This window comes from Pinus tabuliformis, chromosome 7 (genome assembly GCF_031772625.1).
Source record: "Pinus tabuliformis cultivar Carrire ecotype Pingquan chromosome 7, CPIR1, whole genome shotgun sequence".
Classification (NCBI taxonomy): domain Eukaryota; kingdom Viridiplantae; phylum Streptophyta; class Pinopsida; order Pinales; family Pinaceae; genus Pinus; species Pinus tabuliformis.
Window position 1 is genome coordinate 1746879513 of NC_142293.1, and position 144179 is coordinate 1747023691.

General features: G+C 40.0%; 1 pseudogene; it reads right to left on the minus strand.

Annotated features, from left to right (window-relative positions):
• Positions 1–41945: 41945 nt before the first annotated feature.
• Positions 41946–104757, minus strand: LOC149255317 (uncharacterized; annotated as a pseudogene).
• Positions 104758–144179: the final 39422 nt, after the last annotated feature.

The window sequence follows — 144179 nt, forward strand, 5'->3', positions numbered from 1 at the left end:
AACATTCTTATGGCTTCAAGTCTAGCAACAGGTGCAAAAGTTTCTTCAAAATCTATGCCTTCTTGTTGAGCATACCCTTTACAAACAAGTCCGGCCTTGTTTCTAATAACTTCTCCATTTTCATTTAGCTTGTTTTTGAATATCCATTTGGTTCCTATGATATTTTTATCATGTGGTCGAGGAACTAATTCCCAAGTATTATTATTTTCAATTTGCTCAAGTTCTTCATTCATGGCCTTGACCCAACATTCATCTTTGCATGCTTCATTTACATTTTGAGGTTCGATGGAGGAAAGCAATGCTAGATAGCTTGAAGCTTCTGTAATAGTTCTTCTTGTCTGCACCCCTGCCTCTTTTTGTCCCAAAATTTGAGTCTTTGGATGGTTTTTCTGAACATACCTGGATGGAGTCTTTTCTTATGCTGTTATCTGTTCTTCTGGTGCTTCATTGGTTTCTTCTTCTTCAAAGTTAGTCTGATTTGATGTGGAAGGATAATCCTCATCTTCTCCACAATCTTCGGTTTTTACCTGCTTTGGATTTTTTTCCTGGTTCATTAACCACAACATCAATACTTTCAATAATTTTCCCAAGTCTTTTATTATAACACTCATATCCTTTACTTTGGGAAGAGTAACCAAGGAGAATTCCTTCATTTGCTTTGGGTTCAAACTTGCCAAGTTTTTCATCAGTGCTTTTGATGTAACATTTGCTTCCAAAAACTTTGAAGTATTTTACAGTAGGAGTCTTACCATACCAAAGTTCATGTGGAGTTTGAGTGTTGTTTACCCAAACGTTTTCTTTGTTGAGAATAATGATGGCAGCAAATGCAGCTTCACCCCAGAAGGTTGCAGGAGTTCTAGACTCATCTAGCATGGCACAAGCCATTTTTTGAACAGTTCTGTTCATCCTTTCTATTTTGCTAAGGAGTCCTTACGGTGGAGAATTCTCTTTTTATTCCATGTTCTTCACAAAAGTCGAAGAATTCATTCGAGGTAAATTCCCCTCCTCGATCAGATCTAAGGCATTTGATTTTGCGATCTGATTCATTTTCAACCAAAGCTTTGAAGGCTTTGAACTTTTCAAATGCTTCATATTTATGCTTTAGAAGTCCTATCCAACACATTCTGGAAAAATCGTCAATGAAAAATACAAAGTATTCTTCTCCACGCGGTGACTTTTTCCTTGATGTACCACATAAATCAGTATGAACAAGTTCAAGAGGCTTACTAGCTAATTCTTCCTTCTTAGGGAAATGTGCTCTGGTTTGCTTACCAAATTGACATGATTTGCATATTGTATTTTCTGGAATGCTGATATCAGGAAGATCACGAACAGCCTGGAATTTGCATGCTTTCCTTATTTGAGGGAAGCGTAGATTCCCCAATCTTCTGTGCCATAGCCAATGCTCATCATTTTTTCTTATATAGCACTGTTGTTGTCCTCCCTTGAGTATGTATAAGTTGTTTGGAGTTCTTATGCCTTTGATCATGGTTTCTCCTGTATCAAGCTCACGAACAACACATCCATTTGATCGAAATACTACTTCATTTCCTTGATCACACATTTGACTAACACTCAATAGGTTATGCTTTAGACCATCAACATACATAACATTCCCAGATTTAACCTTTTCTTTTAAGAGAACAGACCCTTTACCTTTTATGACAACAAGAGTGTCATTTCCAAATGAGACCTTCTTTTCCTTTTCTAAGGCATTATATGACTGAAGTTTTTCTTTATCACCTGTCATGTGTTTCGAGCATCCACTGTCGATGTACCACTGATTTTCTTGTCCTTCTACATACAAGGCTATACCACATATTTCTATTTGCGGTTCTTCTTTCTCCATATTTTGGGACTCAATGAAGTTTGCTCCTTCTGAGATGTTTTCCGAAATTTAATCCTGCATTCAGAATATTCATGACCGAAGTTGTTACATATAGAGCATTCTATTTCATTTTCAAGAAGCGAAAAGTTATTGTAGGTCCTTTTCATGATCCCTGTCACATTCCTTTGATTTTGTGCTTCTCTAGTCATGATGGTCTTGTAAGCAACACATTGAGCAGCTTTGTGTCCAAAGTTATGACATGAAAAGTATTGGCCATTAAATAAGTTCCTGCGATTATCGAATCTACTGACCTAGTGATTGTAGTTTCCATTGACATTCATTTTTGAAGTAGATTGAGTATGATTTACCTGAGGTTGGTTGTAGCTTCTGTTCATCCTTGAAGTAGATTGAACCCGATTTACTTGGTGATCTGCTTTATGCCTTTGCTGACGATTGTCAAACTGTTCACTGCTCTTTGCTGCATCAAGATAGCTTTTAGTGGAGGTTGACGGCTTCTGTGCTTGAGATGCTTCTTCAATATATCCAAGACCTGTCTTTATCAGAGGAGAACACTACACTTTGATAATTTCATCTAAAGTTTCTAATCCTTTAGCAAATATGAGATTGAGATATTTTGTTTTCTCAATATCTTTCCTTAGACCCACAATTTCACATTCTAGTTTTTCATTGTGTTTTTCTCTTTCAGCAAGTTGGAATATCAAAGTATCTATAATCATATTCTTTTCTTCTAAACAGATTTTGAGTTTAGAGATTTCTTCATAAAGATCATCTTCATCTAAAGCATCCAAGAAATCATCATCTTCAAAAGCCTTCAGAAGTCTATAGTCATTATTATCTTCACCACTATTTGACAAACCATCACTATCTTCATGTGTATAGTAGCTCTTCTTACTTACACTTTGTTTTATATTCCATTTTGTTGATTCCTTACCTTTATCCAGCTTATCTTTATGAGGACATTTGGTAGCATAATGATCGACTCTTCCACAAGCAAAATATTTGAAAGGTAGTTTACCTATGAATCTTCCAAAACCCCGTTGAAGGTTGACAAAGTTTTATTCTTCCTCTTCTCCTGAAATATGTCCTGACTCATTGAGTTCTTCTCTTCCTGAAGCTTTGAATGCGGCTTCTCTCATATCTGATGGACCTACTTTTCTCATTTCGAAATCAGTTAAGATTCGGTGTAGCTGTGTCATAGTAATATTCTGAAGATCCTGCTTCTCTTCTATGGCAGAAACTTTTGATTCAAACTTAGTAGACAAGGATCTTAAAACCTTTTCAACTAAAGTAACTTCTTTTATCTCTTCACCCAAGTTCTTCATGCAGTTAACAATATCATCTATACGTAAGAAGTAACGAGCTATACTTTCATCATTATGCATTTTGAGAGTTTCATATTAAATTCTGAGAGATTGCAGTTTTGCACATTTTACCTAATTGTCTCCTTCATAGCTTAGAACGATCTTGTCCCATATTTCTTTGGAAGTCTTGAGTTGCATAACTTTGACAAATTCTGATTGTGACATACTCCCCAATAATGTATTGACAGCCTTGGCATTGGTTTCATATTGTTTTTTACCTGCCGTATCTGTAGGAATTGCTGATCAAAATGTATATCCTCCTTCCACGATTTCCTAGACATTTGTTCCAAGAGATTGAAGATAGGCTGTGGTTCTTACCTTCCAATAAACGAAGTTGCTTCCATCAAAGATTGGTGGTCTAATGGATCCCTCTCTTTCGTAGTTACTCATGATGATAGATCTTCCTTCAAGCGATCAAGCTTCTTCTGAAGGACCTGCTTTGATACTAATTGTTGGAAATAACACTGAGAGGGTGGGGGTGAATCAATATTATCAAGTCAATAATATTTCATTTCCATAATCAGATTCATATATTCTACTTCAGTTAATGAAACTTGCGTGTATACGCGATAGTACTTAAGGCAACTAGCGTATACCCTACAAACTTATAATTTAGTTAATTCATCGTATGTTGATCTCTAATCTGTACATCAGAACCATATAAATAGTAAACAGGTGCAGTAAAAACAGAACAGGCAATCACACACATGAACACAAGATATAAGGTGGAAACCCAATGTGGGTGAAAACCACCTGTTGCAATCATCTCTATCTTCCTTTTAATAAGAAACTTCTTTTACAATTTTTGTACTAGTGCAGTCTTATACCAGTACCCAGGCTTCTACCTGCAGAAGGCTACAACCTTCTCTCGTTCTCCAGCTTCTCCTGGAAGGGAGCTACAACCCCCTAGCTCTCGTACTAGCTGATGTGTTTACTAGTATGTAGGTGCTGACCTATAGAAGGCTATAACCTTCTCTTTTCTTCCAGGGACCACGTTTCATAAATTTTCAGACCGGATCCATCAATAACATCAATCAAAGGACAAATATATCTGCATCAATCAATCTCCGTTGCACCAACCAAAATTGAATCAATCAATCACTCCTCAGAATACTATAACCAGAATACAGTAATAGTAACTAGAACCCAAGCCAAAACCCAGAACACTGCAACAACAAATAGAAGTAGCTAAAGCATATTTTACGAGGTATATGTTACGTCAATGTGTCAAACCTGTGTACATACATTGTTTTCTCATCTGCAAATCAAATTTAATATGTATACGCTGTTTTGATATGCAGAGACCGCGTCTATACACGCCTTTACTAAAGTGAACCTACGTACAGAATTGTAAATGATGATTTAAACTTTACAACAATTCCAGACATCAGTTATACCCAGATCATCATATTTACAGATTACAACATGCGCCAGTTATTCAGATAAAAGATCAAAACCACACAAAGATACTTCTCTTCAAGCTTTAATATCTTGACCCATCAATAGAACTTATCCTTCATCAAGCGCTCAGGTTCATCCTTGATTCAGATCCAGCTGTGCACCATAACCCAATAGCCTATATTCTAGATCTTGCTCTTCATTAGATATTCAATCCTTGAGTATTCTTGCCTAATGATATTCTCCTCCTTTTATAGTCTTAGGCCTTACTCAATACCATGGACCAAAACCACTTAGAACCAATACCTTGGACCAAATACCTAGGGTCAACACTTCGGACAAGATACCTTCAACCAATACCATGGACCAAAACTAAGTTTTCCAACATGTACATGCCTTTCCTTCTGTGAAAGTGCGTGTGTATGCTATACGCGCCTTTTGGTCTGTGAACCCGCGTGTACATGTGACTTGGTCAATGGGGAACCTGCGTATACTTCTCTTTCTCCATTTTGTGAGTCTGAACAGTGATCTGTCATCTGAGTGAGTTGCCATCAAGGACAACACCTATGTCATAGTTCCAAATCTATGTCATAATGCCAACCTAATCACCATCATGGCCATCAACTAAATTTCAAATGCATGTGTTATCAAAGTGTTAATACTATGTTAATGTAAAAATTTATAGGGTGATATAAAATTAATAGTTTATATATCACCCATGAGGCACAATAATATAATGGTTTATGTACTATTCCAATTTGGAATAATTGGAAATTTGATGATGGTTATTTGTCATATCACTCTTTATTTATATATAGTGGTGGTGTTGGAATATTAGTTTTTCCATACCAAAAGAATCAGGATTTTTTTTTTTTTTTTTTAAATGTTGAATATTAATTTTAGAAAGTTCATATACCAGAGTTACATATCCCGAGGCAATAGTCAGCGAATTAAAGTGGATTTTTGACGGAATTTGGAAAGTCGTATCAAGATGTAGAGAAGATGTAAAGATGATGAAGGAATTCATGTTCGTGCTATATTTTTAGATCGTATGTGATAGGAATTTTGCCTCATTTTTGTTGTCACTACAATCCTTGTGATGGAATTTAATGCAACAACAACCAGTTGTATATTAGGGCCCTATTGATTCATAATACAAGCTACACCTAATGGAAACTAATTATATAAATAGGTGAAAGAACAATATTGATCTCTTTCATTCATTTACTAAAAATGTCAATTTCAACATCCTTGTATAATTACACCTAGTTCTCCCACTAACCTTCATCAAGGATGGCACGTATGGTCAAATTCTATTGGCTTACGCTTGGGTTGGTAATGCATGTTTCGATGGTCGTTTCATCAGTCTGTGCCTCACACGAATACGAATTGAGGGGCAGTTTGTGCGGAAGAAAAATTGAGTCGTTAATATGAATTGAGGCAGCATTTAAAACATCGTGACTCTAAACAACGTAGTCTAAATAGCCCACAAATTATTCATGAAAATAATGGAAATTCTGGCAAGATTGGGTTATAGTTGTCAAATGGATTTTGGGTGCCCCGGGGGTTCTTGATAGTGTTGAATCCATTTCCACCATCAAAAAACAATTCAACACTCCAGCATTATGATTTTTTGAAAAAAAAATTACCAGGTTCTAGTAAGAAATTTACCATTCGGGTGAATTTGTTGCGTTGGTAGACAACGCCATTGTGAACAGTTTGTGGATAAGAGAAACTATGCAAGAATACATAGAGCTCAGTGTGCTAATGCCAGTCAACCATTTCACTCCTCTTGCACAAGTGTTTTTTACCATTGCTCGCAGCAAGCCATTTCATTCATAGGTGGCCCATACTGAAAAGTTGTAACGTCTCATTACTAAATTATTTATAAATTTGCTCATACCTACAAAAACGATTGTACCACAATGAAATCTGCCATAAAGCCAACACAGAAGCACCATAATGACAAAGGGAGTGTGCTCTTGGTGCCATAATAGCAAACAAAGCGTGCTCTTGATATGCATGTGGGCGAGGCATGAGGTCAGATTCTCTACTCTGATACTGAAAAATGGATATGCATCACAATAGTGAAAAATTTATAAATGTGTGTAGCAAAACAAAGCTAAAAAATGAAGCACGCATCAACTAGAAAATCGAACAAGAGTGCCTCAGATAAACTAGAGAACAAAAAGAAATATGTATATACACCACCTCGACAGAATTAATAAGTGGATAATATTCATCATAAAGTTGTTTTAATGCCAATAATATAATACATCAATCTAACAATGTAATCTAAAAGGCCCTAATTTATCAACCATCTCTATAAAAACAGGAAAAGAAAACAAATATGTAAATACCATGACTAGATTTAGTGTATGGGTGGAATAACTCTGCGGATAGAATGTAGTTCACCATTTTTAACATGTTCCTACATTATATCATGCGCCCAAAATAGAGGATATGTTTTCCACCACGTGGTGGCCTATACTAACAAAGAGTGAGAAGAGGCTAAAGTTACCTATCACATAAATTATCTGCATGGTATCTTGGCATCCATAACATGGTATCTTGGCATTAATTTATAGAGGAAGCTTTGCATGGAAACCATATGTGCAATGTACTTTCCAAAGAGCATTGTCATAATTGTGAATGTAATTTATATTTTAAATGTGTGAAAAAAACAGTTGTCATTATGGCTAATGTGTTGTCCTAGATGGAAACCTAATTGATAAAGATGTACTTGATGTCAACATTATTATTATGAACTCATGTAGATTGGTACAAATACTACAAAGGACATGGAAAAAGGAATGAATATTCAGTGATAGTTGGATTACAAAAGTAAAAGTTCAAGAAAGTGTATGCGGTTCCTAAGAAGAAGGGTCCCATACATACACAGATCCTGTGAGTAAATTCATGTATAGAATTTGATCTTAAACAGGTATGCACCAGAGAGAAAAGAGATGGCTTAGATCCAATAGATATGAAAGTGTAGAGAAGACTAATGAATATACTTGTTTGATCTGTTAATGATTGTAGCTAAAAGTAGTTCTCTAAATTATTTCCTAAGATAAAAGTCAGTTTTATGTGTAAAACTCATACTACATGGTGCATTTTGATCATTCTAGTGGAAAATGGCTAGGTGATCACTTTTTAGGTGATAACAAATTTCCCCCCAATGTATAAGTGTCAAGAGCACATCATATGACAAAAATACATGGTAGGTTCACTTTCACGAGACACTGAAGGGGGGAGAGAGAGAGAGAGAGAGAGAGAGTTGTAGTAGTGAAGGGAAAAAACACAAAACCAGAGGAGACGAGACACCTACTTTTCGAGTAGAAGCCTCCTTTATGGTGTATATGATCACAATGAGGTGGGGGAGGCATTCCCATACCCACTGAGATAGCTTTATATAGAGAATAATGGTGTGCCTAGGAATGTGGTTTTGAGCAACATAATACATGATACATGATGTGTTGGCATCAATGGGCCTGAAAATTATATAATGATACAAATAGTCCCATATACATATGTTCCTGGAAGACAAAGGTCATGACTGAAACAATGAATTGTGAACTGAGTATGTTAGGTCCCTATACTACTAGTGTAACCCCTTATTGTTATTAGTACAACCCCATTATTATATTGTTGTGCCCATGTAGTCCCCATATTGTTATTATTGTGACCCATCGAAGCCCACTATTGTTATTATTGTGCCCTTACATTATTATTGTTATGTCGGCTCTGATTATATTATGACCCCTTAGAATCCTATATATAGAAAGGAAGTCTTTTCATTTGTATCATCCAAGAATTGTTCATTTTGTGTTGGGTTGTGTTATATTCTTTCCACGACTAACCCACGTAGTGAACCGGGGGGTTAGAGGGGGGGCGGCAGCCCCCCCTGTTCGGGGGATTTGAGGGGGGCAGGTAGCCCCCCTCTACGGGGTCTGGGGCAGCGCCCCGAGAAATTTTTTTTTGGACCCTATATTAGGTTGGGTGAACCTACCTATGTTTTTCTGTCCATGGTTTTTGACGCGATGGTTTTCGGTCCGTGGTATTAGATGCTTCGGCATGTATAAATATGTATTGTAACATTGAAAGGAATATAATGAAAAATCAAGCTGGTAGTCCCGGTTTTGGGATCCAGGGGAAAATCTCTGTGTATATGTGTTTTATGTGTTATGCTCTCACATTGTTTATTTTTCTGTGATTTAGAATTCGTATGCAGGTAATTTCTGTACGGGGTTAAAACCTACATTTGGAATCAGAGTTGTTTTGGCTTCAAGGGGACGCCTTTGTTGCTGAGGGGTTTCGCTCGGGCCTGTGGTAGACCCTGTTCAGTGGGAGATCTGCGGGATCGATTCTGGTGGTGAAACAAGATGGCAAGCAGTGGAAAAATAAAGATCGAGAAGTTCAATGGTCAGAGTTTTGAGTTGTGGAAACTCAAGATGGAGGATCTGTTGGTGGATAAAGATCAGTGGATCGCGGTACATCCAGGTACTAAACCAACGGGAGTGACCGATGAAGAATGGAAGAAGTTGGATTGGAAGGCAAAGAGCACAATACGATTGTGTGTCTCAGATTCAATATTGCTGAATGTATCAGGGGAAGCTATGGCGAAGGCTTTGTGGGACAAGTTAGGGACTTTGTACCAATCTAAGTCTCTGGTGAATAAACTGTTCTTGCGGAAAAAGCTGTATAACCTGAGGATGAAAGATGGAGACTCAGTGACAGAGCATCTGAATGCATTTAATACTGTGGTAAGTCAGTTAGCGTCTGTTGATATTAAAATTTTAGATGAAGATAAGTGCATCAGTTTGTTGTGTTCTCTACCAGATTCGTGGGATATTCTGGTTATTGCAATAGGTAGCAATGCAACTGCTTTGCAGTTTGATGAAATAGTCTCAGCCTTGCTGACGGAGGAGATGAGACGGAAAAATATGGAGAGCCAGAATGGTGATGCCTTGTCTGTACGAGGATGGTCCCAGAATAGAAACAAAAATAAGTCATCGAGTGGGAGATCTAAATCTAGAGGGAGATCTAAATCTCCAGGAAAACCTGTAAAGGTGGTGTGCTGGAAATGCGGAAAGGAAGGGCACTTCAAAAGGGACTGTAAATCTAAAGCTCCTGATAAAGGAAAGGGATCTGATGATGCTCCTTCTGCAGAGGCAAAAACCACCTCAGATGAAGGTGGGGATGTGTACTTGGCTTCTTCAAGTACACATGTAGATCATGAGTCATGGTTGATTAAATCAGGTGCATCCTTTCACTTCACTCCCCATAGAGAGTGGTTCTGCGAGTATGAGAAATACGATGGTGGTGATGTCTTCTTAGGAGATGATAGGAAGGCTAGAATCATTGGTCGTGGAAAAGTAAAGTTGAAGTTGCAAGGTGGAAGGGTTAGAACACTTTCGGGTGTTTTGCATATTCCTGCATTGGCCAGAAATCTAATTTCTGTAAGCAAGTTGGATGATGCAGGTGTAAAAACAGTGTTCGAGAAGGATACCCGAAAGATGGTTCAGGGAGAACTGGTATTGATGTGGGGAGTTCAGTCTAGAACTCTGTACAAGCTGCAAGGTAGCACTGTTGTTGATGGGTGCAACAGTTCTGTGGTTCCTGAAAGTGGAGCTGAAAATTTAGTGGTCTCTGGAGAGAAGACCATGCTGTGGCATCAAAGGCTTGGACATATTGGAGAGAAGGGCCTTCGAATACTTCATGGTAAAGGTATGGTAGAAGGTATGAGTAATAGCTCTCTGGATTTTGATTTCTGTGAAAATTGTGTATATGGGAAGCAGAATCGGGTGAGTTTCCCCTCTGGTGCTAAGAGGGCGAAACAGATATTAGAGCTTGTGCACAGTGATGTGTTTGGACCTGTGAAGGTTCCATAACTGGGTAAGTCTATGTACTATGTATCATTTATAGATGACTTCTCAAGGAATACATGGATATATTTCCTTAAGAAGAAATCTGAAGTCTTTGACAGGTTTAAAGAATTTAAGGCTCTGGTGGAAAATCAGACAGAGAAGAAGATAAAGGTGCTTAGAACAGATAATGGTGGAGAGTTTTGCAGCAAGGAATTTGAAGAATTCTGTAAGAAGTGTGGTATAGCACGGCAGAAGACTACTCCATATACACCTCAGCAAAATGGAGTTGCAGAAAGAATGAACAAGACGTTGATGGAAAGGGCAAGAAGCATGCTCAGTGGTGCCGGGTTAGGACAGGAATTCTGGGTAGAGGCGGTGGATACTGCATGTTACTTGGTCAAAAGGTCACCTTCATCAGCGTTGGAGGATAAGACTCCACAAGAAGTATGGACTGGTAAGAAACCCTCTCTTTCACATCTGAGGGTATTTGGGTGTGACGCATATGTACATGTTCCAAAGGAGAAACGAACCAAGTTGGATAGTAAATCTGAAAAGTGCATATTTATTGGGTATAAGGATGGTTTAAAGGGTTATAAACTTTGGAACCCAGTGACAAGGAAGGTTGTGTACAGCTGAGATGTGGTGTTCAGAGAGGTGAAAGATGTTATTAAACATGAATTCCAACCAAAGGAACCTGAGAAGATAGAGTTTGAGCTAAAGGAGGAAGAATTAGACTCTACAACAGAGGAGGAATCAGAAGATGAAGAGCCACAAACTCCGGCTATGAGAAGATCAATTCGAGAAAGAAGGTAGCCAGAAAGGTATAATCCATCTGCTTTCTGTTCAAAATTTTCTTTGTCTATTACTGATGATGATCCCAAAACTGTGAAGGAAGCAGTGGATTCAGAGGATGGAAAACTCTGGAAAGAGGCCATGGTTGATGAAATGGCATCTTTGCACAAAAATGAGGCTTGGGATCTGGTGGAGTTGCCGGCTGGAAGGAAACCCATTGGCAGCAAATGGGTGTTCAAAAAGAAGACAAATGCAGAAGGGAAGGTGGAGAAATACAAAGCTCCGTTGGTAGCAAAAAGTTATTCCCAGGTGCTGGGAATTGATTTTGGTGATATTTTTTCTCCTATTGCCAAGGTAACTTCTATTAGGTTACTTTTATCTGTTGTTGCTGCTTTTGATTTTGAGGTAGAACAGATGGATGTGAAGACAACATTTCTTCACGGGGATTTGGAAGAGGAAATCTACATGAAGCAACCTGAAGGCTTTGCGGTGAAGGGTAAGAAACAACTGGTATGCAAGTTAAAGAAATCTCTATATGGGTTAAAAAAGTCACCAAGGATGTGGTATCAGAAATTTGATACATTTATACGGGGACTTGGCTTCACCAGAAGCAAAGAAGATCACTGTGTGTATTTCAAATTAATTGGTGACCGTGTTATTTATCTGGTCTTGTATGTGGATGATATGTTGCTGGTTGGAAATGACAAAGAAATTATCCAGGATTTGAAGACCCAATTGTCCTCCAAATTCGACATGAAAGATCTTGGTGCTGCAAACTATACTTTGGGCATGGAAATTAAAAGAGATCGGGCAAAGAGGAAGCTCTGGTTAAACTAGAGGAAGTATGTCAAGACAATACTGCAGAGGTTTAATATGTAGGATAGTAAACCGGTGAAGGTTCTTTTTCCTATAGGTGTGAGGTTATCTGCTGAACAGTGTCCCAAGACACAAGAAGAGGAAGAGGACATGTCCCGTGTTCCATATGCGAGTGCAGTCGGTAGCCTGATGTATGCAATGGTCTGTACTAGACCAGACATTGCACATGTAGTGGGAGTATTGAGCAGGTTTATGTCAAAACCAGGGAAGGAGCACTGGACAACAGTGAAGCGGGTTTTCAGGTATTTGCGTGGCACTAGTGATTATGGTTTGTGCTACCAAGGAAGACCAGGATTGGACAAAGTGTTGGATATTCGTGACTTTGTTGATGCAGACTGGGCTGGAGATCTGGATCAGAGAAGATCTACAAGTGGGTATGTGTTTAACCTATTTGGAGGTGCAGTCAGTTGGATGAGTAAGAAACAATCTGTAGTGGCACTATCAACTACAGAGGCAGAATACATGGCAGACACTCATGCAAGCAAGGAAACCGTTTGGTTGCAGAGATTTTGTTCAAGTATGGGGTTAGTATAGGGAGCTATAAGAATAGACTGTGACAGACAAAGTGCAATTTTCTTGGCAAAGAACCCTGCTTATCATTCAAAAACAAAGCACATTGATGTTCAGTATCACTTTGTGAGGGATATGATAGAAGACAAAAAAGTGTTGCTGGTAAAGGTGGACACTTTGAAGAATACTGCAAATGCATTGAAAAAATCTGTGAGCTCTGAGAAGTTCTCTTGGTGTAGAGAAACAATGGGCATTTCAGGGCTGGAAAAATGACTAAGCTCTCCTGTGGCCCCCTGTGGAAAGAAAACAACAAGTGGGAGATTTTTGGGTTGTGTTATAGAGGGGGGGCGGAGCCCCCCCTTCGTTGCGCCGATTGCGCAGCGGGGGGGTCACAGGGGGGGCAGCAGCCCCCCTTGCCTGGGGGGTTTGAGGGGGGGCGGGTAGCCCCCCCTCTACGGGGTCCGGGGCAGCACCCCGGGAAATTTTTTTTTGGACCCTATATTAGGTTGGGCGAACCTACCTATGTTTTTCGGTCCATGGTTTTGGACGTGATGGTTTTCGGTCCATGGTATTGGATGCTTTGGCATGTATAAATATGTATTGTAACATTGAAAGGAATATAATGAAAAATCAAGCTGGTACTTCCGGTTTTGGGATCCAGGGGAAAATCTCTGTGTATATGTGTTTTATGTGTTATGCTCTTGCATTGTTTATTTTTCTGTGATTTAGAATTCGTATGCAGGTAATTTCTGTACGGGGTTAAAACCTACAATTTGTGTAATGTAAAGGATGTTTCCCCCTTGAAGAGACTTATTTCTAAGGCGTTGATCTATATTTTCTATCTTTTTGTGAGCTGATTTCATAACATTTGGTATAAGAGCTTTGGATTCTAGGGTTTTGCTACTCCAAACAGGTCATCGTGGCATTTTCGCTATAACTTATTTTCTGCGACGTTTCAGAATCTACAAAAAAAACATTTGAGAAGAAATCACACTGAATCTCGTGTCCAAATTTCAGATCTTGTCTCGCTATATTTTCAGATATATGATCTATGGAAGTTAGGGTTTTTTCAAGCTCCAAAATTTCACCTAAAACAGGTCATTGTGGAAGTTTCACTATAACTTGTTCTCTATGAAGTTTCAAAAGCTAAACAAAAAACCCATTTGAGAAGAAATTGGTCTAAACCTCAGGTACAAATTTCAGATCTTGGCTCGCTATATTTTCGGATATATGATCTGAGGAATTTAGGGTTTTTGCAGACTCCCGAATTACATCTTAAACATGTGACCTTGGGAAAATCATCATAACTTTCTCTCTAAGCATTGGATTGAAATTTCATAAGAAGTCGCAGAAAGAGGACGAACTGTAGTTTCCTCTTTATCAGTTTCAGGTCCTAAGGTTGAAAGTGTGACACGTGGCACTTCGTACAATTTCGCTCTACTGAACTAGTCTATAATCAGGTCATCGTGGGAGATTTGACATAACTCTTCCTTGTAGAATCCAATATTGACAAGACTTGCGGGGTTAGAAAGGTCACTCAAAGGGCTAATGCAGCATGCAATTCTAGAGCTTGGAGATCTGAAATTACAGATTTACAGTTGTTTCAAGATCGAGCTCCAAAAATCAAGAAAAAGCAAGATGAGGAAGTTTGATGGCAAGGATCCGATAAATTGGATACGACATATGGAGAAATATTTTGATCTACATGGTGTACCACTATTACAAAAGGTATATATTGCATCTTCATATTTAGAGCCGGATAAATTTTTATGGTATAAAGGGTTTCTTTCTCGTAAACAACTTGTTACGTGGTCAATTTTCACGGAGGAAATGATAGCACATTATGAGGATACAAAGAGCAGCACCTTATTTAGAGAAACACCACAACAATTGGAAGAAAAAAGAGAAAAAGGGCTTTGTTACAAAGTGGAAAGAAAAACTATGGCAACAAGGAAGTCTACCCCTCACAACTATAAAGATGGAAGTGTTGTTTCTCCTAGCCTTCCACAACCTACAAGGGTTACACCACAACAATTAGAAGAAAAAAGAGAAAAAGGGATTTGTTACAATTGTGATAACAAATACATTAAAAGTCATAAGTGTGCTGAGAAGAAATTATTTTACATTGATTGTGGAGAGGAGGAAGAAAAGGATCAAGAAACGTCAAAATAAGAGTATATACATTAGGAACCAACCTCGGAGAAAGAAGAAATGAAGCTGACCATATCTTGTAAAGCATTGGAAATAATTACTACTCCTCAAACTCTTAAGATAGAAGGACATATTAAGAAGAAAAAGGCTTAGGAAGTGAAAGACCACATCAAGAAAGAAGAAATGAATCCAACCATATCTTGTAATGCAATGGCCGGAATTACCACTCCTCAAACTATCAATATAGAAGGACATATCAAGAAGAAAAATGTTCAAGAAGTGAAAGATCACATAGAGCATCAAGAAATGAATCCGACCATATCTTGTAATGCATTGGAAGAAATTACCACTCCTCAAACTCTCAATATAGAAGGACATCTCAAGAAGAAAAAGATTCAAGCAGTGAAATATCACATCGAGCATCAACAACAAGTTCTCCAACTTTTAAAGGATAATGCCACTTTGGTGCAGAATCGAATGAAACAACAGGCATATCAACATCGCAATGAAATAAGTTTTGATGTAGGCGATTGGGTATTTTTATGGTTACATACATACAAACAAATGTCCCTCAAGAAAGCTATTTATGAGAAGGAAATGTTGGCAATACTACATGCACTTAAGAAATGGTGACCTTACCTAATGGGAAGACACTTCAAGGTAAAAATGGATCATGATAGTATTAAATACTTTTTAGAACAAAGATTATCCTTTGAAGAGAAAAAAAAATGGGTCACAAATATGTTGGGTTATGACTTTGAAATCATCTACAAAAAAGGGAAGCAAAATGTTGTGGTAGATGCACTCTCAAGAAAGGATGAGGATGTGGAAGCATTGTTGTGTGCCATTTCTATTATCCAACCAGATTGGATAAACGAAACAAGGTATGAATGGAAGAAGGATGAAGAAGTGTGGCCACTCATTCAAAAGTTGCAGAAGATCCTAGTTCAACCAATATTTCCAGAAATTGACGAGGAAGGAAAAATCATATTAGAGCCTAGAGCAATCACAAAAACAAGAACCTGACAGCTACGAAATCGATCAATTTCAGAGTATCTCATCAAGTGGAAGAACTTACCAGCTAAAGATTCCACATCAGAGGACAAGAATTTTATACAGGAGCATCAAGAACTACTCAAGCGTTGAGGACAACACTTTTTGAAGGAGAGGTGCATGTTAGGTCCCTATACTACTAGTGTAACGCCTTATTTTTATTAGTACAACCCCCTTATTATATTGTTGTGCCCATGTAGTCCCCATATTGTTATTATTGTGCGCCATCGAAGTCCACTATTGTTAATATTATGCCCTTACATTATTATTGTTATGTCAGCTTTGATTGCATTATGACCCCTTAGAATCCTATATATAGAAAGGAAGTCTTTTCATTTGTATCATCCAAGAATTGTTCATTTGTGTAATGTAAAGGAGGTTGCCCCCTCGAAGAGGCTTATTTCTAAGGCGTTGATCTATCTTTTCTATCTTTTTGTGAGCTGGTTTCATAATAGAGTACATAGGATGGAATTCCCCCAAGATAATGTGAGGAGGCTATCACAACCAAAGAAGCCCTATTGAACAGGAAAGGGCTCTGAATATCAAAATGAACCATCTATAGGAGGGGTTCATGTTGTGGGCTCTATGATCGGTTGCAACTAAGCAAATCAAATCTACAGAATTTTATATGAAGCTGGATTATGATCAGTTGACTATTGAGAATGTGGGGGGCTACTTGAAGATCCATGCCTTCATGAGGTTTGGAACATCTCACACAAACCTGGTGAATGTTAGGACTATCTGCTTAACCACTGGACCATCAAGTGTACGATTCTCGATCGTGCGATAATGAGTTGGAGAATGCGAGAAATGAAAAAGTAAAAGGGCAATGATGGTTCCCTTTTCTTGATCTGAGGCACCCAAGGATGAAGAATTTGGATCTAAGGTACACAACCCTCTAAACTTCTCTACTGGAATAAATGTGTTGAAGTTGACAGAAGAGGGCCCACTAGAGTTGAGGTAATAAGGACTTCTTAACAAAGGCATGAGGAGCATAGCAATGAGACTAACACCAAGGAGGATCATGGGGAATTAGGGGTAGAATTATGACTTCACTTGTCAGAGCATAATATGAAAGGTTAACTTGGCAATGAATGACTGGAATGATTCCAAAGGGGATGGTCAATTACTCATACATGGGCTTTCAACTATAGATCAAGATAGCTAGAGGTGAAATTGGGACAAACAAGATGAATGTGACACACATAGAGAATAATGTATTATAACAGAGCAGAATGAAATGTTGAACATACTCCATTGGTGTAAGGATGACTCATCTTTGATGCTCTGAACAAGGGTCACTAGATAATGTTTCCACAAGGTAGAGGCCTAATGGAGACCATGAAAACATCAGTAAGAAATTGTCACTCATGAAAAAACTCAATAGAAAAGTTGACATGTGCAAAGACAAAGTGGTGTTAGAGTACAAGCGGCTCATATGAAGAGATTCGATTTTAATAGACAGAAAAAATGAGACCTCCTGGAAAAAATGGCTTCCCGACAAAGTTTCAAATTACCAAAAATAGAGCTTAATGAGAGATTTCCAAGGGTGCAAATGGTTCATCAAATAGGGGCATGAGATCGAGATCAGTAACTAGGACATTTAATTTTTGATAGATTTTCCACCCTTGGGGGTGGTAGGGGAGATATGATATGCCTAGTGTTTCCAAGTGGGAGGCATCTAGATGAGTTTGTGGAATGCCATTGCATTCCAGGTGCTCGAATAATGGATTCAATCATCCAAATTTAGGGTTTGGAGCAACTAGAGACATGGGCTACAACTGCAATGATGGTACACATATTGGGTAGCCATGTTTTCCACAGGGTCACTGGAGGGTAGATGATTTTAGTGTAGAATGTTCTCATAGGGACCTACTATGGGTGGGCCCAGATGACATTGACGGTGTTGAAGCACCAATTGAGTTCATGCAGGAGAGATATGATAGGGAACTATATTTTGGGGTAGTATTGTGCTCATTCTTCTTTGAGAAGATCCCAACCCTTCAACCGCATGTCCATATTTGTGATGGGGGCCCATAGGAGCCTAAGATGCACCACTTGGGGCAGCTACTAAGATGAGCAGGAGGAGGGGGAGTTGGGAGAGTGTTTTGACCCGAGTTTTTCACCCATTGGGATTAGCTTCCTTTGTACTATATGACTATCCATGCTCTGGAATGAAATTCCAGTGTGATCCTGAGCTACCACTGCCACTAGTATGAGCATGGGGACCTGAAGATATGTGATAGATATTATATTCCTATGGATGTGATCAGGTTCTAGAATTGTGCTCAAAAATCAAAGTGTCAGAATCTTATCAAAATCAAATTCATATTGAAGAGCTCATCATTATGAATTCAACGATGTGAACGACACTTAAATCTGAGTTTGTATGAAGAAGTTAGAGCAAATCAAAGTTCAAATTTGACTTGCCTACATGGCAGGATTGGGATGATGTGGCAAGGTCTTCAGCCAATAAGGAGGCACCAAGTGGCAACCCACCATTGGCCATCGCAAATCACATATCATAGTGATAGGTGGAAAAGGTGTCTCAAATCGGCCCTCAGTAGGTTGGGTTGCGATGCGATCAAATCGCAATCGCAATCGGTGGAAGGGATCAACGAACAGGTATCGGCCCCAACATCGGCGCAGTTTGAGTTTTGGACGTGATACATTATTGTGTTGCAATTTTATGTTTTGGCGGGTCCGTGACATCACATAAAAAATGTTTCGATGTGTTAAAGAGCCCATATCCAATTACTGAATGTGACGAGCGATAAGACCCCTGACGCAATGGTTCTTTATCCCACAATTTAATATTCCGTCGGGTCCGCCTATATTGCATCGCAGTGTTCCACCACTAAAACAAGACCTTCTACCCAACTGAACTCACCGATTTCGATTTGTGATACGATTGACAGGATATGGCCCGTTGTGTGGAGAAATTCTTTCCCGGTTAGCAGATTTTGGGGCTAATTTGTAGTTTTCTGCTGGATTTTGAGCGTTTTGTGGAAAGAATAGTAGGAGAACTGGGAGAAGTCATAACTCCTTCAGTTATTATCCAAATTTGATGCAAAAATAGACAATCCTATATGTCTTGAGTATTCTAATCTCATTGAGACAGGTTTTGAGAGGCATCTGAGCATTGTAAACACACTTTGATGTAATTTGAGCATAATAGAGAGGCCCAAGCCATTGGAATCTAGACCAAGGAGACGTAGCCCAGGAGGGGTGAACTCCTTTATCATGTGCTTGTTGTGTGTTATATTTGATATTCTTTGCTTTTATATTATTTTTGTTCAGCATATGTTTTTATGTTTAATTGTTTAATAACATTTACATAAGAAACGCACATGGGAATCTATTAATTATGCAAAAGTTTTGAATCCTTAAGAACTTGAAAAAGAAAATGATAAGCATCTTGGGTTTATTTCTGAATGGGGAATTAGCACAACATTACTAATCTGCTCCAATTCAGATCAAGTTGGTATCAGAGCTCTAGTTTTTCTTACTAGATTTTCTTTGTGAAAGAAGGGTTTAATTGTTTGCAAGTTTATGCCATGTTTGCAAGGTTAAAGCTCAAAAAAGGTGAAGGAATGTTGGTTGAAAGCCCTGAAGTTGGGTCAATTGGAAGAAGAACAAGGTTGCCAAAGTCTTCTACACCAGTTCATCCTTAAGTTGCAGAAGTTGTAGCTGAGATTCCAACACCAGTACAAACTAAAGTTGTAGTTGAGTCTTAAGAGACTATGTCTCATGAAGGAGAATCCATCATGACAAAAGATGAAAAGACCTTCATAAAGGCTTTCTTTGATATGACATAGATGGTTAAGGTCCTCTATGAAGAGAGGAATAATAGATTGCAAGGAGAAAGCTCCAAGCCTCCCAATGGAGAAGGTTCTTCAGGAGGAGGTAATGGAAAAGGAGGTAATGGGAATGGAGGAAAACCTCCACCATCTCCACCATCTTCTTCATCTTCTTCTTCAAAATCATCTTCACACTCTTCCACAAATACCACCATTACTCATACTCATCATCATTCTTTGAAAGGAATTGGTAAATCACCTTTTCTGAAGCTTGATGTTAAATTCAAGTTACCTATGTACAATGGTGAAGTTAATGCAGAGAAGCTGGATAATTGGATTCGTCAGTTGGAGGTGTATTGTAGAATTCAGAACCTTCAAGAGGATGATATCAAAATTCAGTTGGCTTCATTAAGAATGGAGGGTGCAACACTTGTATGGTGGGAAGCAAGGACTCAATACGAGATCAAAAAACATGGTAAGATCTCTATTTATTGGTATGATTTAATTTCCATTATAAAAATAAATTTCTACCCTTTAGCTCATATGCAGAAAGCCATTATGAATTGGAAAAATTCCAGGCAGTTGAAACGTCAAAATGTGCAAGAGTATACTTAAGAGTTTAGGAAAAGAGCTCTGATGCTAGGAGTAGACTTATAGCCACAAGATACCTTGCTGAAATTCATAGGAGGGTTGCATAGCTATCTTCGACATACCATTCTTATGTTCAGTCCCACGAATCTTGATGAGGACTATGTTCAAGCTACACACCTCAAAGAAAGAGGGAACAATATACAAGAAGAAGGTAACAAGAAGCCATTTCAGAGTGGTGAAAAGGGGAAGAAGTTTAAAGGAAAGCATTAGAAAATTGCTTCTGTTAAGAAAGAAGGGGAGAAACCTATGTGCAAGAATTGTTCCAAGGAGGGACATGATGAAGCTCATTGCTGGAAGCTTCATCCAAAATTACGATCGAATAAATTTAACAATAAACGGAAGTAGAAGACCAATGTTGTTACACAACGAGACTTGGGTTCTGACTCACGAGATGAAACCAAGATCGCAACCATAGTCACCAAAGGGAAATTCATGGCAAAAGCAAGCAAAGAGACAATCGTGACAAGCACTGGGGCAACAAATAATTCCCATAGCGTTTCAAATGAGGAAAACCAAATCAAGTTGTTCCATATCCGAGTTATTTTTAAACATACGAAGATCAATACGTTGTTTGACAGTCGATCTCAGGCCAATTTAATTTATGCAGATTTGGTTAAGAAAATGAATCTGGAAATCGTGCCTCATCATAAACCGTATCCATTGGGTTGGATAACCAAGGATGCTAATTTGTAGGTCACACAAAAATGTGTTTTCAAGTTTGTAATCCCCACTAATTTCATTGATGAAGCTGAATTAGATGTTGTACCATTGGATATCTCAGGGATTGTATTGGGAAACCCATATCTGTATTATAGGAGAGCTATTTTCCATAGATTTGAGAACAAATACCATTTGTTCAAAGACGAAGTGGAGTACATTGTGAGAGACTATCGCAGAAAGCTTAGTCTTCCTTTGGGAAGTGCAGGGGAAATGAAGTGACTAGTCAATTCCAGCAAGAGTCTCGTGTTGCTTATGATTAAGCAGAAGAATGACACTGAGAAGGAATCCTTTGCAGGTTGTGATGTGAAGTTAAAAGCTGAATTGGTTGATGTGGTCAATGAATATGGAGACATGTTTCAAGAACCAAAGTGATTGCCACCAAAAAGAGGAATTCAGCACGAAATTCAACTACAGCAGGACTATCCACTCCCAAACATCGGTATGTATTGAATGTCAATTATGGAAAGCTTAGAAATTAAGAAACAAGTCTGGGAATTGTTAGATAAAGGAGTAATTTGTCCTTCTACTTCGCCATGTGGTTCACCAATTGTGTTGGTACCTAAGAAAGATGGAACCTGGTGCATTTGTGTAGATTATCGAGCATTGTATGAGATTAAAATAAAGAATCGATAACCAGGGCCCAGAATAGATGATTTTCTAGATCAGTTGAAAAGTGTGAAGTATTTCACTAAATTAGACTTGAGAAGTGGATATCATAAAGTTAGAATAGTTGAGGAGGACATATGGAAGACTTCTTTTAAAACCAAACAGGGATTGTTTGAGTGGTTGGTTATGCCTTTTGGTCTTTGTAATGCTCCAGCTACATTCATGAGAGTTATGAATGATATTTTAAGATCATTTCTTGATGAGTTTGTAATTGTCTATTTAGATGATATTTTGATATTCAACAAATCACGAGAAGAGTGTGTCAAACATGTTAGGAAAGTGTTGGATGTCTTGAGGAAATAACAGTTATTTATGAATATGTCTAAATGTGAATTCGGGAAAACTTCCTTATTGTATTTGGGCCACATAGTTGGATGAGGTCAGCTGACGATTGACCCCTCTAAAGTTTAGGTCATTATGAATTGGCCAATACCCAAATTAGTTACAGTGGTAAGGATTTTTTTAGGAGCAGCGTAGTACTAGAGGAAGTTCATTTCCAATTTATCCTCCATAGAAGCTCCACTACATGCATTGACCAGCGTGAAGTTTGTCTTCCAGTGGGGAGGCAAACAAAAAAAATCATTTGATGCTTTGAAACAAAATCGCAGTTCAGCCCCAGTTTTAGCATTGTCGGATTTGAAACAACCATTTGAAATACAAACAGATGCAATTGACTACGCCATGGGTGCAGTTCTTTTACAATATGGTAAGCCCATTTCATTTCATTTTGAAATTTTTAATGGTGTTGCTATTAATTATCCTAGGTATGATAAATATCTTTATGCATTGGTACAAAGTGTGAAGAAATGGAAGCATTATTTGATGGGAAAATAAACCATTATTCACACCGGTCATCAACCTTTGCAACATGTGCAATCTCAAACCAAATTTCATTAGTCAAGGCATTTCGTTGGATGGGATTTTTACAGCAATTCCACTTGGTAATCAGGTACAATAAAGGAATTTATAACAGATTTGTTGATATGCTTTCTAGACCGGTTGTAAATGTAGCCATTTTACTTGAGAATAATTTTGTGTTACCTGAAAGTTATGTTGAACAATACACACAGGATGATGACTTTCAAGAGGTGTATTTAAACTTGAGTCAAGGCCACCAAGTTGAGGAATTAGACTACCATGTACATGATAATCTATTATATCATTTGTGAAAACTTTTTGTTCCATAGGGAGAAAGAGTAAATGTCACAAGGGAAGCACACACTTCTCTTATTGTTGGACATTTCGGTGTAAGTAAAATGGTGGAAAATATTCAAAGATATTTTTACTAGACTTGTATGTTTGAAAGTGTGTCACGATTTATCAGATGTTGCTCATTGTGTGTAGTCAGTAAGCCTAGTAATAGGAAACTAGGGTTGTACACACCACTTCCAGTGACTTCACGACCATCGGAAAGTGTTTCTATGGATTTTGTAGGAGGTCTTCCTTTATCAGGAAAGGTCATGATTATTTGTATGTATTTGTGGACACGTTCAACAAGATGTGCATGTTAATGCCTTGTTACAATAAAAATACAACCAAACAAACAACTCAACTTTTCTTTCAAAATGTATGGGTTCATTTTGGATTTCCTACTTCTATTGTAAGTGATCGTGATTCTCGATTTGTTGGGAATTTTTGGTCAAGTTTATGGAACTTGATGGAAACCAAGTTGAAGAAAAGTACAACCTTTCATCCTCAAATAGATGGTCAAAATGAAGTGGTTAACAGGATATTCATTCATTTTCTAAGAGGATATTGCAACAAACATCCTAAGTTGTGGGATGAACAGTTGCATTATATTCATCATGCTTACAATTGAGCAAAACACTCTTCTACTCTAACTTCACCTTGTGAGGCATGTGTTGGCTATTTTCCTAAATTGCCTTTGGATTTCATCTTTGAGAAAGATGTAGTTGTAGATGGACATAGTGACATAGACAGAGAAAAGAAATTCATTGAGAAAATTCAGTTGATTCATCAAATAGTTCAAGAATAACTAGAAAAGAGTCAAGGCAAGTATAAGGCAAGGCATGATAAGTAAGGTGTGGATCATCAGTTTCAAGTAGGTGATGAATTTTGGCTTTACATTAGAAAGGAAAGGCTTCAAGGTGAAGGTAAGAAGTTGAAACTAATTTGTTATGGTCCATTTAAAATTTTGGAAAATATTGGTAATAATGCTTTCAAGCTTGATTTGCCTTGATATATGAAAATATATTCCGTTGTTAATGTTGAAAATTTGAGATTATATGAAGCTCCTTTGATTGAAGATCAAGGAGAGAATGTTAAAATTCCATCTATTGAAGACTTTTCTCCAGAATTACTTGATGTGCTTCAGCAAGACATTATACTTGACAGAAGGACAAGGACAAAAAAAAAGGGGAAGTATTGATTATCTTTGGGTAGGTCTCAAAGATACACATCCATCAAAGGCCAAATGGATTGAAGTGGGGAAGGTGAGGGAACAATACCCTCATTTGTTCAATAATTGAAGGTGATCCTTTTGGGGTCCAAAAAGCTTCCAGTGGGGAGGAGTGATCAGGTGCTCAGAATTATGCTAAAAAATAAAGTGTTAGAATCTTATCAAACTTAGTATCATATTAAAGACCTCGTCATTCTGAATCCAACGGTGTGAACAGTGCTCAAATCTGAGTTTGTATGAAGAAGTTAGAGTAAGTCAAAGTTAAAATTTGACTTGCCTACATGGCAGGATTGGGATGATTTGGAAAGGTCTTCAGCCAATAAGGAGGCACCAAGTGGAATCCCACTATTGGCCGTCGAAAATTGCATATCGTAGCGGTAGGTGGAAAAGGTGTCTCAAATAGGCCCCTGGTAGGTTGGGTTGCGATGCGATCAAATCGCAATCGCAATCGGTGAAAAGGGATCATCAAACAAGTATCTTCCCCGGCACCGACACGGTTTGAGTTCGAGATGTGATACATTATTGTGTTGCAGTTTTATGTTCTGACAGGACCGTGATATCGCATTGCAAATGTTTTGTTGTGTTAAAGATCCCATAGCCAATTACCGAATGCGACGAATGATAAGACCCTAGACGCGATGGTTCTTTATGCCACAGTTTAATATTCTGTTGGGTCTGCCTATATCACATCACAGTGTTCCACCATTAAAAAAAGACCTTCCACTTGCTTGAACTCACCGATTGCAATTTGCGATACGGATGATAGGATATGGCCTATGGTGCGGAGAAATTCTTGCCCGGTTAGCGGATTTTGAGCATTTTGTGGAAAGAATAGTGGGAGAACTAGGAGAAGTCATAACTCCTTTAGTTCTTATCCAAAATTGATGCAAAAATAGTCAATCCTAGTAGTTTTGAGTATTCTAAACTCATTGGGACAGGTTTCAAAGGCATATGAGCATTGTAAACACACTTTTGATGTAATTTGAGCATAATAGAGAGGCTTAAGCCATTGGAAGTTAGACCAAGGAGATGTAGCCCAGGAGGAGTGAACTCATTTATCATGTGCTTGTTGTGTGTTATATTTTGATGTTCTTTGTTGCTATATTTTTGTTGTTCAGCGTATATTTTTATGTTAAATTGTTTATAACATTTACATAAGAAACTTTCATGGGAATATGTTAATTATGCAAAAGTTTTTAATCCTTAAGCGCTCAAAAAAGAAAATGATAAGCATCTTCAGTTTATTTCTGAATGGGGAATTAGCACAAAATTACTAATCTTCTCCAATTCAGATCAGGCAGTAATAAGTTAGAAAATATATGTATATGGTACTGAATTCTGAACGTATGACATCTAGATATAGCACAAGTGAGGTCAGCTAGATATATGAGACGACCTACAACACCTCAGACCGCAGATCAGGGTATGCCTTCATCTCGGAGGAGACAAGAGACAAATGAGTTCATGGAGTGTATCAAGTGGAGGCTTGACATAGTACTTAGCAACGTGATAGTGTGGATGGAACGAGTTGGAATATCAGTACACGGATGAGTGTGCAAATATTCCCTCTAATTGGTGATCTATACTAAGGCGCACAACTATGGCAGGTCTGGATGTCATAAACCTACAGGCTGGAAGAATGGTCCCATTGGCATGAGGTCATCCATAGGATGTTGATTAGATGTAGGGGCATGGGTGCCCCCCATTTTTGTATGGTTATAACATATTATGGACATGTCAAATATATTTAGAATAATGTACTCTTGAACACTGTGTATGGGTATTTTGATACATAATATGATTATGCATGCTATTTTGTGTTGTCGTTATTTGTGATTATGATTGCCTTCTTATGGATGCATGTGATAAATGCCAATATAGAATCTTATTTGCAATGGTATCTACATAGCTATTTTGATCTCTAGGAACATGATTGACTGAAATGGATTCAAATTCACATGCCAAAATCTTAACTCGTAGATATTTTCTAAATAGGACAAGGTTACATGAAGGTGAAGGATGTTATGATAAAGAGAATCAGCTAAAAAACCTATCATTGAATCATATTTGTCGTAGTTATTGGTGGTAGATCCAATGCATATGCCGTTGGAGTGGACTAACAAATGCAAAGGGGTAAAAATGGCCCAAGCTAGCGAGGTTAAATTCCTGGAGAGGCGACTTGCACTGTCGGCATAGTTGATATACAGTGTGGATGATGGCTCCATATGAAGGGCACAAGAAGAAAACCAATGAGATGATGAAGGATGCAACCTACGTAACAAATATAAAAATAAAAATAAAAAAATTAAAATATGCATTATCGCTAAAGAGATAAGGTCAAAAATAACCAATGCGCATGATTTTCTGAATAGTAGCCATGTGTCGATATAGTTTTCAACAATGACAGGATCAAATTTTAGCATCTCAGAGTAAGATCAAGTGAAAATATCACAAAATTCTTTAAATAGCTTGGTGTAAGCATCGATTTATTCCAAGATGCATTGTGCCCCCAACATGATGTTCTCTTCAACTCCTAGTTTGTTTGAGAGGTTGATCTTGATGGTAGGTGAAATGTTGGCCATATTACCCTCTTCAAAGGCATCTAGTGTAGCAATGGGATTTTTGAACCAGTCTACTTGACCATGGATAAAGTCTTTCGACTACACAACATATTAGTCATGGGATTTTTGTGGGAGGAAATATGAACGATGATGCATATCATCCCATGGGTAATCTAGTGTGGTCATGACTTCCATGATGTCTTCATCAGAATGAAATATGGGAGGACAAGAGGAAGATGGACGACTTAATGATGACAATGGTGAAGCACCTAAAGCATCACCATGGGAGACAAGGATCACATATGCATCATCAAGAAAATGAGAAATATGACAAGTGGATGAAAAATCCACCAATGTGTTGGGAACCAAATCTGCTTACCTTTTCCCTACACTTCCACTCATCTCTTCATCCTTTTATCACTCGATAACATGTATTTACTATGCTAAACCTATGAGGTAACCCTCCTTTCTCTGTCTCTTGGAATATTTAATTAATGAAGTAAAGTCATGAGGGTTTTGCCTATGTGAACCACTAAAACTTGTTATGTCAGCAAATTCCGAAGAACAAGTGTTGCTCTCACAGCATATAGCAGCAGTTCCGCGATTCATAGCATTTGCTCAGCAATGCTGAAACAACATAACCAACTTGAAGTTATTCCCAATCCGTTTTGGATCATTTCTGTTCTCGCTCTCTTGGCACTAGTGCTGTTTTGAATTGATGTATATTTTTGGGCATGTAGTTGCCAGGTTTTGGGGGAAGATGTTATCACCCTTGTATTGTATAAAAGATGGATCGTTCTTGTGCAAAGGGTTAGCTGTACTAGGATATGCATTGTAACAATTTTTCTTCATATTAATAAAATATAAACGCTTTGTTGTTCTATCTTTGGTTGTGAGTGAACGCAACCCTGATTAGAGAGCTGGGCCTGCTCTTCTGATCAGGTGCTACGTGTTTCCTTTTATGTGTGTTGTTTTACTTGCTGTATTTATTTCCTTATTGCTGTTACAGATTTCCATAGATTGTTGTGAATGCCTTTTTAAGTTCTACAGTTTAATTTCCATTACTGTTACAATGATGCTTTGATTTCTTAATCACGAACCCTTGGTTGATGTAAGATTGTAACTTTGCTCCTGCATATACCTTGCGCGTTACCTTGAAAAGTGAATGCACCCAGATTGATGAATTAATGTAGGAAAAGGATTTGACTAATTTCTTCATACCTGGACACCAACATTTTTGCATTGTTGCCAGGGAAGGCTAACAAGGTGTAAGACACAATCTGTATTGACCAGAGGATCAATCTCTCGTCCTGGGGAGAGAAGGAGTTTTCTCACTCTGCTCCAGGTCCTGAGCGTAGTCATTTCTTTGTTTTGTTGTTTTTCTTTTGTTTTTTTTTTCATTTTTATCTTTAGGGCCACTCTCTCGTCCTGGGGAGGGAAAGAGTTTTCTCACCCTGCTCCAGGTCCCGAGCTTAAATTTTTCCTGCATTTTTGTTTTTTTATTTTTATTTTGAAAAACCCAATCTCTTGTCCTGGGGAGGGAATGGTCCTTTGACGCCCTGCTCCAGGTCCCGAGCTTTAGATTTCCTTGTGTGCATTCTTTTCTTGTTTGGTTTCTTTTCCTGGGGAGGGAAGGGTCCTTTGACACCTTGCTCCAAGTCCTGAACCCTAGGTTCCTTTTTCTTTAGTTGTTTTCCTTTCCGCTTGATCTCTCGTCCTAGGGAGGGAATGGTCTTTTGACACCCTGCTCTAGGTCCTGAGCATTGTGATCTGGTATCAACATTTTCATCACATCAACTTGCATGAACAAAGATTCGAATAAAAGGGGCAGAGGAAGAGCCCCAAAGAAGGGAGGACAAGATTTGGGAAGGAATACTTATATCCAGCAAATCATCGCAAGAGCTGAATTAGAGGCATCCTCTCGTGCTGCTGTAAGGCCAGGTGTTCAAATAAGATATGGGGGACAATCTGTAGATCAGCCAGTGTTATCCACAACACCCCTTATTGATTCGACACAACAGACACTTCCAGCAGCTGAAGGAGCATGCAGTAGCATACCTGATGAAGGGGCACTGTTGCTGGTAGCAGAGGGAGAAGAAGTTTCAAGCAGAACATCAGAGGGACCAACCCATTCCAGTAGGGAAGAAGAAGTTGCAGAGAAGAGGTCTGAAGGATCAAGCCATTGTGACAGAGAGGAAGAAGTTGTAGGGGTACCTATATCACCAAGGGATAGAGGGAGTGTTGTTAAAGCAACTCAAACCCCTGTGATAAGAGCCCTTCCATCATTTCCTGCAGAACCCGCTGAAATCCCCAGTGATTATTGGAGGATATTCATGGCACCGACAACCTCTACTATTGACTTCCCAATTGGAGATCTGGAGGCTGGCGCACCCACAAAGCCCATTCCTTTAGCAGCCTTACCTAGCTTTCATGGGCTTACTTCGAAAGATCCTGACACGTTCTTGTTTGAATTTGACATTGTATGTCGGGGGTATGACTATATAACGGATGCTTAGAAACTGAAAATATTCCCTACCACACTAAAGGGGACAACCCTGCGATGGTTTATGACTCTTGGAGGAAAGACTATTTCCACATGGGATTACATGAAAACCTCCTTCCTGGAGAAGTATTAGGAGTACTACAAATCTCAGGATATCAAGGAATAACTTTTCAAGTTTATACAGAAAGAAGATGAGAACATGGAAGACTATGTGGAATGTTTTAAATACACGCTGCAGAGATCAGGTCACTCCGACTTGGATAAGGATATTCTTAAAATTATCCTTCTCCGGGCCTTTCGTGAGGACTCTTTGGAGTTGTTAAACATAGTAGGAAAAGGAGATATATCAAAAGAGGACTTTGATACCATCTGCGAGTTGTGCATTCAGTGCTCAAGGGGAGTTGCAAGGAATAGACAAGGGATTCGGTCAACAAAAGTATCTGGCGGAGGTGTCACAAAGGCAGAAATTGGAAACCTGCTGGATAATTTGAGAACTGATATCCTGAGTACCCTGTCTGCACAGATGGACACACTACAAGTAAAACAGAAACAACTGGAACTGGAAAGAACTATGGCTATATTTTGCCCAAAGTGCAGAAAGAAGCATCCACAGAGGGAATGCCCATTGAACTCTGTAGAGGAATGTGCAATCTATGAGCTGAATCATGCAACAAGTTCATGCCCCTCCTTGCCAGGATTGAAAGCGGTTTTTCAAGGGACAAGCGAAGAGATGGAGCAGTTGTACTTTATGGGACCTAAAAAGCCATGGCAACCTCGACCATCAATGGGAAATCAAGGTATGTTCCCAAATCCATCTCAATATTTTAGTAATTTTAATATGGGTCCCCAGTCCATGCCTTATCCGCCTATGTGGCCCCAATACCAGCTTCCACCCTGGCAGCAGTGGGCTCCTCAAGCTAGTTCGAGTTCCTCATGGGCCTTGAACTGGTGTGGACCTTCTCCTCCTGGGCAGTTTCCCCAGTCAATGCCACAACAACAACTCCAGTTGCCCTCTAATATGCCTCCTAGTAATCAGCATGTTCGTCCTCAACTTCCCATCCAACCCAATCCAAATCCTAACAATAAAGGGGCTCAGCAAGCTGACACCCTCAACCTACCTTCATACAACATCTCCACTGCAGAATTTTATGAGATGAATTTAAGATCTGGGTGGGTAGTAGATGCTAAACCCTCACCTGTTATCATTGAACAAGTTGGTAGTGAGGTAAAGGAACCAGAAATGGTTGAAGAGGAATCGAACCAAGTCAGTAAAAATCAGACACCTCCTCAGCTGCTAATTACTCAAAAACACCAAGCTGAACTGCCCTATCCAGAAAGATTGGCTTTGAGTAAATAGATCCCTCAAGCTAAGTTTGATTTGTTAGAGGAGTTACAAAATTTGTTTGTTAAGATCCCCCTACTGCAAGCTATGAGGGACGTACCTGTATATGCAAAACTCTCAGGGAATATTGTGCTAAAAAGTCTAAAAAGAAATCAAGGGACCCACTCACCATTCATGTGATGGGAAAGCTATTAGATTTTATGATGGTGAAGGTCATTCCTGTGAAATATGGGGATCCAGGGAACCCAATTTTAACTGTGCAAATTAATGGAGTAGAAATTCCAAACATGCTGGTAGATTTGGGCGCTGCCATAAATGTCATTACTGCTGAAACTATGCATGCATTGGGTCTTAGAAACCTGAAACATACACCTACTGTGTTAGAGCTGGCAGACTAATCTATAGTTAAACCGGTAGGAAAGTTAGACGATATCACAATCTCAGTTGTTTCATGGCACTACCCTATGGATTTCCTAGTACTTCAAACGCAATCCCCAGCTGGTGGCCATCCCCTGATTCTGGGAAGACCATGGTTGGCAACTGTAGACGCTTATATTGGGTGTCGTTCTGGACATATGGTTATCTCGAATGGACAGATTACTAAAAATTTAGTGTTATATCCTCCTGCAGAACCTAGTCCATCAGCGAAACCAGCGGGCCGCAAGAAACCTTTACCAAAGGAAGAATCTGAATCTGAAAATGAGGAATTAAGACCAGTCCTTACTATTGGACAGGCCCTTCAGTTGAAAACAGAAACAGAAGATGATATAATTACTACTTTTATTAGTGATCCTTGTTCTATTTCAGATTCAGCTCAGTGAATCCTAGAGTCCGTCTTGAGCTGTGAAACACGGGAAGATATTGGAACAGCCGATGGATTTGATGAGCTACCTACAACTGTGTGTCCCATGATAGTATTTCGGTGGAAATAGAGCCAGGGAAGACCTTGAATATTAATCCAGATCTGTCAGAATCCCAGATGAAACAACTCTTGGATGTTCTTCGAAAACACAAAGAAGCGTTCGCCTAGGACTACACATAAGGTATTCCTGCCAATTTATGTACCCATCATATATACATCAAAGAGGACTGTCGTCCTATGAGACAGCCCCAGAGAAGGATGAACCGTGCTCTGAAAAACATTGTCAAGGAATAACTTCAAAAGCTTCTGGATGTGGAATTTTTCTACCCCATTTCGGACAGCCAATGGGTTCCCCACTTGTCGTGGCGGAAAAAGTCGTTTGTGCGGACACAACTGACCTCCCTAGGAGTCTAAACTCTCTAGCGACAAACAAGACAAAATGGAGCGATCTTTCTCTAAATACACCTTTTAAAACATGAAAACTACAAATGTTTAGGCTTACCTTATTCCAAAACGCTGTTGTTGTAGTCTGTCCTTACCGATCCGGATGAGCTCCTCCTTCACATCAATTCCTGCAACCACAAACAATCAAACAATTACCAAGCACTTGCATCTCATATAATAAAACATATATTCAACATGCAGACCAAGGAACACATGAAATAACTCATTAACACAAGCTATTGAGAAAAATGAACCAGTTTGTATTAATAACGAAACAAAGAAACTCTTACAACCTGGCCTTGGTGTTGTGCAAGTTCCTCCCAGGGTCCATCAAGGGTTTTCCTCTACTTTGACAAAGCTCACCCACTTCCAAGTAGAATCAAGCAAAGACAATCTCTCCTCACAAGGTTCTAAATGGGAGTCCTAATTCCTGCAGCATTTACCCAAAGAAAATGTATAGCTTCAACCTCTCCTCCCTCTGGCTCAATGTCTTTATTTATAGTGCTGTAAAGAGGTTATTCAGGTCCACCATCAATGGGATAATCCCCCTCTTTGGGTGGGATAGCTCCCTTATTGATGGGATAAGTTCCTCCTTAATAGGGATACATGAACCAACTGGAGGCGCATCCATTTCATCAAACCGACCTCTAGAAAGTTCTAGAAGTAACCACAAGTAACTTTTTTAAGATGAAACTCGCGCATTTTGCCTTTTACAGAAGGACGCACCTGTCCCTTAACATACAGAGCGTCCATGGACGCAACTTTTGTGAACATTGTGAGCGTCCCCGCAGGTAAGGCTAGAGAGAACCTGCGACCCCAGAGATAAACACATTTTTTACAAGACTTTCTCTCTTCTTTGAGTTTGAGATGGATAGCAGAGGCATAAGACTTGCCTAAGAGGGTAGCATGACTGTTGATTTGAGCCATACTAACTGTAAGTAGTCATGGTGACATTTTTTAGTGTAACAGATTGCCCCCTAAAGTGCGAAGCCTAGAATAGATTAGGGTTTTGTAATTCTAGGAAGGGTGAAGCGCTTTATCATTTCAAGGATTGTCTTGTGGATGACCTGGTTGGAACTTGCAATTTTCAACACAAAATACATGTATAAGATTATATCATCACTGAGGTAGGCATTCCCATACTCAGATTCAAAACTTTAACTAATGGACTAACTATTCTGATACAGGAATGATCTTGCAGTACATCATTTTTATAGACTTTTGTAGACACAGTATGGACGCAGCCATCTGTTTATGATTAGTCTACATAGATAATGAATACAAAACTCCTCGCAGCCTGGATGGTAGAAACTAGATCCAGGGTCTTCACTTCTACTTCCCGAATTGGTACGATTCTAGCCATGTGATTAAATGATTTGATGTCGAACATGTTAGAAACCACTTGATTACCAGTCGATGATGTAAATTGTTAACAAGCGTGAGAGAGACCACCAGTAATGTCAATGGTTCTCAAAGTACCAAGCACAACCCGTGAAATGTGAATAGATGTTTTTGATGTCGAACACTTCACGGAATCCTTTGATCGAAAGTCAATGATGTAAACTGACGTCAAAGGCGAGAAACCTGCCATTGATGCATGCAGACTTCAAGGTACTGTCGATTCCTAAGTCATCTTTCTAGATAATGTGCTGATGTCGATAGAAAGTGACCCGTTGCAGGCAAGCCCGCAACACGAAATCATTGTTCAAGTTGAAGAAATGTTGCTGTAAGGACTGACTCAGGGATGGTCAAATGGATGACAAGTATTTTGCAGACGAAAGTTTTGCTTGCAGACCTCTTGAACACATAACGACACGACAGATGGCTTGGTGACGAATAACTCAAAGTTAATCCCCGGAACCCGGTTAAAGACTTTCAAAGTGGTTTGATCAACTGTGAGGTAAAAGATTTCCCAACCCAGGTGAATGAAAAGTGTCGTGTTCAAGAGTGGTAATAAAGTTTCTTTTGAGACAAAAGGTAACAAACAGGTTCATTCTTCTCTCTTTTCCCCCACCATTTCTGGCAAGTACCTCTTTATTTTTAACAAGCTTGAGGAGGATAACATATGCTTGATTATAAGCTCATCCTTCGGACGAGTCCAACCTAGTTTAAATTCGAACCCTAGGAAGGAGTGGTTCGTTCCTGTTTGTAATTGAACAGGTCCTCTACTGTAAAAGTTTAACGAGCCCAGTATAGGAGAAACTCGGTGTTTTTCAATTTTAGAGAGTCTGAAAAACTTAAGAAGACTCCAAGTTGAACTTTTTCGTAGATTTGTGTCCCTCAAGCCCGAAAAAGTATAAAATAATACCTGGGGGAACCGCTTGATCTTGCGACCAAGGAGTACTTTCATAATTAGTGCCACTGACCTGAAAAGTAAAAAGCGATCAAGGACACGTCGTTTTATTTCCATATCGAGTTTGAAACGACAAAAACCCGACAATCTTTTCCTGTTTTTTACGGTCAGAAAAGGGCTATAAGGGGACCGTCTTTTAATTCCGTTTTAACGAGTTTAAAAGAAAAACTCGGCGATCTTTTCGTGTTTTAGGAGTCTGAAAAGGGCTTAAAAGAGAACTCCAAGGTTTCACTTTTTCGTAAGTTTTAACGAGTTCGAAAAAGGGATAAAAATGTACTCATGGTTTTCACTTTTTCGTAAGTTTTAATGAGTTCGAAAAAGGGATAAAAATGTACTCATATGACCGACTTTCAATTTAATTTGCGAGCAGGAAAAGACGGAAAGAACTCGGCATTTTCATTTGTTTTACGAGAATGAAAAATAGCAAAATAATCTCGGGATTTTCATGAGTTTAACGAGTCTTGAAAATAACTGAAATTGACTCGAGATAGGTTTCATTTTTACAAAAGCTTGAAACAGATAAAAACTATGCTTCAAATTAGTTTCATTTTTACACAAGCTTGAAACAGAGATAAAACTGTGCTTGATGCCCCCTAAGCATAACTGTTAGAGCGCATGCCCCCCAGCTTCATTTCATTCAACTAAGGTGGATGAAATGAAGGTTCAAGAACGAGATCATTTGAAAGACTCGACCTAAAACTGTAAGAAAATTATGCAAAAACTGAAATAACTAACCTAAACGTACAACTTAACATTTACGAGATCTAGTCAATCTCTCGACTCAAGTAGAGGAGGATTTGTTTCATTTTTTAACGAGCTTGACACAGGAAAAGAACTATGCTCGAATTCGGTTTCATGTTTACACAAGCTTGAAATGAAAAACTATGCTTGTTACAAGTTCACATGCCCCCGGCATAATGATGCAAATCAAGGTACATGCCCCCCAAGCTTCATTACATTCAATGAGGTGGATGGAATGAAGCTTTACTTTCAAAATCTTGGAAAGACTCGTGGGAGTTGTTTCATTTTTTAGTGAGATTGACACAAGACGAGTAACTATGCTCATAACTACTTTCTACAATCTACCTAATAAAAAACTATACTCTAAAAAACCTTGATTCATTTTTTTAACGAGCTTGACACAAGACAAGGAACTGTGCTCTAAAAACCTTGATTCATTTTTTAATGAGCTTGACACAAGACAAGGAACTATGCTCTAAAATCCTTGTTTCATTTTTTAACGAGCTTGACACAAGACAAAGAACTATGCTCATGACTACTCTCTACAATCTACCTACTTAACCTACCCTTGTTTCATTTTTTAACGAGCTTGACACAAGACAAGGAACTATGCTCAAGACTCCTTGTTTCATTTTTTAACGAGCTTGACACAAGACAAAGAACTATGCTCAAAAAGTTCGCATGCCCCCAGCATAACGATGCAAAGCAAGGTACATGCCCCCCAAGCTTCATTGCATTCAACCGGCTGGATGAAATGAAGGTTTACTTTCAATATGTAACTTGAAAAGGGAGTTGTTTCATTTTTAAGGAGGTTGACACAAGAAAAGAACTATCCTCATACCTGATTCATTTTTTAACGAGGTTGACTCAGTAACAGGAACTATCCTCAAACCTGATTCATTTTTTAATGAGGTTGACTCAGTAACAGGAACTGTCCTCAAAACCCTACTTTCTACAATCTACCTACATATCCTAAAATCTAGCTGATTCATTTTTTAATGAGGTTGACTCAGTAAAAGAACTGTCCTCATGCTAGCCTATTTCATTTTTTAACGAGGTTGATACAGGAAAAAACTATCCTCGTACACACTGATTCATTGTTTAACGAGGTTGACACAGTAAAAGGAACTTTCCTCGACCTCACTGATTCATTTTTTAACGAGGTTGACACAGTAAAAGGAACTTTCCTCGATTCACTGATTCATTTTTTAACGAGGTTGACACAGTAAAAGGAACTTTCCTCTCCCATCCAGTTTCATTTTTTAACAAGGTTGAGAGAGGAACAAACTATCCTCGTACTCACTGATTCATTTTTTAACGAGGTCGACACAGTAAAAGGAACTTTCCTCGTCAACTGATTCATTTTTTAACGAGGTTGACACAGTAAAAGGAACTTTCCTCGGACCATCCAATTTCATTTTTTAACGAGGTTGAGAGAGGAACAAACTATCCTCGTACCCACTGATCATGGCTTCCAACTGGAAGAAAGACATGTCAATGGACACACCTTGATCATGGCTTCCAAGAGGTCTTCATCAAAAGGAAGAATAGTTCTCTGGAAGGAACACATGTCAAGGGACTCAAAAGGGATAAGAACATCGTGTTCAAGTAATCCCATAGAGTTTTCCATGTCAATTACCGGATCTAAATCAAAGGAAGATGAGCAAACAGTGAGAGGCTCACTTACTTCGGTAACTGAAAACATGGGACCAGTTGCCACATAATTAACCCGTGGCAGGGTAGATACCACTTTAGAATCAAGAACAGTTAGGGGTGTCATATTATTGGTAGTTGAAACAAGACTAGGGAATGAAAGCTGGTCTACAGTCACAATACTGCCATTGTGAGGGAAAGACATCACGCGAAAGAGTGTCGATACGACAGCTTTCATTGCATAAACATAGTCTCGCCCAAGGAGTAAATTGAAATCCAAGGGACCTCGAACTACCATAAGATCTATAAAGACAGTTTTACCTTCCAAGGTAATAGAAAACTTAGGAAGGATCCCTAAAGGTTCACTAATGGTTCTATTAAAGGCTTTCAGATTCTGCGTAATAGGCGCCAGCTGAGGGGAACCCAAAGCTTTCCAAACAGTTGAGGATAAAATACTAACAGAAGCACCTTCATCTACCTGAGTACGATGTATGTCCCTACCACCATCCTTGACAATGATTTGGAAAGGGATGGAGGAAGGAAGACGAGGTTCTGTCAGTCTATTCCAATCAAAGGAAAAGACCTCAGTGCTTGGAGGGGGTTCTGTAGAAACAGGTGAAATGCCCCCCGGCATAGAAGAATCTAATGTAACAAGAAGAACATCAGCGGTATGAAATTTACTCTCGAAAGGGAGAGTGTGATCGACCGAATGTGAAATTGAATCGACCACTTGATCAACTAATTGATCATCAACCTGAGTGACATGAGTTTCACTCTCCAATGGAAGAGTGTGATTGACTGTACTTGAATTTAGATCAATCACTCCGTCAGTTGACGGTAGGTTGGGAGAAAGTTTACGGTAACCAGTTGGAAATTCTTGCTGTGGAACAGTAAGTTTTTCCAACAATGTTGAGGCTTCATCCATGTGAGGGCAAATGTGAGTTTGATGACTCCCTTTGCATAACTTACAAGGAAACCTAACTTTACCTTTTTTCCCAGGAACCTGACTATCACTGGTTGATGGATCAATGGAAAGTTGATGAGATTTTTCTGACCATACTTCCAAGACCTTTGGAATTCCAGGACAATTGACAAGGAAGTGGTCACCCTTACAAAGCCTGCAAGGATATTTGGGTTTACGATGCATGTCGGAATTTTCCTCAACACAACTAACACTTACAACCATGGTTGGTTGGTTGACTTCTTTCTTATCTTGCTTCTTCTTCTTCTTCTTCTTCTTCCCTTTCTTATTCTTCTTAGCCTCCTGGTTACTAACATCAAGGCTTTTACCAGTCGAAGAGGAAGAAATGGAGGAAGAAAGATTAGGCGAAGAAGGTAAAGGGTCAACAGAAGGTTGGTGATGTTGAGATGGTGAACTCTGTTGAGGTGAAGCATCCGGTTGAGATGGAACAATTGGAGTATTTTGGGCCAACGAAGTTGAAAATAACCATATCGGTAAACCTATTGTAAATCCAGGTAATGACAAAGTAGCCATGTAAGGAGGACCAACATTTCCAAAGTAAGGAAAAGTACTAGGATTCTCATTAGGAGGGGTCCTAGGTTGATAAATTTTGGAACATTTGCCATTATATTCAACTTCAGTGAATTTTATTAACAATTTATAACTAAAATTAACAATTCACAATTCACACTTAACAACTAAAATTCACAATTCACACCTATGGTCTCTAAAAGTAAAAACAAACAAATTAACACGCGCTATCAAATCTAGGAGTCAAACCACACACAAACAGTAAGCTCTCCGGACCGAAAACACTAGTTGGTGATGAAGCCCAACCTCGCAGAATTCAGTACAGAAATGGCGGGTGGAACAGTTACCCCGGCAACCTGCTTAATGAATAGACCGGCACAAGTTCATCCACTTTAACCGTCTCGAAGTGAAGTGAACCCCCCGGAAAATCCAAGTGAGTATAACCGACGTCTGCTCCAGGTACAGTGGGACCTTCCCTCCACCGTCACCTCGGTAGAACCCTAAAGATTATGGTCACTAAAGTTACCAATCACAACAATTACACCTGGGGGAACAGTCTAAACTCCGACAGCACGCAAGGGCAGAGTAACAAGCTCAATCCCCTTACCGGCTCCTTGACAGTAATCCAAGGTTTACCGATAAGTGACCCCCGGCTCCTCGACAATGGTTAATCCGAGGTTTACCGTTTGTAATACGTACTGTCTGGCGTCGTTCCCAACGAGGGGGGAATGATCCCCTCACTGGTTCGGACACGAGCTCGTGCTTCTCCTTTAAGAGGAGCTTTCCCAGAGTGCAATTGAAACAATTGGATTTATTCTACTCAAGATAAACTATCTGTTTGGTTTTGTAGTCTTGGAGAGTTAAGTACTCACCTACTCCAAGACCCTAGCCTAAGCTATGTTGGTGTTTCAGAGCCCTAGAAATGTAAAAATTACTAGATGAATTTTAATTAAGCGTTGTGTTATTAAGGCTGTTATTACTCAAATGGGTAAATGGAGATGAAACCAATGGTGTTATGACCCGACTCAACTGAATGCAATCGAATATGATAATGCAATCCTTTCAATTCGATGAATCCTAACTAGAGTAAGGAGAGAGTTTCCATTCACTTCCAACAATGCAAAAAATTGATCATTAAGAGAAAATTTAACAAATTCTCTAATGCACTAATTTCATCAAGAAAAACTAATGCAAATCAATTCCAAACCAATTTTTATTTTTATTTTTGTGTAAATTCAAATCAAAGAAAGCTGATCTAAATCTACGATTGATTTTTCAGAATGTAAACTATGCAATTGTAATCTATGCACAATTCACATGAAAAGTATGCAAATGTAATCTATGCACATTTTTCATTCATATTCTGAAACTGAGAACTCTAATTATGCAAATGTGATCTATGTAAGAGAATTCTCAAACACAAGATGATTCTAATGTAATCTAAGAACCAATCAAGTGCAAGTCGAGAAAATTGGGTGAGAGTTCCAAAGATCAAAACATAAAAACACTCAAAGGCGATTAACAATCATACACAATTTAAGACTGAGAGAAACCTCCAAGTAATGACCAAAGGAAATCAAATTAATAATTTCTCAAAAAAGAGACTCAAAACACCCAATTGATGAAAGCTAAAAGCAGGAATGCTAATGAAACAAGTTCAGGTGAAAATTTTTTGACAGGGTACTAAAGGATCTGGGCAGAAAACACTAAGAAAAACCAAAATCTAAAAGCAATTAAAGCAAAAATGGAGTTTTCCTAAATTTTTACAGGAAGACGCAGGCAACCCGTTAGAACAGGCGCGGGCCCGCTCTGTGCAAACGGCAACAGCGCGTCCACAGACGCACTGTGCAGTACTCAGAGGGTGCGTCCTTCTGGAAAAGTTAAGAAAAACCAAATCTAACTAAATATAAAGCTAAGCCACCCAAATACTAATTCTCACAGTCAAAAACCAGAAAATAAAAATGATTTTCTCAGAGCAAAGTTCACACAAAGGAAAAGACTTTCACATTAATGGATTTCCCAGCGGAGTCGCCAATTTGTCGTGGCGGAAAAAGTCGTTTGTGCGGACACAACTGACCTCCCTAGGAGTCTAAACTCTCTAGCGACAAACAAGACAAAATGGAGCGATCTTTCTCTAAATACACCTTTTAAAACATGAAAACTACAAATGTTTAGGCTTACCTTATTCCAAAACGCTGTTGTTGTAGTCCGTCCTTACTGATCCGGATGAGCTCCTCCTTCACATCAATTCCTGCAACCACAAACAATCAAACAATTACCAAGCACTTGCATCTCATATAATAAAACATATATTCAACATGCAGACCAAGGAACACATGAAATAACTCATTAACACAAGCTATTGAGAAAAATGAACCAGTTTGTATTAATAACGAAACAAAGAAACTCTTACAACCTGGCCTTGGTGTTGTGCAAGTTCCTCCCAGGGTCCATCAAGGGTTTTCCTCTACTTTGACAAAGCTCACCCACTTCCAAGTAGAATCAAGCAAAGACAATCTCTCCTCACAAGGTTCTAAATGGGAGTCCTAATTCCTGCAGCATTTACCCAAAGAAAATGTATAGCTTCAACCTCTCCTCCCTCTGGCTCAATGTCTTTATTTATAGTGCTGTAAAGAGGTTATTCAGGTCCACCATCAATGGGATAATCCCCCTCTTTGGGTGGGATAGCTCCCTTATTGATGGGATAAGTTCCTCCTTAATAGGGATACATGAACCAACTGGAGGCGCATCCATTTCATCAAACCGACCTCTAGAAAGTTCTAGAAGTAACCACAAGTAACTTTTTTAAGATGAAACTCGCGCATTTTGCCTTTTACAGAAGGACGCACCTGTCCCTTAACATACAGAGCGTCCATGGACGCAACTTTTGTGAACATTGTGAGCGTCCTCGCAGGTAAGGCTAGAGAGAACCTGCGACCCCAGAGATAAACACATTTTTTACAAGACTTTCTCTCTTCTTTGAGTTTGAGATGGATAGCAGAGGCATAAGACTTGCCTAAGAGGGTAGCATGACTGTTGATTTGAGCCATACTAACTGTAAGTAGTCATGGTGACATTTTTTAGTGTAACACCACTGGTGATGGTTCCTAAGAAAAATGGTAAATGGCGGATATGTGTTGATTACAGAGAATTAAATTAGGAAATGCAGAAAAACCATTTTCTGTTACCATTCATTGACCAAGTCTTGGATACTTTGGCTGGGAATAAGTTCTTGTTAGCCCTGCTATGCAGCGCTAACTTTCTAATGTCAGAGAAACGCTCGGCCTGATTGGTGGTGTCTTCAAAGGGGCCCCTCATGGGTCATTTTACCTTTTCCTTCTACCCCACTTACTCTCAACCACCTCCGTTTCCCTATTTGCCTCCTAAACCCGACAAAGTAACCCCCTTCTTAACCTTAGCCCCAAGTGTAAAACCCCAAATAAACCATAAAACCATACCCATATGCCCTCGTGCGCTCATAAAACCCTCATTGCATCCCCGCCGTTGATCTTCCCTGCCGATCCAATGGCTCCCGTTGCACCCGATAAAGGCGACCCGCTCTACCACTCTCCACCGTCAGATCATCTCCACTGAGATCTGACGGTCTTTGCTCTCATCGCGCTGGCAATTTGATCGAGCGATAGCGCGCGATGAGAGCGGTTTTTCTCTCTCATCTGCTGCTACGTGTCGATCACTGAGTGGAATCGCTCGACCCTGGGCATTTACCACTTAGCGCCCGAAAGCGGTGCGATGAAAACCTTTACCGCCCGACCAAACCGCCCCGCCCGTTAAACATCCGTGCAGTTTCGTCACCCGATGACCGTCCGATCCGTTCGCTGAAGATCCAACGGCTCCAATTCACCCCACTCTCACCTCGACTAAAAGCCTCCGTCGAAGCCATCTATGCTGTTTATTTCCCCAATCCGACAGTCATTCTTCTCGCTCACCCAAATCGTCCACCTACCCATGCATTCCACGTCCTCCGACCATTCTATTGCCCGAAGAAGGAGATGACCAGCTCTGCCATCATTAGTCACAATCAGACCCCCAACAACCATATTTAACAGTAAGCATGGCCGAAAGGAGAGAAGGACAAGCACAACCCTGTAATTGAATTTATCAGTCATGGACTCCACTGGTACGAGCACTCCAACAACCTAAAAGGATGGCACAACACCTGAACAGATCGGATTCACCCACTGAAGCAAGAAAAAACGTTCAGAGACTCCATTAGGTGGTTAAATGCAGTGGGCGGTCAATTATGACCCCTCCATACTTGAATGGCCAAGTGCCCTAGTATTGTAAATTTATAAATATCCAGAAGTAAGAGGTAATGGGGGTTGGCATTTGATGTAAGTTTGAACTTATGGAGGCTGTAGACATTTTGTCACTTGCAGCGTCTCATCTTCATTTTCAGCTAATACAAGCTTCTTTTGCAGTTAACTGCTCATTGTCCACTTTCTTCTTGTTCTAAGCTTGTGCCTGATATGCTGTGTTTTTGAGCTCTTGGCATTTAACACTAGACAACTGTCATCTTATCTCTGTGTTAAAATATTGATTGCATCAATGATTAGGTTAATAAGGTTTCTTTCTATCTAATGCAGGAGAGATGTCATCCTTTCTTTGCATTAATAGATTAGATTTATAGGTTTCTTTACTAGTTGCAACCGGCCATCACATGGTCTTGTGCATCTGCTAGTGTGGTTAGTATTCCTCATATTCACCTTATATCTAAACTGTGAGCAATGGCAATCTAAAGCCTTGTACTTTGAGGGTGTTCATGCATGTCTGGAGTGAAACAGAGTGAAAGTGGTTATCTAACTTGAACCAAACCATCATTCCTTCCATTAAACCTGTAACAATAGTTGAATTGATATGTTACCAGGCATCTCCGAGCTACAACCTAGGAGAGTTTCTTGGAATCCTAACATAATTGGCACTGTTGTCGGGGAGAGGAGATTGAAGCTTAGCTTCCCTTGAAGAACGACACAGATCTAGCTTTGATGATAGACAAAGTCTGGACACATTTTTGGTTGTAATCATCTATCTGGTGACTCTATTAGAGGCCAAACCTCTTGGTGACTCCACATTACAGTTTTGGCATAGTTTGTGAGACATACTCGGAGAAATCCTCTGAAATCACCAATTGACCTAGTGCCTGACCTTGAGAAGATTGTCAAGCAAAGCAAGATATCATGAAAAGGAGCATCAGGATCAGGTAATCCTAAACAATCTTATGTATCTCTGCAAGAAAGGCTTGTAACTGAGCATGCACAGGTTGAAAATATAGAGCCTAGCACTATCAGTAAAGAAATACTCCCAGAGATTCATAAAGCTCCTTGTTCAATAAGTTCCCCTTTGGATCTCAGTCCAAAGAAAGCCTCCCTTCCAGTCCATCATTTTCCTTTAGCCCTGTCAGTCATTTCTCAACTCCCTACCTTTCAAACTGCTAGTATCCTTCCCTCTACCCTAGTCATGGCAGGCCCACAAGCACCTACCAAAATGGAAAGAATCATAGCTGCTAGGTATGGACCCCTGGTCCTGCTTATTCCTTTGAATGCCATGCCTGCAGGAGAATATTAGAAATACATGCCTAAGTTCACTAGTACAGAGGGAGTAACAACTGAAGAACACCTTGAGTCTTTTTATAGCTATGCTGATAACCTAGATATCAGTGAAGATGATGTGTGGATGAGAGTATTTGTTCAAAGCCTTGATGGAGAGGCTAGAAAGTGGTTCAGAGAACTGATCCCTAGGTCTATGGCAGTCATTGAGGCATTAGACGATGTGTTTTTAAAGCACTGGGGAGATAAGAAATATCTAATATACTACCATACTGAGTTTGGCAACCTGAAAAGAGAAAATGGGGAGTCATTGTCTGATTTTAATAAAAGATTCAATTGTATTGTAGGTTTTAACCCCGTACAAAAATTACCTGCATACAAATTCTAAAACACAGAAAATAAACAATGCGAGAGCATAACACATAAAACACATATACACAGAGATTTCCCCTGGATCCCAAAACCGGGACTACCAGCTTGATTTTTCATTATATTCCTTTCAAATTTATAATACATATTTATACATGCCGAAGCATCCAATACCATGGACCGAAAACCATTGCGTCCAAAAAACATGTGCGAAAATCATGCACAAAACCATAGGTAGGTCTGCCTAACCTAACATAGGGTCCAAAACCAAAATTTTCCGAGGCACTGCCCCGGACCCCATAAAGTGGGGTTACGGGTACACCTCAAACCCCCTATGACCCCCCCTTGCTACACAATCGGCGCAACGAAGGGGGTGCTCTACCCCCCCTCTAACCCCTCGGTTAACTACATGGGCTAGTCATGGAAAGAATATAACACAACCCAACATTCTCCCACTTGTTGTTTTCTTTCCACAGGGGGCCACAAGAGAGCTTAGTCATTTTTCCAGCCCTGAAATGCCCATTGTTTCTCTACACCAAGAGAACTTCTTAGAGCTCACAGATTTTGTCAATGCATCTGCAGTATTCTTCAAAGTGTCCACCTTTACCAGCAACACCTTTTTGTCTTCTATCATATCCCTCACAAAGTGATACTGAACATCAATGTGCTTTGTCTTTGAATGATATGCGGGGTTCTTTGCCAAGAAAATTGCACTTTGGCTGTCACAGTCTACCCTTATAGTTTCCTGTACTAACCCCATACTTGAACACAATCTCTGCAACCAAACTGCTTCCTTGCATGCATGAGTCGCTGCCATGTATTCTGCCTCTGTAGTTGATAGTGCCACTACAGATTGTTTCTTACTCATCCAACTGACTGCACCTCCAAATAGGTTAAACACATACCCACTTGTAGATCTTCTCTAATCCAGATCTCTAGCCCAGTCTGCATCAACAAAGACATGAATATCCAAAATTCTGTCCAATCCTGGTCTTCCATGGTAGCACAAACCATAATCACTAGTGCCACGCAAATACCTGGAAACCCGCTTCACTGTTGTCCAGTGCTCCTTCCCTGGTTTTGACCTAAACCTGCTTAATACTCCCACTGCATGTGCAATGTCTGGTCTAGTACAGACCATTGCATACATCGGGCTACCGAATTCACTTGCATATGGAACACAAGACATGTCCTCTTCCTCTTCTTGTGTCTTGGGACACTGTTCAACAGATAACCTCACACCTAGAGGAATAGGAACCTTCACCGGTTTACTATCCTACATATTAAACCTCTGCAGTATTATCTCGACAAACTTCCTCTGGTTTAACCAGAGCTTCCTCTTTGTACGATCGCTTTTAATTTCCATGCCCAAAATATAGTTTGCAGCACCAAAATATTTCATGTCGAATTTCGAGGACAATTGGGTCTTCAAATCCTAGATAATTTTTTTGTCATTTCCAACCAACAACATATCATCCACATACAAGACCAGATAAATAACACGGTCACCAATTAATATAAAATACACACAATGATCTGCTTTGCTTCTGGTGAAGCCAAGTCCCCGTATAAATGTATCAAATTTCTGATACCACATCTTTGGTGATTGTTTTAACGCATACAGAGACTTCTTTAACTTGCATACCAGTTCTTTCTTACCCTTCACCGCAAAGCCTTCAGGTTGCTTCATGTAGATCTCCTCTTCCAGATCCCCGTGAAGAAATGTTGTCTTCACATCCATCTGTTCTACCTCATAATCAAAAGCAACAACAACAGATAAAAGTAATCTAATAGAAGTTACCTTGGCAACAGGAGAAAAAATATCACCAAAATCAATTCCCGGCACCTGGGAATAACCTTTTGCTACCAACCGAGCTTTGTATTTCTCCACTTTTCCTTCTGCATTTGTCTTCTTTTTGAACACCCATTTGTTTCCAATGGGTTTCCTTCCAACCGACAACTCCACCAAATCCCAAGCCTCATTTTTGTGCAAAGATGCCATTTCATTAACCATGGCCTCTTTCCAGAGTTTTCCATCCTCTGAATCCACTGCTTCCTTCATAGTTCTGGCATCATCATCAGTAACAGACAAAGCAAAATTTGAATAGAAAGTAGATGGACTATACCTTTCTGGCTGCCTTCTTTCTCAAACTGATCTTCTCACAGCCGGAGTTTGTGGCTCATCTTCTGATTCCTCCTCTGCTGTAGAGTTTGATTCTTCCTCCTTTAGCTCAAACTCTATCTTCTCAACTTCCTTTGGTTGGAATTCATGTTTAATAACATCTTTCGCCTCTCTGAACACCACATATCGGCTGTACATAACCTTCCTTGTTACTGGGTTCCAAAGCTTATAACCCTGTAAACCATCTTTATACCAAATAAAGATGCACTTTTCAGATTTACTATCCAACTTGGTTCTTTTTTCCTTTGGAACATGTACATATGCATCACATCCAAATACCCTTAGATGTGAAAGAGAGGGTTTCTTACCAGTCCATACCTCTTGTGGAGTCTTATCCTCCAACATTGATGAAGGTGACCTGTTGACCAGGTAACATGCAGTATCCACTGCCTCTACCCAAAATTCCTGTCCTAACACGGCACCACTGAGCATGCTTCTTGCCCTTTCCATCAACGTCTTGTTCATTCTGTTGGGTCCCTATAATACTATTGATTACCCCATTCTATTGTAGTTGTACCCCTTATTAATATTTTTGTGCCCCTATTATCCCCATATTGTTATTACTGTGCCCCATAGAATCCCTCTATTGTTATTTTTGTGGCTTTATATTATTATTGTTAGGTCGGATAGGTTATATTGTGACTCCTTACACTCCTATATATAGAAAGGAGGTTTTGTCATTTTAATCATCCAAGAATTGTTCATTTATGTAATGTAAAGGAGGTTTCCCCCTCGAAGAGGTTGAATTCTAAGGCGTTGATCTATCTTTCTATCTTTTTCTTGAGCTGGTTTCATAACATTTGGTATCAGAGCTTTGGATTCTAAGGTTTCGCTACTCCAAACAGGTCATCGTGGCATTTTCACTATAAATTTTTTTGGCGATGTTTCAGAAGTTGCAAAAAAAACCCATTTGAGAAGAAATCATGCTGAACCTCAGATCCGAATTTCATAGCTGTTCGCGCTATATTTGAGGAGATACGATCTGAGGAAGTTGGTCTTTTTGGAGACTCCTGAATTAAATTCCAAACCGGTGACCTGGGGAAAAGCGTCATAACTTAACCTCTGGGGATCAGATTGAAATTTCGTAAGAAGGTACAGAAATAGGACGGATTGTAGTTTCTTGTATGCATTTTTCAGATCGAAAGGTCGAAACAGTGACTCGTGGCACGTCGTACAAGTTTGCTCTACTGAACTAGTCTATAATCAAGTCACTGTGGGAGATTTCACATAACTCTTACTTGGAGAATCCAATTTGGGTCAGACTTGTGGCATTGGAAAGAGGACATAGATGGCTACTGCAGGTCACAAATTCAGATCTAGATGATTAGAAAGTACAAAGATACATCAGAGGCAATATCGAGCTCCTACAAAGTGAAAAAAGGTAAAAGGTGTGTAGATTTTCTTAAATTTTTGCTTAAGCTTGGTTTGAAAATTTATTTTGAAGGAATTCAAAGGGCATAGTAGAGCATTATTATCGGTAACTGATGCCCCGAGGAAAGAAAATGAAAACACCTAGTAAGGAACCTGAAGGCTCTAGCATGACTCATGAAGAAGAGGAAGAAATACAACATGATATATAAAAATTACAAGACCAAGTGCAACAACTGTCCCTTGCACAAAAAGGAACAGAATCTAAGATGGATGGTTTAAAGAAAGGCGTAGAAGCTAAGATGGATTGTTTAAAGAAAGGTGTAGAAGCTAAGATGAATGACGTGGAAGCTAAGATGGATGATTTGAGGATAGATTTGAAGACAGACATGGAAGAATTGAAGATAAATATGAATAAGCTGCTACAAGAAAGGGTCACTAATGGTGAAATGGTAGTAAAGGAAACTCATGATGAGAACAAAAGAAATGTTAATCATGATTCCATAGACTCTAATGTTGAATCAAAGACCCACCATATTCCAAAAATCGATATGAGGAAGTTTGATGGCAAGGATCCCGCAACATGGATATTACAGATGGAGCAATTTTTCGATCTCAATAATGTGAAAAACACACAAAAGGCACGTATTGCAACTTTATATTTGGAACCAAATCAGTTTGTATGGTATCAATGGCTTTGATCTCGTAAACAATTTATCACTTGGGCAATTTTTATGGAAGAATTGATAGCACATTATGAGGATACAAAAAGAAACACTTTTTTTAGCCAATTGATAAGTCTCAAACAAAAGGGTTCAATAATGGAGCACATTGAGGAGTTCCAAAAATTGAACATAAAGGTAAAAGATATTCCAGAGGAGCATAGGATTGATGTGTTCATAGGGTCTTTAAAGGATAATATCCAACATGATGTTCGCCTTTGGGAACCTGATTCATTAGAGAAGGCATTCAGGTTAGCAAGAAAAATGGAAAGCAAAATTATGGCAACCAGGAAGCATACCACTCACAACTATAAAGACAGAAGTGTTGTTGCCGCTAGTCTTCCACAACCTATAAGGTTGACACCACAAAAATTGGAAGAAAAAAGAGCAAAAGGGCTTTGTTACAATTGTGATAGCAAATACACTAAAGGTCATAAGTGTGCTGAGAAGAAATTATTCTACATAGATTGTGAAGAGGAAGAAGAAAAGGAGCAAGAAAGGTCAAAAGAAGAGGATATACCCCAGGAACAAAGCCTAGATAAAGAAGAAATGAATCTGACCATATCTTGTAATGCATTGGCGGGAATTACCACTCCTCAAACCATCAAGATAGAAGGACAAATCAAGAAGAAAAAGGTAATAGTGTTGATTGATTCAGGAAGTACCCACAATTTTATTCATTGTAAGGTAGCAAGAGAATTGAATTGATTCTTATATCCAGCACCAGAGTGTCAAGTGATGGTTGCAAATGGAGGAACAATAAATTGCTCGAGAAAGTGCCATAATATCAAGCTATCCATGGGAGAATATGTATTGACTAGCATAATGCTTTCCATTCCAATGGGAGGTGCTGATGTTGTACTAGGAGTCCAATGACTACAATCCTTAGGTACAATAGCTTTTAATTTTCAAGAACTTTTCATGAAATTTTTTGTGTAAGGAAAGGAAGTTGAATTAAGGGGTATTGCAGGGAAACCAGGAAAGATAATCAGCTCTAACGGTATGACAAAGATTCTAAAAAAGGAACAAAGAGGTGTAATTGCACATTTATGTTCGCTAGATGTGTCCACAGTGGAATCATCTATTTCTCCAGATCTCCAAAAAGTCTTGGACAATCATTCAAAGGTATTTGAGACTCCCAAAGGTCTCCCATCTATTCGTGATCATGATCATGCTATTCATTTGATTCCAGGAAGTATTCCTCCAAACATCAGGCCGTACAAATATCCCTATTCCCAAAAGAGTGAAATTCAACGTATGGTTGCAGAAATGCTAGAGGCTGGTATAATTCAACCAAGTCAAAGTTCTTTCTCTGCTCCAGTCGTATTGGTGCACAAGAAGGATGGATCATGGCGCATGTGTCTGGATTATAGGGAGCTCAACAAGCTCACTATTAAAGATAAGTTTCCCATTCCTGTCATTGATGAATTACTGGATGAATTGCATGGATCAATTTACTTCACCAAGTTGGATCTTCGTTCAGGATATCATCAAATCATAATGAAGATTGAAGATATTCTGAAAACAACATTTAGAACTCATGAGAGTCATTATGAATTTTTGGTCATGCCTTTTGGCCTTACCAATGCACCTTCAACATTTCAAGGTTTGATGAATTCAATTTTTAAACCATTCCTTAGAAAATTTGTGTTAGTATTTTTTGATGATATACTAATCTACAGCAAGTCTTGGAAGGATCATGTTGAACATGTTGAAAATGTGCTACAACTATTGGAGGAGAAACAATTATATGCAAAAAGATCCAAATGTTTCTTTGGAGTACAAGAGGTGGAATATCTGGGTCATATTGTATCTCATGAAGGAGTTAAGGTAGACCCTAGCAAAATTAAAGCCATTAAGGAATGGAAAATTCCCACATCCATAAAGCATCTGCGAGGATTTCTCGGGTTGACAGGGTATTATCGCAAGTTTGTTAAGAATTATGGGAGAATAGCGGCACCTCTAACAACATTATTGAAGAAAGATGCATTTTCATGGACTCCAGAAGCAACAAAGGCATTCGAACATCTTAAAGAGGCAATGTGCCAAGCACTGGTCTTAGCTACACCGGACTTCAAAAAAACCTTTATTGTGGAATGTGATGCTTTAGGAAATGGAATTGGTGCTGTTTTAATGCAATATGAAAGACCCATTGCTTTTGAAAGTCGTCCAATCAAGGGAGAATTTTTACACAAAGCTATTTATGAGAAGGAAATGTTGGCAATACTCCATGCACTTAAGAAATGGCGACCCTACCTAATGGGAAGACACTTCAAGGTAAAAACGGATCATGATAGCCTTAAATACTTTTTAGAACAAAGATTATCCTCTGAAGAGCAACAAAAGTGGGTCACAAAGATGTTGGGTTATGACTTTGAAATCATCTACAAAAAAGGGAAGCAAAATGTGGTGGTAGATGCACTCTCAAGAAAGGATGAGGATGTGGAAGCATTGTTGTGTGCCATTTCTATTATCCAACCAAATTGGATAAACGAAGCAAGGGAGGAATGGAAGAATGAAGAAGAAGTGTAGGCACTTATTCGAAAGTTACAACAAGATTCCAGTATGTCTGATACATTTAGCTGGAAAAACGATTCGTTATGGTACAAAGATCGCTTATACCTCTGTAAGAATTCCCAGCTAAAACAAAAGATCCTTATGGAATTGCACACTTCTCCCTTAGGAGGGCACTCAGGATTTTTAAAAACTTACCACAGGGTTAAGAAGGAATTTTTTTGGGATGGTCTTAAATCAGATATTCAAAAGTTTGTGGCGGAATGTTTGGTTTTCCAACAAAATAAAGTTGAAACAATTAAGACACCGGGTCTATTACAACCTTTATCCATTCCAAGCCAACGTTGGGAGAAGGTTTCAATGGATTTTATCACAGGTGTTACACAGTAATTTGTCACTGTCTTCATCTCAGTCTTCCTATTGTGTCATGAGTCCAAAGTCATTCATGCTCATGCTCTCTAATGTTGCCAAATGACCCACTTTCCTAAAGTTTCTACATCATCGCGACTGTTTTACAAATAAACACGCTGATAAGCGCTCCAAAACAGACCATACGCGCTGCCATCGCGGAAGTACACGTGATTCCCGCGATGGTTGAATTTCATGAGACAACACGACTGTTGCTTTTATTTTATCGCGATGACATGACCTTCTCCATTATGTAGTAGCGATGTCAGCGCTCCAGAGCAGTTATGTACTCGCGATGATCCAGTTTGGGCGAGTTTGTTCTAACAGTCGGGCTTCCAAATGACTCCAGACCTGGTTGTTGGCCTTGTTTATGTCGCCCTCCCTTCTCTGGCATGGCTGTTCCATTATTTGTGCTACCTTCCTTGGAGATAAGCTCATCTTCCCACCATTCATGGAGACTCCTTCTCCTATTTAAGCTCTCACCATTGCTATGTGCTGCTAGTTTTTTGGTAGTTTTTGCTAGTTTGGAATTCTTAGTATTTGGAGTGTTGCTGATAGTGTTGTGAGCTTGATAGGTAGATGGTGTGACAAGTGTGGGATTGTTTGAGAGCTTGAGGAAGGTTGTGAAGTGCTTTTGATCTTGTGTGAAACTTGTGAGTGAGAGAGACTTGTATTGGGAGACCCATCTTCAAGGGTGAATGCTTGAGGAACATGTTGGTTGGACCCTCCTGAGAAGGCTTGTGATGTCAAGACCTGGGTTGTAAGCTTACTCTATTTTCATATTTAATACAATCAATGATGTTTTCCTATGTCTCGTATGCAATGTACTAGATAGCTCATGATTTCTTGACTTTATGGGTAAATAGTTCTTTGTTGTATCCAGTTATGTGCCTTGTTGTATTTCCTTGCTTTGTTTCAGGTTGATTACTCATTAGGAGAAGGAAATGGAAGCTGGAGCAGCGCAACGGAACTTCATCGACCACTGGTTGAGGTAGGCCTCTAACTTGAACTATTTAAGGAGAATTGTTGTTGATTTGTCCTTGTTTGTGACTAGACCCACTCTAGGGCTAGAGGGGTTGCCTTTGTCCGTAGAGGGAACACTTTCCTGCCTCACAAATTGGCGACTCCGCTGGGGAGTTGGCCTTTGTCCCTTTTTTTTCACTCTTGCCTTGATTTTTTGTTTTGGTCTTTTTTCAAAACTTTGGTGATTAGTTGTTTGTTTCTGGGTTTCCTGGCTCGGTCTGGGAGATGCTTTATTTGTTTAAAGATTGACTGTTTTGGTTTGGGAGTTTTTGGCTCGAATGTGGCTGTTTTTGAACATCATCGCGTTTTTTAATTAAACAGTCGTGCTGTCATTGTGCCACCCTTTTTGTAATGTCTTGTTCATCGCGTTATTACACCTAACAGTCGCGACGGTTCTATTTATCAGACCATCGCGGAAGGGGCGTGTACTTCCACGCTGACATCGCATTGTTGCTATGCGTTGTTCTTTATCAGCGCCTTGTTGCTATGTATTACCCGCGTTGATTCCTATAGAATTGAATTTCTTCAATTCTACCTCCTGAATCTGTTAGTCTTGCTATCCCCTTGCTGTTCTCACTTGGTTTATGACTTGTTTCTCACTGTCTAGAGGTTGAAGCACTCTCTTGTGAGTCTTGTCGAGCGAATCTTGCTTTTCTGCTTTGTGACCTAGTTTTATTATTCCAAGTTTGTTGGATCAGCTTTGCTTGGTTGCTTGTTTGCAAAGATTCGTTTGTTGCTTGCTGTTGGTGTGATTGAGCCTTCCCCTTTGCTTACTTTTGGTTGATTATCTAGTGATCGTTGTTGAATCAATCTTGGCATTGTTTCGATTTCTCTTCACTACCCGGGCATAGATTACAATTGTTTGGGGGCAACCGGTTTTCCACATTTGTTTGTTGCTTACTGATTTATTTAGATTAAAAGCATCAAAATCAAAAATTGCATCTCATTTAGCATACGAAAGTGAAAGAAAATTTGCATTTCAAAGTTGCATATTGAAAAGCGAATGTTTTGATCTCTCATTAGTAGTATCCATGCATTCTAGGGATTGATTCCTGCTTGCATTGAGTGATTGTGTGTTTCCTTGGTTTTCTTGGTTTGGAAATGATCTCTCTACCCTCCCGTAGGTAGGTGTTCATCGAAGAAAAAGGATACTTCATTCATTCTAGCTGCATCCTAAGATTTGAATATACATACGGTAAGGCCCGAAAACTGAAACGTAATCCAAGATCAACTTTAAAATGAATTGAATAAATCTAACAACGCATTGGAACATAACGCACACATTTAGAGGTCTAGGCTAGAGACGTGCTTCGGCGTCGTTAAACCTAGTCACTTTTGTTTCACTCAAGGTTGGGTGATTCCTCCTTTCGTGACGCAATAGTGGTCTAGTACGGATTTGAGCTCCCACGTACCATCGAGTATATGGGGAGACCCCACTAGGTTATCATCCTTTATCCATAGGAAGCCGTGTTTTCCGCCTTACAAGCCGTAACGCACCGAACACAACATTCGGGAAGATTGACTGCTGTACGAAAAGTCCTTGGTTTTCATATGACTGCCAAGGTGTATATGCAGTTTTACAGATTTGTTTGGTAAACCCTTTTGCCTAGCTCTCCAGAGTAGTCACTTTCGTTCCTTTTTGGACTCCCTAAAAGAAAAGGTCCATCTGAGCACTTGTCACTTCAGGCTCATTAAACATTCGAAGGCGACTAGAGTCATCTTTTTGTCCTTTTCTCGACTCTTTAAAGATGAAAAGGTCAAGTTATGTCCTTGTGTCTTAAAATTTATTCGGCCACGATTCACATTTACCCGGTTAGATCTTGTTTGCGTTAGTTTGAGTAGGGTTCTTTCTCGTTTGTGATGGCAACTTTTCCAGAGTTTACCAACCCAGGCATCCCCTCTGATGGGAATCCTGGTCATTTCCCTCCTTTTGGAAATGTTGGTGCTCCTTACATGGCAACGTTGTCCCTTCCTGGGTTAACTGTTTGGTTGTTTTCAACCTCTCTGGTCCCTACCGTCTCAACTACTTGTCAATCAGTTCCTCCACCCGAAAAACATCATGTTGATTCTAAGGTGGACCTCTCCCCTTCTTCGCCTATTTCTGCATCCTCATCTTCTACTTCACCTGGTGAAAGTCTGGATTCAAGTAACCAGGTGGCTAAGAAGAAGAAGAAGAAGACGAAGAAGAAGAAGTCTCCTAAGCGAGAGGTTAAAAGTACAACTCAAGTCGGGCCAACTTCTGCTCCTCCACGGAAGGTCAAGTTTCCTTGTAGGTTATGCAAGGGTGACCATCTTCTTCGTGATTGTCCTAGCATTCCCAGGATCTTAGAAGTATGGTCTCGCGATCCGGCCCGCCCCTCATCGTCCTCTGAAGCTCATGGCGATGCTACCTTATCGACTCACAATGGTAAGGAGAAAGGGAAGATTCGAATCCCCTGTAGGCTATGTGAAGGTAACCATCCCCTTCACCTTTGTCCGCTCATGGATAAAGCTTCCGCTGTCTTGGAAAGTCTTACAGCTTCTTCACCCCAACTTCCTGTTGGTTAACAGAGGCTCTCTTCTGACCCCCTCCTTGTTGACAAAGAGATTGACTTAGATTCTTCTCTTGTCCAGGCTCCTCTTCCTGAACCAGGCTGTGCCAAGCCTGTTCCAGACCAACCATTGGTTGAAAAGAGTGTCGACTCGAGCTCACCACCCATCGATCACTCTGTTTCGGAAGAGCATCATGCCCATGTTCTTCTCGTCTCCTCAGATTCTCCTGAGTCCAGAAATGACTCTCCTATCCCAGCTGCTCCCGAAAGTCCTCCTTCGGTTCCTTTAGAGCATGGGGGCAATCATACGATTCCCCCACCAAGTAGTCTGGTCACTTCCTTCGATTGGAATTACCTGACCGCCTTCCATCCAATGTGCCTTTCTAGATTACAGTACATGCCTGTGCTAAGGCAGTACCTGGCACTGTTCTGGATGAAGGTGCGTCTGTCAGTCTTATGCCGTACACTACTTGGCAAGCTTTAGGTTCCCCGCAGCTTGGGCCGTCACGCAGAATCTGTTGGCCTTCAATGGAGGAGCCTGTCCATCTCTAGGAGTCCTCCCAAAATTTCCCATTACTTTGGGAGGCAAAACCGTCTATATAGACGTGCTGGTTACCCAAGGTGTTTTGGATTTCAGTCTTCTCCTTGGTCGTGACTATGTTTATGCCATGGGGGCCCTTGTTTCTTCACTTTTCCGTGTGGTTTGTTTTCCACACGATGGAAGGATCGTGACTATAGATCAATTATCGTTCTTTAGTCCCCTGGTGCCTCCTGTGCAGCTGCCACCCGCTCCTGGTTTTTATCCACCAGTTGCGTCTGCCCCACCGCAGGTAAACTACGTGGCTACTTACCCCGTGCCTGTATCCCATGATGATGCTGTCGTGCATAATGTCCTGGGGGCATTGGGTCCTGACTTCCAAGATGTTGTCCTTCCACCGGGAGTGCCATTCTTGGAAGTGACGACTTCCTGTTCATTATGATGAAGTTAGTTCGGAACATAGTTCCTTTCCTATGTCAAGCTCCTTAAAAAATGAAACTAGGTTTGGTCTGGTCGGAGCATAGTTCACTTTCCTATGTCAAGCTCCTTAAAAAATGAAACTGGGTCTGGTCGAGCATAGTTCCTGATCTTGTATCACGCTCGTTAAAAAATGAAACAAGGGTTACGAGGATAGTTTTTATCTTGTGTCAACCTCGTTAAAAAATGAAACAAGGAGTCCCGAGGACAATTTGTTCTTGTCTCAACCTCGTTAAAAAATGAAACAAGGAATACGAGGATAGTTTGTTCCTGTTTCAACCTCGTTAAAAACTGAAACAAGGATCATGGAGCACAGTTCCTTGTCTTGTGTCAAGCTCGTTAAAAAATGAAACAAGGAGTACCGAGGATAGTTTTGATCTTGTGCCAACCTCGTTAAAAAATGAAACATGGAGTCCCGAGGACATTTCTTATCTTGTGTCGACCTCGTTAAAAAATGAAACAAGGTGTCCAAGGACAGTTCTCATCTTGTGTCAACCTCGTTAAAAAATGAAACAAGGTGTCCGAGGATGGTTTTGTTCCTATCTTAACCTCGTTAAAAAATGAAACTAGGAGTCTCGAGCATAGTTCCTGATCTTGTGTCAAGCTCATTTAAAAAATGAAACAAGGGTTATGAGGATAGTTCTTTCACTGTGTCAACCTCATTAAAAAATGAAACAACTCCCTTTCCAAATCGAGTATTTGATTAAGATCTCGTAAAATCCAAGTCGAGTCTTTCCAAGATCTCGAAAGTGAACCTTCATTCCATCCACCTCGTTGAATGCAATGAAACTTGGGGGGCATGTACCTTGATTTGCGTCATTATGCTGGGGGCATGCAAACTTATAACAAGCATAGTTCTTTGTTTCAAGCTTGTGTAAACATGAAACCAAATCCAAGCAGAGTTCTCTATGGTTCAAGCTTGTGTAAAAATGAACCCATAGCCAATTTACATCTTGTGATTGCCGTTTTTATAAGCTAAATTCTGCTAGATGAGCCTTGGTTGTTTCATTCCATTGCCACCATCTCTTTGGCCGATCATATGCTTTCACTTGGTTGTTTTTCCTTTCCTGAGGAACTGCAAAGATGAGTGGTTTTATTAGCCAGCCTCTTAACCATTACATGTTTTGAGCAGTTCCACCATTGCCGGAACCAGTTGCTACCCTTTATACCACTCGTTCCTCTAGGATGAGTCTCCTTTAAGCTCTTTTCTGACTTGTAAAAACGAAATGATTGCCTAGTATTTTTCCCTTTTTGACTCGTTAAAGAAAATAAAAATGGAGGTCTACTTTTAGCTCTTTTCCGACCATTTAAAGATGAAAAGATGGCCGAGTTTTCCTCTTGACTCATTAAAAGAAACAAGAGGCGGTTGCCTTTAAGCTCTTTTTTCGACCATTTAAAACATAAAAAGATCGCCGGGTTTCTGTCGTTTTAGACTCGTTATTGGTTACAAAACGACGTGCTTTTGACCGTTTTTTTACTTTTTCGAGTCGAAGTTACTACTTACGAAAAGTACTCCTCGATCATAATGGTCGAGCGGTTATTTCGAGTATTGTTTTATACTTTTTCGGGCTCGAGAGACACAACTTTACGAAAAAGGACCCCCCTGGAGTTTTCTTTTTCGTGTCTTTTTCAAACTCTCTAAACATGAAAAAGACTTCGAGTTTCACCTATGTCGGAATCGTTAAACCCTGACGAAATTGGACTCGTCACCATGACGAGGCTCGAGCTTCTCCTTCCTAGGGCTCGTTAAACTATTACTAGGTTGGATTTAACAACAGGTTTATCATTGATTGTCTATGGCAGCTAGTCACTCTTGAACATCGACACTTTTGCTTTTTGTCGGGTTGGGACATCCATACATCGTCATTTGGCCTTCCGCGGGTTTGGGTTATCATTCTAGCCTCATTCATGCCGTCTCCTTCATGCCTCTGATCCATTGATGCCTGAATGCTGCCACATCCCCTTTCGGAGTCGTGTCGCCGATATGTTCAAGAGTATAATCCTTCTGCAGTTTACACCCTCGCCTTCTCCTCTGGTACTCTGCTTCGCCATCTACCACTTGTTCCTTATCTCGTGTCGTTGATGGGGGAAACATTATGGCCCTCCTGCGACGGGTTGTCTCCTATCGACATCAGCTCATTATCCAGGAGATTGACCTAGAGATCCCCTTTGGTACCTTAGAGCTTGCATGCCTCAATGGCAAGTTCTTCGCACCTGACGGTTGAATTTCATCATTGGTCGTCGATTGGGTGATTCCACGAGTGTTCGACTTCAACTCCTTTTTCACACTTCGTGGATTGTGCTAGACAGTACCTTGAGAGCCATTAGCATTATTGGTGGTTTCTCTCGTGCTTGTTAACGGTTTTCATCATTGACCGGTAATCAAGCGATATTCTATCATGCTCGACCTCAGCATCTCTATTCGCATGTTAGGATTTGTACTATGATCGGATGGGTTCAAGACCCCGAACTTAGCTTACACATGTTCGGGCTGCGTGGATTGGATTTATGATTACATGACTCATTGATGGATGGCTGCGACCATACCTGAATCTTCATGGATGGCTGCGACCATACTTTTATTATCATCATGGTCTCATTAGCTGGGTGGTTGCGTCCATACCACAGACCTATTTCGTATGTCTTTTGGATGGCTACGCCCATACCTAGACTACATGTAATTCATTATCAGAGATATCAGTTGTACTTGCGTGCAGGTTCTTCCAGATGGTGTTCCAGTTCAGTCAGTTTCATAAAGCATTTCACCCCTCCCACTCTCTCGGGCTTCATACTTTAGGGGGCATCTGTTACACAGTAATTTGTCACTGTCTTCATCTCAGTCTTCCTACTGTGTCATGAGTCCAAAGTCATTCATGCTCATGCTCTCTGATGTTGCCAAATGACCCACTTTGCCGAAGTTGCTACATCATCGCGGCTGTTTTACAAATAAACGCGCTGATAAGCACTCCAAAACAGACCATACGCGCTGCCATCGCGGAAGTACACGTGATTCCCGCGATGGTCGAATTTCATGAGACAGCGCGACTGTTGCTTTTATTTTATCGTGATGACATGACCTTCTCCGTTATGTAGTAGCGATGTCAGCGCTCCAGAACAGTTATGTACTCGCGATGATCCAATTTGGGCGAGTTTGTTCTAACAGTCGGGCTTCCAGATGACTCCAGACCTGGTTGTTGGCCTTGTTTATGTCGCCCTCCCTTCTCTGGCATGGCTGTTCCGTCATTTGTGCTACCTTCCTTGGAGATAAGCTCATCTTCCCACCATTCATGGAGACTCCTTCTCCTATTTAAGCTCTCACCATTGCTATGTGCTGCTAGTTTTTTGGTAGTTTTTGCTAGTTTGGAATTCTTAGTCTTTGGAGTGTTGCTGATAGTGTTGTGAGCTTGATAGGTAGATGGTGTGACAAGTGTGGGATTGTTTGAGAGCTTGAGGAAGGTTGTGAAGTGCTTTTGATCTTGTGTGAAACTTGTGAGTGAGAGAGACTTGTATTGGGAGACCCATCTTCAAGGGTGAATGCTTGAGGAACATGCTGGTTGGACCCTCCTGAGAAGGCTTGTGATGTCAAGACCTGGGTTGTAAGCTTACTATATTTTCATATTTAATACAATCAATGATGTTTTCCTATGTCTCGTATGCAATGTACTAGATAGCTCATGATTTCTTGACTTTATGGGTAAATAGTTCTTTATTGTATCCGGTTATGTGCCTTGTTGTATTTCCTTGCTTTGTTTCAGGTTGATTACTCATTAGGAGAAGGAAACGGAAGCTGGAGCAGCGCAACGGAACTTCATCGACCACCGGTTTGTTGGCATTATGATTCTGGTATGGCTCTATGTTACATATGTTGTACTTGATGGCGACACTCTCAAGTGGCAATGCTCTGATCAGGCTCTCAAAATGTTGGAAATTAAGAGGTACGCAGGTGAATGGTTCAAAAGGTGCGTACCCGCAGGTATGCCGGCCAGGAAGTGCGTTCATACCCGCAGGTTACCCGTTCATGAGGTGCATACCCCCAGTTCACTCACTTCAAGGCAGAGAAGCGTGCTCACGTGGGGTTTCTTATGTTTGGCATGTGGTATTTAGCCTGCCGTTCTTGATTCTATGGTTTTGGCCCATGGTATAGGATCTAATTTAGCCCCGGTTTGGATCCCTTGTATTGGTTATTGATGGTTTTGCCCCATGGTGTGAATAAGGGCTTGACTATAAATAGGGAAGGAGATCACTTGGCTAATGCATCTTTTGAAAATTGAATATCTTAAGATCTGAAATATTGGGTTATCGGTTTAAAAGCTTGATCTATATAAAAGTGAAGTTGAAAGTGAATCTATGAAGTGTGATCTCTCGGGCGCATGATCAGATCTGGGCATCTGACTATCTGTGGCACACTGGTGGACTGCCAATTTGGCCCTAATCAGAGGTACGCAGGTAATTAACTGTGCAAGTGCGTGGGTACGCAGAGAAGAGGAAGGCGCAGTGCGTGGGTACGCACAGCAGAGGAAGGCGTAGTGCGTGGGTACGCACAGCAGAAGAAGGCGCAGTGTGTGGGTACGCAGCGCGATAGAAGGTCCAGGTGCGAAGGCACAGTAAAGATACGCGGCGCGACAGAAGCCGCAGGTGCATAGCTACAGTAGAGGTACGCGGCGCGATAGAAGCCGCAGGTGTGTAGCTACAGTATATGTACATCGCGTGACAGAAGGTGCAGGTGCGTAGATACGCAGTGCAGCAGAAGGCCCTCTGTGGGTATACGCAGGGGAGCAGAAGGTGAAGTGCAGAGCCACGCAGGCCAGATAAAGAAAAACTGCGGACCTGTCTTAAAAACATTTGTTGACTATCTTTTATCTATTGCTGTAGAGTTCTGGGTTTATATTTCTGGTACTGCCTTTCTGTTTACAACATTCTGAGAAGTTGTGTGACTCTTGGTTGATTGTATAAGGATTTTGGGTAAATTGCATGTACTTGATGATTATTTGATATTCTTGGATCCAGTTTGAAAATTTATGAAAACTGGTCCTTGAAAGAAAAGAAGTAGGGGGTTGTAGCTCCCTTCCAGGAGAGACTGGAAAACGAGAGAGAGTTGTAGCTCTCTGCAGGTTGCAGCCTGCGTACTGGTAAAGGACTGCACCAGTACAAAACCATTGTAAAAGGAGTTTCTAATTTGAAAGAAGATAGAGACATATTGCAGCAGGTGGTTTTCACCCACATTGGGTTTCCACCTTATATCGGGTGTTCTTTGGTGCGACTATCTGTTTTTCTTGTTCATGCTCATTATTTTATGGTACTGACATGCAAAAATAATTCAAAGTATAAATAAGGAGGATTTATTAAAAGAACTTAATAATACTGATTCACCCCCCCTCTCAATATTATTTCCAAAAATTGGTATCAGAGCCGGTCCTTCAGAGAAGCTTGATCGCTTGAAGGAAGATCGTTCATCATGAGCAACTACAAGAGGGAAGCATCAATCAGACCACCAATCTTTGATGGGACAAACTTCAATTATTGGAAGGTAAGAGTTACTGCCTATCTTCAATCTCTTGGTACAGAAGTTTGGGATATCATAGATACAGGCTACACGTTTCCTTCAGCTACTCCTACAGATTCAGGCGAGAAGAAGAAATATGAAACAAATGCTAAAGCAGTCAATACTCTGCTAGGATGCTTATCTCAAACAGAATTCGTAAAGGTTATGCAATATATATCCACAAAGGAAAGATGGAACAAGAAACAGAATCCAAATAAGAAAAACTACTACACTCATGAAGATAGTGATGGTCTATCAAATAGTGATGAAGATGAACGAGGTAATGACTATAAACTTTTAATGGCATTTGAAGATGATGATTACATGGATGCTATAGATGTGGATAGCTTTTATGAAGAAATTTCTAGACTCAAGACATGTATAGAAGAAAAGAATATGATCATTGATACCCTATAATCTCAAATTGATGAAAAAGAAAAATATCTTGAAATGTTAGAAGGTGAAATTGTTGGTCTTAGAAAAGAGATTGAGAAAAAAAAGGCTATTAATATTAAGTTTGTCAAAGGATCTGAAACTCTGGATGAGATCATCAATGTACAGCGTTCTCCTCTAAACAAGACAGGTCTGGGCTATAATGGAGAAACTTCTCAACCATCCACCTCAAAGAGTTATCTTGATGCAGCAAGAAGGAATGAGCAAAAGCACAATGAAGATCACCAGGTAAAGCAGGGACGAATTACATCAATCAAAGACTATCAGGTAAACCAGGGGCAATCCGTCCTAAGGATGAACAAAAGCTACAACCAACCACAGGTAAAATCCTCTCAATTTGCTTCAAGAATGGATGACAATAGAAATTACAATCATTTGGCCGGAAGATTTAATAACCGCAGAAGTTTCTTCAATGGACAATGCTTCTCTTGCCATAACTTTGGTCACAAAGTAGCTCAATGTGTTGCATATAAAACAATCATGACTAGAGAAGCTCAAAAACAAAGAAGTATGACCGGGATTACAAAAAGGACCTATAACAACTTTTCGGCTCTTGAAAATGAAGTTGAATGTTCTATTTGCAATAACTTTGGTCATAAAGATTCTGAATGCAGGAGCAGGTTTCAGCAGACAAAGGAACAAGCCTCAAGCACCAAAACATGGAGAATAAAGGAACCACAACCAGAAAGATGTGGGATAGCATTTTATGCAGAGGGACAGGAAAATCTATGGTACATTGACAGTGGATGTTTGAAGCATATGACAGGTGATAAAGAAAAACTTGAATCATATTCTGCTTTAGAAAAGGGAAAGAAAGTTTCTTTTGGAAATGATACTCCTGCAGCTATAAAAGGAAAAGGCACTGCTCAGTTAAAAGAAAAGGTCAAAGCTAGAAATGTTTTGTATGTTGATGGATTGAAGCATGATCTTCTGAGTGTCAGCCAGATGTGTGATCAAGGAACTGAGGTGATATTTAGATCAAATGGATGTCTTGTTCGTGATCTTGATACAGGTAAAACGGTGATCAAAGGTAAAAGAACTCCAAATAATCTATACATATTTGAAGAAGGACAACAACAATGCTATCTAAGCAAGGATGATGAACACTGGTTATGGCACCGGAGGTTGGGGCATCTAAGATTTTCACAAATAAGGAAAGCATGTAAATATCAGGCAGTTCGCGGTCTTCCAGATATCAAAATTCCAGACAACACCATATGCAAATCATGTCAGTTTGGAAAGCAAACCAGAACTAACTTTCCAGAGAAGGAAGGATCAGATAGCATGCCTCTTGAGCTTGTACATACATATGTATGTGGACCATTCAGGAAAAGGACACCTCGAGGAGAAGAATACTTGATATTATTCATTGACGATTTCTCCAGGTTTGTCTAGTTAGGACTTATGAAGCACAAAGATGAAGCATTCGAAAAATTCAAATCCTTTAAAGTCTTGGTTGAAAATGAATCAGGATACAAAATTAAGTGCCTCAGATCCGACAGAGGTGGGGAGTTTACCTCAAATGAATTTTTCGATTTCTGTGAAGAACATGGGATAAGAAGAGAATTCTCTACAGCTAGAACTCCTTAGCAAAATGGAGTAGTGGAAAGAATGAACAGAACAGTCCAACAAATGGCTCGTGCTATGCTTGATGAGTCTGGAACTCCCACAACTTTCTGGGGTGAAGCTGCATATGCTGCGGTTGTTATTCTCAACAAAACAAATGTCCGGGTGAACAACACTCAAACTCCTTATGAGCTCTGGTATGGTGAGACTCCTTCGGTAAAGCACTTCAAAATCTTTGGGAGCAAATGCTATATTAAGAATACTGATGAGCAACTTGGAAAACTTGAACCTAGAGCAGATGAAGGCATTCTTCTTGGTTATTCTCCACACAGCAAAGCATACAAGTGCTACAATAAAAGACTTGGAAGAATTGTTGACAGCATTGATGTAGTGGTTGATGAGAAGGGATACATTCCTAGGCAAGTGAATCATGAAGATATCGAAGAAGATGAAGACTACCCTTAAGGACAGAATGATGAAGAAGAAGAACCTCAAGAAGAACCAGAGGAGCAGATAAGGATAGAAGAAAAGACTCCATCCAGATATGTTCAGAAGAATCATCCAGAATCTCAGATTTTGGGGCAGAAAGAAGCAGGTGTACAAACAAGAAGAACAATTGCAGAAGCTTCAAGCTATTTGGCATTACTCTCTTCCACTGAACCACAAAATGTGAAAGAGGCATGCAAAGATGAATGTTGGGTCAAAGCAATGGATGAAGAACTTGAGCAGATCGAAAAGAACAACACTTGGGAGTTGGTTTCTAGACCAAAGGATAAGAATGTTATAGGGACAAAATGGGTCTTCAAAAATAAATTGAATGAAAATGGAAAAGTAATTAGAAACAAGGCCAAACTTGTTTGTAAAGGCTATGCGTAGCAAGAAGGAATAGATTTTGAAGAAACTTTTGCTCCTGTTGCAAGACTTGAGGCCATCCGAATGTTCCTTGCTCTCTCAAGCTCTCAAAACTTCAAAGTATTTCAAATGGACGTGAAATCAACGTTTCTGAATGGAGACTTGGAAGAAGAAGTATACATTGAGCAGCCAGATGGTTTCATTCTTGGAAATGATCCAAATCTTGTATGCAGATTGAAAAAGGCTCTCTATGGTCTCAAACAAGCTCCAAGGGCTTGGTACTATCGTTTGGACAAATATCTTCATCAACAAGGTTTTTCAAAATGATCAGCAGATAGCAATCTTTATATAAAAGTTGAAAACTACAAATTGCTAATACTTGTTGTGTATGTAGATGACATTATCTTTGGCAGCAATGAAGAAGCTATGAGTCAAAGCTTTGCCTTGGTAATGCAGAAAGAATTCGAAATGTCCTTGCTGGGAGAACTGACATATTTTCTTGGTTTGCAAATCCAACAAAAAGAAGGAGGGATCTTTTTGTCTCAAACCAAGTATCTCAAGCAGATTTTGAAGAAATATGGCATGGAAGATGCAAAACCAGTATGTACACCCATGGTCACAGGATGTAGCCTCAGTGCAAATGATGAATCAGCAGCAGTGCATCAACCAACCTACAGATCTATGATTGGAAGTCTACTTTATTTGACAGGTACCCGACCAGACATAATGCATGCAGTAGGAATAGTTGGAAGATTTCAGGCAAATCCAAAGGAAACTCATCTTCAGGCAGTAAAGAGAATTTTCAAATATCTTCAAGGAACTCAAAACTATGGCCTATGGTATCCTAGAAATACAGATCTCACACTTCATGCTTATATAGATGCAGATTGGGCCGGAAGCGTGGATGACAGGAAGAGCACAAGTGGTGGTGCATTCTTTATGGGTTCCAGATTAGTATCTTGGTTCAGCAAGAAACAGAGTTCGATTGCCTTGTCTACAGCTGAAGCGGAATATGTTGCTGCTGCATCTTGCTGCACTCAACTCCTTTGGATGATGCAGACCTTGCAAGATTTTCAAATCACTTGTATACCACCCATCTCCATCTTATGTGATAATACAAGTGCAATCAGCATTTCAAAGAACCCAGTCATGCATTCAAAAACCAAGCACATACCGATCAAGTATCATTTTCTCCGGGAACAAGTACTTGAACAAAAGGTCAAGTTGGAGTATGTTCCTTCTAAGGAACAAGTTGCTGATATACTTACCAAACCATTGCCCAGGGAGACTTTTGAATACCTCAGGCAAAAGCTGGGGGTTGTTGATGCATCATCATGTTGTTGAATCTCTTCTGATTGTTGGTTGTATATGCGTACATGTGCTGGGTTGCGGATTGATCGAAGATCGAATGGCACAGGTTCAGGGGGAGCATATAATGCATTGTTGGCATTATGGAGGACGTACAGAAGGAGATCATGGATGCTGGTCTGAATAATGCTGTAATATGTCTCTATCTCTTTCATGGTCATTTATGGTGTTTGGTGGATTATGGTTCTTCTTTGCAGATCTGGTTTATAGTCAGGGGGAGCATGTTCTTAGGGGGAGCATAACCCTTTGCCCTTGATGTCAAAGGGGGAGAATGACGTTGAGGATTTTGAGGTTGCCATCATGTCCAAAGGGGGAGATTATTGGCATTATGATTCTGGTATGGCTCTATGTTACAGATGTTGTACTTGATGGCAACACCCTCAAGTGGCAATGCTCTGATCAGGCTCTCAAAATGTTGGAAATTAAGAGGTACGCAGGTGAATGGTTCAAAAGGTGCGTACCCGCAGGTACGTCGGCCAGGAAGTGCGTTCATACCCGCAGGTTACCCGTTCATGAGGTGCGTACCCCCAGTTCACTCACTTCAAGGCAGAGAAGCGCGCTCACGTGGGGTTTCTTATGTTTGGCACGTGGTATTTAGCCCGCCGTTCTTGATTCTATGGTTTTGGCCCATGGTATAGGATCTAATTTAGCCCCAGTTTGGATCCCTTGTATTGGTTATTGATGGTTTTGCCCCATGGTGTGAATAAGGGTTTGACTATAAATAGGGAAGGAGATCACTTGGCTAATGCATCTTTTGAAAATTGAATATCTTAAGATCTGAAATATTGGGTTATCGGTTTAAAAGCTTGATCTATATAAAAGTGAAGTTGAAAGTGAATCTATGAAGTGTGATCTCTTGGGCGCATGATAAGATCTGGGTATCTGACTATCTGTGGCACACTGGTGGACTGCCAATTTGGCCCTAATCAGAGGTACGCAGGTAATTAACTGTGCAAGTGCGTGGGTACGCAGAGAAGAGGAAGGCGCAGTGCGTGGGTACGCATAGCAGAGGAAGGCGTAGTGCGTGGGTACGCACAGCAGAAGAAGGCGCAGTGCATGGGTACGCAGTGTGATAGAAGGTCCAGGTGCAGAGGCACAGTAAAGATACGTGGCGCGACAGAAGCCGCAGGTGCGTAGCTACAGTAGAGGTACGCAGCGCGATAGAAGCCGCAGGTGCGTAGCTACAGTATATGTATGCGGCGCGACAGAAGGTGCAGGTGCGTAGATACGCAGTGCAGCAGAAGGCCCTCTGCGGGTATACGCAGGGGAGCAGAAGGTGAAGTGCGGAGCCACGAAGGCCAAATAAAGAAAAACCGCGGACCTGTCTTAAAAACATTTGTTGATTATCTTTTATCTATTGCTGCAGAGTTCTGGGTTTATATTTCTGGTACTGCCTTTCTGTTTACAGCGTTCTGAGAAGTTGTGTGACTCTTGGTTGATTGTATAAGGAGTTTGGGTAAATTGCATGTACTTGATGATTATTTGATATTCTTGGATCCAGTTTGAAAATTTATGAAAACTGGTCCTTGAAAGAAAAGAAGTAGGGGGTTGTAGCTCCCTTCCAGGAGAGACTGGAAAACGAGAGAGAGTTGTAGCTCTCTACAGGTTGCAGCCTGCGTACTGGTAAAGGACTGCACCAGTACAAAACCATTGTAAAAGTAGTTTCTAATTTGAAAGAAGATAGAGACATATTGCAGCAGGTGGTTTTCACCCACATTGGGTTTCCACCTTATATCTGGTGTTCTTTGGTGTGACTATCTGTTTTTCTTGTTCATGCTCATTATTTTATGGTACTGACATGCAAAAATAATTCAAAGTATAAATAAGGAGGATTTATTAAAAGAACTTAATAATACTGATTCACCCCCCCTCTCAGTATTATTTCCAACACGGTTGAGGTAGGCCTCTAACTTGAACTATTTAAGGAGAATTGTTGTTGATTTGTCCTTGTTTGTGACTAGACCCACTCTAGGGCTAGAGGGGTTGCCTCTGTCCGCAGAGGGAACACTTTCCTGCCTCACAACAGGTTTACCCAAGTCTGAGGGAAAGAGTGTCATCATGGTGGTAGTTGACAGACTTACCAAGTATGCACACTTTTGTGCATTATCACATCCATTTAAAGCCAGTACAGTTTCTACTGCATTTATGGAAACAATTCAAAAGCTACATGGAAACCCAAAGATTATTGTAAGTGACAGAGATCCCATTTTCACTGGAAATTTTTGGACAGAATTATTTTCTTGTCTTGGTACTCAGTTAGCTCATAGCTCATCTTATCATCCTCAATCTGATGGGCAAACTGAGATAGTAAACAAATGTTTGCAAGGATATCTTCGTTGCTTTGTATCTTATAAACAGACACAATGGGTCAAATGGTTACCTCTGGCTGAATGGTGGTATAACACTTCCTTCCATACAGCAACAAAAATGACCCCATTTATGGCACTTTATGGGCATCAACCACCATCCATCACATCATATTTAAGAGAAAATTCTAAGGTTCAAGCAGTGGAACATCACATTGGACATCAACAACAAGTCCTCCAACTCTTAAAGGATAACCTCTTGTTGGCACAGAATAGAATGAAACAACAGGCAGATCAACATCGTAGTGAAAGAAGTTTTGATGTAGGTGATTGGGTATTCCTACGGCTACAACCATATAAGCAAATGTCCCTCAAGCAAGCTAAGAAGGATAATAAATTATCACCAAAGTATTATGGTCCATACAAGGTGTTGCAAAAGATTGGTACTATGGCATACAAATTGGAGCTTCCTGCAGCTTCTCGATTGCACCCAGTTTTCCATGTTTCATGTTTAAAGAAGGTTATAGGCGAAAAGCTCCTAGTTCAAACAATATTGCCAGAACTTGATGAGGAAGGAAAAATTATATTGGAACCAGAAGCAGTCACAGAAACAAGAACTCGACAGCTACGAAATTGATCAATTTTGGAGTATCTTATCAAGTGGAAGAACTTATCCGCTGAAGATTCCACATGGGAGGATGAGAATTTTATACAAAAGCATCCAGAACTTCTCAAGCGTTGAGGACAACACTTTTTTGAAGGAGAGGGGCATGTTGGGTCCCTATAATACTAGTGATTACCCCATTACTATTGTAGTTGTACCCCTTATTAATATTGTTGTGCCCCTATTATCCCCATATTGTTATTACTGTGCCCCATAGAATCCCTCTATTGTTATTTTTGTGGCTTTATATTATTATTGTTAGGTCAGCTGGGTTATATTGTGACTCCTTACAATCCTATATATAGAAAGGAGGTTTTGTCATTTGAATCATCCAAGAATTGTTCATTTATGTAATGTAAAGGAGGTTGCCCCCTCGAAGAGGCTGAATTCTAAGGCATTGATCTATCTTTCTATCTTTTTCTTGAGTTGGTTTCATAACACATTCTTTTTGCAACTCCATTTTGCTGAGGTGTATATGGAGTAGTCTTCTACTGTGATATACCACACTTCTTATAGAATTCTTCAAATTCCTTGCTGCAAAACTCTCCACCATTATCTGTCCTTAGCACCTTTATCTTCTTCTCTGTGTAGTTTTCCACCAGTGCCTTAAATTCTTTAAACCTGTCAAAGACTTCAGATTTCTTCTTAAGGAAATATATCCATGTATTCCTTGAGAATTTATCTATAAATTATACATAGTACACAAACTTACCTAGTGATGGAACCTTCACAGGTCCAAACACATCACTGTGCACAAGCTCTAATATCTGTTTTGCCCTCTTACCACCAGAGGGGAAACTCACCCGATTTTGTTTCCCATATACACAATTTTCACAGAAATAAAAATCCAGAGAGCTATTACTCATGCCTTCTACCATACCTTTACCATGAAGTATTTGAAGGCCCTTCTCTCCAATATGTCGAAGCCTTTGATGCCACAACATGGTCTTCTCTCCAGAGACCACTAGATTTTTTGCTCCACTTTCAGGAACCACAGAACTATTGCACCCATCAATAACAGTGCTACCTTGCAGCTTGTACAGAGTTCCAATCTGAACTCCACGCCTCAATACCAGTGCTCCCCGAACCATTTTCCAGGTATCCTTATTGAACACTATTTTTACACCTGCGTCATCCAGCTTGCTTACAGAAATTAGATTTCTGGCTAATACAAGAATATGTAGAACACCTGGAAGCGTTCTAACCCGTCCACCTTGCAAATTCAACTTTACTTTTCCGAGACCAATGATTCTAGCCTTCCTGTCATCCCCCAAGAAGACATCACCACCATCATATTTCTCATACTCACAGAACCACTCTCTATGGGGAGTGAAGTAAAAGGATGCACCTGAGTCAATCAACCATGCCTCATGATCTACATGTGTACTTGAAGAAGCCAAGTACACATCCCCACCTTCCTCTAAGGTGGTTTTCGCCTCTGCAGAAGAAGCTTCATCAAATCCCTTGCCTTTGTCAGGAGCTTTAGATTTACAGTCCCTTTTAAAGTGGCATTCCTTTCCGCATTTCCAGCACACCACCTTTACAAGTTTTCCTGGAGATTTAGATCTCCCTCTAGATTTAGAACTCCCACTCGATGAATTATTTTTGTTTCTGTTCTGGGACCGTCCTCGTACAGACAAGGCATCAGCGTTTTGGCTCTCCATATTTTTCTGTCTCATCTCCTCCGTCAGCAAGGCTGAGACTATTTCATCAAACTGCAAGGTAGTTGCATTGCTACCTATTGCAATAACCAGACTATCCCACGAATCTGGTAGAGAACATAACAAACTGATGCACTTATCTTCATCTGAAATTTTAATATCAACAGATGCTAACGACTTACCACAGTATTAAATGCGTTCAGATGCTTTGTCACTGAGTCTCCATCTTTCATCCTCAGGTTATACAGCTTTTTTCGTAGGAACAGTTTATTCACCAGAGAATTAGATTGGTACAAAGTCTCTAACTTGTCCCACAAAGCCTTCACTGTAGCTTCCCCTGATACATTCAGCAATACTGAATTTGAGACACACAATCGTATTGTGCTCTTTTCCTTATGATCCAACTTCTTCCATTCTTCATCGGACACTCCCGTTGGTTTAGTACCTGGATCTACCATGATCCACTGATCTTTATCGACCAATAGATCCTCCATCTTGAGTTTCCACAACTCAAAACTATGACCATTAAATTTATCAATCTCTATCTTTCCACTGCTCGCCATCTTCTTTCACCACCAGAATCGATCTCACAGATCTCCCACTGAACAGGGTCTACCACAGGCCCGAGCGAAACCCCTCAGCAACAAAGGCGTCCCCTTGAAGCCAAATCTACTCTGATACCAAATGTAGGTTTTAACCCCATACAGAAATAACCTACATACGATTCTAAAACATAGAAAATAAACAATGCGAGAGCATAACACATAAAACACATATACACAGAGATTTTCCACTGGATCCCTAAACCGGGACTACCAGCTTGATTTTTCATTATGTTCCTTTCAACGTTATAATACATATTTATACATGCCGAAGCATCCAATACCATGGACCGAAAACCATCGCGTCCAAAAAACATGTGTGAAAATCATGCACAAAACCATAGGTGGGTCCGCCTAACCTAACATAGGGTCCAAAACCAAAATTTTCCGGGGCGGGGCCCATAAAGTGGGGTTACAGGTACACCTCAAACCCCCTGTGACCCCCCCTCGCTACGCAATCGGCGCAATGAAGGGGGTGCTCCACCCCCCCTCTAACCCCCCGGTTAACTACATGGGCTAGTCATGGAAAGAATATAACACAACCCAACATGTATGTATAACAAGATACCAGTTGAAGTGAAGCCTACCCCCACCTCTGCTAAACTCACCTATGCCAATGCCTTTGATTCTAATTTTTGCCTGCTATTAAGAGAAAGAATATGTGCTACTCTAGCTGAAATGCAAGATGCAGCCTTGGAGGTGGAATCCAATATCATGGCTACAGAAAAACTCAAAGGACATGTTGATAGAAGGAGGCAGAGAGGTGAGTCCTCTTCTTCTTCTTCTTCATCTTTAGAACCTAAAATAGACAAAATGACTAAGATGATAGAGTCATTGGCTGCCGAGATATCCAAACTGAAGGTTGAACAGAGTTCTAGGAAAGCAAGGCTTCCTAATACATTTGCTCCTAGGAATCCAAATCCATTCAAAAGAGAAAATGAACAATTGCAGATCATTCAGAGGGGCAAAGAGGCTAGTGAAGAACAAAGGGTTAAGGCTCCTTTCCAGAACGTAGTCATGGAGGAGGAACAATTTGATGAAGAGGATGAGATTCACTGTATGGAAGACAAGGGCAGTGTTACCTTTTTGACACTAGCTGCCTACGAAGAATCATTACTCAGAGACCAGACCAGTCAAGAGTGGGACAGAGAAGCTGTTCTATAGACTGAAGACTAGCAAAGATATAACTTGAGGTCAAGAACGAGTAATGTCAAGGAGAATCCTGCCCAAAGAGCTGTTGTCCCCACAGAGCAGCAGATCAGCAAGCAGAAGCGACCAACAGCTGATCCCATCATCCTCAAAGCACCAACTCCAGAGGTAAGAGGCCCTGACAAGTCTCCTTTCCCTTTCAGTTTTGAATCAGAGGTCCAGAAGCTAAAAATATTTGTGCCTCTGATAGAACTTATAAAGAGTGAGGTCTTTAGAAAGCCTATCCTTGATGCCCTTGAGCAAAAAGCCAAACAAGCATCCAATGACTATGTGAATTTACAAGATGATAAACTGGTAGTTGTGCTTAGCCCAATGACTGAACTTGCTGATGACAATTCCCCATCATTTTATGTCTCCTTGACCATTCATGACAAAATCCTCCACAACTGTCTGCTGGACACAGGTGCCAACCATAATCTGATGCCCAAAGCTGTCATGGAAGAGTTAGGCCTTGATATTACCAGACCTTATCATGACTTGTTCTCCTTTGATTCGAGGAAGGTGAAATGTCTGGGGTTAATCAAAGACTTGGCTATCACCCTAACTTAGCTGCCCATGAAGAGTGTAATGGTGGATATTGTAGTAGTAGATGTCCCCCCAAGTTTGGCATGCTACTTTCCAGAGGGTGGATTAAGAGGTTGGGTGGGACATTGCAAAATGACTTGTCTTATGCCACTGTCCCAGTTTTTGGAGGAGAAAGTAGAAGGCTATACAGGGAAGCCCAGCTGGCCTATATCATCAGTGATGAGAAGAATCCCACTAATCATCCCATTTATGCTGTGGACACCGATTTTGGAGCATGTATTCTCCAAATTGAAGAATCCCATAGGGCCTCGGTGCAACTCAAGAAACCAGTATGCCAGGCCACAGAGGAGGGAGGAACGTAGCCTTGGGATATGTTCTTTGATGGAGCCTGTTCAAAGGAAACCACAGGAGTGGGAGTGGTGCTAGTGTCTCCAACACAAGAAAGCACACATCTGTCTTTCAAATTGACTTTCCAGGTCACCAACAATATAGCAGAGTATGAGGCTATAATATTGGGCTTAAACGTTACCAAAGACATGGGAATCAAAGACATAAAGGCGTTTGGAGATGCTGATCTCATCATCCAACAAGTGAACAAAACATTCTACGCAAGGCACCTAAGGCTGAAAGCATACAGAGATGAGGTATGGAGACTCAAAGATGCTTTTGATAGTTTTTGTATCTCATATATCCCTAGAGTAAAAAATCAGCTTGCCGATTCCCTTGCTGTGTCTGCTAGCATGTTCATCCCTCCCATGCCCCCTAAATTGGTTTATGAAGTCCAGGTAAAATATAGACCATCCTTGCCTGATAATGTCCAACACTGGAAAGTCTTTGAGGATGATGATGAAGTAAATAAGTTTCTGCAAGTCATTGATGAATTCTCTGATATGAAAATTGACCAAGAAAACGAAACCTTGGAGGAATGTCCCCAGCCCAAGCTAAAGAAAAGAATTGGCCAAGACAACATTGTAAAGTTGCCTAGCAATCATATACCTAAAGGGATAGTGCCTCTAGAGAAGTTGTTTGACCATAACGATGTGCCTCATAGTATTGCCCAAAAAGAAGATCAGTCTGTAGTCCATAGGCATAACATTGGGAGTCTGGATCATCCAAAGTATATAAATCTATCCACCCATTTGTCTACTGCCCAAAGTTCTGAGTACTGCACCTTAATGAAGAAATTTGCGAATGTCTTTGCCTGGGAGTATAGTGACCTTAAAACTTATGACAAAAAGATCATCCAACATAAGATCCCATTGGAGAAAGACACCATTCCTTTCAAGCAGAAGTTGAGTTCCATTAATCCTTTTCTCCTCCCTCTGATTGAAAAAGAAATCAAGAAGTTGTTAGCTGCCAAAATCATAGTTCCTCTGAGATATTCAAAGTGGGTAGCCAACTTGGTAGTGGTGAGGAAGAAAAATGGAGAAATCAAGCTATGCATTGATTTGAGGAACCTGAACAAATGCTCTAAGAAAGACAATTATCCTCTGCCCAAGATGGAGCATTTGCTACAGAAGGTCTCAGGAGCTAAAGTTATGTCTTTCTTGGATGGATTTTCGGGGTATAACCAAGTTGTTGTACATCTAGACAACCAGGAAAAGACTGCTTTCACCACTCCTTGGGGCGCCTTTATGTACTCTAAGATGCCCTTTGGGCTGATGAATGTTGGGGCTACCTTTCAGAGAGCCATGGATATAACGTTTGTGGGAGAGAAGGATAAATTTGTCCTTGTCTACCTAGATGATATAATAGTATACTCCAACAACCATCAAGCTCATTTGCAACACTTGAAGAAAGTGTTTCTGAAGTGTAGAAGGTTTGGGATATCAGTGAATCCTAAGAAGTCACAATTTGCTTTAGAAGAGGGCAAGTTTTTAGGATGCATTGTTTCTGTTGCAGGTGTCAAGATTGACCCAAAAAGAGTGAAAGCAATACAGGCCTTTTCTATCCTAAGATCAAAAAGGGACATCCAATCCTTTCTGGGCAAAATAAATTTTCTAAGGAGGTTTATTCCTAATTTTGCAGAACTGGTAAAACACATCACCTCCATGCTAAAAAAGGGATCAAAGATCAAATGGATTGTTGCAACAAGAGGATCTTTTGAAGCCATCAAGGGAGCTATTATGGAAGCTCCCACTTTGATCATCCTAGACTACAACAAGGAGTTCCATATCTTCTCCTTTGCTTCTGGTGACACCCTTGCAGCAGTCTTATTGCAGAAAGATGATGAGGGTTCAGAGCATCTAGTGGCATTTTTCAACAAAACCTTAAGGGATGCTGAACTAAGGTATGATATTATCGAAAAATGGGCCTATGCCCTTATCAAATCTTTGAAAGCTTTTCAAATATACATTATGCACTCCAAGGTAATTACATATGTGCCCTCTGCTTTAGTAAAGGATGTCCTAGCACAGCTAGATGTTGATGGAAGAAGGGCTAAATGGATTGCAAAGCTTATTGAATTCAACATAGAATTGAAGCCCACCAAGCTTGTCAGAGGTCAGGGCCTTGCCAAGCTGATGGCTGAAGAAAATTGCAGGATGCTGGACATGAATTGGATAAGCACAAACGCAGGTGACAGACAGACAAAAGAAGCAATAGTAGGACATGACCAGTTGTTGGCTGAAAATCTAGCTTCTTGTGAATGGTATTCTACAATAGCTCAATTTTTGCTGAAGCTAGAAGTTCCTCCAGGCCTTAGTTCAAGCCAAGCTAGGACTATTAAGCTCAGGGCAACCAAGTTCTATATTCATGAAAACTTGCTATATTGGAAGGATCCATCTAGAATCCTTTTAAGATGTCTGGACAAAGAGCAATCTGTGGAGGTCATGCATCAGTTTCATTCCAACATTTGTGGAGGACATCACTATTGGAAAACCACAGCCCACAAGATCCTCAGAGCTGGGTATTATTGGCCCACTCTGTTTTCTGATGTCTTTTCATTTGTGAGATCTTGTGACAAATGCCAGAGGTTTGAAGGAAAACAGTAGTTGAAGTCCTTACCCTTGAAGCCAATACATACCAGTGGCCCTTTCCAATAGTGGGGCTTAGTTTTCATAGGGGAAATTAATCCACATTCTAGTGGCCAGCACAGATGGATCTTAGTAGCCACTGACTACTTCACTAAATGGATTGAGGCCATCCCTACTAGGAAAGTTGATCACCATGTGGTCATGAAGTTCTTGACAGAAAACATTTTCACCAGGTTTGGCTGTCCACACAAATTGGTTACAGACAATGCAGTAGCCTTCAAGGAAAAAGAGTTGGTGGACATGTGTGACTCAATGGGCATTAAGCTAGTGCATTCCACCTCATATTACCCTCAAGGTAATGGTCTAGCAGAATCATCTAATAAGAGCCTGATAAGGATAATCAAAAAGCTGCTGGAAGACAACAAGAGGAACTGGGATTCCAAACTGAAGTTTGCATTGTGGGCAGACAGGATGACCACCAAGAAATCCACAGGGAATTCTCTGTTCAAGCTGGTATATGGCACTGAGGCTGTATTCCCAATCCAATTGACCCTCCCTATGGCCAGGTTCTTGTAGGAAGAACAGAATGAGGAAAATGATATGGCAAAGAGGATTAGTGACTTGGCTGAAGTACATCAAATTAGAGATCAACTGATTGAGAAGTCTGAAGCACATCAAAAGAGAATCAAGGAAGCTTTCGACAGAAAGGCAAAAACAGACAATTTTCAAGTGGGAGACTTGGTGCTTAAATGGGATGCACTAAAGGAAAAGAAAGGCAATCATGGGAAGTTCGATGCTCTGTGGACTAGACCTTTTGTCATTGCTCAGATCTATGGGAACAACACTTTCATGCTGCAAAGTATAGAAGGAGAAACAATTTTTGATGGCCTAGTTAATGGGCGGTTTTTGAAGATTTATGTGGTTTAAGGCTTTTAGGCCTCAGTGTTGTAAATATGTTCTTTTAAAGTTTTAGCGTAGGCTTAATTAGACTTCATGTCCAATGGAACACTAGGAAATATTGTTGATCTTGTTTTTGTGTGAAATGTAGTGGTCTACGGTTCTTGAAACCTCACAGGGAGGATTTCATCCCCAGAAGGAGCCAGTGTTAGCCCTGCTATGCAGTGCTGACTTTCTAATGTCAGAGAAACGCTCGACCTGATTGGTGGTGTCTTCAAAGGGGCCCCTCATGGGTCATTTTCCCTTTTCCTTCTACCCCGCTTACTCTCCACCACCTTCATTTCCCTATTTGCCTCCTAAACCAGACAAAGTAACCCCCTTCTTAACCTTAGCCCCAAGTGTAAAACCCCAAATAAACCATAAAACCATACCCATATGCCCTCGTGTGCTCATAAAACTCTCATTGCATCCCCGCCATTGATCTTCCTCGCCGATCCAATGGCTCCCGTTGCACCCGATAAAGGCGACCCGCTCTACCACTCTCCACCGTCAGATCATCTCCACTGAGATCTGACGGTCTTCACTCTCATCACGTCGGCAATTTGATCAAGTGATAGCACGCGATGAGAGCGGTTTTTCTCTCTCATCCGCTGCTACGTGTCGATCACTGAGTGGAATCACTCGACCCCAGGCATTTACCACTTAGCACCCGAAAGTGGTGCGATGAAAACCTTTACCGCCCGACCAAACCACCCCGCCCGTTAAACGTCCATGCAGTTTCGTCGCTCGATGACCGTTCGATCCATTTGCTGAAGATCCAATGGCTCCAACTCACCCTACTCTCACCTCGGCTGATAGCCTCCATCGAAGCCATCTCCGCTGTTTATTTCCCTGATCTGACAGTCATTCTTCTCGCTCACCCAAATCGTCTACCTACCCATGCCATGTCCTCTGATCATTCTATTGCCTGAAGAAGGAGATGACCAGCTCCGCCATCATCAGTCACAATCAGACTCCCAACAACCATATTTAACAGTAAGAATGGCCAAAAGGATAAAAGGACAAGCACGACTCTGTAACTGAATTTACCAGTCATGGACTCCACCGGTACGAGCACTCCAACAGCCTAAAAGGACAACACAACACCTGAACAGATCAGATTCACCCACTGAAGCAAGCAAACACGTTCAGAGACTCCATCAGGCGGTTAAATGTAGTTGGTGGTCAATTATGACCCCTCCATACCTGAACGACCAAGTGCCCTAGTATTGTAAATTTATAAATATCCAAAAGTAAGAGGTAATGGGGGTTGGCATTTGATGTAAGGTTCAACTTCTGGAGACTGTAGACATTTTGTCACTTGCAGCATCTCATCTTCATTTTCAGCTAATACAAGCTTCTTTTGCTGTTAACTGCTCACTGTCCACTTTCTTCTTGTTCTAAGCTTGTGCCTGATATGTTGTGTTCTTGAGCCCTTGGCGTTTAACACTAGACATTTGTCATCTTATCTCTATGTTAAAGTATTGATTGCATCATTGAATAGTCAATCTGGTTTCTTTCTATCTAATGTAGGAGAGTTGTCATCATGTCTTTGCATTAATAGATTAGATTTACAGGTTTCTTTACTAGTTGCAATCGGCCATCACATGGTCTTGTGCATCTGCTAGTGTGGTTAGTATTCCTCATATTCACCTTATATCTAAACTGTGAGCATTGGTGGTCTAAAGCCTTGTAGTCTGAGGGTGTTCATGCATGTCTGGAGTGAAACAGAGTGAAAATGGTTATCTGGCTTCAACCAAACCATCATTCCTTCAATTAAACCTGCAACAATAGTTGAATTGATATGTTTCCAGGCATCTCTGAGCTACAACCTAGGAGAGTTTCTTGGAATCCTAACAGTTCTTCTCCTTCCTGGACAGATTTAGTGGGTATAACCAAATCTAGATAGCCCCCGAAGATCAGGATAAAACCACTTTCACATGTCCTTGGGGAACTTTCGCATACTGGGTCCTTCCATTTGGTCTCTGTAATGCGCCTGCAACATTCCAAAGGGAAATTTTGGGGATTTTCTCTGATCTAGTAGATGAGAGTGTTGAGATTTATATGGACGATTTCACTCCATACGGGGATTCATTCGAGGAGGGGTTGGAAAATCTAGAAAAAGTACTTGAAATATGCAAACAGGCACATGTCTCTTTGAGTATGGTAAAATGCCACATGATGATGGAGGAAGGAATAGTTTTGGGAAATTTACTTTTAGCTGCTGGAATTCGAATGGATCCAGCTAAGATAAAGGTAATATTAAACTTTCCGATACCTAAAACACCCACACAGGTACGTAGCTTTATTGGTTGTGCTAGTTATTACAGGTGCTTATAGAAAACTTTGCTAAAATAGCCCATCGACTTTTTCAATTGCAATAATGCTACAACTCCCGGAACTCCCTTCTTTAATTTTATCAACCCGGTAGTTCGTAACAAACTTGGAAGTGACGGTGCTGTATGCACAAGTACTAGCTCTTGCCGCAGCTGTCACTTGGTCAGCTGGCACAAGTCCGCTAGGAGGTTAAGCCAACTTCTATGAGCTCTTAGAAGAAGCTTTTTAATTGATGGATGAAAGCTAACTCGAAGGAAGCTAATCTAATTGCAAAAAGAAACTGAAAGCCAAAAAGAAATGCAAACCCTAGCAAACCCTAATTCTACCAGCTAGTCCTACTGACGCAAAGGAGAGCATGCAAACTACTGAAAGAGATGCCATTACTTCTATGAAGGTAAAATACATGTGTCTAGACTACCTCTATCTGAAGAAAACATCTTTTTGTATTTTTGAATCAGTTATTAGAATTATCATGCATGTGCTTTTAACTAGCTTTTGACTATGCAGAGGTGGATCAGTGGGAGAGAATGCTTGCAGGAGGTTGGGAAGGTTAGAAGAGGTCCTAAGGGGTCCCTAGCACCCTTCCTGAGATTTTCACAAAGTTTGGCTATCAAGAAACCTCATTCGTGAGCTTCTACAGGAAGTCTGCAGGGGTTCTACAGGATGTTCTGGGATTTCTACAGGATGTTCTGTAATTTTTCTACAGGATGTTTAGAAATGGAATTTTGGAGCATGGATGGAGGGAAAAAGGTGGAGGAATGAGTATGGAGGTGAAATAGGGGTGTAGGGGAGTTCAAGACTTGGAGGATGGAGTTGAGGAGAAGGTGTAGATGGCTGGACTTTTTCTAAGAAGACTGGAATAGTGCTGCACAAAAGGTAGGGTTATGAGGGCAATGTGGCAACGTGAGGCAAGAAACCAAGTTAGGAGATGGAGAAGATGGGTTTGAGGGAGTCTGGGCAGATAGAGAAGTGGTACAGGTGCTCTGCAATTTGTGTTTCCAATTGAACCAACAAAGACATGCAAGAAAACAAAGATTTAGTTATGCTACCCTAATATGATCTGCCTAATAGTAACGAGAATGGACAACAGCTTTATTTTCAAGGAAACCATGTATATTAACTATGAAATGAAGCATTCAAAGATCTGAACATGTAACCAACCTCTGCAAATGAAAACAACACACTAAGGATTGCATGGTAAAGCAAACTAGTGTTTTTGTGGGCAGCAAAGTCATCCTAGTCACAACTCCTGATCCCACTGAGGGAGAGGTGAAACCACAGATGTTTGTTGGCCCTTTTCTTGAAGATTTTTCTGTTAACAACCTATCAACTAAATCTGAGCATGAAAATCTATTTTACTCATCAAAAACAACCTAAATAACAAAACAAGATTTAAATCTAAATAGCAGATTTTATTCTAAGAATGCAACAAAGACACATGAAAGTAAACAAAGGAGGTACTGGGCGCTTGAGATGGGCCCAACCCCAAGAGCTACAGCCTCCTAAGAGAGATTTAGAGCTGGTGCAAAGCTGGATTCATCTTTATTGAGCAAGAAAAGAAGAGTTACATCAAAACTGTCCACAAGGAGAACTTGAAAATGTGCCGAGAGCAAAGCTAATCTACTGCCTAAAAATGGAACTACAAAATGACTACAAAATGAATACAAAATGACTAACTACTGGCTACAAAATGACTAACCACTAGCTAACCAAAATGAGGCCCTAAGCCTTCTTATTTATACAAATTGAGGACCCCAACAGCCCTCCTAAACTTTAGGGACTCGGCTGTCCAAGACTTGTAGTTAACAGCAGTCCTACTTGACTTGCTTGGCTGCCCTTGTGCTGATTGATTTGGTGGCCTTTGAACTCCGAGCTGATGGTGGAGAATTCGAGGTAAGGGCCCATAAATGAAGGGAACACCTTCCTAAAAATACTCTCCACGAATTTGGCTGCCAAGTGCTCATTTCAACCATTGATTTTGTCTCCAAATTGACCAAAAAGGCTACACAAAGCACACATTAGACTTGTTGGCATAATGACTAACCCAATTCACTCTATTAGCATAAATATAATAAAAAACATGCAATAAACTAATGATAATGGTGGATTAAGTCGAATTAGGAGGTTGAATGAGCCCAAATAATTATCCATTTTTGGGGCTCATCATCACCCCCCTACTGAAAGTGTTGCTCATCCTCTGAGCAACCAATCTATCTCCTCATCTTTGATGGCCCTGGTGGCCTCCTTGTCATGCCAAGCTTCTGAAGTGATGTCCTCTTCTCTGTCATGAAACCATGCTTTTCTCTTTGCTTCTTCCCACTACTTGCTCCTTTTTCTAGAGAATTCTCAGCTTTGGTATGATTGTGCAAGTATATTCAATTTGATGGCAGCAATGGTGGCTAAAGGAGATGAAACCAGTGGAGGATGGAAGAAAAGAGTGGTTGCATGTCTCCTCAACAGTCTTCAAGCTTCAAATCCCTCTCCATAATTGATTCTAGCCTACCCAAAGGCTTCTACAGGATGTTTCTGGTAAAAATACAGAACTTCCTGTAGAAAGTCCTGTAGCTGAGTTCTGGCTTCCTGTAGAAACAGACAGCACCACTATATCCTGCTTGGCTGTGGGTGATTTTCCTTTCAGCTTGGCTGTGGCTACCTTAGAGGTGCCCTCACTGACGTGGACTTTTTCAGTCCTTTCCATTCTACTCTGTAGTCTTTTCTCCCAAGGTGTTAGTGTGGTTTTGTCCCCCTCTGTTTTGGCAGCTTGGTTTAATGCCAATGTTCCAATCACTGATGTTGTTGGATACATCTGCAGGGTTGTGCTTTCTGGGCTTGTCACCAACTTGTCATCATTTGCCTTGCCCCATAGTACAATATACAGTCCTGCTATTACTAGAATTGCTCCCAGCAGACTTCCCAGATAATATTTCACATGAAGGATTAGTTGTTCCAACACTGCAACAATTATGGTTGAAGTTGGATTGAACATTGCAGCAAAGACAGGTCCCTTCAGACGGATACAGTAAGTCTGTACAAAGAAGGCAAATGCAAAGCATAATACTCCCTGCATATTATGGGCCAATATGATCAATGACGATGTTAAGAATTTCTGCACATTATTAAAACGAAGATGCGGTGCTCACAGAGTATATGATGCTGAGAAGCTGAATGTCCCACTTTAGCCTCCAAGCAGAGGCCTTTGGCTCAAAAATTAAAGCCACCACAGTGCACTGTAGAGTTCCTTGCAGCATCGTGAGAGCTGTTAATGAAATTTCTGCTGGATATTTCTTAACAACTGGAGCCGGAAAGGTTAGCCATCCAGACCAAAATAAACAGCCGGCAAACAACATCAGTGCTCCAAGCAGCCATGTGTTATGAAGAACCCTATTGAGCCTAATGAGAATCGGGCCCTTGTAGAAGGTCATAATCATTGCACCACCCACACATATAATGGTTCCTACAACTTTGGCTTGGCCATATTTACTCCTGATATCAACTTTCTCCAGTCTAAAAGCTATGGCCATCCCAAATGTGACAACAGGAACCAGGTTTGACGTTGCAGAAGAAAATGTAGCGGAGGTGTAATCTAGGCCAACAAAGTAGAAATTCTGAAATAGAGTGGTCTTACCCAGCCAGTGCAAGCACAAAGATCTGCCAGAAGATGGCACAGGTATTTGCAGGGTGTTGGTTTCTTTCAAGAAAAAAACAAAAGGAGAAATAACTACTGTAGCAACAGCCAGGGTGTAAGCTACGAAAACAAAATGACTCATTCCTTTGTCCAGAGCAACTCTGGTAATGATATTCATGCCGGCCAGGTAGACTTGAACTGCAATCTCAGCTAAGAATGTTGCAAATGCAAATTAATCAGTGAATGGTGAGAGCATTTCAAGGATGAGTTCGATTGGCTATTTATGGAGGCTTCCACTGATGGAGGGTGAGCTAGCTAAGTGCACGTTGGCCCCATGCAAACCATTGGTTCCCACTGTAGTGTAATTATGAATTGTAGTTCTCTGCCTGTATTCACTTCCATCAATTACGTTGGATTTTAAACAACCACCACTACCTGTTTTCAATTTTCTTCTTGAGATGGCTGAGCACACGTGTTGATTTCACCCACCGAGCGCTGTTCGAACTGGACGAGGGTGGCCAGTTAGCTGGCCACCAATTTTTTTAATCCCAACCATCTCATTGCTCATGCTGTTTACGAATTACATTCATGCAAATAGAGGAACGAGTTTAGTCACGTACCTGCAAGTCGTGTGTGGTTGCTGTGAAGTGCTGAGATCTTTCATTTGCTGCATGCATTTGTTTTTGTGATTGCATGTGGCTTGGCTGCTGATTTTTTGGTTGTTTTTTCTTGTGCAGGTGTCCTCTGGCTAGATCTAAGCTCCAGGCATTTGTTTCCACGTTCAAATCTACACATTCAAGCTGCTACTGCTGAATTTTCACAAGACTAGAAATTGTTTTCGCCATTGCTCCCAAACGGTACACCGAATCGATCTGAAACTTTTTGAGCACGTTCCTATCATCATTATGCATCTCCCATAGCAAAATTGTGATCAATGGATGCACAAATTTCGAGAAAAATGGAAAATGGCTAAAGATTTCAGAGATCAATTTCTCGGAAACCGTGCATCGGAATTGGCTGAAACTGCTTGGGTAGGCTACTATACCCTATGTGCATCTCCCCATGAAACAGGTTTTGAAACGGATGCACGGATATGGAGAAAATGCAAAAATGGCTGATGGTGATGGAGGCTAGTTTCTTGGAAACCGTGCACCGGCCATCACCCCTGTACAATTCCCCATAAAACGGTTTTTCAAATGGATGCATGGTTTTCAAGTTATGGAAGAAACAAATTCTGTTCTATGTGTTTTCTCTTCAAAGCATTTTGCAAGTTTTTGCATGGAAAGAAAAACTGAGCTTGGGCTGTGATGCAAGTATGGAGATGATGGAGGAGGAGTTTGAAGATTGCAGGAGGACTTCTGAACCCTTGAGGAAGCTACCATGTTTGCCAAACCACCTTTTTGAAATCCATTTCTAGCTCCCTACAATTTCTACAGGAACTTCCTGTAGAAGCACAATGAAGAAGCACAATGAGGTGGAAAAGATGATGGAAAAGGGTGAGGAATGGGAACATGGATGCTTGCAGGCATAACCAATGGATTCCAAGCTTTAGATCCCCTTCCAAAATTGAATCTGGCTCGCTTGAAGGTTCTACAGGATGTTTCCTGTAGAAATATAGAACTTCCTCTAGAAGGCACAAAAACTCCTTTGTCTTTGTTTTGAGTGATCCTCCTGACCTGCAATGTCATTGCTGCACCCTAAAATTATTCAATGGAAATTAGATTTATTTTTCTTTTTCTTTTTCTCTTTTTTTTAAAAACAACTAGGGCGCCTCATGGAGGTTTTCACCCTAATTGCCTGCCCTGGGCGCCTCCAAGGGAGGTTTTCACCCCGAGATCTTATTCTCTTTTCTCTTTTTTTCCAACCCATTAACCGCCTCATGGAGGTTTTCAATCAATGAGCCAATCTAAGGCGCCTCCGAAGAGGTTTTCACCTTAGATTTTTATTTTCATTCTTATTTTCATTTTTTCTTTTTTCTTTTTTTCTACCCTACCCTACTTGAAAAACAAAATCATTTTCAAGTGTAAGAATACTTCCAATGGAGCCATGTACACATGGAGATGAGAGACAAGATGATGTGGAGGCTTGAAATGCATGCTTGGACAGCTATCCGGATTTCAGAGACCAAATGATCTGACTTTGAAGGGATCAAACATAGCTGAGGAAGAGAGTACCGCTGCAAATTAGTGACCGTCTAAAACCATATCTCAATATAGCTCTGATATCCTTGGTTCTTTTGCTGATCTGGATCATGTTTCATGTCACCTTCTACCATGAATTCCTCATCTTCCTCTTTTTGCTGATCTTTCTCTTGAATACATGGAAGATTTGATGGTAACCATGAAGGATCTTTCTTTATCTCTGCTTCTGATGTCTTCTCTTCATCAAGTAAAGCCCATGGTTCTTTGATTTCCTCTTCTGAATCTTCTTTTGTCGGATGTGGTCCTTCAATGCTTTCAAGATAATCTCTGCTTTGCAACACTCTTCCTGAGCTATGGTGAAGATCATTGAGCTCAAGAGGAGTCATTTGGACATGTTGTGTCTCAGCATTGCAATTTTGTTGAGCTACTCCATGGTATGGTTTTGGAAATGGTGGTACGGGTAGTTGAGTGGAGGTGTGTATTTGAGATGGATGCGGATGGGGTTGTGGTTGGGTAGGCATTTGGGGTTGCCTTGGTGGAGGAGGAGGCGATGGTTGTGGATGAGCAGGTGGTGGAGGAAAAGAAGCGGGAGGAGTGTTGTATTGGGGCCTCCACCCCTGATGAGGTGCATTCCACTGAGGTTGTGGCTGAGCATAAGAGTGAAATGAATGAGTAGCTGGTTGGGCATAATAGGGATCTATGAAGGAACAAGGAGGAAGTGTGAACCAGGAAGGATGAGCAGGGGGACCCCAAGAAGGTATGAAAGTGGCTTGATAGGGGTCATAATAGGTCTCGGATGTCCCTTGCAGTTCCTGCTGATAAGATCTAGGTTCATGTGGCCTCCTTTGGTTCATATAATAGAGTGATTCAGTGGCTCCTTTGGCTCTTTGATATGCAGCTTTAATTCTGGGCAAGGAAGGGCACTGATTCGTAGGATGGTATTCTTCACAGATGAAACACACTTCTGGAGAGTGCATTGGACATTCGTTCCTAGGATGCTTTCTAGTGCACCTAGGACAAAAAATGGCCAAAGCCCTCTTGGCTTCTTCTTGCTTCTTTTGGATCCGCAAGGTATCCAGTTGCATGGCAAGAAACTGCCTCATATCACTCTTGAAATCTTCGATCTGATTTTCAAATTCGTCTTTGGACAAGGTGCTGCTCCCAACATTTCTGCTTGTAGCCATTTGCTCCAGAGGAATGGTTTCTTCTTCTTCTTCCCTTGAGGTTCTTCAAATATGTCTTGCTGTCCACCTAAGGGTTCTTTAATCACAGCCATTGAAGAAGAGAGAATGTTGGCTGTGTGAAGCAGTGGGGGTGTTGTGCAATCATTTTTCTAACTTATCTCTACTCCTACAAGGCATGAAATGAAATCTTTTTGGTTGATTTTTGCTTTTTTCTACTTCTACCTGCAAAACTGAAATAGATTGAACTGCAACTAACTATCTTGCTAAAATGAAAATGCGAAATTGAAATGAAAGCAGGAAAGGACTAATCTATTTTGCTCAAATGAAATTGCAGGAATGAAATGCTAGTCTACGCTTGCGGAATTGAAATGCTAATCTACTCTTGCAGAAATGAAATTGCAGAATTGAAATGCTAATCTATGAAAGCGGGAAATTCTAATCTACTTTTGCAAAAAGGAAATTGCATAATGGAAATGAAATAAACTACTCAGCAGAAGGTTGTAGTGGAAAATAGAAGAAAAGCAACAATCACCAATACTCTGACGCTTCCCTGGCAACGGCGCCAAAAAGATGGTGGGCCCCAGTATTGTAGCAATAATGCTACAACTCCTGGAACTCCCTTCTTTAATTTTATCAACCCGGTAGTTCGTAACAAACTTGGAAGCGACGGTGCTGTATGCACAAGTACTAGCTCTTGCCGCAACTGTCACTTGGTCAGCTGGCACAAGTCCGCTAGGAGCTTAAGCCAACTTCTATGAGCTCTTAGAAGAAGCTTTTTAATTGATGGATGAAAGCTAACTCGAAGGAAGCTAATCTAATTGCAAAAAGAAACTGAAAGCCAAAAAGAAACGCAAACCCTAGCAAACCCTAATTCTACCAGCTAGTCCTACTGACGCAAAGGAGAGCATGCAAACTACTGAAAGAGATGCCATTACTTCTATGAAGGTAAAATAAATGTGTCTAGACTACCTCTATCTGAAGAAAACATCTTTTTGTATTTTTGAATCAGTTATTAGAATTATCATGCATGTGCTTTTAACTAGCTTTTGACTGTGCAGAGGTGGATCAGTGGGAGAGAATGCTTGCAGGAGGTTGGGAAGGTTAGAAGAGGTCCTAAGGGGTCCCTAGCACCCTTCCTGAGAGTTTCACAAAGTTTGGCTATCAAGAAACCTCATTCGTGAGCTTCTACAGGAAGTCTGCAGGGGTTCTACAGGATGTTCTGGGATTTCTACAGGATGTTCTGTAATTTTTCTACAGGATGTTTATAAATAGAATTTTGGAGCATGGATGGAGGGAAAAAGGTGGAGGAATGAGTATGGAGGTGAAATAGGGGTGTAGGGGAGTTCAAGACTTGGAGGATGGAGTTGAGGAGAAGGTGTAGATGGCTGGACTTGTTCTAAGAAGACTGGAATAATGCTGCACAAAAGGTAGGGTTATGAGGGCAATGTGGCAACGTGAGGCAAGAAACCAAGTTAGGAGATGGAGAAGATGGGTTTGATGGAGTCTGTGAAGATAGAGAAGTGGTACAGGTGCTCTGCAATTTGTGTTTCCAATTGAACCAACAAAGACATGCAAGAAAACAAAGATTTAGTTATGCTACCCTAATATGATCTGCCTAATAGTAACGAGAATGGACAGCAGCTTTATTTTCAAGGAAACCATGTATATTAACTATGAAATGAAGCATTCAAATATCTGAACATGTAACCAACTTCTGCAAATGAAAACAACACACTAAGGATTGCATGGTAAAGCAAACTAGTGTTTTTGTGGGTAGCAAAGTCATCCTAGTCACAGCTCCTGATCCCACTAAGGGAGAGGTGAAACCACAGATGTTTGTTGGCCCTTTTCTTGAAGATTTTTCTGTTAACAACCTATCAACTAAATCTGAGCATGAAAATCTATTTTACTCATCAAAAACAACCTAAATAACAAAACAAGATTTAAATCTAAATAACAGATTTTATTCTAAGAATGCAGCAAAGACACATGAAAGTAAACAAAGGAGGTACTGGGCGCTTGAGATGGGCCCAACCCCAAGAGCTACAGCCTCCTAAGAGAGATTTAGAGCTGGTGCAAAGCTGGATTCATCTTTATTGAGCAAGAAAAGAAGAGTTACATCAAAACTGTCCACAAGGAGAACTTGAAAATGTGCTGAGAGCAAAGCTAATCTACTGCCTAAAAATCGAACTACAAAATGACTACAAAATGAATACAAAATGACTAACTACTGGCTACAAAATGACTAACCACTAGCTAACCAAAATGAGGCCCTAAGCCTTCTTATTTATACAAATTGAGGACCCCAACAGTCCTCCTAAACTTTAGGGACTCGGCTGCCCAAGACTTGTAGTTAACAGCAGTCCTACTTGACTTGCTTGGCTGCCCTTGTGCTGATTGATTTGGTGGCCTTTGAACTCCGAGCTGATGGTGGAGAATTCGAGGTAAGGGCCCATAAATGAAGGGAACACCTTCCTAAAAATACTCTCCACGAATTTGGCTGCCAAGTGCTCATTTCAACCATTGATTTTGTCTCCAAATTGACCAAAAAGGCTACACAAAGCACACATTAGACTTGTTGGCATAATGACTAACCCAATTCACTCTATTAGCATAAATATAATCAAAAACATGCAATAAACTAATGAGAATGGTGGATTAAGTCGAATTAGGAGGTTGAATGAGCCCAAATAATTATCCATTTTTGGGGCTCATCATCACCCCCCTACTGAAAGTGTTGCTCATCCTCTGAGCAACCAATCTATCTCCTCATCTTTGATGGCCCTGGTGGCCTCCTTGTCATGCCAAGCTTTTGAAGTGATGTCCTCTTCTCTGTCATGAAACCATGCTTTTCTCTTTGCTTCTTCCCACTACTTGCTCCTTTTTCTAGAGAATTCTCAGCTTTGGTATGATTGTGCAAGTATATTCAATCTGATGGCAACAATGGTGGCTAAAGGAGATGAAACCAGTGGAGGATGGAAGAAAAGAGTAGTTGCATGTCTCCTCAACAGTCTTCAAGCTTCAAATCCCTCTCCATAATTGATTCTAGCCTACCCAAATGCTTCTACAGGATGTTTCTGGTAAAAATACAGAACTTCCTGTAGAAAGTCCTGTAGCTGAGTTCTGGCTTCCTGTAGAAACAGACAGCACCACTGTATCCTGCTTGGCTGTGGGTGATTTTCCTTTCAGCTTGGCTGTGGCTACCTTAGAGGTGCCCTCACTGACGTGGACTTTTTCAGTCCTTTCCATTCTACTCTGTAGTCTTTTCTCCCTGGGTGTTAGTGTGGTTTTGTCCCCCTCTGTTTTGGCAGCTTGGTTTAATGCCAATGTTCCAATCACTGATGTTGTTGGATACATCTGCAGGGTTGTGCTTTCTGGGCTTGTCACCAACTTGTCATCATTTGCCTTGCCCCATAGTACAATATACAGTCCTGCTATTACTAGAATTGCTCCCAGCAGACTTCCCAGATAATATTTCACATGAAGGATTAGCTGTTCCAACACTGCAACAATTATGGTTGAAGTTGGATTGAACATTGCAGCAAAGACAGGTCCCTTCAGACGGATACAGTAAGTCTGTACAAATAAGGCAAATGCAAAGCATAATACTCCCTGCATATTATGGGCCAATATGATCAATGACGATGTTAAGAATTTCTGCACTTTATTAAAACGAAGATGCGGTGCTCACAGAGTATATGATGCTGAGAAGCTGAATGTCCCACTTTAGCCTCCAAGCAGAGGCCTTTGGCTCAAAAATTAAAGCCACCACAGTGCACTGTAGAGTTCCTTGCAGCATCGTGAGAGCTGTTAATGAAATTTCTGCTGGATATTTCTTAACAACTGGAGCCGGAAAGGTAAGCCATCCAGACCAAAATAAACAGCCGGCAAACAGCATCAGTGCTCCAAGCAGCCATTTGTTATGAAGAACCCTATTGAGCCTAATGAGAACAGGGCCCTTGTATAAGGTCATAATCATTGCACCACCCACACATATAATGGTTCCTACAACTTTGGCTTGGCCATATTTACTCCTGATATCAACTTTCTCCAGTCTAAAAGCTGTGGCCATCCCAAATGTGACAACAGGAACCAGGTTTGACGTTGCAGAAGCAAATGTAGCGGAGGTGTAATCTAGGCCAGCAAAGTAGAAATTCTGAAATAGAGTGGTCTTACCCAGCCAGTGCAAGCACAAAGATCTGCCAGAAGATGGCACAGGTCTTTGCAGGGCGTTGGTTTCTTTCAAGAAAAAAACAAAAGGAGAAATAACTACTGTAGCAACAGCCAGGGTGTAAGCTACGAAAACAAAATGACTCATTCCTTCGTCCAGAGCAACTCTGGTAATGATATTCATGCCGGCCAGGCAGACTTGAACTGCAATCTCAGCTAAGAATGTTGCAAATGCAAATTAATCAGCGAATGGTGAGAGCATTTCAAGGATGAGTTCGATTGGCTGTTTATGGAGGCTTCCACTGATGGAGGGTGAGCTGGCTAAGTGCACGTTGGCCCCATGCAAACCATTGGTCCCCACTGTAGTGTAATTATGAACTGTAGTTCTCTGCCTGTATTCACTTCCATCAATTACGTTGGATTTTAAACAACCACCACTACCTGTTTTCAATTTTCTTCTTGAGATGGCTGAGCACACGTGTTGATTTCACCCGCCGAGCGCTGTTTGAACTAGATGAGGGTGGCTAGTTAGCTAGCCACCGATTTTTTTAATCCCAACCATCTCATTGCTCATGCTGTTTACGAATTACATTCATGCAAATAGAGGAACGAGTTTAGTCACGTACCTGCAAGTCGTGTGTGGTTGCTGTGAAGTGCTGAGATCTTTCATTTGCTGCATGCATTTGTTTTTGTGATTGCATGTGGCTTGGCTGCTGATTTTTTGGTTGTTTTTTCTTGTGCAGGTGTCCTCTGGCCAGATCTAAGCTCCAGGCATTTGTTTCCACGTTCAAATCTGCACATTCAAGCTGCTACTGCTGAATTTTCACAAGACTAGAACTTGTTTTCGCCATTGCTCCCAAACGGTAAACCGGATCGATCTGAAACTTTTTGAGCACGTTCCTATCATCATTATGCATCTCCCATAGCAAAATTGCGATCAATGGATGCACAGATTTCGAGAAAAATGGAAAATGGCTAAAGATTTCAGAGATCAATTTCTTGGAAACCGTGCATCGGAATTGGCTGAAACTGCTTGGGTAGGCTACTATCACCTATGTGCATCTCCCCATGAAACAGGTTTTGAAACGGATGCACGGATATGGAGAAAATGCAAAAATGGCTGATGGTGATGGAGGCTAGTTTCTTGGAAACCGTGCACCGGAATTGGCTGAAACTGCTCAGGCATGTTGCCATCACCCCTGTACAATTCCCCATAAAACGGTTTTTCAAATGGATGCATGGTTTTCAAGTTATGGAAAAAACAAATTCTGTTCTATGTGTTTTCTCTTCAAAGCATTTTGCAAGTTTTTGCATGGAAAGAAAAACTGAGCTTGGGCTGTGATGCAGGTATGGAGATGATGGAGGAGGAGTTTGAAGATTGCAGGAGGACTTCTGAACCCTTGAGGAAGCTACCATGTTCGCCAAACCACCTTTTTGAAATCCATTTCTAGCTCCCTACAATTTCTACAGGAACTTCCTGTAGAAGCACAACGAAGAAGCACAATGAGGTGGAAAAGATGATGGAAAAGGGTGATCCGGATTTAAACAGGAACGCAAAAAATTACAGAGATAACCATATACACAAAGATGCAGCGGAAATAATATTTCATTTCATTAATGGAAAATACTGAAATATGCTTACAATCAGAAATGGAAATAAACCAGCTAGGGCGATGGTAGCTTATCCCTGAGAAGAGATGTTGTGGCTACATGCCTCTGAACTGTGTTACAATGAGGCTCGAAGGCCTATTTATTGTTGAGAAACAATGGAAAACCCTTAACATTCCAAAACCTAACCCTAGGAGATGAAACGCCAAACTGTGGGCCCCGTTTGGGGTAAATTGGTACATCAACTTCCCGGGGTCGTAACTTTGGCATATGATCTCCGTTTGACGCGTACAATAGCTCATTAGAAAGATCTATCCGAGCACTATCATTGTTGAAAAGGGAAACATCAGTCCATGGAGTTTCCCCCGGATTCCCCAAAAAACGTTGTTTAGGGCCTCAAAACGGCTCCGGAAGTTCAGGACCCGAAAAACTGCTAAAAATAGTAAGTTGTGCTACAATTAAGGAAACTGAAAATGCTGAGAAAGACAATGGTGGGGGTCCAGGTGGACTTGGCAGGTGGCCACCAATATCCACCTGGATCATTCCTCCCCCCTTAGGAAGCAATGGTCCCCATTGCGTTGAGCTCCTCCATGAGATGAGGAAACTTCTGCTGAACTTGTTCCCTGGTGAGCCACTTGCCCTGCTGAAGGAGTTGGCCTGCTTTGACAACTCGATATAGTTGGATATTCTGTTGGCGAGTGTTCTTGATCTGTGTGTCCATGATCCGATCAGTTGCAGCTTGTTCCATGCAATCTGGATTTAATTCTGTGGGTTTGAGCTGTTCTGCAATGTCGGATGTGTCTAGCAATGGTGGAAAGTATGGCCGAAGGCGGTCCACATTGAACACTGGGTACAGGCCAAGGAATGGGGGAATGCTGAGCTCAAATGCATTGTCTCCCATAGCCTTAGTAATGGTGTAAGGACCATATCGGAGTGGTCTCAATTTCCGATAGGCTCCAGTAAGGCGTTCCTTTTGCAAATGCAACCAGACTTTGTCGCCCACCTGAAACTTGTGTGGCACCCGATGTTGATCATGTCGCTGCTTGTACTTGGCATTTGATTTCTCAAGAATGTCATGGACCTGCTGGCGAATATGTTGGATGCGCTCAATGAAGCTGGTGGCCTTATCTGTTTCGGACTGGACATGAGCTGAATTCATGTGAGTAGCTGCAAGTGGCATGGCCACATCGATGGGGCATAGTGGCTGGAATCCCAAACCCACCTGAAAAGGGCTATGGCCAGTGGAGCTGTGAAGAGCTCGGTTGTAGCTGTGCTGAACATAGGGGAGGCTCTCGTCCCATGTGCGTGGATGCTTTGAGTTATACATGCGCAGAATGTGCACAATCATCCTATTGACAACCTCTGTCTGGCCATCAGTTTGAGGATGGAAGGCTGTGGACTTCGTGAGTTTGGTGTCCAGCATTGACCAGAGACTGGACCAAAATGTGCTGAGAAACCGACTGTCCCGATCTGAGATGATAGACTGTGGGATCCCAAAGTGCACCCACACTCGTTCAAAGAAGAGTTTAGCAGTGGCTTCTGCTGTGATATTCTTCTTGCAGGCCATCATAATGGCCATCTTCGAGAACCTGTCGACGACCACAAAAACACAGTCATTTCCATGCCTAGTGGAAGGAAGGCCTGACATGTAATCCATGGAGATGGATTCCCAAGGTTGACTAGGGGTAGGCAACGGGGTATAAAGGCCGTGCTTCTTAATGGTCGGTTTGGCAATAACACAGGCAGTACATGATTGGATGTACTTCCGAACATCCTATCGAAGATTCGGCCAATAGAAATAATTTTGTAGTACTGCCACTGTTTTCTCGACCCCGAAATGCCCAGCAGCCCGACTGTAGTGTGCTTCCCAAATCATCTTGGCACGCTCACTTGAAGGAACACAGAGGTGACCGAGGTGGCATAGTAGGGCATCCTGGAGGTGAAAATCTGCAACATGCCGACCCTCCAAGAGTGTCTGGTATGTGTGGCTGAATTCTAGGTCGCTTTTGTAGAGAAGTGGCCAATCAGAAGTCTCGTGCCCACAAGAGTTGAGCACGGTGGTTAGTGCCATGATCGGTGGTCGACTGAGGCAATCTGCAACATTATTGGTGCTACCCTTTTTATACTTGATATTCAAGTGAAACTATTGCAGGTATGTAGACCACTTCTGATGGTGATCATTCTGCAATTTCCCTTGGGTCTATGAACTGCAGAGGTCGGTGGTCTGTGTGGATGACCGTTTCCTTCCCCAAAATGTAATGCTTCCATTGTCGGCAGGCCTGTACAATGGAATACATCTCTTTATCATAAGTGGGGTACTTCCGGACTGTGTCTGAAAGTGTTTCACTGTGATATGCCACTGGATGTCCATGTTGAGTAAGGACTGCCCCAATAGCATAGTCGGAGGCATCTGTCTCGACCTCAAATGGTTGTTGTAAATCTGGTAACGCGAGCACTGGTGCCGTGCAGAGGCGATCCTTCAACTCCCTGAATGCCTTCTGTTGAGAATCAGACCCAAAAAATTTGGCTTTCGCCCCGCCCTTGGTGACTTGACTCAAGGGCCAAGAAATATGAGAAAACCCCAACACAAACCTGCGGTAGAAGTTGGCAAGACCTAGAAAGCTGCGGAGCTCTGTTAGAGTGGTTGGAGAGGGCCAATCCCGAATGACTTGGATCTTGGCTGGATCGACATGCACCCCCTGTTCATCAATGATGTATCCCAGATACTGAACCTGGGTCATGCCAAAAGTGCATTTCTCCAAATTGGCACATAGCTTGTGTTGCCGCAGTGTTTGGAGAACCTGTCGGATGTGGTGGAGGTGCTCTTCCCAACTCTGGCTGAAGATCAAAATGTCATCCAAGTATACTACTACAAAGGAGTTGGTGAATGGCCGCAAGATGTCATCCATTAGCCTCATAAAGGTTGCAGGAGCATTCGTCAATCCGAAAGGCATGACCAACCATTCGAAGAGGCCCTCCTTGGATTTGAAGGCAGTCTTCCACACATCGGAGGGTTCGATTGGTACCTGGTGATATCTTGACTTCAGATCGATCTTGCTGAAATATTTCGCCCCCTTTAGTTGGTCCAGGAGGTCATCAATCCGCGGGATCGGGTACCTATTACGGACAGTGATCTTGTTCAACGCCCGATAGTCAATACAGAGTCTCCACGTCCCATCCTTCTTCTGTACCAACACGATCGGACTCCCACAGGGAGATGAACTCGGACGGATGTGACCTTTCTGCAGGAGCTCCTGAATCTGCCTCTTGATTTCATCGTTCTCCAGAACGGAGCGCCGATAAATTGGTCCATTGGGTAGCGGCGCACCTGGGGTCAGATCGATGGAGTGCTTGACTTGACAGTGCAGAGGAACCTCTGCCGGGGAGGTGAAGATGTCCTCGTACTCCTCCACAATCTTGTCCATCTGTAGTTGTCGTGCAGAGGGACCCCGTCTGGAGGCCGCGGCCACTGTCTTCTTCTTTCCTTGAGGGCGTATCATCAGGAAAACAAATTTCCTGGTTTTGGAAATGATCTTACTGCATTGTTTTGCAGTAATCAAAGAGATGGCGGCAGGTGGTGCTACCTCTGGTATCCTGAACAACTTATTTCCCAATGTAATAATAACAGCACGGGGCCTTGATTCATTCACAGCATGTCGCTTCCACAAGTATGGTTGTCCTAGTAATACATCACAAACTTCAAGGGGAGCAATGTCACACAATACCTCATCCGTGAAGGGCTTGATGTTGTATGGAAGGCGACACTGCTGGCTCACGCGAAGATCTCGTCCTTGGTAAAGCCACCCAATGGTGTATGGTTGTGGATGTGCTGTGGTCGGTAAGCCCAACCGCTTCACGACCTCTGCCGAAATGAGGTTCTTTTGACTCCCGCTATCAACAATGAACTGTATCGGGGAGCCCTTTACCCACATCTGGGAGTGGAAGAGACACTCCTCCTCCTCTGGATCTTCGGGTTCATTTTTCTGGATCTTTGCGGTAGCAACAGTGGCGCTGGGATCCGCATCAATTATCTGCTTCCCTTTTTCATACCCCTTATCGGGTTCTGACTCAGAGTCAGAGCATGCATCTGATTCTGAAACCTTTAGCTCAGCCACCAGTGACTGCTTGGCCCGACACTCACTTGTGTTGTGAGTGGAGCTCTTATGGAACTCGCACCATTTTCTAGTGTCCTTTCTTGGCTTCGCGGCGCTGTTCTTTGCTTGCAGCTTCGGCTGGTTGTCTTGGGCTGTCCCGCCTTGAGTTTGTCCTTTGTTCTGTGGTTTAGGGGCACCTTTCCCCTGCTTTGGATTCGCAGATCCAAAGTCTCGCTTCTTTTGTTTGAACTTCTGCTCAACCTTGACGGCATATCGGTATGCTGCGCCGAGCGAGGGGATGTTTAGGAATTGTATTTCTTCCTGGATGTACTTGTGCAGGCAGCCACGGTATTTGAGTATCAAATGTTGCTCCGAATCCTTGATACCCAACTTTGTGCGAAGGGTATGGAAAAGATTGGTGAACTCCGGCACGTCTTGGTCCCTTCCCTGCCGCAGCGTGGTCGACTTTATGTATTCATCCTCATAACTTCCGACAGGGTAGTACTGCTCCTTGATGGCATCCCGGAACGAATCCCAGGTGGGTGCGGCTGAAAATAGTGAGCCAATACTTTCATCCTTCTGCTCGCAATAGGTTTCCCACCAGTCCTTGACGTGGGGGGCTGCTTTGAGAAGAGCAAAAACAATCTTTTCCCGACTCGAAAATTCATGAACAGAAAAATAACCCTCTAGCAGATTTAACCATTTATCTACGGCATCTGCGTCTATCTGACCCTCGAATATGGGGATTTCAAAATTAACTTGTACCTTAAAGGGTGTGGCGTTTCCAGAGTAGCTGCTGGAAGCCGATGCGTTGCTTCTGGGTAGCCGCTGAAGGATCTGGGCAAAGCTGTCCATCATCGCGTTCCGTTGCTGCTCGAGGGCTTCTTCGAGCAAGATTTTGATGGGATCTCCTGCCCCCTCGTCTTTCTTCTCGTCCGCCATGGGAGGCCGTCGGGATTTGCAAGGCTGGTCTTGCAAAGATTCAACCAGTTCAAGCCCTAACTCCTTATATCCCGACCTTGTTGGGGACATGCAAAGAAAAACAGAGAAAAAGCAGACCACTCTGATACCACTGATCCAGATTTAAACAGGAACGCAACAAATTACAGAGATAACCATATACACAAAGATGCAGCGGAAATAATACTTCATTTCATTAATGGAAAACACTGAAATATGCTTACAATCAGAAATGGAAATAAACCAGCTAGGGCGATGGTAGCTTATCCCTGAGAAGAGATGTGGTGGCTACATGCCTCTGAACTGTGTTACAATGAGGCTCGAAGGCCTATTTATTGTTGAGAAACAATGGAAAACCCTTAACATTCTAAAACCTAACCCTAGGAGATGAAACGCCAAACTGTGGGCCCCGTTTGGGGTAAATTGGTACATCAACTTCCCGGGGTCGTAACTTTGGCATATGATCTCCGTTTGACGCGTACAATAGCTCATTAGAAAGATCTATCCGAGCACTATCATTGTTGGAAAGGGAAACATCGGTCCATGGAGTTTCCCCTGGATTCCCCAAAAAACGTTGTTTAGGGCCTCAAAACGGCTCCGGAAGTTCAGGACCCGAAAAACTGCTAAAAATAGTAAGTTGTGCTACAATTAAGGAAACTGAAAATGCTGAGAAAGACAATGGTGGGGGTCCAGGTGGACTTGGCAGGTGGCCACCAATATCCACCTGGATCAAAGGGTGAGGAATGGGAACATGGATGCTTGCAGGCATAACCAATGGATTCCAAGCTTTAGATCCCCTTCCAAAATTGAATCTGGCTCGCTTGAAGGTTCTACAGGATGTTTCCTGTAGAAATATAGAACTTCCTCTAGAAGGCACAAAAACTCCTTTGTCTTTGTTTTGAGTGATCCTCCTGACCTGCAATGTCATTGCTGCACCCTGAAATTATTCAATGGAAATTAGATTTATTTTTCTTTTTCTTTTTCTCTTTTTTTGAAAAACAACTAGGGCGCCTCATGGAGGTTTTCACCCTAATTGCCTGCCCTGGGCGCCTCCAAGGGAGGTTTTCACCCCGAGATCTTATTCTCTTTTCTCTTTTTTCCAACCCATTGACCGCCTCATGGAGGTTTTCAATCAATGAGCCAATCTAAGGCGCCTCCGAAGAGGTTTTCACCTTAGATTTTTATTTTCATTCTTATTTTCATTTTTTCTTTTTTCTTTTTTTCTACCCTACCCTACTTGAAAAAAAAAATCATTTTCAAGTGTAAGAATACTTCCAATGGAGCCATGTACACATCGAGATGAGAGACAAGATGATGTGGAGGCTTGAAATGCATGCTTGGACAGCTATCCGGATTTCAGAGACCAAATGATCTGACTTTGAAGGGATCAAACATAGCTGAGGAAGAGAGTACGCTGCAAATTAGTGACTGTCTGAAACCATATCTCAATATAGCTCTGATATCCTTGGTTCTTTTGCTGATCTGGATCATGTTTCATGTCACCTTCTACCATCCTCATCTTCCTCTTTTTGCTGATCTTTCTCTTGAATACATGGAAGATTTGATGGTAACCATGAAGGATCTTTCTTTATCTCTGCTTCTGATGTCTTCTCTTCATCAAGTAAAGCCCATGGTTCTTTGATTTCCTCTTCTGAATCTTCTTTTGTCGGATGTGGTCCTTCAATGCTTTCAAGATAATCTCTGCTTTGCAACACTCTTCCTGAGCTATGGTGAAGATCATTGAGCTCAAGAGGAGTCATTTGGACATGTTGTGTCTCAGCATTTCAATTTTGTTGAGCTACTCCATGGTATGGTTTTGGAAATGGTGGTACGGGTAGTTGAGTGGAGGTGTGTATTTGAGATGGATGCGGATGGGGTTGTGGTTGGGTAGGCATTTGGGGTTGCCTTGGTGGAGGAGGAGGCGATGGTTGTGGATGAGCAGGTGGTGGAGGAAAAGAAGCGGGAGGAGTGTTGTATTGGGGCCTCCACCCCTGATGAGGTGCATTCCACTGAGGTTGTGGCTGAGCATAAGAGTGAAATGAATGAGTAGCTGGTTGGGCATAATAGGGATCTATGAAGGAACAAGGAGGAAGTGTGAACCAGGAAGGATGAGCAGGGGGACCCCAAGAAGGCATGAAAGTGGCTTGATAGGGGTCATAATAGGTCTCGGATGTCCCTTGCAGTTCCTGCTGATAAGATCTAGGTTCATGTGGCCTCCTTTGGTTCATATAATAGAGTGATTCAGTGGCTCCTTTGGCTCTTTGATATGCAGCTTTAATTCTGGGCAAGGAAGGGCACTGATTCGTAGGATGGTATTCTTCACAGATGAAACACACTTCTGGAGAGTGCATTGGACATTCGTTCCTAGGATGCTTTCTAGTGCACCTAGGACAAAAAATGGCCAAAGCCCTCTTGGCTTCTTCTTGCTTTTTTTGGATCCGCAAGGTATCCAGTTGCATGGCAAGAAACTGCCTCATATCACTCTTGAAATCTTCGATCTGATTTTCAAATTCGTCTTTGGACAAGGTGCTGCTCCCAACATTTCTGCTTGTAGCCATTTGCTCCAGAGGAATGGTTTCCTCTTCTTCTTCCCTTGTTGTTCTACAAATATGTCTTGCTGTCCACCTAAGGGTTCTTTAATCACAGCCATTGAAGAAGAGAGAATGTTGGCTGTGTGAAGCAGTGGGGGTGTTGTGCAATCATTTTTCTAACTTATCTCTACTCCTACAAGGCATGAAATGAAATCTTTTTGGTTGATTTTTGCTTTTTTCTACTTCTACCTACAAAACTGAAATAGATTGAACTGCAACTAACTATCTTGCTAAAATGAAAATGCGAAATTGAAATGAAAGCAGGAAAGGACTAATCTATTTTGCTCAAATGAAATTGCAGGAATGAAATGCTAGTCTACGCTTGCGGAATTGAAATGCTAATCTACTCTTGCAGAAATGAAATTGCAGAATTGAAATGCTAATCTATGAAAGCGGGAAATTCTAATCTACTTTTGCAAAAAGGAAATTGGAGAATGGAAATGAAATAAACTACTCAGCAGAAGGTTGTAGTGGAAAATAGAAGAAAAGCAACAATCACCAATACTCTGACGCTTCCCCGGCAACGGCGCCAAAAAGATGGTGGGCCCCAGTATTGTAGCAATAATGCTACAACTCCTGGAACTCCCTTCTTTAATTTTATCAACCCAGTAGTTCGTAACAAACTTGGAAGCGACGGTGCTGTATGCACAAGTACTAGCTCTTGCCGCAGCTGTCACTTGGTCAGCTGGCACAAGTCCGCTAGGAGCTTAAGCCAACTTCTATGAGCTCTTAGAAGAAGCTTTTTAATTGATGGATGAAAGCTAACTTGAAGGAAGCTAATCTAATTGCAAAAAGAAACTGAAAGCCAAAAAGAAACGCAAACCCTAGCAAACCCTAATTCTACCAGCTAGTCCTACTGACGCAAAGGAGAGCATGCAAACTACTGAAAGAGATGCCATTACTTCTATGAAGGTAAAATACATGTGTCTAGACTACCTCTATCTGAAGAAAACATCTTTTTGTATTTTTGAATCAGTTATTAAAATTATCATGCATGTGCTTTTAACTAGCTTTTGACTGTGCAGAGGTGGATCAGTGGGAGAGAATGCTTGCAGGAGGTTGGGAAGGTTAGAAGAGGTCCTAAGGGGTCCCTAGCACCCTTCCTGAGAGTTTCACAAAGTTTGGCTATCAAGAAACCTCATTCGTGAGCTTCTACAGGAAGTCTGTAGGGGTTCTACAGGATGTTCTGGGATTTCTACAGGATGTTCTGTAATTTTTCTACAGGATGTTTAGAAATGGAATTTTGGAGCATGGATGGAGGGAAAAAGGTGGAGGAATGAGTATGGAGGTGAAATAGGGGTGTAGGGGAGTTCAAGACTTGGAGGATGGAGTTGAGGAGAAGGTGTAGATGGTTGGACTTGTTCTAAGAAGACTGGAATAATGCTGCACAAAAGGTAGGGTTATGAGGGCAATGTGGCAACGTGAGGCAAGAAACCAAGTTAGGAGATGGAGAAGATGGGTTTGAGGGAGTCTGGGCAGATAGAGAAGTGGTACAGGTTCTCTGCAATTTGTGTTTCCAATTGAACCAACAAAGACATGCAAGAAAACAAAGATTTAGTTATGCTACCCTAATATGATCTACCTAATAGTAACGAGAATGGACAGCAGCTTTATTTTCAAGGAAACCATGTATATTAACTATGAAATGAAGCATTCAAAGATCTGAACATGTAACCAACCTCTGCAAATGAAAACAACACACTAAGGATTGCATGGTAAAGCAAACTAGTGTTTTTGTGGGCAGCAAAGTCATCCTAGTCACAGCTCCTGATCCCACTGAGGGAGAGGTGAAACCACAGATGTTTGTTGGCCCTTTTCTTGAAGCTTTTTCTGTTAACAACCTATCAACTAAATCTGAGCATGAAAATCTATTTTACTCATTAAAAACAACCTAAATAACAAAACAAGATTTAAATCTAAATAGCAGATTTTATTCTAAGAATGCAGCAAAGACACATGAAAGTAAACAAAGGAGGTACTGGGCGCTTGAGATGGGCCCAACCCCAAGAGCTACAACCTCCTAAGAGAGATTTAGATCTGGTGCAAAGCTAGATTCATCTTTATTGAGCAAGAAAAGAAGAGTTACATCAAAACTGTCCACAAGGAGAACTTGAAAATGTGCTGAGAGCAAAGCTAATCTACTGCCTAAAAATCGAACTACAAAATGACTACAAAATGAATACAAAATGACTAACTACTGGCTACAAAATGACTAACCACTAGCTAACCAAAATGAGGCCCTAAGCCTTCTTATTTATACAAATTGAGGACCCCAACAGTCCTCCTAAACTTTAGGGACTCGGCTGCCCAAGACTTGTAGTTAACAGCAGTCCTACTTGACTTGCTTGGCTGCCCTTGTGCTGATTGATTTGGTGGCCCTTGAACTCCGAGCTGATGGTGGAGAATTCGAGGTAAGGGCCCATAAATGAAGGGAACACCTTCCTAAAAATACTCTCCACGAATTTGGTTGCCAAGTGCTCATTTCAACCATTGATTTTGTCTCCAAATTGACCAAAAAGGCTACACAAAGCACACATTAGACTTGTTGGCATAATGACTAACCCAATTCACTCTATTAGCATAAATATAATCAAAAACATGCAATAAACTAATGAGAATGGTGGATTAAGTCGAATTAGGAGGTTGAATGAGCCCAAATAATTATCCATTTTTGGGGCTCATCACCCATGATGGCCCTTGTGGAGGACATTTTGTAGATAAAAGAATAGGCCACAAGGTGCTGCAAATGGGATACTATTGGCCTTCTATATTTCGTGATGCCCGAGATTATGTCTGAAGATGTGACAGTTGTCAACGGATGGGATAGCATGGGAAATCGAATGAGATGCCACTACAACCCCAAATAGTCCTCGAACCTTTTGAGAAGTGGGCCATTGACTTCATTGGACCCTTCAACCCACCTTCTCACCAAAAGGTTCACATTCTGGTCTGCACTGATTATGTGACTAAGTGGGTGGAAGCCAGAGCTATTGCGAAAGCAACAGAACAGGTGGTTGCAGATTTTCTTTTTGAAGAGATTTTTGCTCGATATGGTACTCCAAGGGAGATCATTTTAGATGGGGGAGCACAATTCACATCCCACATGATAGGAAGGCTTATGCAGAAATACAGGGTTAAACATAGAGTGACAACTCCTTACCACCCCCAGGCGAATGGACAAGTAGAAAGTACAAACAAGGTATTGGAAAATATCTTGACAAAAACTGTAGCAAGTCATCGTTGAGATTGGTCTCAGAAACTTCCAGAAGCTCTTTGGGCATATAGGACAACATGGAGGAATACAACCGGGTTTTCACCATTTGAGTTAGTCTATGGGAAATCCCCCTTGTTTCTAGTAGAATTTGAGATCAGCACACTCAGAACAGCTTTGGAAGTGGGATTAGACTTATCAGAGGCCCAAAAACACCGGCTGGAATAGCTCAATGAGTTAGATGAGATCCGTTCAGTGGCTGTCCAGAAAAATACTGCTATTCAATATCATAGAATGAAGTGGCATGATAAATTTATCAAGAACAAGGTGTTTCATACAAGAGATTTTAAGGGAAAGATTCGCACTCATTGGATGGGACCCTATGAAGTGGATGCTGTGTTTGACAATGGAATGGTCAGATTGATTACAATAAATGAAGCTCATACTTCCTTCCTAGTGAATGGACACCATCCGAAATTATACCATCGTCCAGCTTCTAAGGATGCCTTCATCAAACATCTCTCTGATAAATCTGGTTTGATGGTTGTTGGTGCAAAGAATGCTCTCTCTGCCTTCTATATATATATATATATATATATATATATATATATATATATATATATATAGATATATATATGTTGTTACTACTTACTCGTTTGTCTTTTGCAGGGATAATGATCGAATTATGACAAGAAGGAGCTGAAAGAAATTTTTTCCAAGGAATACTTCATGATGTTACTCTGTCACTGCTATTACTCCTGAATTTTTTTCTAAGTGTCGGTTGCTGTTACTCCATCGATGTTGTTACTCCATCATTGTTGTTACTCCGCTGTTGCTATTACTCCTATTAGGGTCCTATAATAATATGATTCATAATTTTGATTTGACTAATGTTAATTATTGTAATATTGTACACACCTTTGCTTTTCTACAAATGTTTTCCATATTAAAAAATTAAAAAATGTAAAGAGGGTATGTCCTAAAAGAAATATCAAAGGACAAAAAGAATAAGAAAAGTGAAAAAAAAAGTGAAAAAATATGAACCCCAAACAAAAAACAGATCATGAAAGTGTGCAAGTCCAAGTGCCACTACTTTTTACTTTTATGTACAAAATAATGGTTGTGTGCAGCTTGTCATAAATGCCACAACCCATGATAGTCAAACTGTTTAATCTTGACTAGTTCATGCTTTAAATTTCATGTTTATAGATAGAGAATAAAGATCTTGCCAAACTGTTTAATCTTGGCAGATCAATAGTTAGGTAGAGAAATAAAATGTGCTCATAAGCTTAATCTGAGCCATTGGAAGATATAAGGTTAGAATTAGATAGTTTACTTTTCAAAAAGAAAAAGGAAATAAAGGGTCTACTAGCTTAAATGCACCGAATAAAGTGAATTAAATTTGTTAGGGTAAGTAAAGGGTAAGTGGAAGAAAGGTTGCAGAAGTACAAAGTTGATTGAAGCATAAACACATTTGTCATGCTTAATGTTATGTTTCAATGTGCATGAGCAGTTATGGAAGTGAAAATATGTTTACAAGCTGATTTACTTAACTTCCCCTCATTTCATTTCACTCCCCACTACATACTTACTAATTTCCCCCATTATCCCATCATTTCTGGTTAAAATACCTTTTTTCCCTTCATTTTCACCCTTTCCCCTTGGTTTCACACATTTCCCTAGCAATTTACCCTACAAAAGTCATTTCCCAACCCAAAACCCCTTTTCCCTAGTGTGAAACCCATTCCCCTTTCAAAAAATCATTTTCCCCTTGTAATTTCCCTATTTTGCCTAAAAACCCACTAAAACCCCTTTATCCTAACTATTATCCCCCCCTCCTCTTTATAAAATTAACTCCGCCTTTCCTACATTTCCCGACAAAACCCTTTAAAACCCATAAAACCCCTTTTACCCTAAGTTTTGTTTACCCCCACATTTCTTAACTAACCTCCGCTATATTCACTTTACCCGATATAACTCTTTTTAACCCACCCCCTCAGTGCGGTTAAATAAACCCCACCTCAGTTAAACCCTGGTCCCACTCCTTTTAAACCCATTCATTATACCTTTAACTCGCACCATTTATTCATTAAATAATTACACATTAAATTTAATTATTCCTCGGGCCCCGCTAATCTCTGCCGATTTCCCTCTGTGCAACTCCGCCGCGCGATAGTCGTTGGATCTTGCACCCCCAGATCCTACGACCCATGGCCATATCGCATGCTCCTAATCTTCGACCTTTAGCGGCCTGAGAGCACACGAGATTAATGGTTTTGCTCGGTCCCCTTGTGGTTACGTGGCAACTCCACGTTAACTCGCGTGCTCTCCAAATAATACCGCCCATCGCTCAAAAACAGTGCGATCGCCCCCGAAACCGCCTTCTCGCCAAAGCCGAAACCATCACTGTTCATTATATGAATTTCCGCGCCAAATTTAAAAATTTATTTGTTAAACACTGAAGACCCGTGTTTTCACTCCTTTTGCCTGTTTACATAGTGAAACCTATCAAACCCTTCCTGTGCCACCTTGAACCTCTGCAACCCTATTCGACCTTTGGTTACCTTCAAAACATTGCCGCAACTCTTTCCACATACATCCCTATTCAATAAAGCCATCAATTGCCTTCCCTACCAACCTGTGTTTTATTAATGATTGTTTTATTTTGCAGGTAATTAGAAGACCAGAAATAAACAATTTTGATATTAGTCACAAAAACTTGTTTACTCCAATATTTGAAAGGAAATCTATTCAAAAGCCTATATTCAGAAGAAGAAGAAGACAATTATCACAGAGCAGAAGAAATCATAAAACAGAAAATTTACACAGTTGAAAGACAAACAGATCAAACATACAGAAAGATGGTCAATATCCCACTACTAGATGCTAATACAATATGAAAAACTAAATAATTTATTGTTGAAATACACGGTAAAAAAGTTGAAATGTACAGTAAAAGTAAAAACACAGTAAAGGATATTGACAGTTGAGCAAGGTCAAAGAGTATCAGATGAAAGAGTATCAGATGAAAGTGTATCAGATGACAAGTCATAAGTGAATATGACATCCAGCGTGAAGACCAAATAACCAAGCAACTTAAAGGGCAAAATATTAGACATCAAAGACAACAGAACCTAAATAACAGGGACAATAAGCAGCAATTGAAAAGTTGTCTCTATCTTCTTGCATGAAGATATTTTCCTTTTCCTAGATTACTTCTCAATACAGTTTGAGATATTTTGTAAATTCCTTTTGTATAAATACTTCACAATTTGAAGTATTTAGGGTGGATTACTATACATTTGTAGAGTTATTTTGATCTTGAACCTAAGGGTGATTGTACCAATTTCAAGTCAACAAACTGGAGCAAGTAATAAAAGCATTGAATTACAAGATTCATGAGATGAGCTATTTGCAGTGAAGTATCTTCTTTATGTGATTTTTTTACCTTCTTATGTTTTCATAAACTTAAATGTTTTTCCAAATTTGAATGTATTAACTGGAAATATAACTCAAAATTTGTTTAAGTACACTTTGTTTTGCACAGTTAGTCATTTATATGTTTTCCTCTGATATCCGGATTTGAGAACCCTTAATTTCTCTCCCATCCCGGTTGACCTCTTTCATTCCTTCCATAATCCGGCCTAGGGAACCCTTAATTTCTCCCTAGATCCAATTAGAAGCCACTTCACCATCCAGCCTTTGAGATCTGCAAAAACTCACCTATCTTGCCCTGTAGACACTATCTTTTAAAGCTTGATCCAGTCCAGTTTGTCTGATATTGACTCCATAGCCCAATGGTAAAAGAAAACCTCTGTTCATCTAAGTAAGTGATCCCACCACCCAAATTCAAAATCAAACCCAAGTGCAACCATAACTAGCCTAAAATTAATTAACTAAAACAAAGTTAAATCATAAAGAGAGAGCCCTCTCTGAGATTAGGAAGGCTAGGTCCTAATCTCCAAAAGTGGTTTGTGGTTACCTCTATTATTTCTTTCTTTAATAACTTTCAAAGGACATTTTGGAGTGATAACAACTCCATCGGTGTTGTTACTTTGCCGCTATTGTTACTCTGTTTGTGTTATTACTCCGACGTTGTTGTTACTCCATCGGTGTTGTTAATCCGCCACTGTTGTTACTCTGTCAGTGTTGTTACTTCGTCATTGTTGTTACTCCGTCGGCGTTGTTACTTTGTCATTGTTGTTACTTCGTCGTTACTGTTACTCCGCCGATTATTTTTTTTGTTACTCCACCGCCAGGTAGGTCACCAGGTATGCCTTCGTTGACTTTTATAGATTTAATTAAAATATTCCATTAAAGAGACTAGTACGTGCCACGAACGGCCGCATTTAAGTTGGGGGGGGTCCTGTCATAAATAAACGACGACATACTTTAATTGTATTTGTACCACATCATTACCAAATCTAATGTGAACGGGAATGAAAAAAATATTGTGATTTCGTAATTATGACTCCAATGCATTGGATTTTGAATTCGTACGCCAAAAACCTTATCGGTCTTTTCCCCAATACACTGCATTTAATTACTGTAATTGTTTAGTTGTACTGCCATGACTCACCATTATTCGCTGCGTTTTTCGAGAACTTACCTGTCACTCTCACTACCCTTTTACCTCGTGGCCATTATGTTGTTACCATAGCCACTGTTAGTGTGGATTGCGACTACTCTTCCCCTACCAGACGACTGTGTCTACCATGTTGTTATTGTTTCTACAACGATGGGTGGGTTGGCTGTGCACCATGAGCTGGAGGATACAACAGTGGTTTGAAACAACTAAGAAGTATGGCAGATTTTTGTAAATACAAGTTGGGACGTCTATCTTGATAGGTTGCAGAGGTTCAACGAATCAGTTGTAACTGAATTCGCACTCAATTTAGGTGATGAGAGCTCTCAAGTTCGAGGGGTAGAAATCACCGTCACAGAAGAAGCCATCGCAGAGGTCAGTGAGCTACCCCAGCAAGGACAAAGCTGGTTTTCATGAAGAACCTCCCTTCCGGAGTTCCCCGAAGCATTTTTGCAAGCTAGTGAGAACATCATCCAGAAAGGCCGAGGGTATGACCGGAATTCATTACCACACCCATGGGGTGATGTAGCAGGTTTTGTAATGAGATATATAACTTGTGAAGGGAGGTATACCACTATATTTAAATATCACTTCAGAACCTCCAGTTTCCACAGTGGGAAGCTTTTTCATTGAACATGCCTTTCTTCTTGTTAAAAAGCCTCCAACTGATGGTGCAATCTGCTTGGCATTCAAAAAAATTTGCGGTAGTCATCGCCAACCATGGGCTGGTTCGAATATTGTTTTTGCATGCAATTGCCCGGTTTCAAATCCTGTGGGAAACATTCTGGGAATCTACAGAGGAAGAGATAGCATCTATTATAGCCACTAGAAAGGAAGAGCTGGAAGCAATGGAGGAAGAACCAGTAATGGAGGATGAATACATGGATCAAGAAGAACCAGAGGAAATGGAGATGGAGATTGAGGAGTTGGAACAGAATAGGGAGCTTGAAGCGGAGAGCACAGTCGAGGCTATTACACAAGAACCAGCCTCGACTGTGGAATCAATGGAAGAAGAAGTGCTGCAGCAAGAGAGAGCTGATATAGAAGAAGTTATCAGCACCACGGCCGAGGCTGTCCCACAAGAACTAGCCTCAACTGTGGAGCCAAGGGAGAAAATTAGCAGCACCATAATGGGAGAAGAGGTATTGCAGCAGGCTGAGGTAGAAGAAATTGTCAACATTATGGCCGAGGCTATCCCACAAGAACCAACCTCGACCGTGGAGCCAATGGAGGAAGACAGACCGAGTGAGGAAGGAGTTGGGATGGAAGAAGTCGTTAGCACCACAGCTGAGGCTACTCCACAAGAACCAGCCTCGACTGTGGGGCCAATGGAGGAAGATGGACCAGGACAAGAGGGGCCGAGGCTGAAGGAACCGTGGGACCAACAGGAGGAGAAACTATGGACATAATGGACGGGGTCGACACGGTGATACAAGAGTCCACTTTCATCAATGTCGTGCTGGAAGAAACAGTGCCAGCATCAACCACTCAAGAAATGTTGGATACGGGTGGTGGTGTCACACAAGAACCACCACCAAACCATCCAACTCCAGAAATTGTGGAGGAATTAAATCCTGAGGTTGACACTGTTCCACAAGAACCAGTGTCAACTGTGGGATAGGAGACCACACAGGAGGAAGTCTCGACCCAGAGCGGAGTTGTTGTAGATAGAGGAAAAGAGCTCAAGGTCACAGCCGGGGCCGAGATAGACCAGGCAGAAAACCTCTTTCAATCCATTTTTATTTCTCCATCCCGAGAGGAGCAAGGGTGTCTCGCTCTCCCCGACGCACAGAGGAGGAGGTTTTCATTCCTCCTATTTTGAAATTTGATGGGTCGATCAAAGGACCAGTTGCCGCAGGTTTGTTGGCCGCAGACTCCCAGCGAGACCTTCCCGAGGGACAAAGGGAGGAAGAACACCCTGCAGAGCCACAAGCACAGCAATTGGGTGAGGAAAACACTGTTCGGGCAACAGGTACCCTAGAACCCAGAAGAGAGGAAGGGGCAGGCGTTTCTGAAACAGGGGAACTAGGAGGGGAGATGCCAGCTGAAACACTGATGGATATCCATCCAGTTGATCCACCACCTACCGAGACAACTTCACAACGGTTTGAGGTAACGATTAAGAAGGAAGCAGCTGCTCCCAAGGAAGAGGGACCAAGTAGAGCGGTCCCAACAATTGAACCTGTGGATACTCCCTCAAGTAATCCACCACCTGCCGAACCAGCGACAAGGCTGGTCGAGGTGGTCGTGAAGCAAGAAGTGATTGAGGAAGAGAAAACAATGGAGGAAACATCGATAGTAGGTCTAGCAGACATTCCCCTGGGTGACCTACCTCCTGCTGAATCTGTTGTAGTACCAGATGAGGCGGTGGTCAAGCAGGAATGGATAGAGTTGTGCAAGAAACGGAGGTTGCCCGTTAAGCAGAAATATCAGTTGTAATTCAGGGATGCGATGTGGCTAAAAACAGAGGTTAGGAGGCTGAGAAGGCAGGTGCACCAGCTAAAGAAACAGGTGAAGAAATATAGGCGGTGGGCTAAGAAGCCCAAAGCCACGGTGGCCAAAGCAGAAACATAGGTGGACAATGTGGTGACAACCTTTGTTGCCATTCAGACGAACCCTATCGAGCATTTGTTCGAAGGCCATGAGTTTTCCTTGACAGCTGAAGTTCAAACTTGGAAATCCACTGCGGCTCGATATCGGAATGAAGTGAAGAGATCCCAGGAACAAGCATCCAAGGCTATCTTCGAATATGTGGAGCACATAGACATATTGCGATTGAGGCACGCAAAGCAGCAGCTCAAGGTGGAGCGGCTGGAGGAACAAGTGACAAAATTGAAGGCTGACAAAGAACAGATGTTTAGCCTGGCACAAGAGGTAATGGCATGTCGCCCTCCTGCTTCTAGCTATGCTTTTTTCTTGCATGAGAAATTTCTTTTCTTCTATTTGGAGAGCATTAAGAAGGAAATTAGTCACGAGATCGAGGACGGTGTACAGTTCCTTTGAATATTGAGGGCCCATGATTTGGCAACTCAACACTTGATGTGTGAGCTTTATATGCATGGATATCTTCTGCGTGCTGACAAAGAGTTTAATCCGGTCCCATATGTGGGGGACATTCATTTAAGGGCTCTTACCTCTTATACTCTCAATCAGATAAGCTGGCAGAAGGCTTCTAATATGTTTGAGTCAAATCAGACCACAAAGCCTTTTATGATGAGAGGGGAGCACGAGCGGTCAGTGACTATGTACAATAAGCACAACACCTTTTTAGAAATTGTGGGAAACAGAGAACGTATGTTGAGGACACAGAAGTGGTGCATTGATCTTTGTGTCAAACAAATAGTCACATTTCAAGATGAGGCCCTTGACAATTGCCAGAAAAGGTGGATGATGTCACCCACGCCTGTCCGGATTAGGGAATCGTTTGGAGCACCAAATTTTGCGTGGGCACTAAGAAGGGTGCCAAGATATGTGGCATGCATCCAAACATGTGGGTTCTGGTGGATGGGAATCCAATTCCAGTTCCCTGTCATTTGGTTGCCAGTAGAGCACTATACCCCAACATATAATGTACCAAACAATTTGTGGAAGGAAGTTCTTCTTTCAGAAGGGTATAAGGTTCCAGAAACAGACATGATAGAGGAATATGATCTCGCCCGACTTCACAAGGCCCACAGTCTATCCAATCTAGACCTGCGGAGGCATCGAGCTGCATGAGGGCATGTAGAAGCCTAGTTGGGGGGAGATGTTGGGCACCAAATCTGCTTACCTTTTCCCTACATATCCACTCACATTTTCATCCTTTCTGCACTCATTAACATGTATTTACTATGCTAAACCTATGAGGTAACCCTCCTTTCTCTGTCTCTTGGAATATTTAATTAATGAAGTAAAGTCACGAGGGTTTTGCCTATGCGAACCACTAAAACTTGTTATGTCCGCAGATTCCAGAGAACAAGTGTTGATCTCACGACATATAGCGGTAGTTTCGTGATTCACAGCAGTTGTTCAACAATGCTGAAACAACATAACCAACTTGCAGCTGTTCCCAATCCATTTTGGATCATTTCTGTTCTCGCTTTCTCAGAAATAGTGTTGTTTTGAACTGATGTATATTTTTGGGCATGTAGTTTCCAGGTTTTGGGGGAAGATGTTATCACCCCTGTATTGTATAAAATATGGATCATTCTTGTGCGAAGGGTTAGCCGTACCAGGATATGCATTGTAACAACTTTTCTTCAGATTAATAAAATATAAACGCTTTGTTGTTCTATCTTCAGTTGTGAGTGAACGTAGCCCTGATCAGAGAGTTAGGCCCGCTCTTCTGATCAAGTGCTGCGTGTTTCCTTTTATGTGTTTTGTTTTACTTGTTGTATATTTTTCCTTATTGCTATTACAAATTTCCATAGATTGGTGTGAATGCCTTTTTAAGTTCTGCAGTTTAATTTCCAATACTATTACAACGATGCTTTGATTTCTTAATCACGAACCCTTGGTTGATGTAAGATTGTAACTTTGCTCCTGCATATACCTTGCGCATTACCTTGAAAATAGTATGCACCTGGATTGATGAATCAATGTAGGAAAAGGGTTTGACTAATTTGTTCACACCTGGACACCAACACAATGTTCAGACCAGAGTGTCTTCATAGGATGGTTCTAAAGAAGCATGTTTAGAAGCTCCCAAGGAGTCTGAAGAAGTTGATCCCATGGAAGATGATATTTAAAGAATTTGTATGGAAGTTTCCATCATTTCGACATTAGGAGGATGAATCACAATAGTGGTTTGAGTTTCCTCCCACCATGGTGAGGAATTGGTTTGAGGGGCCACAATTAGAGAAGGAGAAGGGTCACTATGAGAGGCATCCATTTCGTGGATAACAGAAAGAGCATTCGAAAAATGGTCGAAAAGATGACAATGGTGTGAATAATCTTTTTACGTATCGCACAAAACGTAGGGGTGATTTGTGTGTAAAGAATTATTTTTCTTGGCAAATTCAGGTAAGGTGACTTGCACCTCAGGGACATTAGGGTCTGGCTAAATTTTGGCTTTTGAAATCATGCTCTTGATACATGGAAGATCATCGTAGTTATTAGTTGCATGACCATCAACATCACACAAATTGCATGGAGGAGTTGGCTTAAGTGCTTTACAACGAGTGGTTTCCTCTTGGGTTGCCATGTCCTTGCCCCCCATTTTCCAAGCTTTTTCACCTTCACCATATGCTTTTAGAAGAGGAGTAGTTTCCTGCTAAGGTTGTTGTGGAGTTGAAGAAAAGGTAGGGGTGCTGGAAACTGCTTCTACCCGAGTCAAATACACATAAGTCTTGATCTTATCAGAAGGGGTGTTTGTAGGAGGATCAATGTACCAAACTGGGATCCCCAAAGTCATGTTAGGGGACTCAACTTAGCCATCAATGGGGTGGAAAAGATGTCGAGTGGTAGGAATAAGAAAGGCATATGACCAAATGGGTTGTGGCTAGGATGGAATCCTCCCGAGGCACCGACTGAGTCTTAAGTAGTGAGTTCCTAGCCCAGTTGGTTGGTAGGAAAATGTACGGAATGCTTGTTAGTGGCCCATGATGCTTGAAGCATGCAAACACTTGAAGAGCTAGTCTCAATGGGAACAAGAAGTGGGCCATAATATGCCCTATAAACGAGGAATTTTTATAGGCTCTGGGAGATATCTCAGTCAAAGAAGGCATGGAAACATCACCGGTCATCGAGGAAATTACATTCTGTAGAGATGTTTGAGATTGAGGATTGTAGTACGTCAATTGATCGATGGTGACGATATTCTCATTATGTGGGAAGCTCAAGGTGTGAAAGATGGAAGATGTGACCCCTTTCATGGAATACATGAAATTATGACTAAGAAACAGGTTATAGTGAAGAGGGGCATCAATAAATTAAACATCAACCATGACCTACTTATCAGAAACCGAGATGGGACAATTTGGTAGAGACCAAGGGGTTGTGAGGGCAACCATAATATGAATGAATAGTAATCATGGATGGTGAAAGGTCGGGAGAACCAAGTTGTTTCCAGATAGTGGAAGCCATCATGCAAGTGGATGCTTCTTCGCCAATGATACATCACTGAACAACGACATTCTTAATAGAGACATGTGTCTAGAAAGCAATAGAGGGAGGGAGGTGAGGAGGATCCATGATGCTAACGTCAAAAATGATCATGCGATCATGTGAAGGATCCACAATGCTTAAAATGGATAGTAGATCTTTTTGTTGAGATGGACACGTCTAAAGGACTTCCACAACTGACATCGTAGCAGGAGATTGTGCTAAGTCATATACTATGCTATAAGTATGGGGGGCATGAGAATTGGTAGCATTTCAGCATACTGAACCTTTAGCAACTTTATTTGAAACCTCTATCTTAGGTGGATGGATCTATAAGGTACCATTTGATAATGAAAGAGGCTATGTGGATGCTTGAGGTTTTGCATCAAATGTTGACTTTTCAGGAGGTTTGTCATATTGGCGCAACCAAGTTTGAAGGTTGATATCTTTGAAATTCATCATGAGGATTTGATAGGACTCATTCCTTGGTGAGGGAAGGGGTTGGTAAGCACTACCAGATATGTGGAAGGAAGGGAAAATGGAGCCAAAGGTTTCTTCCCTCTAAATGTAGCTTCTTGATCTTCCCATCCTTTCCACAAATGAAGGAGAACGAAAAAATCATGACTATAATGGTTATAAGTACTACAACAAGCACAAGGTTTATTTGTTCAAATACCCTTGTTATTCTTGGGTTGTCCACCCTGTTACTGGGTTGCAATATTAGACTGATCAGCCTTATTAGGATTAGGATATCAACCTTGGTTTCCCTGAGATGGCTAGTTTTGGTTGCCCTTCCTCTTGTTCCTTCTCTTGGGATTGGTGGGCAGGGAAAATTTCTATTGAGCATAGAATTAGCCTTGAGGATGTGGTTGTTGCTATGGCAGAGGTGGTTGAGTTATGGGAGGCTGAGATATTTGTGCCATTGGTGCTAGAGCACTGGGCATTGCATATGGGTAATAAGGATATGCGACAATGTTTTGGTAACCAAGTTGAGTAATAGTTGGTCTGGCATCGATAGATGTGGATGGGAAAATGCATAAGACATACTCATGCATTGGTATGAGTTAAACCATGAAGGATCAAGGTGAGGATAACCGTAGGTGGAAATGGACCCCCCCCCCCCCAAAACCCAGGTTGGCCATAACCTATAAGTTAAGATGGTTGAGGGTAAGATACTGAACCAAGGATATCATCAGCGGTGTACTGAGCATAGAAACGGCCTTGAGGAGGTGGTTTTTTCTATGGCGGAGGTGGTTGAGTTATGGGAGGTTGAGATGTTTGTGCCATTGGTGCTAGAGCACTAGGAATTTCATATGGGTAATAAGGATTCACGACAATGTATTGGTAACCCAGTTGAGTAATAGTTGGCCTGGCATTGACTGATGTGGATGGGAAAATGTGTAAGACATACTCATGCCTTGGTATGAGTTAACCCATGAAGGATCAAGGTGAGGATAAGCGTAGGTGGAACTGGACCCCCCGAGGTTGGCCATAACCTATAGGTTCTTGAGGATATGGAGATGGTTGAGGGTAAGTTATTGAACCAAGGAAGGTCAGGGAGGGCGAAATAGACATAACTCGATTGGGCATAGATCAGGTCACATTTCAAAACTATTTCGAGAGCTTATTCCTTAGTTTAAGGGAAATGTGAAACAACATCTTTACCAATGGGGGTGAGGAGAGTTTGAAAAAACCAATCCATATAGATGTGATCTTTGAATTTTGGAGCTTTACAAATTCTCTTCCTTTTGAGCCATTCCTATACATGATCAAAAAGGTAGGTGATAGAAGTTTAGCGAAATGAATTCAAGTGTTCGGTACTAGTGTCGTAGTGGAGAGGTAATTGGACGTAGGATAAAAAGGAATTGGAAAGAGTTGCAAACATCGAATGAGATGAATGAGGTTGGTCTACATACCATTTTGCATGAGGTTCGGTGAGGGTGCATTCAAAATTTCGTAGACAAATTGAATCCTTTGTGGTAGAGTCAGAGGAATGCCACATGTGAAAAAAGTACACATGGTTGGTGGGATCCTCTCCAAAATTCCTTTTGAAATTTGGTATGTCTTATGGGAGTTTGGTCAACATAGGTGGCCAACTCAAGTCATGGTGAAGAGGATCTTTAATAATATGATTTAAATCAGGGAGACTTAAACCTACAATGTAAGGGAGTAATGGTTGGGAAGAAACCATTCCTTATGAGGTTCCAATGTTACCTCTTGCAGGGGTTCCCTGACTATTACCAGTGTTTGTTGGAAATAATACTGAGAGGGGGGGTGAATCATTATTATCAATTTAATAATATTTCATTTCCATCAACAGATTTCTATACACTACTTCGGTTAATGAAACTTGCGTATATACGCAACTATGTTTAGAGAAACCAACGTACACCTTGTAAACTTATAATTTAGTCAATTGATCTTTAATCTGTGTATCAGAACCATATAAGCAATAATAGGTACAGTAAAAAAACAAAGCAGATAATCACACACAAGAACACAAGATATAAGGTGGAAACCTAATGTGGGTGAAAACCAGCTGCTGCAATTCATCCATAAAGTGGGGTTATGGGTGCCCTTCAAACCCCCTGTTAACTACATGGAAAGAATATAACACAACCCAACATAACTGTAGAAGGCTACAACCTTCTCTCGTTCTCCAGCTTCTCCTAGAATGGAGCTACAACCCCTAGCTCTTGTACTAGCGGATGTACTAGTACGTAGGTGCTGACCTACAAAAGGCTACAACCTTCTCTTTTCTTCCAGGGACCACATTTCATAAATTTTCAGACTGGATCCATCAATAGCATCAATCAAACATCAAAATATATCTGCATCAATCAATCTCCCTTGCACTAACCAAAACTAAATCAAACAATCACTTCTCTGAATGTTGTAACCAGAATACAGTAACAGTACCAGAACCCAGAACACTGCAACAGTAAACAGAAGTAGCTAAAACATATTTTATGAGATGTACGCTACTTCAATATGTATAACCTGCGTGCATACACTGCTATATGAAGGCAAACCTACGTATACACTATTTTGAATTACTGAACCATCGTGTATACGTGCCTTTGATATACTGAACCTGCGTACAGAACTATAAAAGATAATTTTCCCTTTTCAACTATTCAGACATCAGTTATATCGAGATCATCAGATTTACAGATCAAGATATGCGCCAAATATAAAAGATCAAAATCACACAAAGATCTTCTCTTCAAGCCTTAAGATCTTGACCCATCAATAGAACTTATCCTGCTTTTAGCACTCAGGTTCCTCCTTGATTCAGATCCAGCTATGCACCATAACCCAATCACCAGTATTCTAGATCTTGCTCTTCATTAGATATTAAATACTTGAGTGTCTTTGCCTAATGATCTCCTCCTCCTTTTATAGTCTTAAGCCTTAATACCATGGTTCAAAACCACTTAGAAGCAATACCTTGGACCAAATACCTGGGGTCAACACTTCGGTCAAGATGCCTTGGATCAATACCACGGGTCAAAATACCAGGGACCAAATACTATGGACCAAAACCAAGTTTTCCAACATGTACGCGCTTTTACTTGCATGAAAGTGCGTGTATACGCATATGCGCCTTTTGGACTTCTAACCCGGGTGTATACATGGCTTGGTTAAGGGGAACTTGCGTATATCTCTTTTCCTTCATTCTGAGAGCCTGAACTGTGATCTATCATCTGAGTGAGTTGCCATCAAGGACAACACCTGTGTCATAGCGCCAAACCTGTGTCATAATGCCAACAATCTCCCCCTTTGGACTTTATGGCAATCCCAAGTCACTCAAAGTCATTCTCCCCCTTTGTCATCAAGGGCAAAGGGTTATGCTCCCCTTGAGTACATGTTGAACTTTTCGAAGATGCTGAAGTGTACTATTCATGCTCCCCCTGACTGAAGGCAAGGTCTGCAAAAAGATGTTCTACAAGAAGAACATGACTCTATACATCATAAATGACCTTCCTATCACCAAAGATTCATACATATATCCATCTCCCAACCAAGTGGGGATATACCAAGATTGACTCATCCACCCAACCAAGTGGGGATACACCAAAAGTTTATACATGATAAAACAAGAACCTTACATCATCCATCCCAGGCATAGTGGGGAAACAAAATAGGTTGTTACATGACCTTAATAATAAAAGATATACATGACATAGAGACGAAATATCTAAAACAAAACTATGATGGTCATCAGCAACTATCATCAATAGCATTTGTCAATCACCATCCAGACCAGCAACCATGATCTCCCTCTGCACCTGTTCCACCTGAATAAAAAACAACTGTGAAATTGTACCAAGATCTTCTAAGGTAATGCCAACAATGATAATGCATTATATGCTCCCCCTGAACTTGTGCCAGATGATCACTGATAGACCCATATCAGACTCTTTTCATCCTGATTCTGGCCCACTGATATTCTTCAAACCATCATATATGCGGTTGTATCCACAGAAACCGGCGTATGTACACGAATACGCTTCATGGAACTCACGTACAACCACCGTTCTCTGAAACAGATAAGTGTCAACAACAAGATGATGCATCAACTATTCCCATCTTCTGTCTGAGGTATTCAAATGTCTCTCTGGGCAGTGGTTTGGTGAATATATCAGCAACTTGTTCCTTGGAGGGAACATACTCCAATTTGACCTTTTTTTCAAGCACTTGTTCCTGGAGAAAATGATATTTGATAGGTATGTGCTTGGTCTTGGAATGCATGACTAGATTCTTTGAAATATTGATTTCACTTGTATTATCACATAGAATGGAGATGGGTGGAGTACATGTAATCTAAATGTCTTGCAATGTTTGCATCATCCAAAGGAGTTGTGTGCAACAAGATGCAGCAGCCACATATTCTGCTTTAGCTGTAGATAATGCAATTGAACTTTGTTTCTTGCTAAACCAAGACACCAATCTAGAACCCATATAGAATGCACCACCACTAGTGCTTTTTCTGTCATCCATGCTTCCTACCCAATCTGCATCTGTATATGCATGAAGTGTGAGATCTGTATCTCTGGGATACCATAAACCAAAGTTTTGTGTCCCTTGAAGATATTTAAAAATCCTTTTGACTGCTTGAAGGTGTGCTTCCTTTGGATTTGCTTGGAATCTTCCAACTATTCCCACTGCATGCATGATGTCTGGTCGGGTACTTGTTAGATAGAGCAAACTACCAATCATGGATCTGTAGGTTGGTTGATGTACTGCTACTGATTCATCATTTGCATTGAGGCTGCATCCTGTTACCATAGGCGTACATACTGGTTTAGAATCTTCCATTCCATATTTCTTCAAGATCTGCTTGAGGTACTTGGTTTGTGATAGAAAAATACCATCTTTATTTTGTTGAATTTGTAAACCAAGAAAATATGTGAGCTCACCAAGAAGGGACATTTCAAATTCTTTTTGTATTACCAAAGCAAATTTTTGACTCATGGCTTCTTCATTACTCCCAAAAATGATATCATCAACATACACAACAAGTATTAGCAATTTATCATTGTCAACTTTTATATATAGATTGCTATCAGCTAATCCTTTTGAAAAACCTTGTTGATGAAGATATTTGTCAAGACGATAATACCAGGCCCTTGGATCTTTTTTTAGACCATAGAGAGCCTTTCTGAGTCTGCATACAAGTTTTGGATCATTTCCAAGGATAAATCTGTCTCGTTGCTCACAATATACTTCTTCTTCTAGATCTCCATTAAGAAAGTCATATTTCACATCCATTTGATATACTTTGAACTTCTGAAAGCTAGAAAGAGCAAGGAACATTCTTATGGCTTCAAGTCTAGCAACAGGTGCAAAAGTTTCTTCAAGTTCTATACCTTCTTGTTGAGCATACCCTTTACAGACAAGTTTGGCCTTGTTTCTAATTACTTCTCCATTTTCATTCAGCTTATTTTTGAATATCCATTTGGTTCCTATGACATTCTTATCATGAGGTCTAGGAACTAATTCCCAAGTATTATTCTTTTCAATTTGCTCAAGCTCTTCATTCATAGCCTTGACCCAACATTCATCTTTGCATGCTTCATGTACATTTTGCGGTTCGATGGAGGAAAGCAATGCTAGATAGCTTGAAGCTTCTGTAATAGTTCTTCTTGTCTACACACCTGCCTCTTTCTGTCCCAAAATTTGAGTCTCTGGATGATTTTTCTGAACATATCTGGATGGAGTCTTTTCTTCTGCCGTTATCTGCTCTTCTGGTGCTTCATTGGTTTCTTCTTCTTCAGCATTAGTCTGATTTGATGTGGAAGGATAATCCTCATCATCTTCCCACTCTTCAGTTTTTACCTGCTTTGGATTTTCGCCTGCTTCATCAACCACAACATCAATACTTTCAACAATTTTTCCTAGTCTTTTATTATAACACTTGTATCCTTTACTTCGGGAAGAGTAACCAAGGAGAATGCCTTCATCTACTCTAGGTTCAAACTTGCCAAGTTTTTCATCAGTCCTTTTGATGTAACATTTTCTTCCAAAAACTTTGAAGTATTTTACAGTAGGAGTCTTACCATACCAAAGTTCATGAGGAGTTTGAGTGTTGTTTACCCGAACATTCGTTTTGTTGAGAATAGTGACGACAACAAATGCAGCTTCACCCCAGAAGGTTGCAGGAGTTCCAGACTCATCTAGCATAGCACGAGCCATTTGTTGAATAGTTATGTTCATCGTTTCTACCACTCCATTTTTCTAAGGAGTTCTTGCGGTAGAGAATTCCCTTCTTATTCCATGTTCTTCATAGAAGTCAAAGAATTCATCCGAGGTAAATTCCCCTCCTCGATCAGATCTGAGACATTTGATTTTGCGATCTGATTCATTTTCAACCAAAGCTTTGAAGGCTTTAAACTTTTCAAATGCTTCGTCTTTATGCTTTAGAAGTCCTATCCAGCACATTCTGGAAAAGTCGTCAATGAACAATATAAATTATTCTTCTCCATGAGGTGACTTTTTCCTTGATGGACCACATAAATCAGTATGGACAAGTTCAAGCGGCTTACTAGCTGATCCTTCTTTCTCAAGGAAATGTGTTCTAGTTTGCTTACCAAATTGACATGATTTGCATATTGTATTTTCTGGAATTCTGATGTCAAGAAGATCACGAACAACCTGGAATTTGCATGCTTTCCTTATTTGAGGGAAGCTTAGATGCCCCAATATTTTGTGCCATAGCCAGTGTTCATCATTTTTTCTTAGATAGCATTGTTGCTGTCCTCCCTTGAGTATGTATAAATTATTTGGAGTACTTATGCCTTTGATCACTGTTTCTCTAGTATCAAGCTCACAAATAACACATCCATTTGTTCGAAATACTACTTTATTTCCTTGATCACACATTTGACTAACACTCAACAGATTATGCTTTAAACCATCAACATACATAACATTCCCAGCTTTGACCTTTTCTTTTAAGAGAACAGAGCCTTTACCTTTTATGACTGCAGGGGTGTCATTTCCAAATGAGACCTTCCTTTCCTTTTCTAAGGCACTATATGACTGAAGTTTTTCTTTATCACCTGTCATGTGTTTCGAGCATCCACTGTCGATGTACCATTGATTTTCTTGTCCTTCTGCATATAAGGCTATACCACATCTTTCGGTTTGCGGTTCTTTCTTTTTCCATGTTTTGGGACCCAATGAAGCTTGCTCCTTCTGAGATGTTTGCCGAAATTTACTTCTGCATTCAGAGTCTTCATGACTGAAGTTGTTACAAATAGAGCATTCTATTTCATTTTCAAGAGCAGAAAAGTTGTTGTAGGTCCTTTTCATGATCCCAGTCACATTCTTTTGATTTCGTACTTCTCTAGTCATGATGGTCTTGTAAGCAACACATTGAGTAGCTTTGTGTCCAAAGTTATGACATGAAAAACATTGGCCATTAAAGAAATTCCTGTGGTTATCGAATCTACTGACCTGATGATTGTAGTTTCCATTGACATTCATTCTTGAAGAAAATTGAGAATGATTTACCTATGGTTGGTTATAACTTATGTTCATCCTTGAAGTAGATTGAACCTGATTTACCTAGTGATCTACTTTAAGCCTCTGCTAACGATTGTCAACCTGTTAATTTCTCCTTGCTGCATCAAGATAGCTTTTGGAGGTTGATGGCTTCTGTGCTTGAGATGGTTCTTCAGCATATCCAAGACTTGTCTTTATCAAAGGGGAATGCTACACTTTGATAATTTCATCTAAAGTTTCTAATCCTTTGGCAAACTTAAGATTGAGAGCTTTTGTTTTCTCAATTTCTTTTCTTAGACCCACAATTTCACATTCTAAATTTTCATTGTGTTTTTCCCTTTCAGCAAGTTGGAATCTAAGAGTATCTATAATCATACTGTTTTCTTCTAAATAGATTTTAAGTTTAGAAATTTCTTCATAGAGACCATCTTCATCTAAAGAATCCAAGAAATCATCATCTTCAAAAGCCATCAGAAGTCTATAATCATTACTATTTTCATCTTCATCACTATTTGATAAACCATCACTATATTCATGCTTATAGTAGCTCTTCTTATTTACACTTTGTTTTCTATTCCATTTTGTTGATTCCTTACATTTATCAAGCTTATCTTTGTGAGGACATTTGGCAGCATAATGACCTACTCTTCCACAAGCAAAACATTTGAAAGGTAGTTTACCTCTAAATCTTCTAGAACCCCATTCAAGGTTTTTGACAAAGTTTGATTCTTCCACGATATCCAAAACCTCTATTCCAAGAGATTGAAGATAGGTTGTGGTTCTTACCTTCCAATAGACGAAGTTGCTCCCATAAAAAATTGGTGGCCTGATGGATGCCTCTTTTTCGTAGTTGCTCATGATGATAGATCTTCCTTCAAGCGATCAAGCTTCTTCTGAAGGACCTGCTCTAATACCAATTGTTGGAAATAATACTGAGAGGGGGGGGGGTGAATCAGTATTATCAATTTAATAATATTTCATTTCCATGAACAGATTTATATACACTACTTTGGTTAATGAAACTTGCGTATATACACAACTATGTTTAGAGCAACCAGCGTACACCTTGTAAACTTATAATTTAGTCAGTTGATCTTTAATCTGTGTATCAGAACCATATAAGCAGTAATAGGTACAGTAAAAAAACAAAGCAGACAATCACACACAAGAACACAAGATATAAGGTGGAAACCTAATGTGGGTGAAAACCACCTGCTGCAATTCGTCTCTATCTTCTTTTAATAAGAAACTTCTTTTTACAATATTTCTATACTGGTGCAGTCTTATACTAGTACACAGGCTTCTACCTTGTAGGTTTTAACCCCATATAGAAATTACCTGCATACGAATTCTAAAACACAAAAAATAAACAATGCAAGAGCATAACACATATACACAGAGATTTTCCCCTGGATCCCAAAATCGGGACTACTAGCTTGATTTTTCATTATGTTCCTTTCAATGTTACAATACATATTTATACATGCTGAAGCATCCAATACCATGGACCAAAAACCATCGCGTCCAAAAAACATGTGCGAAAATCATGCACAAAACCATAGGTGGGTCCGCCCAACCTAACATAGGGTCAAAAACCAAAATTTCCTGGGGCGCTGCCCCGGACCCCATAAAGTGGGGTTACGGGTGCCCTTCAAACCCCCTGTTAACTACATGGAAATAATATAACACAACCCAACATACCTGCAGAAGGCTACAACCTTCTCTCGTTCTCCAGCTTCTCCTAGAAGGGAGCTACAACCCCTAGCTCTTGTACTAGCGGATGTACTAGTACATAGGTGCTGACCTATAGAAGGCTACAACCTTCTCTTTTCTTCTAGGTACCACGTTTCATAAATTTTCAGACTGGATCCATCAATAGCATCAATCAAACATCAAAATATATCTGCATCAATCAATCTCCCTTACACTAACCAAAACTGAATCAAACAATCACTTCTCTAAATGTTGTAACCAGAATACAGTAACAGTACTAGAACCCAGAACACTGCAACAGTAAACAGAAGTAGCTAAAACATATTTTATGAGATGTACGCTACTTCAATATGTATAACCTGCGTGCATACGCTGCTATATGAAGGAAAACCTGCGTATACGCTATTTTGAATTACCGAACCAGCATGTATACGCGCCTTTGATATACTGAACCTGCGTACAGATCTATAAAAGATAATTTACCATTTTCAACTATTCAGACATCAGTTATACCCAGATCATCAGATTTACAGATCAAGACATGTGCCAAATATAAAAGATCAAAATCACACAAAGATACTTCTCTTCAAGCCTTAAGATCTTGACCCATCAATAGAACTTATCCTTCTTCTAGCACTCAGGTTCCTCCTTGATTCAGATCCAGCTATGCACCATAACCCAATCACCAATATTCTAGATCTTTCTCTTCATTAGATATTCAATACTTGAGTGTCTTTGCCTAATGATCTCCTCCTCCTTTTATAGTCTTAGGCCTTACTCAATACCATGGTTCAAAACCACTTAGAAGCAATACCTTGGACCAAATACCTGGGGTCAACACTTTGGTCAAGATGCCTTGGATCAATACCACGGGTCAAAATACCAGGGGCCAAATACTACGAACCAAAACCAAGTTTTCCAACATGTACGCACTTTTCCTTGCGTGAAAGTGTGTGTATACGCATACACGCCCTCTGGACTTCTAACCCCTCTGAGAGCCTGAACTGTGATATGATATCTGAGCGAGTTTCCATCAAGGACAACACCTGTGTCATAGAGCCAAACCTGTGTCATAATGCCAACAGTGTTACCACCAGAATTTCCTCTGCTATTGGTGCTCGTGTTGGGAATAATGTTACCACCATCATTAACACCTGGCATGGTAGTAGCTCAAGGCTAAGAGTACTCAGAACCAGAGGATGAACTAGAGGAATAGAAAAGACTAGACTCTGATGATGGACTAGGGAGAGGAACCCTGACTCATCTAGTAGGTGTTAATGGATATCCTAATGGAAACTAGGGGAGAAGACCACAAAGCGTTCGTGAAAACTTCGAGGGGGCACAATGATGTCAGGACAATGGAAATACTAAAGGCTAAAGGATGAGGAAAAATAATAACAGAGAGAAAGAAAACACCTAGTGCAATGGTGCAAAGTGAAAACTAAGTACAATGTACTGCTACTCTAATTCTAGAAAGCCCATCCTATAAAAATAAAATGACTCTAGCCTTGAGGTTGTCTACGCCTCAAATAAGTCTTAGTACTATGTTTCTAATGGCCTTCCAATTAAGTTTTTACTTGCAGGATTTGAGGTCCGCAAGCAGAGCCATTGAGGGGAAGGTATGGTAGAGGGATGGTTGTTTCCCACAACCACCACTTATATGGTGTTTATCCTAATAATGGCCACTAAGTTACCTTCATCCAATAGGGGTAAGAAAATATAGGGCTTCTTGGCAAACAATCATTGGCACACGATTTCCTACCACAAGTTGGGTAGCCTCACGGATAACCACTCGCACCGTGACCTAAGGCTAACCCCCTCTAACACATGTTTCTACTAGACTCTGGTTTTAGCTATTGGAAGATGGAGTATTTAAAAGCTCCCTAAAATTTCAACTTCTATGGGTGTTATTGGAAGCTTATCCCACTGTTTCTACCTTAACTAATAGATTATTTTACTATGATGCCTAAGTGGGTTTAGATCTATGTGTGTTGTCAAGATATTAATGTGAGAGTTTAAAAGTGTTGGCTTGGAGGTGCTAACTAAGTGCACATTTGCTTAGGGTGTGAAAGTGTTGCACAAGAGTGTGTTTCCCTGGGTTAATTATAACATGTTTTCAAATGCCATGCTCTGTTGGAAAATAAAGCATGAAACTGTAACCTATACTAAAAAAATGAACAACATGAAAACAATAAATCCAACCACACTATTTCCCACCCAAAAGGCTGTGAAGACAACACAAAAGAAAATGAAAATGAAATCCACATAAAGAAACAAGGGGACCAAGAGATATAGTACCGAGTGTGGTTGGGATCTAAGGTTAATGTTACTGAATTTATGTACCATATACCAGCAAAGAAGAGTGACTAAATAATGGAAAAGAACAACAAATAAACTGAAAAGAGAAGGATACCTAGAAAGACCCCAGAGAAATGGTGCAACACAAGGTTCAAATGGAATCCAAAGTGATGCTACTAAGGCTTAAAAATACTAAATTAAAGGTTTATTATGATGGAGAATAGTGGCCACAAGTTCTGAACAATAGACTACACAACTCAACAAACCCTCTATCAAGTGGCAGAGGCATACTTCAAACCCCAAGGTTTTTTTTTTCCTTTCCTCCTAAAGAGAAGAAAATTAAGAGTATACAGGCCTAATGGACTGAACATGAATAGATAAAACAACCCCCTAAAAGAAAAACAAAACTGAGACTTGGAAAAATCTGGAAAATTTGCATAAAGCAGAAAAAGTGGCAACACGGATTTTGACATGTTTCCTGTGTAGTAGCATAGGTTTTAGCCTAAAAGTTGCACATCCAATGCAAAAAACCCCAAAAAAGTGTGTTGGGCTCTTAAGACTCCTGCTTTGCAGATGTGCGATAGGAATTGTCATCTGATGCTCGGCTGGTACCCATTACCTGCAAAAAATAAGTAAAAGCAAAAAAACACAAAGATTTTTCCACTTAAAATCTAAAAATAGAAATAAAAACAAAAAAGAGGAAAATGCAAAAATGAAGTCACCCGGGATTTGAAAATATAAAGTAGTGGAGTTGCCATTTTCTAGGAGAATATTTTTGAGCAAGTGAGCCAAAAGTCCTCTTCTTATTTAGTTGGTGACGAATTGGCTAACAACAAAGGAAAAATAAAAGAAAAAGTTGATAATAATGTTCAAATTTGCAAAAAATACTATTAGAAACCTTGCAAAAGATAATATGAAAATCCTGAAAAATATATGATAGTTGATAAGATAATAAAAACCCAATGGAGATAAAATATATTTTATTATAATGGAAGAAAACACCTGTTGGAGAAGAATGTAGACTTGGGTCTATAGCATCCCCCTCCGTGGGATGGGTTCTTTTACTCCCTATGCTTTAGCAGTTGATCTCTCTCTTGTTGGTTGCAACAAGTAGAATGAAGAGTGAATGAGTGAACTCAAAGTGAGAGCTCAAATGGTTTGAAAATTTTGATCCCTTGATTAGCTAGCACAAATTTCTAAAAAAATTGACCTTCCTAGTTCACTATGCTGGAGGGGTCAAACTTTGATTTTTAGACCACTAGAGGACCTTCAAAAAATAGAATTGTCGTTACTTGTGCAAAACTCTCAACTGCTTGGTCCAAAAAATTCGACTTGCTGGAAAATAGTTAGTCCCAACAAATTTCTGCCTTGGAAATGAGGCATTTTATCTTTGACTTGAATTTTTTTCTTTGAAAATAGCCTCAAATAATTTTTTGATGAATTTTCTACTTGGGGGGTAATTAATTTTCCCTTCATTTTATTTTTTAAATAATTTATAATAAAAACCTCTATATTTATAATAAAATGCTAGGATAGATCTAGATCTAGTAAAATAATAAAATATTATTAGATCAAATCAAGATCTAGCCGTTAGGAGTATTTTATTATATTTGAGAGATGAAAAGATTATTGAAATGGTCAATAATCATTATTTAGTGAACTAACTAAAAAAATAATGATTTATCAAGTTAATTAAGAAAAATGGTTAAGTAATTAATAAATAAAAATGATTTGTTAATTATTTTAACGAGACGTGGTCAAATTGAATTAGAAATAGTTACTAAATAATTATTTCAAAGGAGGAAAGTGTGATTATTAAGGAATAATAAATAAATAATGATTTATTTATTCTTATGGATGAGAGAAAATATTTTTAACTATTTTCACTAAATGAACAAATATGAAAATAATGTGAAATCAATTAAATGAATTTATGGGTTATTTTCAAGTGGGTAAACACAAATAATTTAGGAAAAGAAGTTGTCTGAATTATTTCCTAAGATGAAAGTGGGTTTTATGTTTTATACCCATACTACATGGTGTATTTCGATTATCCTAGCATTAGATGGCTAGATGATCACTTTTTAGGTGATAATAAAATTAAATGTAATGAAATTCTAGTTCAAAATAATTTCCCGACATAGACAATGTAAATAAACGCACGATATTGACCTTGCATCACAAGTTGGCAATGTTCTTCAATGTATATTGATGTGGAATTTGAAAAACCATAGTTTTGTGCAATTTGAAAACCCTAGTTTTGTGGAATTTGAAAATTGTGTTAATGTGGAATTCAATAACACTAGTTTTTTGAAATTGGAAAATCATAGTTGGTGGCTAAAGTTTCTTATTTTAGTGGATGTCGTATCAAGGTTTGGGAGAGTTCACTTTTGTCAACTTGTATTAAGCTATGGTGGCTTAAGATAAGCGTGGAAAGCCTAGTTCATTGCTAATGTGGAGTGTGAATAACCTCATTTTGTCCTAAGAGGTCAACATAAGATTTTGCTTTATGCACTTTCCTTGGGATGTTATATTTGTTCATTTTATTTATGAATGTTATTAATCCATGAAACATTAGATGGGTGGAATTTTTTTCTTTAGACCATTGTTACTAATTCATACCCAATACACCATAGGAGACTCCCCTTAGTGACACACTTTTAAAAGAAGCACACATATAAGTGACATAATTTTAAGTGATGGCCCATAAGCAATGTAAATGTAACTGATATTCTTTAAATTTTAAAATGAGACGTACAGTCAACATGCCATGTAGGATACTTACCATAAATGACATAGTTAAGCATCAATGCACTGAAGCAATGCACACTTGAGCCATGGTACACCATATTAGGTGTCACATATAAGTGATGCACCTTAACTAACAACACATAAGTGATGCAAATAAGTAATGAAGTATGACCAACATAGTGAGCTCATATTTGAGTGCATAACAAGACAATGTAAGTGAAGACACAATATTGACTTTACATCATAAGTTGGAAATGACTTTCGATGGATATTAATGTGGAATTTGAAAAACTATAGTTTTTTACAATCTGAAAACTCTAGTTTTGTGGAATTTGAAACCTTGGTAATGTAAAATTTGATAACACGAGATTTTTGGAATTTGAAAAGCGTAGTTGGTGTCTACTTGGTTTCTTATTTTGGTGGATGTCATATCAAGCATTTGGAAGTCTCACTTGTGCCAAATTGCATTGTGGTGGCTAAGAATAAGTGTGGGAAACCTAGTTGATGGCTTTAAGGTGAAGTGTGAATAACCTCATCCTGTCTTGTGAGGTCAACATAAACTTTCTCTTTATGCACTTGCATTGGGATGGTATCTTTGTTCATTATACTTACAAACGTTATAAATACATGAAACATTATGTGGATGGAATTTTCTTGTTTAGCCCATTTCGATTGATTTATACCCTACATGTCGTAGGATACTCCCTTAAATGATACACTTTTTAAAGCAACACACATATAAGTTGACATAATTTTAAGTGATGCCCCATAAGCAATGTACATATAAATTATACTTTCCAAAGGAAGGGACATTCTCAAATTTCCATGTAAGATACTTACCATATGCGACATAGTTAAGCATAAATGCGCTAAAGCAATGCACACTAAGTTGTGGCACACTATATTATGTGTCACATATAAGGGATGCACCTTAACTAACACTACATAAATTTTGATGCACATAAATAATGAATGATGACTATCAAGTAACATGCATAAATGTACATAAGTGACACATCATAAGTAACTCATAGTTAAAATGATCTTACATGATACAAATAATTGACACACCATAAGAAACACACAATCTAAATTGACCAATGTATATAATTGTTACAATATATAAGAATATATATGGACAACGAATTTATTCCTTTTACTAACTAATCCCCAATGTTGACAAGAGGTGAAGATGCCTCTCTTTTTTTTTAAATGTAGTGTAAGCATAAATATGAGAAGGTGGAGAGAATAGATTGGAAAATGCCAAGAGTTGAGCACAAAAACACCAGCATAGTGAGTTCACATTTAAGTGTGTAATTAGACAATATATGAAAACACACAATATAATTGGCCTTGCATCGAAAGTTGGCAATGTTCATCAACGTATATTGATATGGAATTTGAAAATTTGTGCCAACTTGTATCAAGCTATGGTGGCTAAATCTTGTAGAAAATTGGTATGTAGGTTAACCCTATAATGCAATATAAATCAAAGCATACTGTAACCTACTTCAACTATCAATTTGTGAAAGCTTAGAGATCGAGCTGAAAAATATAACTAGAAGAAGAAGAATCAATGCATAATACACATGAAAATACTTTTGGGGAAAGCCTCAGCTAAAAACCCCACTATTTGTATTATCATACAAGGTGGAAATACATAGAGATTATACAAAGCCTTAGCTCTCACAACTAGTTAGCTCTCAGTACAATCCTCACAGATGCTGACAAGAAATCTTGGCTGCTCTCCAGCCTTCCTCGCTGCCCTCCAATCTCCTATTTCCTTGCGCAGTTCCTCTAGGATGATTCTCCTTCAACCAAGTGGAAAACTCATCTACCAAGTGGATGATCACTTGATCTCACACACTGTAAAAAAATGTGCAATCCTCAAGGAATGATGGCTTGACTACATGCATGAGTTATATTTATAGGAAAACACATGCAACTGATAGTACACTGTCCTTGACTTTAATCTTAGCTGGGTCTTTCTTAGAATAGACATGCATGAGTTTCTAATGAGGGAATCTTCAGTGAACTGGAGTACACTAGTTGTGTGCATGCATGCATCAACTGACTATTAACTCTCTATTAGTTCCTCAGATAGTTTGTAACTAATTTAACTGGACTTAACTCAGTAAACTGAGTTAACTAATTACAACTCAAATATAACTCAATCTTATCTCCTTAATTTAAGGGATAACTCTTGCATGACTTCAGAAAGAGTTCTAACTTGAATTTCTCCAACTAATTAATTCAAAATGAATTAATCAATTATTTTCAAGTAGCTGTTAAGACTAAATTCGATTTTAATTCACAATTTAATTCAAGGACAAATTAAATTGGAATATTCTTGTTGCCACATTTCAACAAAGCTAAGTGTGGAAAACCTAGTTGATGGCTAGGATGAAGTGTGGATAACCTCATTTTGTCCTAAGAGGTCAACATAAGCTTTCTCTTTATGCACTTTCCTTGGGATGTTATATTTGTTCATTATATTTATGAATGTTATGAAGCCATGAAACATTATATGGATGGAATTTTGTTGTTTAGAGGCCATTATGACTAATTTATACCCAACACACCATGTAGGAGACTCCCATAAGTGACACACTTAAGAAACACACATATAAGTGACATAATTTTAAGTGATGCCCCATAAACAATGTACATATAAGTGATACTCTTCAAAGTGAGACACATAGTTGACATGCCATGTAAAATACCTACCATGAGTGATATAGTTAAACATCAATGCATTGAAGAAAAGAACACAAGCCATGATATAGAAGTTGAAAGTAAACAATGTTTATATTAAATTTGGTCCAATGTGTAGAATGGAATCTTGTTTCCAACATAGATAAAGGAAAATCATGGACAATAACGAGAGAATGGAAACTATTTCCCTAGACACAAAATGACATCTTGTGCTGAAAATGCCACATCATGGCTAATGTACATAATCTATTGGCACTCCTGGATGGATCTCCCAAATCAATCTTCCTTCTCTTCAACATGAAGGAACATCAAGCCTTCTTTGGTCTCGGAGTTAGTATGCATGTTCGAGTCTGAAATGGAAACAACAACATATTATTTCATTTTCCCATAGTTCAATTAGTTAACAAACTTAGTTCAAGGGTCATCCTCTTTTGTGTTCCAAGACTCTCAACAATGCCTCCCTACAATAATTACAACAATCAATTAATTGAAAGTAATCAAAATATGTAGGAAATTAATTTAATTCACGTGCTTCATAATATTTTCATCGAATAATTAGTCTCACCTTGAAGATATAAGGAAATAGAGATAATTTCCCTTCTTTTCTTGGAGGTGGAGCACTCAGCTAGACAAACTACTCTGAGGAAATGATGGGGGGTTTTGTAACTCTCAGAGACAATTCCTAGTTGTGGGGGAACCAATGCCCGAGACATCTTAATATTGATGGGAATATATAAAATTAGTGGCCAGAAAGACAAGCTATGAGGGCTTGCAACCAAAACTTCTAATTCTGAAATCCTAGCTTTCCGAAACAAAATGGCCAGAAAACATTGAGAGTTTGCAGGGTCTTGGACTTAAGGAGTGATTTTAAGAAGAAAAAAAATATGATAGAGTTCATACCCATGCAATTAAGAATATGAATATAACTACTGTAGAAAGAATACTAAAAGGTTTAAAAGATGTGGATGATTTTCCAACATGGGGGGTACCTTGTAAGGTTTCTTTAAATAAGTTTTGCAAGTACTCTCTGTTGAGAAGACAAAATTAGTAAATTTGTTGAATAAAAGAATCCAACAACTTCATTACACTCATGTTAATATAGGAAAAACATTGAATGAAAGAATGAAAACACAAAGAGGAAAAAAAATTGCAACTACACCCAAAGATGGAATCAACACTGTTGTGTTAATCTATAATTTCTAAGAAATATTACAATGCCAGACATAAGAATTGGATCCGAACCTCCAAACCCTTTTACAATTATTGATTTTCATTAATATTCTCTTCCTATTCTAGGTGTCTCAATGAGTTTCCAAAATTGATACTTGATATGGCTATTAAAATTGTTTCTTTCCTTATCTCTCTCTTCTGATTTTAGACGAAGGTTTTGAGATCATCAAATTACAAAAGGATTATTTTAATATAATATATATAATATTAAATAAAAACTTTGAAAATAAAAATCCTAACCCCTTTGAAAATTTACAATATAACTTCATATATAATGTTGTCAAATCAAAAGATGGATTCAGGCCCAATAACAGTTTTGGAAAACCATTTTCCACCCAAGGACCACCTTTAGTGGTTTTTGGAACAAGGGATGAGTGGTGGCCTTTGATTACGCTGTAAGGCATTTCCCTCTGAAATGAACTCCCCCAAATGCCTTTTTGTCCTAATCTTAGCCGTCAGATCTATTGTTAGACGATTCAACAATAATCAGTCGTTTAATTTAATTAAAAATCTTATAAAACATTATAAAAACCTTAAAGTAATTAGTTAATAATTAATTTAAAAAAATTGGAGGACGGGGGTGCAATAGAGGGCATGGGCGGAGGATTGTTGTAGAGGAGGGCGGGGAACCTGCAGAGGAGGGTGCGGGCAGAGGATTGCAAGAGGATGACGAGGACCACAAAGGACGAGGGGCCTTCTTCTTGGCTACACGAGGTCTGCGTAGGCCGTTTTTTCTACAGGACGAGGAGGGCCAGGAGGATGAGGACAACTACAATGAGAAATAATCAGTGGGTTGTTTTGCTCTGCATCTGAATATGGCACCTTCTATATCACAAATGGTTATGGTGGTAGTTATTAGGTTTTATATATATATATATATATATATATATATATATATATATATATATATATATATATATATATATATATATATATATATATATATATATATATATATATATATATATATATATATATATATATATTCTGGGTTACTATTCTCCTTTCTCATCTCATATTTTGCTTTATGTTTCCTGCCTTTACTATACTATTGTCAACCACTGTTCCATTTTGCTTATATGCATTGTTGTTCCTGAGAACCTGCAACTCAACTGTATGGATGTTTTCTTGTCCTGTTTATTTAAAATTTTGTTATTTTGTTGCTTTAAACCATTGAACTTCAATTCTTCAATTGTTTTTGTTGTGTAGGATTGATTCTGCTCTGCCTAAGGACAAAGCCCTACAAGTTACCTATCCTATGCCTATACTCGCAACAAGCTATAAACAACAAACAAAACTAAACATGTGTGTTTCTTTCCGAAACTAACACATTTTATATTTCCGAGTGGATTTTCATGTTTCCAGCTTATGGTTTTGGATTCATGCAGCGTTATGGATAGACTCCATTTTTTGTTATTTTCCTTATCTTTCCATTTACCATTGACATTTTAACATCTCATTCACTGTGTCTTTCATATAATTTTTGCAATGAGGTTCACTCTACTCATTGCTTCTTTATCAGCTTGTGGCAGACTATTGTCCAAAATTTAGCTTTAGTGTGATTTTCAGGGGTTGAGAATTTTAACTTCTATGGTGTTTCCATATACATATATTTAACTAAAACAATTAAAGTGGCAATTACCTAATTGTAATTTAGAGACAGCTACCGCATCCGCAATAGAATCATGTCAGTCTAGTTCAAGGACAGGCTCCATTTTTTGTTATTTTCCTTATCTTTCCATTTACCATTGACATTTTAACAGCTCATTGCCTATGTCTTTCATATAATTTTTGCAATGAGGTTCACTCAACTCATTGCTTATTTATCAACTTGTGATAGACTACTGTCCAAAATTTAGCTTTAGTGTGACTTTCAGGGGTTGAGAAATTTAACTTCTATGGTGTTTCCATATACATATATTTAACTAAAACAATTAAAGTGGCAATTACCTAATCGTAATTTCGAGACAGCTACCGCATCCGCAATAGAATCATGTCAGTCCAGGTCAACACACACGATCCATGTAACCTTCGTTTGGGGGACCTATACATTGAAGGTTGAAACACTTGAGAACTCCTAAGATTTGGAGGAAGACCTTGCTAGAAGACTTGTTAAAGGTTTGAATATATTAGAATTGATTGCGGGGAGATATGAAAAAAGCAGCTAATTATTTCTTCCATAGTTGATTGAATTAGATCATGAGTCTATTGTTGTTGTTTAAAGACAGAGAAGACAGTAGGGCAGAATTTGTATCATTCAAAGATTTTAGAAACAGAGGTATTGTTTTTCTTGCATTATTTCTTCCATAGTTGACTCAATTTCGTCCGTAATGTAAGATGGAGTGCTTGTGTATTATTTTCTTGATCTTTTTTCTTATGATATTGCATATCCCTCTATAAGTTGTCTCCTACAGAAGTCAGTATGGGGATATTCCCCAAGAATCATCACTATAAAGTGAATAATTTTTACACAGACACTATTTTAGACCTATCATCCTCTCCTCTCTCTATGGGAGATGAGACCAAGTAAATTGACAGACAAGTTAGACTATGTCAATTTTTTGTTTTTAGTTGTAAAAGTTATAAGATTAACAACAGTTAGATACTCACTCATAATTGCCCCATAACCACCTTATAAGCAACATATGTAAATATTTTAAGGTGACTTACCTTTGGTTTCTGTTACTTCTTGAACCCTCTCCTAAGGAAAAGGTCCCAAGACAATGGGAGAGCCAAGGTGCAACTGCAGGCAAGCCACCCACTATCACCTCAATGGCCTTGCCTCTCGTTTTAAGGCTAAGAAGGGACTTCCTTACGTAAGAAGAGTTTTCCTAAGGTCGAATCTAGCTAGGATTGGTAGGTAGTGATGAAAAATTCTGAACTCATTTTTCATATCCATGAAATCAAATGAAAACTCTTGGCTACTTTCCTAGCTTAGGTTGCATGAGAAATGACACAGTTGCTACAAGCCTTGCTAATATCCTACTTTATATACGTTTGTCTTAATATAAACGATAGGTAGTATTATTTTCTTGATCTTTTTTCTTATGATACTGCATATCCCTCTGTAAGTTGTCTCCTCCAGAAGGCAGTATGGGGATATTCCCTAAGAATCATCACTATAAAGTGAATAATTTTTACACAGTCACTATTGTAGACCTATCCTCCTCTCCTCTCTCTATGGGAGATGAGACCAAGTAAATTGACTGACAAGTTAGACTATGTCAATTCTTTGTTTTTAGGTGTAAAAGTTATAAGATTAACAACAGTTAGATACTCACTCATACTTCCCCCTATATTAGGTTGGGCAGACCTACCTATGGTTTTCGGTCCATGGTTTTGGACGCAATGGTTTTTGGTCCATGGTATTAGATTCTTCAACATGTATAAATATGTATTGTAACATTGAAAGGAACATAATGAAAAATCAAGCTAGTAGTCCCGGTTTTGGGATCTAGGGGAAAATCTCTCTGTATATCTGTTTTATGTTTTATGCTCTCGCATTGTTTAATTTCTGTGTTTTAGAATTCGTATGCAAGTAATTTCTGTACGGGGTTAAAACCTACATTTGGTATCAGAGTTGTTTTGGCTTCAAGGGGACGCCTTTATTAATGAGGGGTTTCGCTCGGGCCTGTGGTAGACCCTGTTCAGTGGGAGAACTGCGAGATCGATTCCGGTGGTGAAAGAAGATGGTGAGCAGTGCAAAGATAGAGATCGAGAAATTTAATGGCCAGAGTTTTGAGTTGTGGAAACTCAAGATGGAGGATCTATTGGTGGATAAAGATCAGTGGATCGCGGTAGATCCGGGTACTAAACCAACGTGAGTGACCGATGAAGAATAGAAGAAGTTGGATCAGAAGGCAAAGAGCACAATACGATTATGTGTCTCAGATTCAGTATTTCTGAATGTATCAGGGGAAGCTACGATGAAGGTTTTGTGGGACAAGTTAGGGAATTTGTACCAATCTAAGTCTTTGGTGAATAAACTGTTCTTATGGAAAAAGCTGTATAACCTAAGGATGAAAGATGAAGACTCGGTGATAGAGCAGTTGAATGCATTTAATACTGTGGTAAGTCAATTATTGTGTGTTGATATTAAAATTTCAGATGAAGATAAGTGCATCAGTTTGTTGTGTTCTCCACCATATTCATGGGATAGTTTAGTTATTGCAATAGGTAGCAATGCAACTGCCTTGCAGTTTAATGAAATAGTCTCATCCTTGCTGACGTAGGAGATGAGACGAAAAAATATCAAGAGCCAGAATGGTGATGCCTTGTCTATATGAGCATGGTCCTGGAAAAGAAACAAAAGTAAGTCATCGAGTGGGAGATCTAAATCTATAGGAAAACCTATAAAGGTGGTGTGCTGGAAATGCGGAAAGGAAGGGAACTACAAAAGAGAGTGTAAATTTAAAGCTCCTGACAAAGGAAAGGGATATAATGATGCTCCTTCTGCAGAGGTGAAAACCACCTCAGATGAAGGTGGGGATGTGTACTTGGCTTCTTCAAGTACACATGTAGATCATGAGGCATGGTTGATTGACTCAGGTGCATCCTTTCACTTCACTCCCCATAGAGAGTGGTTCTGCGAGTATGAGAAATACGATGGTGGTGATGTCTTCTTAGGGGATGATAGGAAGGCTAGAATCATTGGTCGTGGAAAAGTAAAGTTGAAGTTGTAAGGTGGAAGGGTTAGAACACTTTCGGGTGTTCTGCATATTCCTGCATTAGCTAGAAATCTGATTTCTGTAAGCAAGCTGGATGATGCAAGTGTAAAAACAGTGTTCGAGAAGGATACCTGCAAGATGGTTCGAGGATCACTAGTATTGATGCAAGGAGTTCAGACTGGAACTCTGTACAAGCTGCAAGGTAGCACTGTTGTTGATGGGTGCAATAGTTCTGTGGTTCCTGAAAGTGGAGCAGAGAATCTAGTGGTCTCTGGAGAAAAGACCATACTGTGGCATCAAAGGCTTAGACATGCTGGAGAAAAGGGCCTTCGAATACTTCATGGTAAAGGTATGGTAGAAGGTATGAGTAATGGCTCTCTGGATTTTGATTTCTATGAAAATTGTGTATATGGGAAGCAGAATCGGGTGAGTTTCCCCTCTGGTGGTAAGAGGGCGAAACAGATATTAGAGCTTGTGCACAGTGATGTGTTTGTACCTGTGAAGGTTCCATCACTAGGTAAGTCTGTGTACTATGTATCATTTATAGATGAATTCTCAAGGAATACATGGATATGTTTCCATAAGAAGAAATCTGAAGTCTTTGACAAGTTTAAAGAATTTAAGGTCCTGGTGCAAAACCAGACAGAGAAGAAGATAAAGGTGCTGAGGACAGATAATGGTGGAGAGTTTTGTAGTAAGGAATTTGAATAATTCTGTAAGAAGTGTGGTATAGCATGACAGAAGACTACTCCATAAACACCTAAGTAAAATGGAGTTTCAGAAAGAATGAAAAAGACATTGATGGAAAGGGCAAGAAGCATGCTTAGTGGTGTCGGGTTAGGACAGGAATTCTGGGCAGAGGCGGTGGAGACAGCATGTTACCTAGTCAATAGATCACCTTCATCAGTGTTGGAGGATAAGACTCCCCTAGAGGTATGGACTGGTAAGAAACCCTCTCTTTCACATCTGAGAGTATTTGGATGTGATGCGTATGTACATGTTCCAAAGGAGAAACGAACCAAGTTGGATAGTAAATCTGAAAAGTGCATCTTTATTGGGTATAAGGATGGTTTAAAGGGTTATAAGCTTTGGAACCCAGCAACAAGGAAGGTTGTGTACAGCCAAGATGTGGTGTTCAGAGAGGTGAAAGATGTTATTAAACATGAATTCCAACCAAAGGAACCTGAGAAGATAGAGTTTGAGCTAAAGGAGGAAAAATCGGACTCTACAATAGAGGAGGAATCAGAAGATGAAGAGCCACAAACTCCGGGTGTAAGAAGATCAATTCGAGAAAGAAGGTAACCAGAAAGGTATAGTCCATCTTCTTTCTGTTCAAAATTTGCTTTATCTATTACTGATGATGATCCCATAACTGTGAAGGAAGCAGTAGATTCAGAGGATGGAAAACTCTGGAAAGAGGCCATGGTTGATGAAATGGCATCTTTGCACAAAAATGAGGCTTGGGATCTCATGGAGTTGCGGGCTGGAAGGAAACCCATTGGAAACAAATGGGTGTTCAAGAAGAAGACAAATGCAGAAGGAAAGGTGGATAAATACAAAGCTCAGTTGATAGCAAAAGGTTATTCCTAGGTGCCGGGAATTGATTTTGGTGATATTTTTTCTCCTGTTGCCAAGGTAACTTCTATTAGATTACTTTTGTTTGTTGCTGCTGCTTTTGATTTTGAGGTAGAACAGATGAATGTGAAGACAACATTTCTTCACAGGGATCTGGAAGAGGAGATCTACATGAAGCAACTTGAAGGCTTTGCGGTGAAGGGTAAGAAAGAACTGATATGCAAGTTAAAGAAGTCTATGTATGGGTTAAAACAGTCACCAAGGATGTGGTATCAGAAATTTGATACATTTATATGGGGACTTGGCTTCACCAGAAGCAAAGCAGATCACTGTGTGTATTTCAAATTAATTGGTGATCGTGTTACTTATTTGGTCTTGTATGTGGATGATATGTTGCTGGTTGGAAATAACAAAGAAATTATCCAGGATTTGAAGACCCATTTGTCCTCCAAATTTGACATGAAAGATCTTGGTGCTGCAAACTATATTTTGGGCATGGAAATTAAAATATATCGGACAAAAAGGAAGCTCTTGTTAAACTAGAGGAAGTATATCGAGACAATACTGCAGAGGTTTAATATGCAGGATAGTAAACCGGTGAAGGTTCCTATTCTTGTAGGTGTAAAGTTATCTGCTGAACAGTGTCCCAAGACACAAGAAGAGGAAGAGGATATGTCTCGTGTTCCATATGCAAGTGCATTCGGTAGCCTAATGTATGCAATGTTCTGTACTAGACCAGACATTGCACATGCAGTGGGAGTATTGAGCAGGTTTATGCCAAAACCAGGGAAGGATCATTGGACAAAAGTGAAGCGAGTTTTCAAGTATTTGCGTGGCACTAGTGATTATGGTTTGTGCTACCAAGGAAGACCAGGATTGGACAGAGTTTTGGATATCTATGGCTTTTTTGATGGAGACTAGGCTAGAGATTTCCAAAACATTAAAACATCATGACACGTTTTACTGTGCCCGAAAAAGTACAAGAATACCCATAACATTGAAATTGCTTGAGTAATTCTTACAATACTGAAACTGGTCCTAGAGTTCATAATAGAGCCTCTTTTATAAGTAATTTATAAGGCTATGAAAAGATAAAATCTCAAAGATAACTCCATGATTTGGCAGGTCTGTCTGCATCAATAACTTATGAAATTTCTATAATATAGTTGAAAGAATGTGATTGAATAGAGGCATTGCATTCAAACAGAGGTTTGTACATGTGAATTGCAGTTTTTCATAGATTGGTCATGGAAACTCTAACCTTCTAAGATAAGTTCATGTGCCAACTTCATTTTATCCTGAAAATATTTATTGGGTATTTCACCTAAGCTCAAAGAATTCAATGCCTTCCAAGTGAGGTAAGGTCCTGCACTTTATTTGGTTTCTTCTCGCGTGCAGGCTTTATATGTTCCTGGATGCCATTATTGCAATCAAGGGAATACTTGGGTGTGGCCTAGTAGAAAAATAAGTTGCACTTGAAGGCTTTCTGGATGTTTATTCAATCTGAAATAGAAGTAAATTTTTTGCAATTAGAAAAACAATATCAGTGATGATCACAAGTCATAAATAGTAACAAATAAAATCCATTATGTTCACTCATTGCCTCTGTGTTTCGTATAATTTTTCCTATGAGGTTATTAGTGTACCATTAAAGTTGAATTTCCTATAAATATTGATTACTTCTACCTCTAATGTGAACTAAATTTGCAACTCAACTCATTGATGTAACCTTGATTTTAGAAACAGAGGTATTTTTTTTCCTGCATTATTTCTTCCATAGTTCTGTTACTTCTTGAACCCTCTCCTAAGGAAAAAGTCCCAAGCCAATGGGAGAGCCAAGGTGCAACTACAGGCAAGCCACCTACTGTCACCTCAGTGGCCTTGCCTCTCGCTTTAAGGCTAAGAAGGGACTTCCTTACCTAAAAGGAGATTTCCTAAGGTCGAATCTAACTAGGATTGATACGTAGAGATAAAAAATTCCAAACTCATTTTGACATATCCATGAAATCAAATGATTTGAATCTTCCATTTACCATTCTATTGCCAAAATTCCATCTGAAAGTCAGTGATATAAATTGTCTATTGCTGCTGTTTAAAGACATAGAAGACAGTAGGGCAGAATTTGTATCATTCAAAATTTATGTTTGATGGATTGGACTGCTCTTAGCACTATTAATGGTTAGTATGATGAGTTTCACCTGAGCTCAAAGAATTCAATGCCTTCCAAGTGAGGTAAGGTCCTGCACTTTATTTGGTTTTTTCTCTCATGTAGGCTTTATATGTTCTTGGATGCCATTATTACAATCAAGGGAATACTTGGGTGTGGCCTAGCAAAAGCTTTGATTTTATGATGCACATTGGTCTAATCAAAATTTCACTTAAGTCTGCATTGTTTTGTCTTAAAAAAATTCAATGGTCTACCAAACATGTTAACATATGATTGGGTCTCTAAATCTTCTTGAATCAAACATGTGAGATGATTAGACTTAGACTCCTTATCATCATCAAAGTCACACAGTCCATCAAAACATAGTGTGTATGATTTGCCTTTGTTTTCACCACAGAATGAATACATATCTAATTCAGCTAAATACCATTGAGATTGAACATCACTCAAATCACTTTGAAGCCACAACATCACTTTGAAACCACAACTCCTTTACAACTATAAGAATACTATTAGTTGTTGATACTTTCTCCTCAAGTACACAATCAAGTAAGGTTGCATGAACTACTTTCTTATACTAAGCATACTCCACCATATCTTTCTCATGTGCATTCACAGCTTAGATTTAATGGATCAGATAATAGACTTCACCTCATATATGTTCTCGAACTTCAACTCAAATTTGGATACTAAGTTTTATTTTTTATTATCTGGGTTTGTAGACCTTCTTCAGATAATAGTAGGATATGTTTTCCTCGAACAGATGGATATGCATTAACATTCAAATCAAATGAGTTTGTATTAAGTTGATCAAACAATCAATGTCCATCATCCAATATTTCTTAAGATTTTTGTGTCCAACATCTAACATTATATCCACATCAACTTCAATGGTGTTCTCATACCCATAAATACTTGGTTGAGTCTCCAGAAACTTTCTAAGAACATAATCATTCTGAAAATGATAAGATTTAAATATCTTCAACATGTCAAAGGTCAAGGCTAACAACTGAATCCACGCAAACAACAATTGGGTATCTATATGGATGGATTTGGGAACCAAACCCATTGTACAATTCAGTATGTTTTACATATGGTACAACAATTGACCTGTTTTTATTTGATCAAACTTTCAATATCCAGAGGAGCTTATTTATGCATGATGATATTGCTTTCATGAAAAGCAACACAACATTCAAAGAACATGGGAGTTTATTTAAATAGGTTTAGATTTAGAAACAGAACCTTGCATACTCTGTTTCCAATAATAACTAGGCACTACATATCTTTATATGGTCTCTAACCCTTCTTTGGGAGAATTGGATAGATTTTTGTCCAAATCTGTCCCAGTTCATTTTTACACAGTCACTATTGTAAATATTTTATGGACTTCTTAATTCTTTACTAGCTTCACAACTGATATGGGAATGTTTAACTAAGGATTAAAGGCAATGAGGACCTATGGGCTAATAAGTGAATGAGGACCTATGGGCTAATATTTGTACTGTTTTGAGCATGGTTTCATCAATACTTTACAATATAATATGATTATATTATTGCTAAACTGTCACTCTCCTCTTATTCTTCATAATTATTCTTTGTCTGTAAATTTCAGATATCAACGAGAAGAAGAAAGAATTGACTCTTGGATAAATCTGCAAACTTCAAAAGCTGAAGATGAAACCAAAAAACTTGAGGTATAAGGAGTGTGCCTATAAATATTTGTACACATTTTTTCTGTTAAAATATTCAATGATATTTCGTCCAGGCAATATCTTTGTCTGCTACATAATAATTGGCAAATTGTCTTGGATAGCTTAATAATTAGATTGTAGAGTATATAAATTTGAAACACCATGCATTTGGCACGAATCTTACTTCTATTGAAAAGGAAATGTTGGTATGCATTAAATGTTGGTAGGTTTATGAAATTTACAATTTATAATATTAAGTATGTTACGCCTGTCTGATTGTTTCTAACATGTGTAGGTTTCTGAAATTGATAATTTACAGTTTTAACTATGTTTGAAAAAGAATGATCATATAGAAGTTGTTTTAATAAATCTCTTGATTTTTATGTTTAAAAGCTTAGATAACCACTCAATTACAAACAAATTGAACATGCTTCCTGCCCTTTAGTTCATATATTTTCATGTAGTGTTATAGGAATGTAATGAATGTTAAACATCTTACACGAAGAAAACAACATTTTTGTGTTTTGTTTTGTATAGTACTTATTTTGTTATCTCTACTTTCAGAAAATGACAACAAACCTTACTGAGAATGTTATTTTCTCAATGCTATCTGGATCAACTCATATTCAACCATACCTACAAATTGTTGAACTTGAACCCATACAATCAATGCGAAATTCAACTCCACAAAATCGTACTACCATCTCTGACGGAACACATAAGAAACGCCTTATGCTTCCAAAAGATTTCAATTACCTCATAGCAACATGCTTGCTACAAAAGGGTTTTGTTATAAATGTTAAAAGTTGGACTACTTCAGCTATTGGTCCATCAATGTAAGTTTGTTATAAATTTCTTATTTCAAATTTAACATTTTTATCGATAACACTTCCGCCTCTAACAATTATTCCTATGACTCTCATTTTTCGTGTAGGTCTATAAAGCTAATAGACTTCGAGATTTCTACTTCATTTGCACCCTTAATTAGTAATCCAAAAACTATGAGTATCCCGATCACATCTGAAGAAAACACTCCCTCCTCATCGAACCAAGATCCTTCATCAAAAAGACACTTCCCTCTTCCAACTACTCCAACCCCATCCGTCCTGCTAGTTCAAATTCCCATCAAATCACTAAACCCTTACCACTCAAATTGGTGCATAAAAGGATACGTTCAAAGAAAAACAGCTCTTCGACAATTTCAGAATCAATACGGACCCGGTAAAGTATTTGGTTTTGACCTGTTCGATACAGAGGGTGGAGAAATACATATTACTTGTTTCAACAATGTCGTAGATTATTTTTTTGACAAAATCCAACATGGAAATATCTACATTGTCTCTAAAGGGAATGTGAAAATGGCTAATAAGCAATACAACCACTTAAACAATGACTGGGAAATTTTGTTAAATGCAACATCTACCATAGAACATGTTTCCAGTGAAAAAAACATAAGCCAACGGTGAAATTTAATATAAAATCAATCAATGATATCAGAACAACAAACGTCAACTCCATTGTTGATATTCTTGGTACTGTCACAGACATTTCCAGTGTGTGCACTATACGTAGAAAAGACGGCTCTAAAGTTACTAAACAAGCACTACAACTTCAATACATGTCTGGGTATAACATAGATGCAATATTTTGGGGAGGTAATTTTGATGTCGTATCACAAGAAATGTCCTCCATATGTGCTACAGGGAATAACCCCATCATTGCAATCAAGTCTGCCCGTGTTTGAGAATTTAATGGAAAAAATGTCGGAACTACAATGAGATCCATTATTCTTGGTGATCCTGACAATGAAGAGGCCCACACACTAAAGTCATGGTTTAAAAAAGAAGGTTCGACTGCAGCTTCTACATCCTTGACAACAAGATCTCATTTTGGCCATCAACAAAAAAAAAATAGCAATTGCTGATATTTACAGTATGGATTCCTTAGAGAAACCAACATTATTCCAATTAAAGGGCACAATAACAAAAATTGGGATGGATAGTTTTTACTACATTTCTTGTCCATCCATCGTTGATGGGAAAAAATGCATGCAAAAAATTATTCCACAAAATACAGGGATGTGGTTTTGCCCAAAATGCAACGTCGAAGTAACTGAGTGTGATTACCTATACTTACTGAAAATCGACATACAAGATCACACTGGTGAATTAGCTTCAACTGTTTCCTTCGAAGATGCAGGATCTACAATTCTTGGGAATAATGCCAAAGACGTCTATTTATTATCCTAAGATCCAGATCTAATCAAGGAAATTGTCTCCAAAGCTCTATGGATAGATCATATCTTCACACTATCGGTGAAGACAGAAACTTTTAAAGGAATACCACAGTT